This window comes from Rhinatrema bivittatum, chromosome 4 (assembly GCF_901001135.1).
Source record: "Rhinatrema bivittatum chromosome 4, aRhiBiv1.1, whole genome shotgun sequence".
Classification (NCBI taxonomy): Eukaryota; Metazoa; Chordata; class Amphibia; order Gymnophiona; family Rhinatrematidae; genus Rhinatrema; species Rhinatrema bivittatum.
Genome location: NC_042618.1, coordinates 104,622,613 through 104,766,791, shown reverse-complemented (window position 1 = coordinate 104,766,791; position 144,179 = coordinate 104,622,613). Strand labels below are relative to the sequence as shown.

At 43.5% G+C, this 144,179-nt stretch overlaps 1 protein-coding gene across 2 annotated transcripts; it reads right to left on the bottom strand.

The window, feature by feature from the left end:
- Positions 1-96,438: 96,438 nt before the first annotated feature.
- On the bottom strand, positions 96,439-124,082 carry DLL4 (delta like canonical Notch ligand 4). Of its 2 annotated transcripts, XM_029598591.1 has the most exons (11): positions 123,556-124,082; positions 123,138-123,398; positions 122,437-122,494; positions 121,329-121,598; positions 117,830-117,890; positions 117,563-117,693; positions 101,251-101,420; positions 99,794-100,013; positions 98,718-99,450; positions 97,832-97,940; positions 96,439-96,793 (listed from the first exon to the last, which is right to left on the bottom strand). In XM_029598591.1, exons 1-11 carry the CDS (start codon positions 123,607-123,609, stop codon positions 96,788-96,790), a joined length of 2,073 nt encoding a protein of 690 aa, XP_029454451.1. In that variant the 5' UTR covers positions 123,610-124,082; the 3' UTR covers positions 96,439-96,787. The 2 variants fall into 2 exon arrangements, with proteins under 2 accessions (XP_029454451.1, XP_029454452.1); XM_029598592.1 differs by lacking the exons at positions 122,437-122,494; positions 123,138-123,398; positions 123,556-124,082 and adding an exon at positions 121,890-122,022.
- Positions 124,083-144,179: the final 20,097 nt, after the last annotated feature.

Genomic DNA, 144,179 nt, shown 5'->3' with positions numbered 1-144,179 from the left:
AAGAGTCCGATGCAATAAGGTATGCCCAGCCTAGTGCACAAGATAACTTGCGGTTGGACATGCGTTTTGGATGCACTAGACTAGCACCCGATGCAACAAGGGGATTAGCGCATCCAAAATGCATGCCCAAACTACTGTGTAATCAATAGCGCTCATCACATATAAATTCTATGTAGAAGAGGTATTAGCTATTATTCCCGATGCAGTAAATTGCTGGGCATCAAATGCACACTTTTTAATGCATAAATTTAACTCCAGCCCCAGAGCTGGTGTTAAGTCAGCCATGTAAAGAAATTCAAGGAGAAATGCACAATTGGATAGTCCTGTTTCAATAGTTCTGCCATTAGCACATGGTAAGGAGAAACTGTTTAAAAAAGAGCCCATTGTTCATAACATCGCCTGCAGACTAAAACTTGTCAGAGTGACCGTTCTGCCGAGTAAGCGTTGGAGCGTCCCTCATTCACATCCTGGGCTTGGTGGCAGCCGTGGGCTCCTGGGAGGATTGAGGGTCGCATCTTCCGTAGGTGGGTTTGAAGTGTGAATTTCTCCATGTCATTGCAATTGTGTGCTAGAGACGCCCAACTTTTCCCCAGCATGTCCTTTTTAACATGGCAACCCATTTACATGTTGCATGGGGCGCCCAGGAGACACGGCTGTGCACGCATTCCAAAAAAATGAGCGCCCATTTTGGATGCAAGTTTTTACACGGGCAACACGCCACCCAGAGAGATTAGGACCCCTCTCCTCTGGGGAAAGCATGCGGCTATGCAGCCAGAAAGAGTTGTGTAAGGAAAAATACATTTCCTTGCCTTTTTATCAAGATCTGAAGAAGGAAAAGGGCCTGGTATGAATCTGAGGGGAAGAATCTTTAATTTGGATTGTACTCAAGTAACATGAGAAGAGAGGAGTAACAGCTGTACTATAGGACTTGTGAGTTTCATGAACTGATCATTGCATTTTTCCTGGTGTTTGCTTAATACTTATTTTTGAACTTCAAGTAAACTATTTCTGAGTTGGAGAAAACCGGGTGTGGAGTTGTTTTATTTTTACTGGTGATCCCCTGGGCCTTACAGGTGACCCCTGTCCCCCAAGCACAAATCTATGCTGGTTCCAGATGCTGTACAGAGTGGGTTAGTACGCCACAGCCTCTGAAGGTGACCCCCTTTGAAGGGGGAGGATACACATATTATTTTTTGAAAGGAAGTTTTCTGTCCACCTATCTTGCCCCTGAGAGGAATTAATTTGGGAAGTTTCAGTCTGAAGAATCCCCACGAGGAAGATGGGAGAGTGAAAGAATACCATCTGGTGGAGAGAGGAGAAACCTGGGGCTATGTATCAATTTGCCAGCACATGATGGGAAGAGTGCAAGATGTGATCAAGGCGAGTAGCAGAGGGTGGTTTAAAAGAGGTTTAGGAACATGAAGTTCCTGGAGGAAAAGTTCATAAATCATTATTAGCGAAGTAGACTAAATAAAGCCCTTACTATCCTTGGGAGTGAGTAACAGCAAATACTTTATGGGTTCCTCTACGTACCTGCAACCCAGACCGGCCACTGTTGGAAATAGGATGCTGGATTTCATGGACCTTGGTCTAATCCAGCATAGCATTTTTTATGTTCTTTTGAAGGAGGCACTGGAATTTCCAAATCAAGAGAAAAAAAACTCTTTAAAGAATCTGACCAGCAGACAAGGAAAATCAGTTGGCAAAAATATAAATATAGTGGGTAAAGGTGAGCTTAGAGCTGAAGATGAGAGAATGATAACTGGCAGCACAGGATGGTGGATTACAGGCAAGATGGTTCACAGCCGGCATAGAAAAAAATGGTAAAAAGAAAAATACAGATTCTGTAAAACAGAACTAGAAGCTGTTTAACATCTCGTTGCGGGATGCCAAGTGTTGATTTCAGAATGCCTGTATACAGAGAGGCATGATAAGAGCACGGCTCATCCCCTGGAAACTGTGTAAACACTATACCAGTACTGGAGCAGAAAAGCACTGGGATCACGACTTGAGAGAACTGTGCAGAGTGAAGAAGTTGTGATCACCCTAGGACATTTCTATTCCAATGGATAAAAAACTCAATTCAAGAAAATAAGATATTGTGGTAAAAGAGAAAAGCACAAGAATGGCATTGCTGATAGACATGGCAGTACCAAAGGACTATTCTGTGGACTGTATGGAGAGAGAGAAGATCTTTAAGTATCAAATGATGCAGTCAGAGAGCAAGAAAATATGGCAGAAAGATAAATAATTCCATTTGTATCATGTGCCATTGGTTTGATTAAAAAGAACTTCCGAGTGCATCTTAATATATTGCCTGTACATATTACACCTCATGATCTCCAGAAGGAAGCTCTTTTGCACAATGTAAGTATTAAAAAATTCAGTAGCAGTGAATTTGAGAGACTGAGGTCATACTCAGCATACCCTAGCTTTCGAGTGAGATTTGTTCTTATCAAGCTATGCACAAAATAAAACCCATTTGGAGATATAATCCTGAGTTTCTGTAAAGGAGAAACAGGAAAGGAGAGGTCTGGAGATTTCAGAGTCAGGCAGTGGACCCATAGGCATTTTGAAGAGGAGATGGGTGAGGGATAGGATACCTATTCGATTTCACCCTAGGCAAAGTTATATTCTACTCACAGGAAGAAAAGGGACCCTTAGGAGGAGACTAAGGAACCATAACACAGATCAATTTGGATTTAGTTATTGAAGTCATTATGGATGTAACAAGAAGAAAATATTTGGTGCCAATTAATTACCACTGAACAAGGTCGAACAGTAAACTTAGCATTTTGGAACACTCCAGTCAAATGTCCAGCCTGGTTCTAGGCCATCTTCAGGACAGAAACGATGCTAGTTTGAGCTTGAATCCATATAAAGAGACATTTACGCTCTGCCTTGGGTTCTGGAATCTATCTTCTCTCCCCAAACCCCACCCAATCAGATTGGAGGAATCCATGCTAGGGTTTGATTATTGTTATTTGATTTATATTTTGATTTTTGGCACTTCAAAGCAGATTACATTTAGGTACTGTAGGTATTTGAGAATTTGTATGGACTAAGCTCTGGTAATGAGTTTGACCTCTGCCATTATAGCTACCATGCACCAGTCTCATCACTTAACTCACTTTATCTAAGACAGTAACTGAAACACTTTTTTTCCAGTAACTTTTCTAATTTCCACCTGAAAAGCATTTCAGGGAAGGAACTGTACGAACATCAGTTCCTAGCAGTGCCTTTCAGAGGCAAAATTCCTTCCCCTCTTAACTGTTTTGTCTAACAGGTAGCCTATTGCTGTTTTAATTCAGATAAATTCTAGGATTTTGTGTAACAATGTATGTACTTACTACATACTCCTTCATAGGTAAATGTATCAGAAATGGCAGTTTAAAGAGTTACATTTATGCACTATTGGAAGAGGTTAATTTTGATTGGAATTCATGAACTGTGCTTTAGAGAGCTCACATGGCACAACAAAAGCCCTGGTGCTCATCCTGTGTCTGAAGAGCAGGTTTTACTTTGTTTTTTAATTTTGTGATATCTTTTTTTCATTTTGGTTTTAGTGCATGCTGTTTTATACAAGTTTGTACTGAAACATTTCATTGCATCCTATTAATGCATAGCACACACTAAAACCGAAATCTGCACTGCCTGATTAAAAAAAAAAAAAAAAAAGTCCCATGGGTTTTCTTCGCGACCTCCAAATTCCCACAAGTTACTTGCAATGTCCATGATATAGGGAGAGCAGGAGCGATCCCCTGACTCCTGGCTGGAGCCATTTTGAAGTACGACATATCTGAAAATGGTGCCAGCCTCAGTTCAACTGGTGCCATTTTGAAATATCATACTGACATGGCAGGAGTGACTGCCCCTACTCTTCTCTGGATCCCAAATATCGTCAGTAAGCTGGGGGAGGGCTTTGGTTTAGTTCAGGGGGAGGAGTGGAAAAAAGCTCAGGGTGGACTTTTTAAAATTAGGTGGTGCGAGATTTTTTTTAAATGACACAAAACCAAACGAAATGAAAACCAAAACACATTGATGTTTCCTACTCGTGTCAAGCAAAAATATTCGGTGTGATGAGACTCCCTGAAGAGCTGGGCCCCTTGAGTCATGACAAAGTTTAATATTCGTATCTAATAAAATGAATACGAAACTCAACTGTCCCCATTTGATTACAACAGTTCTTTTGAAAAAGAGTACCTGTCACGCTCTTAGCCTGCTTAGGGTGTGTGCAGTACCTTTACTGTGTGCCAATACACTGAACAGAAAAATGAAAAGCGCACCTTCCGACTAGGATTACAGCTGGTTTCTCTATTACAGCTCCGCTAACAAGTATCACTAAAGCTTCCTGCTGCTGCTATTAGGACACCAAATTCCAACAGAAGGCAGTAATTATAATAACGAACCTCACAGACACTTTCCTCTGCCTTGTAAGGGCATTCTCTAGGAAATATCTCCTGTCAGACTCTCCCAGAGCCCTAGAGCCTTCTTCCCTGCTGAGAACGATTTACACAGGTAAAAGGGCATTTGGGAAACTGCTCCTCCTTTATGCGGGTAACACTGAGCAACAGTGCTATGTTATTCCGCAACATGCTTACCCGCAATCTCGTGGAGACCTTTCCTAGGGTGGGGTTAGGCCAGGGCAGGCAACAACGTGTACAGTTACGAATTTTCAAAACTATGCACCTTGTTTCTGCCAGAAAAAAAAAAATATCCGCCAACAAAGCAAATATATATCCCCCGACAAAGCTAAAATATCACCCCCCCCCCTCCAGACCCCGCAGAAAATCTCTGCTGGTATTTTTTTCTTGAGCAATTTTCAAAGGGAAAGTATTGCATGCACTTTCCCTTTAAAATCCACAAGGGATTAAGTACCCACAGGCTTTGCATCTGCCCTCATAGTTTTGAAAATCCACTCCCTTTGTCACTGAGATCTGGGCTAATCTTTAAGGAGCAGTTCACAAGATTTCTGGAACACCGTCTTTTTATCTCTTTTACAGCAATGTAATTCTTGTCACCTACAGAGCAACAGCTGCCTGCATATCTCAGAACAGTAACCGCCCTTTCATGAACTGCACACTCACAGCCTCTAAACTTATTTTTAGTTCTCTCATTGGAAAACAGATATTCTATACATATGTGGAGACCTTTTGTATTCTTCATGAGATGGCCCCCATTCAAAGCCCTGGGTTAGCAGAGAGGATGCTGGGACGGAGAGCTCCTATTTACATGATGGCAGGAGGGGCCTAAAGCAGGGCTTCCCAAACCTGTCCTGGGGACCCCCACAGCCAGTCAGGTTTTCAGAGATATCCACAATGATTATGCATGAGATATGCAAACCCCAGAATATGCAGATTGACTTCATGCATATTCATTTTGGAATTCCTGAAAACCCGACTGGCTGTGGGGTGCTCAGGTCAGGTTTGGGAAGCCCTGAGGAAAGGGATGTACTTTTCAGGAAATTAATTGTTGGATTTATGTAATTTGTAAATCTCTGGTCCTGGTTCAGGGAGGTAAGGGCCTTGTTTTGGGAAGGACAGAGGTAGAGAAGACCTGCTGTGCCCATCCCCCAACCCATGGAGGGCCGGGGTGACTTGCTGCAAGAGAGCCCTGATTTCATGTTTTTGAGAAGAGTTTTGCCTTTTGAGTGTAGAGCCTTACTGGGTCTCCACTAATATCTGTGTAAGGGGAACAGAAGTAGGTTTGTTGGGATTCCCCATGAGGGATGCTTCGGTGGTAGAGTCCTGGTTCTATAAAAACTAGTGATACCATTTTGAAGTGTGGATTTCTGGTTAGCCCTACAGGAAGCAGGATGTACCTATTCCTGCTCCTGATTTTAAAGGTGACCCTTGTACTCCCTCAGCCCAGGAATTACATGAGTTTGGAAGGTGGTTTTGCTGCCAATCTTCCTGTTCCATAGCTGGGGAAAGGAGAAGAACTGACCTTTCCCTTACTGCAGGATCTTTCAGTCTGAGAGATCCAATCTTGCAATTTTGAAAGAAGAACAGGATTAAGAAATTTTGAGACATCTGGAGAACCCCACTGGAGTCTTCACCCTGGCAGAAAGGATGAGGACTGGTTTTTGGAGATCTGGAATTACACCTGTAACTCAGGTAATATTGGGGAAGGGATCCCACCACCTCTAGGTCCCCCCATCTGGGACACTTCACATTCCAAACCCTGGAGGGTAAGATTATCTCAGGATCCAGTGCTGAGGGACAAATTCACAGACAGATGAGCAGTTTGAGAAAAATCTGCTTTGGACGTGGATGTAACCAGAGACAAGTATGTTTAATTCACTTGATTATTCTGGAAGGCCTACAGTACAGTTTTAGTTTGGAGCATTCAGCTAGAACGTACAGCTCGTTTATTCTGCACCTACACACACTCATAGCAAGAGAAGAAGTCCCTCACTCTTCCTCGTTCCTTGGGTCCTGAGGTCTATCCTCCACCTTTCAGAGATTCCAGGGCTGTTTTGGGATTGTGACTGTGTGCAGGGACTTAGCCTCGGGACTGAGTGTGACTCCTATCTTCTCAGATAACAAATATAATCTACATTTTGGTTGGTAAATTCTTCAGAACACATTCCAAGAGATTTTTTTTCTCTAAATCCGACATCATCTGACTGACAATGACCAATCAGAGTTATCCTGTTTCTTACTTCTGAAATGTGCAAATCTGCCTGAACTCAACAGCCTATGGAAGACCGAGCTAAATCCTGCTGGAGGGGGTGGAGTAGGGTACGGGAGACAGGGCTGTCTCCAAGCATGGGCCGCTGAGGCCTGGCGTCCATAGGGACATTACCAGATTACTCTTCCTTCTCCTCACCTTTCCACTGCTGAGACCACATCCACTACTACTTATTGTGTTTCCCAGCTCTGTGAGGCTCCCAGAGTGTGAGCTGTACGGTAACCAAACTCACAGCAGTAGGGAGTGGAAGCAATCACTCAGGTATAAAAAAAAAGAAAGAAAACAAACAAATGGACATAAGAACTAATGCCCATGCACAGCCCCATTTAAAATCTTTTCCTGGTCAAGGAGGAAACCACATATTTTCTCGATCCTAAGGACAGGTTTTTTTTGTCATGGATATGATAAAAATCAAACTTTAAGATGGCAATAATATTTTTGTTGTGTTTATTTTTCAGACTTCATCCGTGTTATAAGTGGAATATTGTACACCAGGAGCTGTGATTTATGCTGTACTGGTGAATGACCGGGTGGACAACCGCATATTTCATGCCTCACACCCTTCCCAGATTACCACAGCATTAGCCATTCCCTGTGGGACGCCATTACATGAATGCATTGATGACACAACAGTCCCTGTTGTCTGACCCTGTATGGGTCACTTCTCAGCCAAAAGGGTAAGACCCAGGCAGGACGAGAGAGAGGGAGAGACTGGCCATAATGTCCTCTCCCTAGATAGGTATTTGTATCCCTATGGGAGGCCCACCTAGTAACTTGAGGTGAGGGTTAGGTATCAGTATAGGGGGTTAGGGGCCACTTTGACATTCAACGTGAGACGTACAAACAGAACAGTGCTCTCTTGTGAACATTTGATGACCCTTGGAGTGAGGAAATGGGCAATGTTCTCTCCACCGAGCGAGCGAGCGCGAGAGCGAGAGAGAGAGACCATGTGCACACCCCTCTATCATTGCCTGGTCATCCCCTCTATTGTCTGGGATCTCCGTATCCACGTGTCTGAATACCCTTGTTAGTAAGGGTGAAATCTGATTGCTTCCTGGGACTGTTTTCCAGTATATTTCTCTCATAAATCCCTTTTCCAGTCATGGTTCTGTAATTTAAGAGTTTGAATCCTCTTATTTTTTAGTGATATTTCCTACAATTTTTCCAGCAGAAGTCCAGGGGGCTGTGATATGCAAATCCGTTACCTGAATCTGTGACTCATCTATTCAATGGTCAGTAAAGTACCTTCACACTAAGGGGTCTGATGACTTTTTCAATTTCAGCCTATGTTTCCTGGGCTGGTGGCTCATGTTACACAGCTGCATTGTCCTCCCCGTTTTGTTTTCTCTACAGTTCACTTAATTGATAGCATGCTCAAACCTTCCTCTCTTGTGTGTGTGTGTGTTTCATATATGAAACTCATTTAATGGAATTTTGCTTTAATGGAAATTCTGTTTTGGGATCTGAATTCAGTATATGTTGGGACTTGCTATAACAAAATGTATCCCTTGCATTTCTGATACTGGCAATCTTCCTTCGGGTCACTTCCTGTTTACCTCAGAGAAGTAAGAAGCCTTCTGCCATTCAGAGCCATTCTAGACCGTGCCCTAAGTCACAGTTTGCTGCAGAACAGTTCAAGAAGTGGAAAGCCTAGGGCAGTGAGCCTGCCCCAGTCCACGTCTTCCCTCCACATTCTGCTTCATCCTGTGGGAAACAAGCAAAGCAAAAGTAAGTGTTCTGGAGAAGGAGCCATCTATTGTCCTGTTTTCCTTAGCAAAAAATGCATCCAAATACAGCTACACCACTTTGAATGCTTCTTCTCCATGTACAGCTCCCAATAGCCATTGAACTTATTTACTGCTCTGGAAATTTTAAGGCTATGCCCACGATTTGGATCATTATCCATAAGCAATGGTAACAATGGTTACATGGAATAGACTTAGTTTTTGGGTACTTGCCAGGTTCTTATGGCCTGGATTGGCCACTGTTGGAAACAGGATGCTGGGCTTGATGGACCCTTGGTCTGACCCAGCATGGCAATTTCTTATGTTCTTATGTTCTTAAGAGGCCAGATCAGATACAGACACAGCCACAGCCTGTGAACCAGGGACTCAGGATTCAACTGAGGGCAGAGTGGAGGAGGAGGAGGAGGAGGAGATGGGAGGCATCCTAGAGCACAATCAGGAAGCTGTAATAAGTGATTGATAGGAAGGGAAAGGAAGTAGATGCCGAAAGGGGGTGAGGTGAATATCGGTGCTGTGAGATGGGGTTGTGGAAGAGGATAAATGTTGGGGGGGATGAGAAGGGGGTTGAATTCAGGGGTCAGCACAAGAGAAGGGGAGGTGGATGCAGTATTCTTTCCCATCTCCCTAGCTGGTGGAAGCACTAGGCGAGCTAGGCCTAGGCCTAGGGCGCCGTCTATTAGGGGGCGCAAGCCATGTGGGGCCACGAGCGGCAGTGGCAAAGAGGAGTGGGGATTCAAATCTCCACTCCTCTTTGCTGCTATTGCTCACGAGAGGTAGGAGTCTGGGCTGTGACCAGGGATGTTGGCGTGACTCTGAGAGGGGGGGGGGGGTGCAGAAGGTGCCTAGGGCGCCTAATCCCCTTGCACCAGCCCTGCTGAAATCAGCCTCGCAAGCTAAGCCTGTCTGAAGTGATGAAAGAGAATCAGAGAATGGGGTGCATGAGAATGATGTGAGAGGAGAGAATTTATTTATTTTTATTTATTTTACAAAATGTACAGCCCGCATTATCATAATACATTAAACTGACATAATATGGCACATAAAACCCTAACATAATAAAATAACAAAACATAAAACACATACATATGGCACTCGTATAACCATCTTGACGATAATCATATTGCCAAAAAATTCATTGTTTAAAAACAGCCATCTATATCAACCCAGCAAAAGCTTGAGAAGAAAAATGTTTTTAAGTTCTTGTGAAAAGCAGCCCATGAGGATTCAACTTTAATTGCATCAGAGGCGACTGGAGAAGAGACGGCTGAGGGGGGATATGATAGAGGTCTTTAAGATCATGAGAGGTCTTGAACGAGTAGATGTGAATCAGTTATTTATACTTTCGAATAATAGAAGGACTAGGGGGCATTCCATGAAGTTAGCAAGTATCACATTTAAGACTAATTGGAGAAAATTATTTTTCACTCAACGCACAATAAAGCTCTGGAATTTGTTGCCAGAGGATGTGGTTAGTGCAGTTAGTGTAGCTGGGTTCAAAAAAGGTTTGGATAAGTTCTTGGAGGAGAAGTCCATTAACGGCTATTAATCAAGTTTACTTAGGGAATAGCCACTGCTATTAATTGCATCAGTAGCATGGGATCTTCTTAGTGTTTGGGTAATTGCCAGGTTCTTGTGGCCTGGTTTGGCCTCTGTTGGAAACAGGATGCTGGGCTTGATGGACCCTTGGTCTGACCCAGCATGGCAAGCTCTTATGTACTTATGTTCTTATGTAGACAATGAATTTCAGATGGCAGGGCCTGCAATGCAAAAAGGAACATTCTGGGATTCTACCAACTTCACCAGTTTATTTGAAAGAACATCTAAGTTAGCAAAAGGAGGACCTAAGCACCTAGGTAGTTGATAAATCTTTAAAATTGTATTAAAACCCTTTGGAGCAAGACTATTTAACACTTTGAATACCAGCAGAATTACTTTAAACTTTATCCTCCAGATCACAGGAAGCCAATGGAGCCTAAAAAGAAGAGGGATGATATGATCACAAGCATGAGAACCAGACAGTACTCTCACAGCCGGGGAGTGCAGGAGCATAATACACGGGGAGAGAGTGCAAAAGAGCTGTGGTAATGGAGTGTGCTAGAGGTGGAGGATCTATGTGAAAGAAAGTCAGTGGTGGTGAAGAGAGTCAGAGATGGAGTAGGAGTGGGGCAGAGGTAGTGATGGTATATATATATATGTGTGTGAGATAGAGCAATAGGTGATAGGTGATAGGGGAAGGAGAGCCAGAGGTGTGATGAGGGATTGGAGAGGTGAGAGTCAGCCAGAGGTATGAGGTGGTTTGGGAAATTGAGAGAGAGCCAGAGATGTTATGGAAGTGGAGGGGATTAGAGAAAACCAGACATTGGGAGGAGGAAGGGTTTAAGATAGAGAAAGAGGATGATGGGAGGCAGTGGGTTGGTGTGTGACAGCCATAAGAGATGATGGGGGGAGCATGTATGATAGACAGTCAGAGAGGTGAGAGTGAATCAGAGAGAGGGTGATGAGGAGAAATATGAGAAGGAATATTTGGAGGTAAGGGAGTTAGAACAGGTTTGTTGCGGTGAGGGAGACAAATTGAAGGGGATGGGAGAATTTGAGATGAGGTGAGTAAAATGAAATGGTTGAGAGAGGGTGAGAGGTCAATGTGGGGAAGATGGGGAATGGTGAAGAGATGTGGTTTTTGGGGGAGAAGGGAGCAGGAGATTGCTGAAGGCAGCAACCCAGTGAGGGGAAGCTGGTGGGTGAGAGGAACAATGGAGGAGAAAGTTGGGGAAGTGAAGTATTGGGACAGGGGGGACTGAAGGAGGGGAGATGAAGGACAGGCAAGAGGAAGAGATCCAGGTGTGAGAGAATAGAGAGAATGGATAGATTTAGAGAAGAGAGAAATGAAGGGACGATAGAAATTGGGGAGGGAATGAAGAGCACAGTTGAGAGAGAGAGAGAAAGTAAAATGGAAAGGAAAGCCTGGAAAAGGAGTTAGAAGACAGATGAAGATATCAGGAAAGAGAAAAGAGAAACCAATGCAAAAGAAACATATGGAGCTCAACTCTCAAATTGTTCTGCTGCAATAGGTCAGGGAGTTAATGTTTCATCTGTTACACAGAACATACAGATATCCCCTGTTCTTTTCTAAATTTAGCATCTCTAGTCCCCTATGCTGGTAGAGGTGTGGTGAATCCGTTTCTCACTTTCAAATGTGGTAGGACTGTCTTCTTGATAATTTTTGGCAGCAAGTTGAAACTTTGATTGGAGAAATATTGGATCAACATCTTCAACTTAATTTCTCTCTGTTATTATTAGGTAGATTAGATGATTTTGATTTGATGAAATCTGCCAAAATTCTTACTGTTTATCTATTACTTGCTGCCTTCATCACTAACGCTTACTATTGGAAGTTAACTCCTTTGATTACTCATTGGAATTTGGTAATGGCCGACATTCCAATAATGGAAAAGATGCCCTTCTCTCTTCTTAACAACAGGAGGCCTACGATACCATATGGAAGGCATACTGGCAATTGAGATGATGTACTTAGTGACATGTCTACACGTTATTCTCGTTTGACATAAGATTTTATTACATTCTTGTTATATTGCTCACAATATGGAATCCTACTATGTAATATGTTTAACTCCTTGTGGGTGTTACAGTTAGGGGCGGATTTTAAGAGCCCTGCTCGCGTAAATCCGCCCAAAACCGGGCGGATTTACGCGAGCAGGGCCCTGCGCGCCGGGAAGCCTATTTTACATAGGCCTCCCGGCGCGCGCAGAGCCCCGGGACTCGCGTAAGTCCCGGGGTTCTCCGAGGGGGGCGTGTCGGGGGCGGGCCCGGTCGTCGCGGCGTTTTGGGGGCATGTCGGCAGCATTTTGGGGGTGGGTATGGGGGCGTGGCTACGGCCTGGGGCGGTCCGGGGGCGTGGCCTCGCCCTCCGTACCCGCCCCCAGGTCGCGGCCCGGCGCGCAGGAGGCCCGCTGGCGCGCGGGGATTTACGCCTCCCAGAGGGAGGCGTAAATCCCCCGACAAAGGTAAGGGGGGGGTTTAGACAGGGCCGGGTGGGTGGGTTAGGTAGGGGAAGGGAGGGGAAGGTGAGGGGAGGGCAAAGGAAAGTTCCCTCCGAGGCCGCTCCGATTTCGGAGCGGCCTTGGAGGGAACGGGGGTAGGCTGCGCGGCTCGGCGCGCGCCGGCTATACAAAATCCATAGCCTTGCGCGCGCCGATCCAGGTTTTTAGCAGATACGCGCGGCTCCGCGCGTATCTACTAAAATCCAGCGTACTTTTGTTTGCGCCTGGAGCGCAAACAAAAGTAGGCTATTCGCGCGCCTTTTAAAATCCGCCCCTTATTGTATTACTCTCTCTGATGTTGTGTATTGTTGTACCTCTAAATAAATAAATACATATATAAAAAAAGAAACACCACCCAGATAAAGGCAGAAAAAAAGCATTTTATTTTTAGTTTAGTGACTGGTACATATAATGCAGTGATCTAGTAATTTATGGCTCCTGGCGCAAACTGGATTCTTTGCAGACTTTGATGGCTTTTATTCATGAATGTAAGTATTATCCAAAAATGTTAAACATGAGCTGTCATGACCACATAGGTCCTGTCTTCAGATGTGAATAGTATCTCTGATGTTATATCTGAAGAAGGGATGTCTGTGGTTTCAGAAGCTCATGTACAATATTTTCAGATAATTCACATGTTAATCCAGTATAAGGTTTCAGCATCTGCCTAGAATCCCATGATTGGAATATGATTTTCAGTGTTAAGTTATTGAATATTCTGCATAAACTTTATTTTTTTGTTATAGGGAGGCAGGTGCTGGAGGGTTAGATAATTTTGTGAATACAAGGAGTGCCTCATGAAGTGGAACAGAACTTCTGAAATCCCCTTGATAAGTAAGTGGCAGCACATCACTGATTGTGGGAAAATCAGCCACTTGGCTCTTCCAGTGTAGTTGGTGCCAATTTCTTAAATTGTCCTCTTAAGGCCAGCAGGATCTCAGTAATACTAGTGTTCTGTGTTTTTATAGGATTGTTCTTAGAGTGGGGTATTGTGATTGTTAAATCTAATTATCAGAATCTCATGGGAGACTGTATGGGCCCAAGTCCCATGCACCTATGCCTTGCATCTTTTAAGTATCTACCAACACTTCTGATTTCCATAGCAGTAAACGATATGATCAGCTGTTATTGGGACTTATACAAGGAGAGAAAAAAGCAGTCAAAGTAGATGTGTTTGGATGTATCTTTTGCTAAGGAAAACAGGATAACAAATGTTTCTGGTCCACAACAAGAAGAAAATGAGAATGATCAAGAGGATGAGGCGGATGATCCATAGGAAAATGACTATGATCCACAAAGAGAAGTAGATGTTCCAGAGGACAAGACACAAGAAAGCAGATGATATAACAGAAGAGACAGATGATCCAGAGAATGAGAAAAAAGAAGACAGGGCAACCACAGATGTAGAAGTGATCCCACTTTGAAGATATACTAGGGCAAATTGACAAACTCAAGAGTAGAAAATCACCTGGACCAGATGGTATACATCCCAGAATGCTCAAAGAACTGAGAAATGAAATTGTGGACCTGCTATTGGAAATTTATAAACTATCATTAACATCTTCTATGGAACCTGAAGACTGAAAGGTTGCCAATGTAATGCCAGTTTTTAAAAAGGGATCAAGGAGTGATCCAAGAAACTACAGACCAGTGAGTCTGAAGTTCGTGCCAGGCAAAATGATAGAAACTATCATAAAGAACAAAATTGCTGAACATATAAATAGGCATAATTTAATAGGACAAACCCAACACAGATTTAGCCAAGGGAAGTCTTGCCTCACCAATTTGTTACATTTTTTGAGGGCGTAAACAAATACGTGGATAAAGGTGAGCCATTTGATATAGTGTATGTGGATTGCCAGACAGCATTTGATAAAGTCCCTCATGAGAGACTTCTTAGGAAATGAAAATGTCATGGGATAGAGGGCAGTGTCCTATTGTGGATTGCCAACCAGTTAAAAGATAGAAAATAAAGAAATGGCCTAAATTGTAAATTTTCCCAATGGAGAAAAGTGAATAGTGGATTGTCCCAAGGATCTGTTCTGAGGCCACTGTTTTCTAATATATTTATAAATGACCTGGAAATGGGAACAACAAATGAGGTGATCAAATTTGCCATTGACACAAAATTATTCAAAGTTGTTAAGTCATAAGAGGATTGTGAGAAATTGCAAGAGGACCTTGCAAAACTGGGAGACTGTGCATGCAAATGGCAAATGAAATTTAATGTGGACAAGTGCAAAGTGATGCACTTAGGGAAGAGTCACCCAAATTATAACTACGCAATGCAAGGTTCCACATTAGGAGTCACCATTCAGGAAAAGGATCTAGGTATCATTTTTGAAAATATGTTGAAATCTTCTGCTCAGCCTGCAGCAGCAGTCAAGAAAGCAAATAGAATGCCAGGGATTATTAGGAAAGGAATGGAGAATAAAACAGAAAATATCATAATGTCTCTGTATCGCTCCATGGTGCGACCTCATCTTGAGTATTGTTTGCATTTCTGGTCACCACAGCTCAAAAAAGATATAGCAGAATTAGAAAAGATACAGAGAAGGCCCACCAAGATGATAAAGTGGATGGAACGATTCCCCTATGAAGAAAGGCTAAAGAGGTTAGGACTCTTCAGCTTGGAGAAGAGATGGCTGAGGGGAGATATGATAGAGATCTATAAAATAATGAATGGAATGAGTAAATGTTAATCAGTTGTTTGCTCTTTTAAAAAGAACAAAGACTAGGAGACACACAGTGAAGTTACTAGGTAATACATTTAAAACTAATAAGAGAAAATATTTTTTTATTCAACGCATAATTAAGCTCTGGAATACATTGCCAGAGGATGTGGTGAAAGCTGTTAGTAACTTCTTATTCTTGGGATAAGTAGCTTAGAATCTTATCTACCCCTTAGGATCCTGCCAGGTACTTGTGACCTGGATTGGCTACTGTTCGAAACAGGATATTGGGCTTGATCGACCCTTGGTCTGACCCAGTATGGTAAGAGTTATGCTCTTGCCATACTGGGTGAACCTCCATTTCTAAAAGAAAAATTCAGCATTTCTTGTTTTTGCTTATTGCTTGTGTTTTTTTTGTTTGTTCTCCCTTATGAATGCATCTCCAGGTTTATAATGGGAGTTAATGGGAAAATAGATTTAGATACATGGTATTTTGATATAGGAACATAAAAACACGATGGCAGAAAAAGACCATATGTCCCATCCAGTCTGCTCATCTGTCCAACCAATCCACCACTATAAATCCCATTATTTCCTTACAGATCCCCTTTGTTTATCCCATGATTTCTTGAATTCAGATACTATTTTTGTCTCCAACACCTCCACTGAGAGGAAAAAAAATGATGGAAATCTCTCTTCCATATATATTAAGGAATTCCTGTTCTGTGTATTAAAGCAAAAAAAAACAAAACAAAAAAACAAAAACCCCACCCTGATGTTTTCTTTTGGGGGTGGGTGGGGGGGTTAATCCACCTCCCCACTTAAAATCTCCCTCTTTTGTACATAGTGAAGGCAGAATCTCAGGCGACTGCCGCCACTTTATGTAATTTTAAACTTCCACCTGCAACATTTCATCAATTGCAGAAAACCAGCCTAACTTAGGTCACACAAAAACTGAAACAGAAGTTGGTTTCAGCCTTTTCCGAGTTTTACAGACCTTTACTTTGTACCTATTGAGAGCTCCTCAGGGCATTTGTAACATACGAGTATTACTGGAAGGCGTCACATCTCTTGCTCGCTAAAAGCAACAATACATAACTTGAAAATGCATCGGTAAGCCTTAAAAACCAAAACTTACAGAATGAAAACTGGGAATTTTTGAGGACCTTCTTCAGTGTTGCACTAAGGCGAAAATTTCCCCTTTCAAGTTGTCATTGTTTACAGTCTGTGGCACTGGGGGCTTTGATGGTTCCCCTAATATCTCCCTCACGCTCTCAGAATGATTCATCAACGTGACTGGCCCTGGATGCAGAATTAACTTGAGTCAATTTGCACTGTTTCGTAATCCGTGATAAAATGTGGAGGAGCAAACTCCCAACACCCATTATAAGGTGAATTTTAAAAGCCTGGCGGGCACCAAAATCAGGAGATATGCACACAAGTGGGGCTCGCTTGCACCGAGTGGACTTTGAAAGCTGGCCAGACACGCATATACTCCTCGCTGAGTGCATAAATGAAAAGTTCAAAAAAGGGGTGGGGTGTGGGCATTCCTGGATTCAAACTGGAAATTTGCGCTTAAATACTCATGTGCACTGGCGTGCGTTGGGGGGTCTTGTCACGTAACTTTACTTCTGCTATGGATGACATGTAAGTTGTAAAACAAAAGGATCTAGGCAGATCAGCAGGGTTTTAAAGGTCAGGGCTAACAGGGGAGAAGGGAGGCTATTAAACTAGGGTGGTTTGGAAGTCCTATCCCTTACCTGGGTGAACTGGGAACGAACTGGGAAAACTGGTAAGGGCATTGGCGCGCATCTTTTAAAATTCCCCATCTCACGTGGTTGAGATGGCATTTGCGAGCATCAACGTGCATGCAGTCAGGTGATTTTATAACATGTGCTCATATACATGTGTATGTTATAAAATGGCCGTGTTCCTGGACGTGGGCCGACAAACGTGTGCACATGTGCACCCATGCGTCGGTTTAAAAGTTACCACCCTCCTCCCATTCTTCTGCTGAAAAATTCCATTATTTAAACATAGTTTGGTGGAAAATTTACAGGCTCGCTTTTTCCTCTTCCCAAAGCTCCATTTTAAACTTCTGAATGTTAGGGGGCGCGTAGAGTAAGTATGTGAGTTTCTAGTCCTATAGCTTCTATGTGTCTGCTTAGAGGGAGATGTTGTGGCTTGTATACATAATACGGTATCACAGTGACACAACCCATTCATGTTATGTCAACAGCACTTGATCAAGGTAGTCAAGTGATTTGCTTTTGAAAGGGCATACAGATCTTGGATTAAAAAAAAACCAAAAACAAAACACAATGTTTTCAGGCTGTCCTGCAAAGAAAAGTACAACAAACCAAAGGTATGTGTGAATAGGCCTTTAAGAACCGTCTCGCTTTCTAATCAAAGATACACACCAGGCCGGCCTGTGCACAACACAGCCTAATGTTATCAAATAAACAAAGCTACACCATATTTTGCCTCTTCTCCTTTTTCTGAAGACAAGTCCCGAAACAGCATGTGAAAGTCGGTTAAGCTGCCTTGTGCTTCCAGCAGACCCAGATTTAGGCACAGGCCACATAGGTAACTGCTTAGGGCACCAGATTTTGAAAGAACCAAATCTCCGGGCAGCGTGCCACTGTGGCACTCTGCCCAAAGGTGCCAAAATCTTAAATCTGGCCCTACCTCCTAGAGGTAACCATTCTTTTTTGGCAGCGTGTAGCAGTGATGACTGTTAGGCCATAGAATTAAGTGCCACAACCCTCCACTCCTTCCTGTCCTCTTCTATTGCCTTCAGTCATATCCCTCTCCTCTTTATTTTCTATCTTCTCCCCACCCTTATCTCTCTTGAAGTGGCACCTCTCACCTAATTAGACCTTTCTGGTTCATTGGCCGTAGAGGCTCAGTCCTGTCTCCTCTTTTCTGGACCCCAGGATAGCAGCAGCACAGGTTCAGTCTTTCCTCCTAGGTGAGAAAAGTCTCTGGCAACTCTTCTCCTCCTCCACTAGCTGCCAGACTCAGGGCTGGTGCCACAGTATGACGTACCTTAAGTGATCCTTCAGTCTTGTGGCTCCATCCCTCCATTAACTTTCAGACCCTTATGCCACCTCCCCCCTCCTCTGAGATTTTAATAAATTCAACAATCATAATGCTCCTACCAACAACCGTCCCAGAAGAATCCTGTGAAAACACGTAACCGGACATAGGGAAGAAAAGTTTCAAAAGCCATTTACATGCGTGCAAGTTATATACGATAAAATAAATAAATTTAAATAAATAAACACCGATTTACAAGGGGAAAAGGGCTTTTTGAAAATTGCCACACTAAAAATACCTAAAAAGGATTCACAGTTCAAAGGGAAAGTAAGGTTATATTTTTCCTTTGAAAACTGGTGCAAAGCCCCTGGGTAAAAAGTACTCACAAACTTTGCACCAAAATTTATCATTTTGAAAATTGAAAATTAAGCTTTGTTTTGTATGTGTGTGTGTGTGTGTATGTGTATATGCATAAATTATAACAGGAGGTTTCCATACATACATACAGATTCAAAATAAATAATATGTATGGTACAAAATTCAAGACATATTAGAAAAAAAATGTTTTTTAATTACTTACTAAACCAACTTGACTACTATTTTCATTGAAGATTTACAAAGTTCAAATACACCTTATATCATAAATTTTTCAGTTCCCTTTAATACAGTGGTTCTCAACAGGTGTGTCGGGTCACACTGGTGTGTTGTGAGGTCCTGGAAGGTGTGTCGGGTCACACTGGTGTGCTGTGAGGTCCTGGAAGGTGTGTCGGGTCACACTGGTTTGTCGCAGGGCCAGCAGATGGCTGCCTCCTTATCAGCCCGGGTGGGAGTTGGTTGACTTCTCTTACATTGGGCCTGATGGGAGGCTACTCTCACTTCCTTCTCTTCTTTCTGGCCCAGTGGGAGGCTGTTTCCTCCTTCACCCAGATCAGAGTGAGACCGTGCCAGCTCCTGCTGTTCTGGGCCTGATGGGACGCAAACTTTATCTTCCCCTGCTGAGTCTGGGAGTGAAGCTGCTGCTGATCTCTTCACCCTGTGGAGGGTGGGGAAAGGAGGTTGGGGATCCAGGGAAGATGAAGGTGGAATGGAGAGAGAGTGTGGGGGCTGCTGAGCAGGAAGGGGTGGGAAACAGGGGGTGGGGTAGCTGGGAGATAGGGTGAAGGGATAGGGAGAGTCAAGTAGAGGAGAGAAGGAGCACAGGGAAGAACATGTGGGGGGTCAGGAATGCGGGGCAGAGATATGAATGTGAGCGGTTGATTGAAAGGGAGTAATTGGGAAAAGTGAAGGCATGGAAGGGGAGTGACAGGGTGCAAGAGCCATAATATGTCAGTTTTGGGAATGTGCATGTCTTCTCTCTTTGTACTTTGCTTAGTGTAGGAGGATATGTATTTCTGTTTCTAGCTCTCAGTTTTGCACTGCATGCAGAGTTGGTTTTTGAGGTTTCCATTCCAGTTTTTGTCTCCATTTGTAATTTGTGGTCTCTTATTCTGTATTTGGTGAAGATCGGATCTGTATGTGTGACTGAGGTGAGGTATTTTACTAGTACGTAGGGATTTGTATCAATCTTCTTTGTTGCGTTTTCTCATTCTCAGTAGGACATGCATTGGTGCTGCACTGCTGCCTTTTCATAGGAAGGGCTATTGCTGTTTCAGTTCTTGGAATTAGTGTTGCAATGGTATGGAAAATTTGCTTCACATGTGCTGAGTGTTTTTTTTCCCCAGGTTTTGTATTTTACAATGCACCTTGTAGTAAGGGAGTTTGTGTTTCTGTTACTGAGATAGCACCAGGATCAGAATATCTTTTTTATATAGCGAGTTGTATTTGAAATATCCTAGTTCTGCTCTGCATCCATTGTTTTGGGGGGGGGGGGGGGATGTGCAGGTTCCTGTGGATGCAGAGTATATGTTTACATTTAGCCCCGTGATGGTCAAGTGTTCAGTGAGCCACGACTGTAAGCATTATCTGCCAGGTGTGTCCCAATAGAAAAAAGTTTGAAAACCACCACTTTAATATATACCAGCAATATCTATTTCATAGTACATCTTTACAAAAAAAAAACACTGCAAAGGATCCATTATTTCATCATACATACATTCATATCAAACATACACACACACATCAATTTACCAACACACCTGATCAATATACCCAACAGTGCTTTGCTTTAATAACACAATGGACTATAAACAATTGATACTCTCAAAAAATCAATCCTTTTCCAATCAACTTTTCAATTTTAACTGCATTTCTAATATCAATTAAATACAAATCCCACTTAATATTCCAAGATCTTAAAGAGTTCACTCTATTCAATTAAAAAATGTCCTTCATCAAAGGTCTTTGCTGTAAGTGTTCTAGAGTTTCAAAGAGACTTTTCTATTTAGCTGAAGTCTTCTTTCTGAAGCAATAACTTTTTCTTTATAATAGAGGACTTCTTACCAGGACAACAGTTGAGAAAATAAGATGTCTGTCATGTAGGAAAATCTCAATCTATTACTACTTCCCCATCATTCTTAGTATAAAGATTTCTCATCAAAGTTGTGGAGGCTCTTGAAAACGTTCAACAATCAGGGGCAACTCCTCTCATGGACAATACATTGTACAAACGCCACTAGCCCAACATGTTTAGCTGACTGAGCTTCTTCAGGGGCTCAATAATTTAACCTAAGTCCCCTGTAGTATTATCACTAAAAATATTAAAACATTTAAAACATATTAAATATCCTATTAGAAAAGATTTTATAACGTTAACAAATTTCCCATGTTCCTGATCAAACAGCATGAATAACTTACTGCTTTGAAGGGAGTCAAGTAGCCTACTCACAGACAGAAAGCTCATCTGCCATTTTGTGAAACTCAATCTCTCCCCTTATTTTTATTCTTATGTAGGTCAAGGGAATATTTAAACTGACCTATCATAACAAGGCATCTCAAATCTAGAGGATGCAATTGGCTAAATAACAAAACCGATTACAAAAATACCCCCCCCCCATTCAATTTTACTGTTTAATCCCTCCAGAAATAAAAAAACTAAAAAATCCATCTGTGTTCTTGTTGTAATAAAAAATGATTTACATTCACCCCAAATTTAAATACAGCCTGCTGTATAACCAAAAATCTCAAATCCTTTATTTTATTATTATATTCTACCCAATGAGAAGTCAGGTGAGCTTCAACTTGATTACAACGAATAGAACTGTGTTCAGTGATTCTTGTTTTGACAGATTGCATACTTTTACCCACATAAATACAATTGCAGGGACAAATAATCACATATGTAATCTGCTGTGATTCGCAAGTTGTATGCGCCTGCAAAGAACATGTGTTATAGGTTCTCGGGTGGACAGAAGCATTCACATCCAGTATAAGAATGCACACATTTCAGTGGCCACAGCTTTGATGGCTCCCTAATACCTGTGAGGAGCTACGTTCTGAAAAGCGTGATGAAACCAATAAATCTCTAAAATTCTGGACTCTCTTGAAAGCAAATAAAGGAGTTGTATTGGGAATAAGTTAGAACATAAGAACATAAGACTTGACATACTGGATCAGACCAAGGGTCCATCAAGCCCAGTATCCTGTTTCCAACAGTGGCCAATCCAAGTCACATGTACCTGGAAAGTACCCAAACATTAGATCACAAGCTACTATTGCTTATTAATTACTGTAATAGCAGTTTATGGATTTTACCTCTAGGAACGTATCCAAACATTTTTTAAACCCAGTAACACTAACTGCTGAAACCACATCCCCTGGCAATGAATTCTAAAGTTTAATTATGCACTGAGTGAAAAAGAATTTTTTTGATTTGTTTTAAATGAGCTACTTGCTAACTTCATGGAGTGCCCCCTGGTCCTTCTATCATCTGAGAGAGTAAATAACCGATTTATATTAACTTGTTCAAGTCCTTTCATGATTTTGTAGATTTCAAGGTTTGAATCAAATATCAATGCTTGCGAATGATTTGAGATACATACGTAACCCCCACTTTCATGGGAGCCACCTTCCTAGTCTCCGGATGCTTGGTATTCACAACCCTGAGGTGGGGAAACAGTTCTCTAGGGCTGAGAGCTGGGGGCAGGTTTTCCTGCAGGGCCAGTGCTTGGCCGAGAACACTCCATCCAAATGAAACACTCTCCAGTCTCTGTGCTCCAAAGAAAAGATAGTTTAATTCAGAGTCTTCAGGGTTAAACATAGTAACAGTCAAGTAGATGCAGGTAGAAGTACAACTTAAATGAAATCACAGTTCAAAGAAAGCTTTAGTCCTCTCTTTGACTAACTTCCCTTATGAAGATGGTTTCTTGGTGTAGCAACACAAGGTCTCCAGTAATTTTGTTACTTCTCCCTCCTTTGTCCCTGTCACAAAACCAGGCTAGATTTTCCTTCCACTCCCCACCAGATAGAAAGTTACTCACTGGAACTTCTATTCAGTTACAGGAAAAACCCATCAGAAGTGTCTTCAAGATTCCCCAAGCCCAAGGCAGGTACTCTCTGGCTCAGTGTGGCGTCCTAATCCAGCAGAGTCCTTACCCTAGTAAGACCAGGTGTAATCTGCAGCTTCTGAGCAGTCTCTCACCCTTTTTCTTAGGCATCTAGGGATTTTAGTGAAAAATCCGTAGCCTTTGCTCCTGGCTGCTCCTTTCTGGGATCCCTCGAGAGGATCTCAACTCCAACCAATTTCTTCTAGTGGAATCAAATATCCCCTGATTTAAGTAATGCCTTTGGGAAATTCTTTGAATGACAAATCAATAAAATTGTATCGACCTTTCCCAATACTCTTCCAACTTTAACATCCACTCCAGCATCCCAAGTATGGAATACCTTTGAAACAGTCGCAAGTACTGAAATTTCGCAAATCATCTCCAAAATGAAAACAACATTCCATTCCAGCTCCCCTTGTTCCTCCAGTCTCTTTAAAATAAAGAAAATATTGCATTTCCCATCGCCAACTTACTACAGAAACTCTACCAGACTGTTTAAAAAATGCCGCAGTCACTCCTATTCCTAAAAAAATAACTAATAACCCTACTTTCTTTGATTTCCGTCCTATTTCATCACTGCCTTTTCTTGCAAAAATCATTGAATTTGTCATATTAAAACAGCTCACATCTTTTCTTGACAAACATTCCCTTCTAGACCAGTATCAATTCGGCTTCCGGCCTGACTACAGCACAGAAATGCTTTTAATCTCGAGTACCGATATCATTCACTGTGGCTTCGACTCAGGAACTTCCTACATCTCTGTATTTCTCGATCTTTCAGATGCCTTTGAAACCATCAAACCCTCCTTTCCCATCTCACCTATCTAGGAATTTCTGGTACAGTATTGAATTGGTTCCAATCCTACTTAAACAACAGATTTCAACAAATCTTTGTTAACCAAGTCTCTTCAACTCCTTTTCCTCTGAACACAGGTGTTCCTCAAGAATCCGCATTATCGGCTGCCTTATTCAACATCTATCTTACTCCAATCTGCCAGCTGCTCTCCACCCTAGGTGTAACCTACAGAATATACACAGATGGAACTGTGTGGTAATTGCTCACTGTGGGGTAGATTTTAAAAGCCCTGTGCGCTGGTGCACCTATTTTGCATAGGCCACCGACGCGCGCAAAGCCCCGGGACGCGCGTAAGTCCCGGGGCTTTGCTTGGGGGGCATGTCGGGGGCTGCGCAGTGTTCGGGGCGTGTCTGGGGCATGTCCAGAGGCGTGACGGTGGTCTGGGGGCGGGGCCAAGTGCTCCAGCACAGCGGCCTGTATTTTTTAAAATCTGTATTTTTAAAAATCTGGCGTACTTTTGTTTGCGCCAGTTGTGCGAACAAAAATACACGTGTGCGCGTACTTTTTAAAAATCTGCCCCTGTGTGTTTTTACAACTTCGCTATTATCATGGCAAGGTCCCTCCTCTGGCCATATTTTTCGAATGAAGGGACAGACTAATTGCACTTCCAAAAATGTAGTCTATTCGTTGTCCTTGCAATCTTTTATATATTGGACGTACTAAATGTATGGTTAAATTGCATCTTTTAGAACATAAAAGTTGTTTGTCTACAAGGAAACTTTAAGCCCCATTAGTTGCTCACTGCATTGAAAAGTTACACGTTTTCTCGGATCTACAATGGCGGATTATAAAACAAGTAAGGCTTCTGACTGTGATTTAATTCTGGAAGCCAAGCTTAATTTTAGGAAACAAATTTGGATTTTTCATATAAATCCAGTTGCTCCTTGTTGTCTAAATGCCGAGATCGATTGGTATTCTTTGATCTGAGCATTTTCAATCTGGACTGCTATTTTGTTTTTTGGCAACCAGTGATGTCATGTATCTTTTTTTGACTGAGCCAATCAGAAGCTTAATTTAAATAATTGACAACCCATGGAAAAGCTAGAGCTTTAAATGAATGGCGTGTATGCTGCTTTACCTGTTGTGCTATGAACTAGTATTCAGTTCTAATGCTCTCTTTCATTTCAGTATTGGTGTGACTTAAGACAATCCCCTGATGCAGAGGCTTCACCTTGAAACATGGTGCGTGTCGGAACTGTTGGGATTTTCATACCAAACAAAAGGACTAAGGTAAGTGTTTGTTCCCCTAATTTTATTTGCAAAAAAATAACAAAATAGATAAAAAAATCTTTGAACTTTGGACCAATGATTAAATAAAAAACAATGAAGGTTTCAAGACCGGGAGTGCTTAGTTTGATGGTCTTTATATATTCTTTTTAAATATTTATTCTATTTTTCTATGCCTGTTAGCAACAATTTTGGGTGACTCATTTGGTAACCATGCTTGTTAAACTATGGCTATTAAAGATTCTGATACTGCCTGTCAGACAGCGCTTGACTCCTAAAAGATTCAAACACAGGGCTTTACCAGCCTTATCTCTTAGAATAACAAATGTAGAAGGAACAGCCTATCCTGGTTTAATTTTTTAACTCATTAGTACCATGCAGCCTAGTAAGAAAACCAAATGACAGCATGCTATAGTTTCAGGCCTTCCTTATGCTAAGCTATGTGCAATGTGTGTGTGTGTATATATATACACACACATGTATGTATGTATATATATATATATATAGATCCGCATTTATCAATTATTGGGGCCTGTTTTGATCCATAGTTAATCACATCTTTCGTGTACAATGTCGTCTGGAAATCTAGCTAACTACCTAAAAGAATCTTCTCACTCAGTCAGGTCGATGCAATATTGGCACATGTTAAACTGGCGCTGCCTCTCCTAACATAGGGAAATAAGACGTGCAGCTCGCTACCGATCTCCCCACCCCCTTGTACAAACATCACCGTACACATAAATGGCTTTAAAACAAGGCCGCAGTTTATTACATAACATAACCCGAGCCCTCAACTTCTTAACAAACAATGTAAACTCCCGCCCCCTTCCCCCCCTCCTCCTTGCTCCTCTTCGCTTACCACCGCTTCCCAATGGTAAGACTCAGCCGAAACTCCCGTCACACCTACCCCCCCGCAGCCCCAGCGAAGGTAAGCTCGCGGCCTGAGCATCGCCCCCCCCCCCCTTGCTCATAGGCCATCTCGTGTAGCAGCCCCAAACTACACGAGATTCTACCCCCCCCCCCCTCCAATGTCCTTTACAATCCAATACAAACATTTATCACTTAGGGCTCAGGTTTCCGCCACAAACAAAGACAACACTGGTTATCTTTGTTCCCCCACTGTGGCCCTTGACCCCTTAAACATTCCTGCAGAGCATTGTTGAATAGATCAATGCCTATATCCGATAAATGGACCCCGTTGCAATGGAAGAATCCTTCCAAAACCTCCCTCGACCACTTGTGACGCACCAAAAACTGCCGTGTCTTTGCAACCATTTACTAATTTGACGGTTCAATTTTTTAAACCCGCTTTTCCAAACCGGTTCCGTATGATGCCAGATCCTGATTATTATGCCCGACCAACCCACTATAGTATTTGGCATTGCGTTCATAATGCACACCAAATCCTTCCGCATGTGCTCCACCAATTCTCTGCAAGAAAATTCCCCGATATCATTACCACCCAAATGTATAATGAGCACCCGCGGCACCCCCCAACTCCTAACTAGCCTTTGAATGAACAGTATCAACTCCCCCCAAATCATGCCCCCTTTACTGAACCAACGGATTTTCCATTTCATGCTGTCCAAGGTCAGATTTGCTCCATACGGACGCTTCACTGCCCGATGCTGAGCCCATTTCATGAAGGAATGGCCCACGACACAAGCACATTCCTGCTCCCCTGACACCCTGTTTGAGTCTGCAAAAGAAAAGACGTACATTATTCTCCAGACTTCCCCCCGCCAGCTCCCCTTCATGCCTCATTTCCTTAAGTACGACTTATATGCATCCGATCGCCATCTCCCAATGGACTGTATCATCTGAACCGGTAGTCCTAACTCCGCAGCAGTGGTTGCCGCCCCTATGCAGAAAGAATGGGACGTGAAATATCCAGAGTCCCATCCCAGTCCTTCAACCACCAACTTCAAAACCTTGGAAAATTGAAAAATGGTCAAGGGCGCACCATCTGCTTGCACTAAAAACAAACCCTGCACTTCCGGTCGCACCCGTACAAATGCCTGCGTGGTCTGCACTGGACATGCCAACTCATCCCTTCCTAACACTAAATAAATCCACTGACCTTTACCCCTTTGATCCATCTTTGATTTGTGAATACACAAAGAGATTGCCTCCTTGTAAATCCACACGTGGTGTGCCAATAACCCGTCCCTTGCTTGCACCTTGGATCGTGCAACTAATTCACTCACCCGCATTGCACCGAAACATGCAAGTGCAAATGCTGCTCGGAAGAGTAGAATCTCGTAAGGAGACCAACAAACTTTGTCTAAGTGTCTCGCAATCAACAACAATTCGGCATATCGAATTGGTCGCCTTCTATCACAGACAACATTCACTGCTCTCCCCCACCCACCCAGCATCCGCTGGGTGGGTGGGGGAGAGCAGTGAATGCTCTCCCCCATCCGCTTCACCAGGAAACCACTGATAGGATTTCCCCAACCACCCAATTTCTGAAAAAAGGAAAATCCCATTAACTGAGAACGCACTGACGCTCCACCAAGCCCACATTATGAACTGGACGATATCGTGCGCAGTGGCCAGTGCACAGTATTTCATCAGCCTGAGTGTCTGATGAATATGTCATCTGTGACTTTTGGGGTAGACTGTAAAAACAAAAATCAAGAAACAACATACAAATTATAAATTAAAAGAAATTCATACCACATTGGTAGAAGGTAATTTCTGAAATAATTGATTAGCATTTCTGGCTGGGCTGAACTAAGATGTTTCTTCTTATTACTCACCATACAAAAAAAAAATCCATTATTTTCTTACCTCTGTAACAGTGACACAAACTTCTTCCTTAATCATAGGATGCTCAAACCAATCACCCTCCCAGCCATTTGGGTTTTCAGGATATCCCTAATTAATATGCATAGAAATATTTGCATACATAGGAGGTACTGCATGCAAATAAATCTCATGCATATTCATTAGAGATATCATGAAAATCTGACTGGTTGGGAGAGGGGGGCAAGGACTGGTTTGAGCAACCTTGCTTTATCAGATAGGAGCATTAATACAAAACTCTGCAAAAATGTCCCTCAAAATCTCTACAGCAAACCTCCCATACTGAAACAGCATCAACTCCCAGAACACAAACTGCAACAACCCTACCTATGAAAAGGCAGCAGTGCAAATATTATACCAGAACAGGTCCTGGAACATCATTACTGTTCTTCCCTGCACAAAAAAAGAGAGGCCTAGTGATTAGACAGAGTATTGGGTTGAAAACCAGGGAAACTAATGGCTCCACTGACACTCCTTGTGACCTTCAGCAAGTTACTTTATCTCCTGTTGACTCAGGTATCTACTTAGATTGTAAGTTGTTTTGGATAGGGATGTATTGTAGCTGAATTCTAAAAATGCTGTAAGCCAACTTGAGCATTATTTGGAAAGGGGAACTAAAAATTGAGTTTTATTGTTAACAATACATCTCCTGTTGGGAAAACAGAACAAGCTGGAGTACACAGAAACTACACATTAGCAGAATACCTCATGTTGGCCACTCACAGAGAACACAAAAAATCCCCTCACCAGATACAGAGTACATGGCTACAGATTATAAATAGACATATGCAGACAAAAACTGCTCTCCTGACCATTCCACCCTCACCCCCTCTCCTCTTGTTCCCTGCAGGACAGGAAGAGGAAAACAATATGAAGGGAGGTGTTTGAGGTAGGGAGCAGAGTGGATCTTTTTTGCTTTGCTCTGTCCACTCTAGCCTTCCACTTGTTCTCTGCATGACAGGAAGGGAGGAGAGAAACAATAGGAGGAGATGGGCTGGATTAGGGAGCAGAATGACTCTTCCTTGATCTGCTCAGTACTCTTTCTGCACCAGGATCTCTTCTCTTTCCCTCCTGTTACCTGCGGCTGCTGAGATTGCCAACAGAGTTATCCAGCAGATAGTCTTGTGTGCTCATACTGCCCTCAAAACTTCTGCACTCTAGGCCATTGCCTAGTATGCCTAATGGAAGCCTAGCTCCGTTCTCTTCCCTCTCACCCCTCTGCCAGCTGTACACAGAATAACTGAGCTGGTTGCACTTGAGAGTCTGATGACAGTGTGGCTGCTATTGGTCAAAGGACTTCTGTCCTCCATCATGAGGTCCTCTCCGTCCCCTTATCAGGTATCAGTATCATTCCAGCAACGAGTGAGACAGAGGAACCATGGGCTGCTCTGAAAAACAGCTGGTCCTGCCTTCAAGAAAAGATTTGGGTGGTATGATTGCACTCTTGCACCTTAGCAAATAGCTGCTACAAGTATGTAGTGATAAGAATTCATTAAAAAGGAGGTGTTTGGGTTCTAGAATTCAGCAGTAGAGATGTGAATCGTTTTCCATATCGTCTTAACGATAGAAATCGTGTGGCAGGGCAAGAAAATCGTGTTAGGCACGATTTTTTAGTTAAAAAATCGTTAAAAATCGTTTTTTCCGATTAGTGCGCACTAACTCGAGTTAGTGCGCACTAACGGGAGTTAGTGCGCACTAACTGGGAGTTAGTGCGCACTAACTGAAAATGATACAATTTGACACTTTTCAGGTCAGTTAAGGTCAGTTTAGGAATGAATATGTATTCCTATTGGCTGCCCTCTTATTTATTCATGTTACCAAGCTTCCCACTGACAGTATATGGGGGATGGGAAATGGAAACAGTTGGTAGCTTGACAAAACAAGTAATGTGATCAGTCAATATGACTAGAACTTGTGCCTTAACCCTGATACCAGGGGTATTGTGATCTTCCTGCACACAGTGCCCTATCCCTATTAATGCCAGGAGTGTTGTGATCTTCCTGCACACAGTGCCCTAACCCTGGCACCAGGGGTGTTGTGATCTTCTTGCACACAGTGCCCTATCCCTATTAATACCAGGAGTGTTGTGATCTTCCTGCACACAGTGCCCTATCCCTATTAATACCAGGAGTGTTGTGATCTTCCTGCACACAGTGCCCTAACCCTGGCACCAGGGGTGTTGTGATCTTCCTGCACACAGTGCCCTATCCCTATTAATACCAGGAGTGTTGTGATCTTCCTGCACACAGTGCCCTAACCCTGGCACCAGGGGTGTTGTGTTTTCCTGCACACAGTGCCCTATCCCTATTAATACCAGGAGTGTTGTGATCTTCCTGCACACAGTGCCCTAACCCTGGCACCAGGGGTGTTGTGATCTTCCTGCACATAGTGCCCTATCCCTATTAATACCAAGAGTGTTGTGATCTTCCTGCACACAGTGCCCTAACCCTGACACCAGGGGTGTTGTGATCTTCCTGCACACAGTGCCCTATCCCTGGCACCAGGGGTGTTGTGATCTTCATGTACACAGTGCCCTATCCCTACTAATACCAGGAGTGTTGTGATCTTCCTGCACACAGTGCCCTATCCCTAATACCAGGGGTGTTGTGATCTTCCTGCACACAGTGCCCTATTCCTGATACCGGGGGTGTTGGGATCTTCTTGCACACATCCCGGTATCAGGGATAGGGCACTGCATGCAGGAAGATCACAACACTCCTGGTATCAGGAATAGGGCACTGTGTGCAGGAAGATCACAACACCCCTGGTATTAGGGATAGGGCACTGCGTGCAGGAAGATCACAACACTCCTGGTATTAATAGGGATAGGGCACTGCATGCAGGAAGATCACAACACCCCTGGTATCAGGGATAGGGCACTGTGTGCAGGAAGATCACAATACCCCGGAGGAATGAGGGTCAGGCAGCTCCCCCTTTGTCCGTGAAGCCAGCCTCTCACTAGTAATGCAGGGAGGGAGCTGTCTCAGACTTCACCATCCTCCCCCCCCTCACCCACACACCATTCACTAGCTGGGACATGGGGGAAGTCAGGAGTGAGGGTCAGGCAGCTCCCCCCTGTCTGTGAAGCCAGCCTCTCACTAGTAATGCAGGGAGGGAGCTGTCTCAGACTTCACCATCCTCCCCCCCCCCCCCCACCCACACACCATTCACTAGCTGGGACATGGGGGAAGTCAGGAGTGAGGGTCAGGCAGCTCCCCCCTGTCTGTGAAGCCAGCCTCTCACTAGTAATGCAGGGAGGGAGCTGTCTCAGACTTCACCATCCTCCCCCCCCCCCCTCAGCCACACACCATTCACTAGCTGGGACATGGGGGAAGTCAGGAGTGAGGGTCAGGCAGCTCCCCCCTGTCTGTGAAGCCAGCCTCTCACTAGTAATGCAGGGAGGGAGCTGTCTCAGACTTCACCATCCTCCCCCCCCCCCCACCCCCACACCATTCACTAGCTGGGACATGGGGGAAGTCAGGAGTGAGGGTCAGGCAGCTCCCCCCTGTCTGTGAAGCCAGCCTCTCACTAGTAATGCAGGGAGGGAGCTGTCTCAGATTTCACCATCCTCCCCCCCCCCCCTCACCCACACACCATTCACTAGCTGGGACATGGGGGAAGTCAGGAGTGAGGGTCAGGCAGCTCCCCCCTGTCTGTGAAGCCAGCCTCTCACTAGTAATGCAGGGAGGGAGCTGTCTCAGACTTCACCATCCTCCCCCCCCCCCTCACCCACACACCATTCACTAGCTGGGACATGGGGGAAGTCAGGAGTGAGGGTCAGGCAGCTCCCCCCTGTCTGTGAAGCCAGCCTCTCACTAGTAATGCAGGGAGGGAGCTGTCTCAGACTTCACCATCCTCCCCCCCCCCCCACCCACACACCATTCACTAGCTGGGACATGGGGGAAGTCAGGAGTGAGGGTCAGGCAGCTCCCCCCTGTCTGTGAAGCCAGCCTCTCACTAGTAATGCAGGGAGGGAGCTGTCTCAGACTTCACCATCCTCCCCCTCCCCCTCACCCACACACTATTCACTAGCTGGGACATGGGGGAAGTCAGGAGTGAGGGTCAGGCAGCTCCCCCCTGTCTGTGAAGCCAGCCTCTCACTAGTAATGCAGGAAGGGAGCTGTCTCAGACTCCACCATCCTCCCCCCCCCCCCCTCACCCACACACTATTCACTAGCTGGGACATGGGGGAAGTCAGGAGTGAGGGTCAGGCAGCTCCCCCCTGTCTGTGAAGCCAGCCTCTCACTAGTAATGCAGGGAGGGAGCTGTCTCAGACTTCACCATCCTCCCCCCCCTCACCCACACACCATTCACTAGCTGGGACATGGGGGAAGTCAGGAGTGAGGGTCAGGCAGCTCCCCCCTGTCTGTGAAGCCAGCCTCTCACTAGTAATGCAGGGAGGGAGCTGTCTCAGACTTCACCATCCTCCCCCCCCCTCACCCACACACCATTCACTAGCTGGGACATGGGGGAAGTCAGGAGTGAGGGTCAGGCAGCTCCCCCCTGTCTGTGAAGCCAGCCTCTCACTAGTAATGCAGGGAGGGTGCTGTCTCAGACTTCACCATCCTCCCCCCCCCCCTCACCCACACACTATTCACTAGCTGGGACATGGGGGAAGTCAGGAGTGAGGGTCAGGCAGCTCCCCCCTGTCTGTGAAGCCAGCCTCTCACTAGTAATGCAGGGAGGGAGCTGTCTCAGACTTCACCATCCTCCCCCTCCCTCACCCACACACCATTCACTAGCTGGGACATGGGGGAAGTCGGGAGTGAGGGTCAGGCAGCTCCCCCCTGTCTGTGAAGCCAGCCTCTCACTAGTAATGCAGGGAGGGAGCTGTCTCAGACTTCACCATCCTCCCCCCCCCCCCTCACCCACACACCATTCACTAGCTGGGACATGGGGGAAGTCAGGAGTGAGGGTCAGGCAGCTCCCCCCCTGTCTGTGAAGCCAGCCTCTCACTAGTAATGCAGGGAGGGTGCTGTCTCAGACTTCACCATCCTCCCCCCCCCCTCACCCACACACCATTCACTAGCTGGGACATGGGGGAAGTCAGGAGTGAGGGTCAGGCAGCTCCCCCCTGTCTGTGAAGCCAGCCTCTCACTAGTAATGCAGGGAGGGAGCTGTCTCAGACTTCACCATCCTCCCCCCCCCTCACCCACACACCATTCACTAGCTGGGACATGGGGGAAGTCAGGAGTGAGGGTCAGGCAGCTCCCCCCTGTCTGTGAAGCCAGCCTCTCACTAGTAATGCAGGGAGGGAGCTGTCTCAGACTTCACCATCCTCCCCCCCCCCCCCACCCACACACCATTCACTAGCTGGGACATGGGGGAAGTCAGGAGTGAGGGTCAGGCAGCTCCCCCCTGTCTGTGAAGCCAGCCTCTCACTAGTAATGCAGGGAGGGAGCTGTCTCAGACTTCACCATCCTCCCCCCCCCTCACCCACTCACCATTCACTAGCTGGGACATGGGGGAAGTTAGGAGTGAGGGTCAGGCAGCTCCCCCCTGTCTGTGAAGCCAGCCTCTCACTAGTAATGCAGGGAGGGAGCTGTCTCAGACTTCACCATCCTCCCCCCCCCCCTTCACCCACACACTATTCACTAGCTGGGACATGGGGGAAGTCTGGAGTGAGGGTCAGGCAGCTCCCCCCTGTCTGTGAAGCCAGCCTCTCACTAGTAATGCAGGGAGGGAGCTGTCTCAGACTTCACCATCCTCCCCCCCCCCCCTCACCCACACACCATTCACTAGCTGGGACATGGGGGAAGTCAGGAGTGAGGGTCAGGCAGCTCCCCCCTGTCTGTGAAGCCAGCCTCTCACTAGTAATGCAGGGAGGGAGCTGTCTCAGACTTCACCATCCTCCCCCCCCCCTCACCCACACACCATTCACTAGCTGGGACATGGGGGAAGTCAGGAGTGAGGGTCAGGCAGCTCCCCCCTGTCTGTGAAGCCAGCCTCTCACTAGTAATGCAGGGAGGGAGCTGTTTCAGACTTCACCATCCTCCCCCCCCCTCACCCACACACCATTCACTAGCTGGGACATGGGGGAAGTCAGGAGTGAGGGTCAGGCAGCTCCCCCCTGTCTGTGAAGCCAGCCTCTCACTAGTAATGCAGGGAGGGAGCTGTCTCAGACTTCACCATCCTCCCCCCCCCCCCTCACCCACACACCATTCACTAGCTGGGACATGGGGGAAGTCAGGAGTGAGGGTCAGGCAGCTCCCCCCTGTCTGTGAAGCCAGCCTCTCACTAGTAATGCAGGGAGGGAGCTGTCTCAGACTTCACCATCCTCCCCCCCCCTCACCCACACACCATTCACTAGCTGGGACATGGGGGAAGTCAGGAGTGAGGGTCAGGCAGCTCCCCCCTGTTTGTGAAGCCAGCCTCGCACTAGTAATGCAGGGAGGGAGCTGTCTCAGACTTCACCATCCTCCCCCTCCTCACCCACTCACCATTCACTAGCTGGGACATGGGGGAAGTCAGGAGTGAGGGTCAGGCAGCTCCCCCCTGTCTGTGAAGCCAGCCTCTCACTAGTAATGCAGGGAGGGAGCTGTCTCAGACTTCACCATCCTCCCCCCCCCCTCACCCATACACTATTCACTAGCTGGGACATGGGGGAAGTCTGGAGTGAGGGTCAGGCAGCTCCCCCCTGTCTGTAAAGCCAGCCTGTCACTAGTAATGCAGGGAGGGAGCTGTCTCAGACTTCACCATCCTCCCCCCCCCTCACCCACACACCATTCACTAGCTGGGACATGGGGGAAGTCAGGAGTGAGGGTCAGGCAGCTCCCCCCTGTCTGTGAAGCCAGCCTCTCACTAGTAATGCAGGGAGGGAGCTGTCTCAGACTTCACCATCCTCCCCCCACCTCACCCACACACCATTCACTAGCTGGGACATGGGGGAAGTCAGGAGTGAGGGTCAGGCAGCTCCCCCCTGTCTGTGAAGCCAGCCTCTCACTAGTAATGCAGGGAGGGAGCTGTCTCAGACTTCACCATCCTCCCCCCCCCTCACCCACACACTATTCACTAGCTGGGACATGGGGGAAGTCAGGAGTGAGGGTCAGGCAGCTCCCCCCTGTCTGTGAAGCCAGCCTCTCACTAGTAATGCAGGGAGGGAGCTGTCTCAGACTTCACCATCCTCCCCCCCCCTCACCCACTCACCATTCACTAGCTGGGACATGGGGGAAGTCAGGAGTGAGGGTCAGGCAGCTCCCCCCTCTCTGTGAAGCCAGCCTCTCACTAGTAATGCAGGGAGGGAGCTGTCTCAGACTTCACCATCCTCCCCCCCCCTCACCCACACACTATTCACTAGCTGGGACATGGGGGAAGTCTGGAGTGAGGGTCAGGCAGCTCCCCCCTGTCTGTGAAGCCAGCCTCTCACTAGTAATGCAGGGAGGGAGCTGTCTCAGACTTCACCATCCTCCCCCCCCCCCTCACCCACACACCATTCACTAGCTGGGACATGGGGGAAGTCAGGAGTGAGGGTCAGGCAGCTCCCCCCTCTCTGTGAAGCCAGCCTCTCACTAGTAATGCAGGGAGGGAGCTGTCTCAGACTTCACCATCCTCCCCCCCCCCCCCTCACCCACACACTATTCACTAGCTGGGACATGGGGGAAGTCAGGAGTGAGGGTCAGGCAGCTCCCCCCTGTCTGTGAAGCCAGCCTCTCACTAGTAATGCAGGGAGGGAGCTGTCTCAGACTGGTATCAGGGATAGGGCACTGAGTGCAGGAAGATCACAACACCCCTGGTATCAGGAATAGGGCACAGGTTCTAGTCATATTGACTGATCACATTACTTTTTTTGTCAACTACCAACAGTTTTCATTTCCCATCCCCCCAACCATCACCTCAGTTGTAACCTTGGTAACATCAATAGATAAGAGGGCAGCCAGCCAATAGGAATACATATTCATTCCTAACTGACCTTTACTGACCTGGATAGTGTCAATAATTTGTATCATTTTCTGTTAGTGTTCCTGAGTTTCCATTTCCATTTCCCATCCCCCCAACCATCACCTCAGTGGGAACCTGGTTAACATCAATAGATAAGAGGGCAGCCAGCCAATAGGAACACATATTCATTCCTAACTGACCTTTACTGACCTGGAAAGTGTCAATTTGTATCATTTTCAGTTAGTGCGCACTAACTCGAGTTAGTGCGCACTAACACGATTTAACGATTTTTAACGATAAATCGTTAGAATTTCTATTGTATCGTGTTCTATAACGATTTAAGACGATATTAAAATTATCGGACGATAATTTTAATCGTTAAAAAACGATTCACATCCCTATTCAGCAGGGCTGAAGATGGTAGCCTATGTGAAAAGTTAGTGTTGAGATAGAGATATATGAGCTTTTATCTTAGCTGGGGTTTAATGTGCCTGGTGCAACTGTATAGGGAAAGGGGACAAAGTGAATATAAGCAGGAAGGAAGGCAGAGGAAAGGCAAAGTTTGTTATGAAAATATTTAATGGGTTTGCATCCTTAGGATAGCTTTGTTTAAGGTTTTCATGATTTTATTTTTCAGGCATTGAGTGATGCTAAGATAATAATTTGTTTTGTAGAATTTAATAAAATATAATTAAATTAAAAGGAGATGTTTGCTGTCTTATTCCTCTGTATTTGTTAAAGTGAGACTTGTTTAGTAAGAGCAAACGTCTATTGCATCTGCAGCCTCCTTCCAGAATTCATGAGGAGATTTGCTCATTTTGGAACTGAACAGTAGTAGTACAGTAGTACAGCTCAGTACATATTGGGGCCAGTATGTCAGTGTTTTACGTTGGTGCAAACGTGTGCCAGCTCAGGTTATTCTAGCATGAAACCTCAGAGGGATATGCTCTCACAGACTGTACTGCTGCTGGTCCTGTTCACAAAAGACCATGGCAACCCATAGGAATATGCACCTGGGCACCTACGTTTAAATGTAGTTACTGCCAATGTGGGCAAGGTGCCAAGGTTGCAGTGTATCATAAGTGTGTAATAATGGGTAAAGGCTGAGCCTTCACTTTAATGACAACAATTGCAGGCTCTGACCGTAAAAAGGCTATACCCAGACCCTGGTTACAAGGATATTCTGCCAGTCCCCTCCTAAAGAACAGGTTGATGGCTGTAATGCTGTGGTCCACCATGTCCCTGTTCTTTTTTTAAAATGAAAGAATCCTAGGCATTTTGGGAGGTGCTGCTTCCAGTTTGAGAGCGGCAGTTTGCTAATGTGACTCACACTATGCCACAAAATCATCTGACCTTAAGAGGTCTCGATCTCCATGGTTCTCAAGTAAAGGAAAAAGAGGTTCTCAGCTGCAGCATGAATGTGATTCCACTACTTTATCCTGTGCCATAATGACACAGCCCAATATCAGGGCCCATTACAAACTCAGTACACAGTTTTTACCCTGAATGCTATACTAGGCAGATTTACCTTCCACTAGCTTTGCAAAGCCTTGCCTATGGTTTGGATTACAATGAGTAACAAAGCTTGGATGGGAATACATTGATCTCTTAAGCAGTGGTATTTGCTTTCAGTTCTCGAGGGCCACGTTTTCAGGATGTCCCTAATGAATATGCATGAGACTGATTTGCATATAGTTGAGGACATGTGCATGCAAATCGATCTCATGCATATGTAACCCCCTTTTGGTTTGAGGTCCCTAATACAGGGGGGGTCAGAAAGTTCCAGGACCACATTCACTGTCCTGGGCCTTTCACTTTTCTCCCAACTTCTCTGCAGTAGTTAGCACCAGGGAAACTGAGATAGAAGTGGCAAGAAAGAGGCCTAAGCCTCCGAGGTCCTGGGATCTTGAGGGTGGGAATCCAGCACAGCCTCTCCAGACTCCCAATCGCTCCTTTAGCAGTACTCACTCTTGTAGGTCTCTTCACCAGTTCTCAAGCAGAAGGTAACAAAACCGGCAGTAGACTGGCAGGGGTGTTCAAAAGAAAAATTATTTACTGCAACTTAAAAAATTCAGTGTCGAAATCCCTTCCCAGTGATAGGAAAGGCAAAACTCTCTTCTCCAAAAAATAGGCAGGAAGATGGAAGTGGAAAACTATCTCTCTCCATTTCAAAGTGAAACAAATCTTCTCAAAATAGTTCTTACTCCTGGGACAACCTCCCCACACACACTTTTACTGGGTAGAGGGTGATGACCCTGACCTTGATGACTCTGCTTTTGCTGGGTGCAGAGCACAGGATCCAAAATTCAGTCCCTTCACAAAGGGGGGTTGCCCTTCTGAGCTAGAAGCTGGTCCGAAAATAGCCAACTCTCTCTTAAAGTAAAGAAATAATAAATCCTCTCTGTTCTTCTGTCCGTCCACAAGACAGACCCTCTAGGTCTGTGAAGACTCTAGCAGGCTTTCTGAACTTGAATAATAGACCCTACTGGTTTAGGATGCGGGGTCTATAGGGATCCTCCAGAAAAAAACTCCACTTTTCTCTAAAACAGAGTCTAACTCCAACCAAAGAAAACCTCCAACCACATTTTGCGCATGCTCACCCCATGCTCACCCCAATTCATAAAGGGGAGCACCGACCAGTCCCAAAAACAGGGGGAATGGCCAACACCTGGGGAGGATCCAAAAATGCAAAAATCTCCCAGCAGATGAAAAATGTTTGGTAAGGGTGCAAAACCACCATTATACATATATATAATGGATATTGTGGCCTTTGAGGACTGGAAGTGAATACTATTACCTTAGAACCTCATTCATCGTTTTTCCCCATAGACACAGAGCGGCTCTTGCAATAAGACGTGTGCTGAAAATGGTCGCTCGTATTGAGCACCCATTTTCCCAACACGCACATAGCCACATACCCTGGGGGCCTGATGCAATATGTAAATGAGGGGTTGCGTAGAAAAAGGATGCACTAGAGGAGAACTGTGCGTCCCTAGCGCTCAAATGCATCAGGCGCCCACAATTGCAACGGGTGCTCAATATGAGCGTTCATTTTTATCCCACTTCTTCTGGCCGATTTTGCTGAGCTTGCTGAACACACCCATAGATAAGCGACCCTTGCTAAGGGTGTCTCAACTGAGTGTCCAGAAGGAAAATTTTTTTTTTTTTTAAATCAAGCCAATATACACTTAGGGGTAGATTTTCAAACCGCGCGATTTGGCGTACTTTTGCTGGCGCATCAGGCGCCAGCAAAAGTACGCGGGATTTTAGTAGATATGCGCGTAGCCGCGCAAATCCTGGATTGGCGCGCGCAAGGCTATCAATTCCGTATAGCCGGCGTGCGCCGAGCCGCGCAGCCTACCCCCGTTCCCTCCAAGGCCGCTCCGAAATCGGAGCGGCCTCGGAGGGAACTTTATTTTGCCCTCCCCTCACCTTCCCCTCCCTTCCCCTACCTAACCCACCCGCCCGGCCCTGTCTAAACCCCCCCCTTACCTTTGTCGGGGGATTTACGCCTCCCGGAGGGAGACGTAAATCCCCGCGCGCCAGCGGGCCGCTAGCGCGCCGGGATGCGACCTGGGGCGGGTCCGGAGGGCGCGGCCACGCCCACGGGCCCGCCCCCGGAACGCTCCCGACACGCCCCGAAAACGCCGCGCGGTTCGGGCCCGCCCCCGACACGCCCCGACACGCCCCCCTCAGAAAACCCTGGGACTTACGCGAGTCCTGGGGCTCTGCGCGCGCCGGTAGGCCTATGTAAAATAGGCCTACCGGCGCGCAGGGCCCTGCTCGCCTACATCCGCCCGGATTTGGGCGGATGTAGGCGAGCAGGGCTCTTAAAATCCGCCCCTTTTTTTCAATACCGCAAGCAGTAAATTTAAATGTCACAATGATACTAAGTAGGAGGAACCACAGAAGACCTTACTTTTTAATTTCTCTTGAGCCCTTGACTTGCGGATCGACTTTAAGCCACCTGTGGGGCTGGAGTTAAATTTTTTTGCCATAAAAAGTGTGCGTTGGGCAATTTGGGGGTAATTTTCAAAGGAGTTACGCATGTAAATGTGACATACTTTCGTAGCAATTTTCAAAAGCTATTTACTCGAGTAAAGTGCACTTACTTGAGTAAATCCTATGGACAATTCAATGGCATATATTGTAGCAATTTTGAAAAGCCCACTTACTTGAGTAAAGTGTATTTACTCGAGTAAAAACCAGTTTTGCTCGAGTAAATGCTTTTTAAAATCAGACCCTTTATATGTGATGAGCGCTATCATCTATGCATTTGTTTGGGTGCACGTTTTGGATGCGAGTGTTTTGGATGTGCTAAACTCTTTATTGCTAGCCTAGCTCGTCCAAAATGCTTGTCCAATTGCGTGTAAACCTGTGCCCTAGACTGTGCACACTTTATTGCATCAGCGGTAGAATGGGGAGAAAAGCTTTACTTTGGGGCTTCCTAAATTTGTCCTGGTATTTCCTGCGTTTGGATTTTCAGGAGATCCGCAATTAATATGCATGAGATAAATCTGCATATATTGGAGATTCAGTATATGCAGATTTTTACCATGCATATTTATTGTGGATCTCCTGAAAACCCGCTTGGATGTAGGATCACCAGGACAGGTTTGGGAAGCCCTGCCATAGTGATGGCATAAATCAGTAGTTCCCAAACCTGTACTGGGAGACCCCCAGCCAGTCAGGCTTTCAGAATATCTGCAATGAATATGCACGAGATAGATTTACATAGACTGCCTTTATTGCACGTAAATTTATCTCGTGCAAATTCACTGCAGACATCCTGAAAACCTGATTGGCTGGATGTCTCCCAGGACAGGTTAATTCTCAATTTGTTTATGAAAAGTAACTTTCTCTCCTTGGAGAGGGTACAAGCCTCCTCTTCAAGCGAGAATCAGTTGGTTCTCCTCTGCCATGGAGGGTGGGAGTAGGTTGGTGTGCTCAGGCTGCTGTCCTCAGTCTCCTTGGAAACGGATGTGCAGCCTGTAATTCACAAATGTACATAAGAACATAAGAAAATGCCATACTGGGTCAGACCAAGGGTCCATCAAGCCCAGTATCCTGTTTCCAACAGTGGCCAATCCAGGCCTTAAGAGCCTGGCAAGTACCCAAAAACTAAGTCTTTCCTGAGGTGGAAGGAAGGAAGCAATGCCATGTGCTCTCCTCACTTACTTTCTTCTATTTCCTTCCCCCACCACAATCTTCTATCCCATCGCCTCCCCTCATTCACTCTTTATCCATCCCTCTGATTATTTCACTTATAAACTGGTCCTGACTCTGATTTTCTCACTCATATATCATAGTCCCTCTGATCTCCTCACTCATACCTCACAGCACTTTTGATGCCCTGATTTACTCTATCCCCCTTTTCCCCATCACTCACAGTTTTGTCCTCCCACATCTCATCACTCACTTGCCCTCCCTTCCTCTGATTCCCTCACTCACCATTTTGCCCCACTACATCGCATCACTCACTCTGATTCCCCCCCCCCCCCCCCGCATATCCCTCTCATTCACTGTCTTCATCCGTTCACCCTCACCAGTATGATCACCAGCAGCAGAGGTGGTAGGACCTGGGATAACAGCATGATAAGCAGGAAGCCAGAATTCCCAATTGAGGCAGAGATGAGCTGATAGGCATTCACCCCATGAATATTTTACCTTGGCTGTTCTCCCTCACTGCCTCCTCAGTAGTGCTAGGAATGCACAAAAATCAAAGCCATGTGGCTATGTAAACACCCTTGGGCACCAAACTATTTTGGGCACTGTCACATGGGGAGCCAGACGGTAAGGCTATTGGGGTTTCTGCTTTAAAAGATGATATGGAAATAGATTTAACACCCAGGGTATCTTCCCCAGAAAATAACTCAAAATAGAAAAATGATCTCAGAGGCAATTATATAATCAAATTAAAGAGTTTTATTTGGCTGGCAAATGGATACATTTTCAGATTCTTCACTTCTAGAAACCAGTGTAATTACTGAACAAAACAAACCTTTCTAATAATGTCAATATTTTCAATGAGAATATTTTGCTTCTGATGCACAAAACAGTTCTGTATATGTGACTCTCACTCTAACACAGTGTTTTGAATAGAAACCAGTACCTGTTCAAGGATTACTTGTAACCTAGTTTAATTTAAGCATTAAATATGACCTCTTATCTGTCCATGTGTGTTTTTTCACTAGTGCAAGATACTAAAATTATGTCACAGTTATTTGGTATGTATTTATCTTTGATTGATTTCTGGGTAATAAATTTTGAGAGCACTGCTTGTGAGCGCTGGATAGTGAGCGCTGATCCAGGAACGATGTGAAACTTTGGTGGTTTGATGGCGCAGACTGGACCTGGACTACCACCTTGACCATGAAGTCTCCGGATACAGTGATTTACCTACTACACTTTCTCAAACTAAATCAATAATAAAGACTGACTTCCTTTCACCAATAATCTTCTGCAGTCTATTATGTTGCTAGTAGGGATGTGAATCATTTTTGAACGATTAAAATTATCGTCAGATAATTTTAAAATCGTCCAAAATCGTTAGAGTGCACGATACAATACAAATGCCCCTGATTTATCGTCAGGGGCATTTGTATTGTATCGTTAAATAGGGCGCGGGAAAACCGGCACACCAAAAAAACCCTAAAACCCACCCCGACCGTCGCCCGTATGACATAGTGAGGGCAAAGGTAGCGCCGGTGCCATTTTGAAGATTGGCAATACGGCCCGCGTGCAGGAGGTCGCTCCCGGACCCCCGCTGGACTTTTGGCAAGTCTTGTGGGGGTCAGGAGGCTCCCCCCCAAGCTGGCCAAAAGTCCCTGGGGGTCCAGCGGGGGTCCGGGGGCGATCTCCTGCACGCGTGACGTCGGGAGCCAGGAACCAAAATGGCGCCGGCGCTACCTTTGCCCTGTCACATGATAAGGGCAAAGGGCCACCGGCGCCATTTCTCAACGCAGCCGTGGCCCGAGAGCTGGAGATCGCGTCGGGACCCCCCCACTGGACCCCAGGTAATTTAATACATTTTGGGGGGGTTTGGGAGGGTGGGGGATTTGTTTTAAAGGTTCGGGGTGGGTTTTAGGGTTTTTTTTGGTGTGCCGGTTTTCCTGCCCTCCCCCGATTTACGATTTTTAATGATTTAAAAAAAAACAGCAAAAAAAACACGACGATAAGATTTCCCTCCCCCCCCAGCCAAAATCGATCGTTAAGGCGATCGATCACACGATTCACATCTCTAGTTGCTAGTATGTATCAACTAATTGAAACTGGAGTTCTTGCTAATAGAAATCAAAAGATAATTATTTCAACCCTGTCTAAGGTTGCTGGCTTTGAAAGAATTCACAAAGTAGGAAAGATATTTAATCACTCTCTTTCTCTGTTAGGATTCATAGGTTAGTGGGCCCTTGGCCTGAGGTGAGAGGTGGTACCGCCCACGGGGAGGAGCCCCACTGAGCCTCACCGTCGGGAGGCGAGGTCTGAGCAATAGGTGACAGCCCAGCCAGTACAGGAAGAGCAGGAGACTGGGATGTGGATATGGTTTGCCAGAATAGGTCCCCCTAGTGGTGGAGTGCTGAACAGGCCCCAAGGAGTGGGGAATGTAGGCAGGGTATAGAGGAGTGCTTGCGAGGGTGACCCCAAGGGGGTGGAGCTACAGAGAGAGTCAGCACAGAAAGTATGACATAGGTTTACCCGGAACACGGGGAAGCCTAGGGGTCTCTGGCAGTGCAAGAGAACACTATCCCGAGGAGCGTGGGAGTGCGGTACAGTCTCGGAGATAGGCAGGACGCTTCCCCGAGGAGCGGGGAGCAGAATGTAGTAAACGGAAGTAGCAAGGCGCTGTCCCAAGGCGCAGGGGAGCGCAGCACAGTCTCAAGTTCACAAGCGCTGCCCCGAGAAGCAGGGGTCGTGGCTTAGTCACAAGCGATGGCAATGGCCGCAGAGCGGGGTACACCAGTGCTAGGTCTCCACAAAGCAGAGCGGTGAGGCAGTGGCCCACGGAGCGGGGTACACCTACGTTGGTCTCCGCAAGGCAGAGTAGCACGGCAATGGTCCGCAGAGCGGGGTACACCGAAGTAGCGTCTCACGGTAGAGTAGAACGGCAATGGTCCGCAGAACGGGGTACACTGAAGTAGAATCTCATGGGTAGAGTAGTTCCTGGAGTAGCCCCAAGGAGCGAGGGAGATGGCAGACAGTGTCTGAGGCACAGGGCCCTCCAAGGAGCAGATAGCCAGAGACATGAGCAGGGCCCCCGAGGAGTGGGTACCCGAGAGTGTCTCATGCCAGGAGAAACAGGAACCAGGAACCAGCGTCTGTAGCGAGAACAGCAAGGAGGGGACTCGTTGCCAAGTCGATTAGAGCCAGGCCCCGATGGTGCTTAAGAGTCCAGGGCTAGTGATGTCATCAAGGGGAGACGCCCCTGAGGTTCCCGCCTGGCTTCCTTAAAGGAGGGCCATGGAGCATGAGCACGTGCCTAGGAAGGCCCGGGAGAGACATGGCGGTCGGCGGTGTCCTCCCCGCCCTGGGGTGTCCTGGAATGGAGCCATGAGGATCGGAGGTGGCTAGCCACAGCCGCAAGTCTTCCCAGAGGAGAGAGGGCAGTGGCACACGAAGTAATAGCGGTCACAGCCGTCTGTGACCGACAGTCATAACACTCTCTCACATTCTCACTTATTTGTTTGCCAATAAAGATAGGAACAATTTATGGAATTTCTATATTCCAAATTATTTCAAAGATTTTTTTTTAAGGAAACAACACAGATACCTTTATTTACAGGTTTTGTGATCATCACTGCCTCACCTTTATATATAGGTGGAGTGTACACAATTTAAAGTCTATGAGACTCTATGGAATATTTTTCTCCTGAGATAGTATGAATCAGAATCAAACCATCAGTCATCTTCTTTCCTCACATCCACTTATCTATCAAAGGGGGTCATTTTCTATAGCTTTCGCACGCGATAGCTAGATAGGGGCGGAGTCGGGGTGGAGTCGGCACCGGAAGGGGAGGAGTTGGGGCGGCACCGGGGCGGACACGGTGAAGACATCGCTGACGGCGAAAAGGTAAGGCCCCTTATCGCTGCCAGTAACGCGCCCAATAGCACCACCTTTCACCGTGGTGCTATTGTTTGAGAAAGCCAGCAGCGATTGCACGCGGTGGTGCGATCGCTGCCAGCTTTTGCAGACCCGCCCCCTCGTTTTGACCCCCTGCCCCCCAGTACTGCGCGATTCACTAAGGCCTGTGATTTTAGAAAATCCAGGCCAAAGCTGGCAAAATATTGTGGACCAGTTATAGAAAGTTAACCCTAATTTTAACTAATTCCTTACCTCAGATAGGATTAGAATTACAATAAACACTGCTTTCACACACAACACTAGATTTCCTAGGGTGCTTTTCCACTCATTGTATGCCTTTGTGACAAGAACCTGCAACCTGGTCTCTCCCTTCCAGTCTCCAACACAGCTACTCTCTGCAGTCTCCAGCTCAGCTCTGCTGCTCAGTTTCTCAATTTGCTTTCTGAAAATCCTCAGCATATATCCTTACTCCTCTGAGATCTTTTCAGGAAATAGTACTTAACTATTTCAGTAACATTCTCATCCTCCTAGAAACCACTTAAAAACTACTTGGCTAAGGAAACCAGCTTGCTAAAGAACTTTTAGTCAGTTAAAAATATTCTTTTAAAGTAAATTACTTCTCAAATCTTTCTGCACTTTGGTGTTTTTACACAGACCTAATCACTCAACTGCTTTGCATAGACATTGAGATGATCTAGCATTACTATGGCATTGCCACAACATTGTTTATCAGATGGCAAAGAGTTTTCTTTTTTTCCTCTCTGAGACCTGAATGGAATTTGTTTTTGACCAAGTTTAACATTGCCTATTAAAATGAATGGGAAAATGAAACCGATAATTTGTACAGTTTTAAATCATACCAAACCTTCAAGTTAGCTTCTAAATAAATTACGTGTCCTGTGTCCTTTCATAACCAGATTAGCTATTTTTACACTTTTACAGCTAATTATATTTTTAACTTGTATATTAAATATTTCTTCCGCAAAGCAAGGGTTAAATCCATGTTTATATGATCTCACCTGCGACCACCACCACCATATCCCAGTTTCTGACATGTTTTACTTGCTTTTCAATCACAGGGACCCTCTGGAGAAATGGGTGGGATAACTATTAAAATCCACTTCTGACTTCAAACACTACATGTGGTCAAGTCACAAGCACCCCTAAATCATACCAACATTGTCAAAATATTCATTTCTATTAATATGAAAAGGTTTATTACATTCATTGGCGCCGGGTTCACCAGGGTGCTTCCCGGAGACTGACACTAAGGTGGGAGCCTCTTCCTATGCTCCCCTACAAAATCACCATCTTTTTAAACCTTTAAACTAGAAATTACTGCAACCCTGGTTGGGCGATGGAATGGGATGGGTGGGACGGTGGTGACGGCGGCTGACCTTCGCAGTTGCTTCCGCCATATCTCTAGTGTCTCCTCCAATACTTATTATCGGGAGATGCAATTCAAATTTTTATGGAGAGCCTACATTCCCCCTGCTAGGGCGGTGCATTATATCCCAGGGGCCTCCAAACAATGTGGGAAGTGTAACATGACGGAAGGTTCCTTACAACACATGTTTTGGGATTGCCGGAAGGTGAGGCACTTCTGGGCACGGATAACTCGTTATTTGGGAGGGTTACTAGATGAGGTGATACCTGTCACTATTAAATTGATATTGTTTGGACAGTTTTCGCCCGGCCGGCTCAAAGGTCGGGGACCGAGACTGCTCATCCGGAAGGCCTGCGCAGTGGGAAAGAAGATGATCTTAGTGAACTGGCGGTCTCCAGACCCACCCTCCTATTGGCAATGGCGCAATCACTTGCATCGATTGTTATTGATGGACAGACAATGGGCAGCTACATCTTTTCAGAGGGAACGTCGCTTTCTCAGTATTTGGGACTTTTATCTTCAGTCTCTTACTCCACAAGTTCGTAGTCATGTATTGAATGGTATGGCCACGCAAGGACTACACTCTTTGTGATCCAATTGGACCTGGAAGACCGATGACCAACTGGGGCGCTGGGGGCGGGGGGGGATGGTTGCTCTGTAGGGGGGGGGGGGGGGGGGGGGGGTGGGTGTAGCTATTCCTGAGTTGGATGGTTGATTATTTCATACGCCCCACTACTGGTGGTCACGTTGTTTTTGTATATATACTGCATTATTGGGCTTTGTTGTACGACCTTTACTGTTATCTAACTTGGCCTTTTGGTAAATCAATAAAAACCGTTTGACATAAACCTTTAAACTAGTTGATTTAGTTTTTATATATTTTTAAAACTTTAATTTTGCCTCGGGCACTGTTTGGGACAACCTCTTGCTGACACCATCTCCAACATCAGCAAGGATACCTTGGCCTTCACTCACTACATGCCAGGGTTTAAATTAGAGTCCCTTTGCTGACTGCTCCCTAAATTACACAGTGACAGCATTCCCAGTGCTGTCGCTGTACTCTTGCCTCAGCCGCACTGTCATGAAATTTATTTATTTATTTATTTATACTATTTTACCCTCTATGTACAGCTGCCCTCATCTCAGGATAAGCAGCTCTGTTTTGCTGTGCTTTCTCTAAGGGCTGGACGGAGGACCATAAATTATCCATTCAACTACTGGCTCTGTTCTGTTTCAGCAGGGGGAACCAGAATTGATTTACACTACTGTCTATGCTTCAGTTTCTCGGGAACCAGGAAAAAAGTGGTAGAATGCACGTTCTAAGTTGTTCTACCAGAAATTAAGCCCTCTGTAACGGGGTTGAATTAGCACAAGTCTGAAAGTTGTGAGCAGTAGTGCCATTCATCAAGAACAGGTTGAAGCGTTGCACTACTACTCACAAATTTCAAACCCTTTGTGTTTCTGTTCTTTGCACTGCAGTATGTGCTTCAATCTCACCACTTCCCCTTTTGTTCCCTGCAATACGGGACAGGAAAGAGGTAGGGACTAGAGATGTGAATCGTGTGATCGATCGTCTTAACGATCGATTTCGGCTGGGGGGGGGGAGGGAATCGGATCATCGCGGTTTTGTTTTTTTAAATATCGTGTAAATCGTAAATCGGGGGAGGGCGGGAAAACCGGCACACTAAAACATCCCTAAAACCCACCCCGACCCTTTAAAATAAATCCCCCACTCTCCCGAACCCCCCCAAAATGCCTTAAATTACCTGGGGTCCAGAGGGGGGGGTCCCGGTGTGATCTTTTACTCTCGGGCCTCCGGTGCGTTGTAGAAATGGCGCCGGCGCTACCTTTGCCCTGTCATATGACAGGGCAAAGGTAGCGCCGGCGCCATTTTGTTTTTTGTCCCCCGACGTCAGGAGCGTAGGAGATCGCTCCCAGACCCCCGCTGGACCCCCAGGGACTTTTGGCCAGCTTGGGGGGGCCTCCTGACCCCCACAAGACTTGCCAAAAGTCCAGCGGGGGTCCGAGAGCGACCTCCTGCGCTCGAATCATTTTGCCGTACAAAATGGCACCGGCCATACGGTGTATGGCCGGCGCCATTTTGTACGGCAAAAACGACGTCAGGAGCGTAGGAGATCGCTCCCGGATCCCCGCTGGACCCCCAGGGACTTTTGGCCAGCTTGGGGGGGCCTCCGGACCCCCACAAGACTTGCCAAAAGTCCAGCGGGGGTCCGGGAGCGACCTCCTGCGTTCAAATCGTTTTGCCGTACAAAATGGCGCCGGCCATACGGTGTATGGCCTTCACCATTTTGTACGGCAAAACGACGTCAGGAGCGTAGGAGATCGCTCCCGGACCCCCACTGGACCCCCAGGGACTTTTGGCCAGCTGGCCAAAAGTCCCTGGGGGTCCAGCGGGGGTCCGGGAGCGATCTCCTACGCTCCTGACGTCGGGGGACAAAAAACAAAATGGCGCCGGCGCTACCTTTGCCCTGTCATATGACAGGATACAATACTTCTGGCAATTAATCTAATATATCACATTACAGTAATATTCAACAACATATAGTGACATATAAATATATTTCTCAATCTTTATTGATAACAATAGATATTAAAAACCTCCAAACAATTTTGTTCTAAATATACCCCGGATCACCACATTTAAAAATACCCCAATACCATATTCTTTCACATACCATCCATTCAACGCATTCACACAACAATCTACACAAAAAGTTTTTTTACAAACAATTCCTCAAATTCACATTAGATACACACAGCTGGTTCATATATCTTTTATAAGCAGAAAGAGTCCAATTTCACCAAATTTTCTTCTTCGTTCCCAAAAAACGTCAAACACTTCAATATATCTTTATCCTCTCTCTTTATCCTCTCGACATGTTTCGCCTCTTGTCAGGCTTCTTCAGGAGAGCTTATATAAAGTCTCCTGCTGCTTATATTCTGATCTTCAATCGATATCCAAAGGAATTATTTTTCTACAAACATTTCACAAATTTAATTAGAAAATAAAGGAGACTAAACTAACCAAATTCCAAAGAGATGAAAAAGATTACACTCAGGGTTATGTATACCCATGGTGTAATAAGAATCGGACTAGATATAAGAGATCCTCTAATTTTGAGAACTCATCTTCATCGAGTGAGTCCTCGGGAGAAGAAGGTAAACGTGTGACTTTTTTAGATCAAAATTCAAAGCTAAAACAGGGGACGGATCGGCGGGGGGGACGAGGGGGTCGCCCTCCGCGGAATCGCAGTCCTGTACGTCTACGGGAACGCAATCAACAGAGTTGAATAACTTAGTTATTAATTTATCTTCTAGAGTACTTACTACATTGGAACTAAAAGTTTTGAATCGAGGGTTGTCTTTCTCACCCACTCCGAGGTATGATTTTTTTGAGACCCGATTGGCTTTACAGAAATTTTTTAGATTGATGAAATTGAAGATATTTTTTCAGGGACAAGAGAATTTAAATGTTGATAGCTCAATTGTTAAGAATCCATCTGTTTGGATACCTCCAGGTCCAGTTCACCCATTGATGGTAGCGTTTGAGGAGGTAGTAGAACGAGATTTGAAACAAAAAGAGGCGGAACAACGATTTCCTTTTTGGAATTTGCAGAAAAAGGAGTATGAGGCATTGGTTAAGTTGAGTCAAGACTCAAATTTGGTGTTTAAGCCTGCTGACAAAGGGGGCTCTTTGGTAATTTTAGATAGACAACAGTATATCCAGGAGGTACATCGACAATTGGGGGATAAAAAATTTTATAGACGATTGGAAATTGATCCGACTGAAACATTGGCTTCTCAGATCGCTGAGGTGATTACAGAAGCACTTAGTGTGGGATGGGTAACAATAAAAGAAGCAGCGTTTCTGGTGAATCGGAACCCCCAAATTCCTGTCTTTTATATATTGCCAAAGATGCATAAATCTTTACAGTCCCCTCCAGGAAGACCTATAGTGGCCGGAATCGGCTCTGTGTTGGAACCTTTATCGATCTATGTAGATCATTTTTTAAGACCTTTTGTTTCTATGGCTAGATCCTATATAAGAGACTCATCTCACTTGAGAACTGTATTGAAAAGTCTTTCTGACATATCAGAGTCCACTTTGTTAATATCGATGGATGTTGAATCATTGTATTCAAATATCCCCCAGAGGGCGACTATTCAGTTGATAGAGAGGGTTTTGGACACAAGGATTGATAAGCGGGTTCCGACACATTTTTTGGTTGAGTTAGCAACCATTGCACTTACCCAGAACTATTTTTTGTTTCAGGATGATTTTTATCAGCAGGTTCATGGAACCGCTATGGGTGCTACAATGGCACCGGACCTTGCTTGTTTGTACGTGACATCTTTTGAGGAACAGTTTGTTTACTCTTCACAATGGTACAAGCAAGTAAAGTTATGGTGTCGATACATTGATGATATCTTTATTGTTTGGTCTGGAACTGAGAGTGAATTCAAAAATTTTTTTCAATATTTGAATACTCAAGATATCAATCTTAAATTTACCTGTGATATCCAGACACGATGGGTCCCTTTTTTAGACATGAAAGTGGGTAAAAGGATGGGGTATTAGTGACTGAGTTGTATCGGAAGGAAATAGACAGAAATGGGTTACTACATTTTAGTAGTTTTCATCCGAGGCATATTAGGGAAAATATCCCAGTTGGGCAATTCTTTAGGATTAGGAGGATTTGTTCCGATATAACCACATTCAAGATTCATGCGAAAGACTTACAGGAAAGGTTTGATAAAAGGGGTATCCTAAACGCATAATTCGTCGGGCATATAAAAGAGCCCGATATATGAATAGGGATTTGTTACTGAACCCTAAAAGAGATCAGAAGACACCTTCGTTAGTTTGTGTGTTACCCTATTCAAATAGAGTAGGGGATTTGATACAGGTGATTAAAGATCATTGGCATCTTGTAAGTGGGTTTAAAGGAATGATGGATCCTCCACTTTTTTCGTTTAGAAGATCGAGGAATCTTAGAGATATATTGGTACACTCGGATATTGGAGTTGAAATGAAAGAAGATAGGAGTAAAGGTGGTCACTTCCCTTGTTCAAGATGTAGTGTATGTAAATTATCTTTATCGCTTCAATCCTTCATTCACCCGGTTTCGGGAAAAACGTATTTGTTAAGAAATTTTACAACATGTCAGACGCGGTCAATGGTTTATATAATACAGTGCCCCTGTGGGCTTTTCTATGTCGGAAAGACATCAAGAGTAATTAGACTTCGCATACTCGAACACTGTAGTAGGATTAGAAATGGAGTGGAGACAGCACCTTTGGTAAAACATTGGCGGGAACAACAACATTTGGTAGAAGAACTTCGTTTCTTTGTTTTGCAAGAGATTTGTAGTAGACGTGGAGGTAATTTGAATAAGAAATTATTGCAAACGGAGCAGCGATGGATTTTCTCTTTGGGAACTATGTGGCCAAAGGGATTAAACGATAAAATTGATTGGGTGGCATGTCTTTGAGTTTTGAGAACTGTTGTGTGGAAATGAACCATTGTGCTGATAGGTTTGAATTTCGCGGGTGATTGAGGGGTGGAGTGTAGAGATATCCTCTGTTGTGAATGGTTCTATGGACTTTAAAAGTTTGGAGGATATGGTAAGTCATACTTCCGCTGACTCACTCGGTTTGGACGTTTTCTGAAGGTTTGGTCATGGCGTTTCTTGCTGAAATGAAGAAAAGGTAGGATTCTCTTATATAGTCTAAGTATGTGTGAAAATTTTTCTCTCTTTGGAGTTTGGAAAAGTTAAAGTCTCTTAAATTACTTGTCTCTAGGTGAAGTAAGATACATTTAAATGGTGAAAAAAGAGTCGGGGATATCTGCTGCACGTCCAGGAGAGATTAGCTAGGACGTTCAGGTAAAATAGCTAATGATGAAATGTTTTAGAACAATTTTGGAAAATGTTAGAATTAAAAACTTTTTTTGGAAAATATTAATTAAATTTGTGAAATGTTTGTAGAAAAATAATTCCTTTGGATATCGATTGAAGATCAGAATATAAGCAGCAGGAGACTTTATATAAGCTCTCCTGAAGAAGCCTGACAAGAGGCGAAACATGTCGAGAGGATAAAGAGAGAGGATAAAGATATATTGAAGTGTTTGACGTTTTTGGGAACGAAGAAGAAAATTTGGTGAAATTGGACTCTTTCTGCTTATAAAAGATATATGAACCAGCTGTTGTGTATCTAATGTGAATTTTGAGGAATTGTTTGTAAAAAAACTTTTTGTGTAGATTGTTGTGTGAATGCGTTGAATGGATGGTATGTGAAAGAATATGGTATTGGGGTATTTTTAAATGTGGTGATCCGGGGTATATTTAGAACAAAATTGTTTGGAGGTTTTTAATATATTTTGTTATCAATAAAGATTGAGAAATATATTTATATGTCACTATATGTTGTTGAATATTACTGTCATATGACAGGGCAAAGGTAGCGCCAGCGCCATTTCTACAACGCATCGGAGGCCCGAGAGTAAAAGATCACACCGGGACCCCCCCTCTGGACCCCAGGTAATTTAAGGCATTTTGGGGGGGTTCGGGAGGGTGGGGGATTTATTTTAAAGGGTCGGGGTGGGTTTTAGGGATGTTTTAGTGTGCCGGTTTTCCCGCCCTCCCCCTTCCCCCGATTTACGATTTTTGACGATAAATCAGGGGAATTCCTATTAAATATCGCCTCTAACGATTTTTGACAATTTAAAATATATCGGACGATATTTTAAATCGTCAAAAAACGATTCACATCCCTAGTAGGGACGGCATGGAAGGGGAAGGAATAGGGGATCAGAGTGACTGTTCTTAACAGGTTAGTCCCTTGTCTTAACCGAAGGCTAGGGGGTAACCTGCATGGAGTGGCAGTCACTATCACCTTTAACAGAAGGCATAGGCCTAACTACCACAGAATGGCAGTTACTACCTTTAATAGGCATGGGGGTAAGCTGCACGGAGCGGCAGTTAACTATCCTCAACAGTAGGCATGAGGGTAAGCTGTATGGGGCGGCAGTTACTACCCTTAACAGTTAGGCATGGGGGGTTAGCTGCACCGAGTGGTAGCTACTACGAAAAGCAACTTACTGGGGAGACTGGATGGACCTTTTTGGTCTTTATATGTCATCATTTACTGTGTTACACTATGTTTTTCTGCTCTGTCTGCTCCAGGCTTGCCTCTCCTCTTCTTTTCCCTGCAGGCTGCCTGGAGGAGAGTGGCTGGAAAAGAACACGCCTGCTGCTCCAGCTCTTAAACCTGAAAAGAAGTGCCAGAACTGCGTCTGGGCTGCTCCCCCACGAATTAAGCTCTGTCCAATTCTTGAGAGCCACAAACAGGCCTGGTTTTCAGGATATCCGCCATGAATGTGCATGGAGTGCATTTAAATCTACGTCATGCATATTCAGTGTGGATTTCCTGAAAACTGACCTGTTTGTGGCTCATGAGGACTGGAGTTAGCCACCCCTGAAATAGATATTTAATCCTGAACATCTCAGCACACAAGTGTGAAAAAAAGTGAGCCTGAGCCAGTAGTAGTTCTTTTTACTGCCGTTTGAAACACAGGATCTGATTTATGGTCCTGCCTCCTACACCTTAGATTGGCAGGGTCTTATGAAACAATGGAGTTAACATTCACAGCTCCCAGGAGGGAAGGCATCCCAAGCACTGGATTTTACATTTTATTATTCACCTTTCCAAAACCAATCTCAAAGTGAATTACAATCAGGTGCAGTGGATAGTTACCTGCCCCAGAGAGCTTACAATCTAAGGGGTGTATTTACTAAAGGTTTTCTCTGTTTTTATGTCTATGGGGAAAATAGTAAACAGGGCCCTGTTTGTACTTGAGACTGAAGTGACTTACCCAAGGACCATCTGTGGGATGTGAATATTAGCTTCTCTGACTCTTAGTCTGCTGCTCTAACTGCTAGGCCACTTTTCTACTTTGGTAGTAATTACCTGCTCTAGGGGTGGCCAACTATGAGCCTCAAGAGCTACAAACAGGCAAGGTATTCAGGATATTCACAAAGAATATGCATTAAACAGATTTGCATTCAGTGGAGACAATGCATGCAAATCATCTCATGAATATTCATTGTGGCTGTCCTGAAAACCTGGCTTGTTTGTGTCTCTTGCGGACCAGAGTTGGCCACCCCATACCTACTATCTGAGTAAAGAGAAATCATGTGTCAGGTCCCTCTCAGAAAAATGCCACTGCCAGTGACTGGGCTAGAGGTGAGGGAAGAGAGAATAAAAATGGAGGAAAACTTTGGGTTGCTCTGTGGGAGCTGGCTCTGATTGAATTGGAAGCCCAAAGAAGCAGGAGGAAGCTACTGGGAAAATTAATAAATGGGGCAGAAAGATTAAAGAATGCTTAACCCTAAAGAAAAAACTCCCTTCTGATGATGGATCTGTTAGTTTTGGGACACTCTACCCTACAGAACTGAAAAACGCAATAGTATGTACACAGTTTGAAAAACTATGCAGGATACAGTATGGCAGTGTTTCTCAACCCAGTCTTCGGGGCACACCTAGCCAGTCGGATTTTCAGGATATCTACAATGAATATCCATGAGATAGATTTTCATGCACTACTTGCATTATATGTAAATCTATCTCATGCATATTCATTGTGAATATCCTGAAAACCTGACTGGCTAGGTGTGCTCCGAGGACTAGGCTGAGAAGCATTTCTGTATGGCAACTATCATTAACAAAATTGTGAGATACTAATAGCCATATACCCTGCAAGTTGATAGTTTTGATCTGGAGGAGCAACCTGTTTTGGCAGTAAAGGGTTAACTGGCAGAGAGCCCTATAGTGTGACACTAGAAAGGTTAATTGCAAGGGAGTCATGCAGTTTAGCAATGCAAGAGTTACTTATAGAGAGATGTGTCCTGGCAATGCAGAGGCTAATTGCAAGGAAGCCCTCCATTTTGGCAGTGGAAAGATTCATTGTGAGATAGCCTTTCTTTCTGGCAATGGAAAAGTTAATTGTGAGAACTCTGTCACTGCCACTGGTTACAGAGATATTTATTACAGTATTTTTGTTAAAAAGCAGCGGGGGAAGGGGAGGTAAAGAATGTATGAGAAAAACAGTTGACTAGCCTTGGTTAGGTCTTAATCGAACAGGAAACAGGAAATGATGTCATAGGTAACAAACAGGAAGCAATGATTATAACACAATGAAAACTCCTTGCTTTGTGCTGAAAATTCATTTAAGAAAACCTCTCCACTGCCTCTTTATCAAAGAACAAATTTTTCAAGGGGTCAGTTTCAATTGCAATGTTTTCTTCTAAAGGGGAATATTTATATTGCAGAACATTTCTGCATTTCAGTGATACAAGAGTTTAAAGACTGAGATTTTACAGTAGACTAGAAGTTTATATACAAAAAAATATTGCAATACACTAACAGGAATAAGAACACAGCACAAGGGAGAGGGTATATAGTAGAATATTTTTAAAGATAAATGGAAATTTAAAGATATGAAAATCTAATATTAAAAACTATGACCAAAGACATGAGGAAATTAGATGTCTTCATCAGCTAGTATAGAAGACTCTCTTTCAATAAGAGGGTTATACACATTGTTTAATAATGTCTATATCAAAAGTCAACATTAACAGGTAAAACATTCGAGGCTAAGCCAAAATTAATTAGCTGATATTTGTCTGTGCAGCTTGGCTTTATTTGCTGGTAAGGACTGCACTGGCCAAGCTGATTTAACATTATTCGAGCTTCAGCCAGGTATTTTGTCTTGTGTGAGGAGAGGCACAGTTTTATTTATGACCTAGGGCCTGCACATGTTCCTTGCACAGATAGAGATTGCTGCGGGAGCAGATAGCAGATAGATGGAGATGTAAACAGAAAAATGTACCCTTTGTTACAAAACACGGTTGCTACCTAGACACTAGAGCTAGTTCAGGACTTCTCAAACTTGTCCTGGTTTTCAGGATATCCACAATGAGTATGCAGGAGATAAATATATTGAAGGCATGCAAATATATCTTCTGCATATTTATTAGGGATATCCTACAAACACAGCTAACTAACGGGCTGATTCAGTAAAGTCCACGGGAGAGCGGACGAACACCCGCTCTCCCGGCGTGCGCACAGGCCACTCGCCTGTGCACGGGATTCTGTATTTAAATTAGGTGGTACAGTAGAAACGGGCAAAAGAAGGCGCTAGGGACACTAGCGCATCCCTAGCGCCTCCCTTTGACCCAGAGCGGCGGCTGTCAGCGGGTTTGCAGTCGACGCTCAATTTTGCCGGCGTCGGTTCTCGAGCCCGCTGACATCCACGGGTTCGGAAACCGGACGCCAGCAAAATTGAGCGTCCGGTTTTCGGCCCGACAGCCGCCAGCCCATTTAAAAATTTTTTTTTCTTTTTTTTTTACTTTTTTTACTCTTTGGGACCTCCGACTTAATATCGCCATAATATCGGGCATACCTAATAGGGCCATCAACATGCATTTGCATGTTGAGGGCGGTATTAGGTGCCGCGGGTTGGACGCGCGTTTTCCGCCCCTTACTGAATAAGGGGTAAGGGAAAACGCGCATCGAAGGGCAGGCTAACAGTGCGCTCCCTCGGAGAAATCTGGGTTAGGGAAGAGGTGGGGCCTCTGGGACTGACTCTCTCCTTCTTTTGTAGGCCCAGGCTAAAGGTCCATTTTTAGCCCTATATGATGCAGCAACAGTCAGTCCCCTCAAGATGTGGGTGGTTTGATGTGGTCATACCTTTTGCACCTGCCCGAAAAAGGCACTGAATTTGGATGGTAATTGTGAAGGGGTAGTGGATGGATGTTAAGCAAGGGTATGGCTGCCATCAATTACTGTATTTCTGTACACAAGCTTTCAGAAACTGTTCCAACATGTTTCCTGTCATTTAGCAATATTGAAACCTGCTTTATTTTTTGTCCAAATTTCAATTAGTGCTGTGCTCTTATGTGCTTAAAAGTCTTCAAACAAGTAAATATTTTTATTTTCAACACACTTTGGAAATTATTGCATTCACACCTAAGCATGTTTATAATCGTACATAAACTAGATATACATTTGCCAAATCTAGATCATCGTCAACCTCCAAATCTTCTCACTGTGTTAGGGAAAGAAAAAAACCTCTCTACAACAACATCTCTGGTTCATGTGAAGTACGAGCTGTGGGTTTGTGTAGGGTGCAGGCCTTATTGTTTCCATGGTTACCACTACTGTCTGATGGGTGCAGTGGGGATTGCTGAAGATCCTAGTGTTCAGCATCCTCCTTTCCTTCCATGTGTAAAAGCCCCCCTTTTCTTCCATAAACAATCGTATTAGTTAGTGCAGGGTACTAGTACTTCCACCTTCATCCCTAGAAGAAAGGAAAGTCTTTGCAGGTTGTGATACACATTGTTTGAGCAATAAGAAGATCATATATTATCTATACATGATGTGGGCAATTTTCCCCAAGCCACCTGGTGACAAAGTGTACAAGTACTCTTATTACCCATGTGACAGTGAATTTTCACAGAGAAGCTACCCAGGCACTTTCTCTTGGAACATTTGCTGACACCTCCTCATTTGCAAAAGTACCCATGTACTCTGCCCATGCTGGATCTGCTGATGGGGCGTTAGACAGGGGGGAACTACGCACCTGTATTTGAAAATTATATTTATTTGTGTGACATCCCCAATGTTATTTAGTTGACTGTATTTAATGTTGGTAACACAATAAAATTTAAATTAGAAAAAAAAAAAATAATCCCCACTTTCCGGGTGGCTGAAATACAGCTAAACTGGGCAACTGTGTTTAGGCATTGTGCAAGGGGGAATTTTCAAGCCCTTTGATCTAGCCAGCCTAGGTGGTTGGATCCCTTTGAAAATTCATAATTTACAAATGTCTGTCCGCCATACTTTTTTTTGGGACCTTCTAGATGAAACTACAGGCTGATTTTCAGCACACGTATAAAAGACCATTAGTTATGGCCTGGAAAAATAGAAAATCTTGGGGTTTGGGGCGATTTTCCTATCCCTCCCACCTCCCCACAGTGCTTGCTCTTCATCAGCAACAAATAAGAATGTGAAAATGCCACGAGTCTGACCAATGAATAGGAGAGCTCTGAGCCCAATTACAGCTTCCAGGAAAACGAAAACAAGCCAAAATATTGAAAGGAAGAACAAAATAGAAGCATAGGCAGATGAAGAGCGAAGAACAGAAAAACAAGAAGGAAATAAGGACGCATCTACAGTTAGTAGATGAAGAATGAAGAACACAGGAGTGGAAGAACAGAGAAACATAGCAGCCTATCATATGGTTAGGGGAAAAAAAAAAGGGCAACGCTATTGTGGTCCACAGTACATAGATCCTCTTACAAGCTGTTCCGAAACCCAGGTGCCTAACGCACAGCCCTGGATTTAGGCATAAGCAAAGGAGGCAACTACCTCTGGCGCCAGATTCTGAAATGCACTTTTCATTCCTGGCCAGTCTGCACTGCAGCGAGAACTGCGTGGGGGCTCTTGTGTGCATGCCTGCCCCCGGCACGGGCTTCCCTGGTAATAGGGAGCACGTGCTGTAGCAGGAGACGGAGGGCAGCGGGGACCTGTGAGCACGTTCACGCCGGCGCAATTGCCCCACGCTCAGTTTACTTGAAGTTCTCGCTGCAGTGCAGACTGTAACAGGGAAGGAGATGAAAGGCTTCGCAGGCCTGAATGGGGAGGGTAGATGCGCCACAGGAAACCAAGGGGTGAAGAGAAGGTCTGGGCAGGGGTCCCCCACCTTCTGATTTCTGGGAGAGGAGGGGAAGAGGGTTCTCCCTCTTTCCCCCCAATCCTGCTCCCTATGATGATTTCAGGAAGGAGGGGGGGGTAGTCCCTCTCCCCTCCCCACAGCCACCATGATTTCTGGAGGCGGGGAAGAGTCCCTGCCCCTCCCCCCCTACTGCCAATGGGCACCTAAACTGTAGGCCCTACCTACACTTTATGTCGGACCCTTTACATTTATCTGTGAACATTGCCTTGAAAATCAGTGCACACATGGGATGATCGTAAATTACCTTTGCTTGGTATGACATTGCAAGACTGGATTTGATGACGTTAAGTCAATTACTAGAATTAAAATTGTGGTTGATTAGCACAACTTGTGTAGGTAGACTAGTTTCTGTTTAATCTTCATGTTGATCCAACAACAATTCATGCAAAGAATCCAGTAAACTATACTCTGTAAAACTTGATGTGTGGGCTTTTTTTGTTTTATTTTCAGATTGTATTACATGCCTGTAGGGCAGTGTTTCCCAACCTTTTCAAATCCAAGGAACACCTACATTAACAAAACTTGTGTGTGGCACACCACCGTCCACGGAGCAGGCATTCCAGAAATAGAGATGACTCAGATGATCAAAAGAAGAGCTAGAGAAGCACTGAAAGCTCCTCTAGTCTCTGTTCCAGATTTTAAAACAAATGGAGACAGGCGGCAGAGACAAATACGAGCCCATCATGATGGGCCAGCTCTCTTCATATACAAAGTGCAGGATAAGGAAGAAGTTGATGTAATGCAAACAGCTGGCTAACCCCTAGATTCATCAAAATGCTATAATTTTACAGGGAATTTTAGAATTATCATACCATCTTACTGCTTTGCATAGATAGTTTACTACAACATGTAGTAAATGTTTGGTAGCTGGTGATACTTACATACTGCTACTTACAAGGTGCCTAGGAGGGAATCTACACTGGGGGAAGAGAGAGAGTGAGCCTCTCTACAAGAGTACCATAGTAGTGAACTATTTATATCACTATAGGAGGGCCAGCTAGTAACTCAAGGTGAGTTTTTGGTGGTAGTGTAGGGTTTTGGGGCCAGTTTTACATGCAGTTTTACATGCATCGAATACAGGATAAAATACAAAGCCTTATGCACCATACACAAACTAATATATGATAAAGAAGCAGACTGGCTAAACACAGCCTTACGAGTACACGTTCCACAAAGAAACCTCCGCTCAGCAAACAAAGCACTACTAACAATCCCTTCAGTAAAGTCAGCAAAATTAACCCAAGTGAGAGAAAGGGCTTTATCATTGGCTGGGCCCATACTATGGAACACGATGCCCCCCGAACTCAGATTACAGAATAATCTCAAAATTTTTAAGAAAAATCTAAAAACATGGCTCTTTAAAAAAGCCTTCACTAAAGAGTGTGGAGGGTAGAGAATGAAAGTACAGGGTAATGCAGATGAGAAAGAATTTACTCAATCCTACATTTAAGAAGTAATATTTCAAAGCGATAGTAACTCAATAATATACCTGGACTTGACCAACATTACTCAAATAATGATTTTATTTATGAAATTGTAATCAAACTTTATTGGCACCTGTTAGAATGTACGATATCCTACATTTACTTACTTTAGTCTATGTGCCTATTTGTAAACCGTTGCGATGGTATATAACTTAGCGACGGTATAGAAAAGTTTTTAAATAAATAAATAAATAAATGTATGAACAGTACAGTAGACCTCAGTGAAGATTTGACATTGGAATGAGGAAAGTCACACAAAGATGAGATTTCTTCAATGTTCTTTCACCCTAGCTTGATAGAACCCTAGTAGAGAGTCCATCAAGCTAGGGTGAGACCTTAAGAAGCTGGGAAGGGTGCACTGCACCCAGAATAAGGAGGTAGAAAAGGGGCAAGTTCGGGGTGTTCTGGGGTGGTGCATATGTTGCCTGCATAACTTTGCTACTGACTATATATATATATATATGTACCTCTGTAGAGGTGCACTTTGAAATGGGGTGGGTTTTCAGGAGGTGGGTTGGGGTTAGGGAGGTTGTTGTTACAGACACAATCAGAAGTATTCATAGTAAAATTGACACCAGTAAAAAATTATAGTCCTTATGAGTGATGAAAGGTCTAACAAGAGGAGTTGATTTTTACACTGCAGTGATAGCTGCATTGTACAAATCTACTCCTTTTCATCACTTATAAGCTATCTCTGAAACTCCCAAGATGGCTGCTGCAACCAGTGCCAGTCCCTGCTCCTAATCACTTGAACCTTCTCCGGACTGGCTTTTAAACATCAGCGGGGATATGAGGTCTAAAAGCCAATCTAGGAATGCAGTCCCACCACCACAAGAATGTTTGTGCTCTTCTGCCATCTGGTGCTCCTTCCAGCCCCCCCCTCCCCCCTCAGCAGAAAAGTCAGCCATTTTTGCAAAAATAGAAAAATCTGAAAAAGATACATTTCAGCTGTTTCTTTACCAAAAGCAATACGATTTTGCCAAAATTGGTAAAAATCGGTGGAGCACATGTAACCTCTCCCAGCCACGGTCCCAGTTCAGGTGCCATTTTTGTAATCCCCCCCCCCCCCCCATACCCTTCTCAGGGGGCCACCTTCCCAACCTTGGACTGCTCAACCAGGATGGAGCAAAAGAGTTTCTAGGTTCCATGGAATGGGGGCAGGACCTACCCTGCAAGGCCACTTCTAAAACAAAGCACAGTCCAGACCAAGGTTGTTCTCCAAATAGAAGAAAGTTTACTTAGAGAAAATAAACCAAGTTTCAGTCAGTACAAAAAAACAAAATCCACAGCAGAAATAGTAGAAAAATTCAGAAACAAGAACGCAAAGTTCAGTATTCCTCCAAAAATGCTTTTCAAAATAATCATCTCTTATTTTCTATAAGCCTCTTCAAGCATTAGCATTGTGCACCTTCTCCCCCACAGGTTCCCCAGAACTTATAAAGTCTTTCTTGATCTTTCTCAGAGTACTCACAATACAGCAGATGACCCATGACAATCCTCCCACTTGCTTCTAGTGGACAGATGCTTCAGGTCTAACTTCTGGACTTCCCAACAATGGGTTTCCTTCCTCCCAAAGACAATTAGAGAGAGACAGGTCAGGACAACTTCTCCTCATTGTTCCTCCTTTTCTCCCAGATCCTTACTCTTCAAACTACTTTTTTTCTCTCAGCCACAGCATTCGCCAGACTTTCAATTATCTGAAGCTCCCAACCAACTCCTTCAAGTTCCACTCTGTGCCACGTGGTTGGCATTTTTATATTCCCTCTTTTGTCCTATCCCCTTTTGAGGGAAGGAATCTACCATCACTCCCCCAAACACACATCCACTCCTAGAATGCTTTTGATATTAACCGGTTTATCCATATTAACCCTTCATAGCTGCCCTACAGGAAGAAAATAGGGCCTCAAAATTCAAGCATTCACTGTGTAGTTGTTCAGGCTTTGCTGCTGTCAGAGGTGGGGTAAATGCCCACGTCACTTGCTTAGAAAGCAAACAGAAGTAAATGCAAGAAACTAGAAAAGCACTTCTGACAACTTTATACCTTGTAAGCTTCCTTGTTTGTTGGGGTCTGACAGTTCATAGTCATGTTGAAGAAGGGTCAAACCTTAGACAGCTTTTGCTGCTTCGTGCTGATGATTGTGTCCCTGCTGAGATTGTGATTGAATCATAGAGATTACAAATGGATTTCACCTTCTGTTTCGAACAAGATGCTTAAAATCATGCTTGCAATATTCTATGTACATTAGTGAGAATGCCTGAAGAAGCTGTTTTTTTTACACTATAATTGTGGATTAGATAACAGATATTACCACAGAAGAGCAGGTTTCATTTTGCTTTTGTTGCCTCAGAGAATATGTCTGTGGAGGGATTTTTTATTTATTTTTTTGAGCTTTTATGAAACAATGCTGTAAAATCTAAAACTCTTTGGCATATTCTATTGCTTTCATCATCCTCTTGATAGGTGCAGTAAACAAAACTATGATGGAGCTACGGGTGTTGCTGAACATGTTAGAGGACTACAGGCAATTGTGAAGCAAGAGGAGCTGAGAGCACTGTGCGGGTGCCATGTATCCCATGCTGTAGTGGTATGTAGACCTTTTTTGGGTCTAACAGCTGGCTTTATCATCTTTTTCAGAAGTCCACCCAAGCATCTTGCCTGGTTTAAATATTTTCAAGGGGGAGAGAAGACATATAGTATATCTGAAACAATTTTCCCCCACAAGATGGTCTGTTAGAGGAGCTTCCTTACAATAAACTGCTCTTAACTAAAGAGATCTGATTGAGTTCTTCATAGAATAAAGACCTTTCTGCAGTCAAGCATGGTGCAAACCAGGCTCAATCACATAGCTGTTCTACATGGACAAAAAAGAGAGAGTTTGGGAGATGTATCTTAACATTACAGATAATGAGTTCATCCAGGCAACACAAATCAGAAAAAATACATTCAGCTTCAGCGTGGAAGAATTCAAACAATGCATAGACTGAATGGATTTCTTTTCATTGATGCTCTCTGTAGTTAGCCTCTGTTTAGCTATAATAAATTTGATTTAATTCATGTAACAGAGTTTCTTGATTTTTATTCTGGATCTTGGGCTTCAATTTACAGAGTGAAAAATTTTTTTTTTAAAACCATGTGATCAATTGCTGATGAAAGGTGATTTATTTATTTATTTAAACAGTTTTATATACCGACAACCGTTTGCACATCGTGTCGGTTTACAGGTAACTTAAAAACCAAGGTATATATAGGCATTGCCTTTATTTCTAGAAATATAAATAAATGCCCATGAATTAGCCTGAGCTTTTCTCAGGTTTAACCCTGTGTCCTCTCCTCTCACCCTCCCCAGAAAATTGACCAGTCTGCAGAAAGGAGGAGGAATGGGGAAAGGTGAGTAGGCAGGAAGAGGAGACAGAGGAAGGAAAAAAAGAGAGAAGCAGGAAAAGAGAGCCAAAATCCCTGCTGATGGAAAGAGACAAAGGAAAAATAATTAAAGCAGAAAAAAAAAAAAAAAGAACACCAGAGAGAGAGAAACCAAAAAAGGAACAAAGATCAGAGAATAAGAAAAAATGAGACACACAGAGCCAAAAAAATCAAGCCAGAGATATGAAAGGTTGCAAACTATTTTAATATCCGATAGATAATATTCATAACTTATCAGTGTAAAATATCCTGGGATCCAGTTCCAAGTTTCTGATCTGGATGTGTCTTCCACACATAATTTAGAAGTTTTTAATAGCTGGATTTGTGTTACAATCACCGACCGCAGGAGCCCGCGGTCGGTCGTCCTCACCTCCTGACGCCGGTCTGGCCTAGCGGCCCCGGGCTCCCTGGTCACGGCGCTCGGCCGTCTCTGTCCTCACATCCCTCAGCCATCTTCCAGCTCCCCTGCTGCTGCGTCAGGCTGGCGGGGCAGAGTAGCCTCCTTCGCTCTGACATTCCACATGCGGCTCCCCCTGGTACGCTGCTGCCTTCTCTTCGGGTTGAGCGTCCTCCAAGGCGCTCGCGGGTGGCATCTCTTCAAATTTAAAGGGCCGTGGCGGGAAAACATCCCGCGGTCCCTTCTGATGACGTTTCCAGCTCCTCCTATATAAAGCAAGCTCTGACACTCGGAGCTTGCCTTGGCAACAAGTCCCTTCACATTTCTCGAGTTGCGTTCCTGTTTCCATGTTCCTGTTTCCAGCGTTCCTGTCTCCAGCATCCCGAAGCCTTTTCCTGCCCTACTCTTTTTCTCCTGCTCACCTCCCTTGGACAGACTTCCTGGCTCCTGACCTCTGGCTAGTATCTTGACTATGAGTATCGCCGCCTGCCCTGACCTCTGGCGTGAACCTTGACTATGAGTATCACCACCCATCCCGACCGCTTGCTTGGACCCAACCTGAGTTATTGCTGTGCCATCTTCCATGGGATCATCCACACAAAGGCCCACCTAAGACCAGCCGACCCTGGTACCCAAGGGCTCAACCTGCGGGGAACGTGGGCTGGTATTGGCGAAGCTCCAGCTGGAGTCTGCTCCCCGTCTGGCCTCGCCCACCGATGGGAGGGGTCTGAGGGGTCTCCCTTCAGGCTGCGTGAACTTCTCCCTTGGTCGTAGGGTCCACTCCTCCAACAATTTGTTGGCTGATCTGAAATGTTCTGGTGCATAATTAATTCTCTTGTATGCAGGACATATCTGCCGGTCCTGACACTTTTGTATTGGGTTCGAAATATTCTGTGATAAGAAAAATTAAAGAATGTGATATTAGGTATATTTTGAAAGTAGTTTACTACAATTTTCTATAGGGAAAATCCACTGGATGGCAATCCTCTCACCTCCACAGTAAATGAACAGTTGCTCACTACTGACACTATGAGGAATGAACATCCTAGATTCACCCACCAGAAATCTGGCAGCTGTTCATTAATTCCACCACACCTATGAGCAGTGTTCAGACACTCATAAAGTTATTATTGGGGAAAAAAGAAAAGCCCATGAAGGGCTCGATTAGAATCCGAGCGGGGGAGGGTGGTCAAAAAAAGATAGCACTGGCCCTGTTTAAGGGTAATCCTCAAGCTTCGTGGAACTCAGTCATTGTGTTGAGAAGAAGATAGCAAAAATAACAGGACAGGAGAAACTGCCCGGGGGTGCGTGACTGTCTCATGAGATTTCCAGTAACCATCAGCTGTCAGCACGTCAGAAGAAGCCAGCAGTGTTTCCATGAGAGGTAGATGTCATATGGAAACCCCTGAACATCTGTTCAAACAACGGTGTCCTCGCGCTCTCTCTCCCTGGTGGTGCCTCACAGTGGGTACGCTGTATCCACCCCACCAGACACCCAAAATTAATCTTCATTTTTTATTGCATGCTACAATTTCATTCCTTGAAGTTTGTTCTTCTAGCAGGATTAGTTTCATCTACCAGTTATTGCTTTCACAGTATTTCTTTGTATTTTTTTTTAAAGTCTTTTAATTTTTCAATAGACTAAGATGAGCTGTTTTATAGGTCTTCTGGACAAGGACTTGACAGGGTACAAGGAGCCACGCGTCAGATTCCAGCGAATGAAGAAATGGTATCAGACAGGCTGATCTAATAAAGCCGCAGAGAAAACGGGGGCTCAGTGTTCTCCTGGGCGCACGATAGAATATAAAATGTGCGCTCCTAGTGCCTCCTTGGCAGCGGGCACCCAGGAGAGGTGGCTGTCAGGTGACTGTCAGCACGTTAGGAAAACGGACGCTCAATTTTACAAGCGTCCGTTTTCCTAACCTGTGCACAGCCCTGGGTTAAGAAAATGAACGCTCTTTAACTGAGCATCCCTTTTCCTAACCTGACCGCAGGCACACTTTTTCAATTTTATTTTTATTTTTTTTTAAACCTTTTTGTTCCTGCGACTTAATATCGCCATGAATGTAAAAATGTGCGAGTCGGGCACAGATTCGTTTTTGGATCTGGGGAGAAAGCTAATAGCCTCATCAACATGATTTGCATATGATGAGCGCTATTAGTTTGTTTTTTTTTGGGGGGGGGGGGTTGGACGTGCATTTTGGATGCCCTAATCCCCTTATGGAATAAGGGGTTGTGGACGTGTTTCCAAAACCCGCGTCCAACCATGGGTTAAACAGTGCGCTTGGTTGAGCGCACTGTATTGGATTTGGCCTGATTGTGAATAAGAAGGTTTGTTAAACATAATTCCTAAAGTGTGAATAGCTCACATGGGTACTCTCTTCCTCACTGTAGACAAAAAGACATAAAATCCCTCTGTAGGAATACATTCAGGAATCAAGCAAACCACATGCAACAAGAAAAATAGATGAGGTTATTAGCAGATGCTTTCTCTGGCTTTTGGTTTGGCGCAGAACTGAGCTCTCCTTTCCGCAGGTTCTCTCTAGCAGCCCATATCTTGTTAATCTCTTCCTCTATTGTGCCTTGTAGAGTAGTAACCTTAGAGCAGTATTGACAAGATGGATTAGATGCTAAAACTTTTCTTTGCAGCAGTATTTGGCCTTTGGAAGTAACCGCACAAATAATCCTCTGTTTTTGAAGCCGGGCTATATTTTTGGTTACTTACTACACCTTTTCTGCTGTTCACGGACCTGCCTTTCTTTTGTACTTTGATGTGTACAATCACAGAGCTGCAGATGTGCTGGATGGAAAATAAACAGTGCTCCCTTTGGAACCGATAATGTGGAAAGAGAGAGAGAGTAAGTGTGTGTGCATTGCTGGCAGTTATAGGTAGGGAAAGGGGCATCGTGTCTCGCCCAGTTTCCAATTCTCTGTGTTCAAATCTGGAAGCACTGGCAGTATGAGAAGTAAAAAAAAACATGGGTTCAGCGTTATACAGAGGAACCATTACTCTCACCCAGTCTTTTTATTTTTGGCTCAATATTTCCTCCTTCCTCCCTTCTCTTCCAGCTCAGCCAGCACAAGGGCTGAGATCCTGATTCCATGAATTTTCAGTCGCAACCACCTGGGGATTATTTTCCCCATTTTAAGACCCTCCCCACCATTGGTCTTTGCAGCATTGCCCTAGGGTCGGAAGCCATGCGCTGGGGTGCTCCTTCTGTGGCCACGTGTCATGGGCTCTGGATCTGGCCACCAGGCGGTGTCTTTACTGATGACCATGACTCCTCCACACCTCTGGGGGAGGAGGGCAGTGAACGATGCCTCCGCTGCATCCCTAGCACTGGCCCACCGGGTTGCATGTGGAAGACCAGGTCTGGAAATCAAACCAAGGACTTTCCACATGGCTGCACATGGCCCTCACCTGGAGTTAGCGGCAGTACTGTCAACTAACTCCAGGTCATGAGGGACACATGAAACCAGCCCTGGTTTTTCAAATCACTCTTCTTTGGAATTTCTGCTGCTCTAGTCTACACAGATCTTTGTCCCTGTGACCCGGAATTAATTGGCTACACAATTTCTGAGATTTTGTTTTTTTTTTTACCTGGTTTAATGACTGGAAAATCACACAGCCACATCCTAACATTTTAGTGTTTGACGCAGATGCAAAAAAAAAAATGGAATTTGAAGCTGATGCAACCCTGCCATGGAGATTCAGGCTGGCAGCAGACCAGAGCCGTTTACATCTGCCCTGAGCTGCCCCTGTGCTCGCAGCTGGGAAGCAGAGCAGGTGTAGGAGCTGTCACATCTTCTGAATTTGCCCAGATAAAGCTATCCAGGTTCCTCTGTGAGCCTGATGATATGGTCTTAAGGATAGGTCCTGCCACACTAGAATACCATCCTTTGCCTTTCACCTTTTGTCCCATAAATATTGTTGCCATCTACAGATAAGACCGAGTATGGGGCTTTACACATGTTAGCTAAGGAACACCATGTTTTTATTCTTCCCTGCAGAAGCTCAAGAAAAAGAAAGCCAAGTACAGGCCGAGGGTGAGCTGGACAGAGACGCAAGGAGATGGGGCTTCTCTCCAGAGCAGCTCTGGCTGTCAATCATATCTGGTCGATTTTTTATTTCCTCAAAGCAGTTAAAGTTGAGTGTCAGACTACTCAAAATACTGGCTTGCTTGTTTGGATTTATTGAGGCCAATATTCAAAACAGACTTAGCCGGATAAGTGGGAGTTATGCGGCTAAGTGGTGCTGCTGAATATCTAGCTACAGTCAGTGGTCTCCACTTAAGTCACTTATCCGGCTAACGGGCGATTCAGTATGCTGCGCTTGGCCGAGTGCACCTTTAGCCCGCGTTTGACTGCGCGTTTTCCACACATTATTTTTACCCCTTATATAGTAAGGGGTAATAGCGCGTGGAAAACGTGTGGCCAAACCCCCCCCCCCCCCCCCCCGAAACTAATAGTGCCCGCAAGATGCAAATGCATGTGGATGGGCCTATTAGTCATTCCCGCGCGATACAGAAAGTAAAATGTGCAGCCAAGCCGCACATTTTACTCTCAGAAATTTACGCTTGCCCAAAGGCAGAAGTTAATTTCAGCCGACACAGGGAAAGTGTACAGAAAAGCAGAAAAAACTGCTTTTCTGTACACCCTCCGACTTAATATCATAGCGATATTAAGTCGGAGGCCCCAAAGATAAAAAAAAAAAAAATATCAGCCCACGGCCCGTGGGTTGGAAAACAGACGCTCAATTTTGCCGGCATCTGTTTTCCGAACCCGTGGCTATCAGCAGGTTTGACAACCGACGCCGGTAAAATTGAGCGTCGGCTGTCAGACCCACTGATAGCCGCCGCTTCTGTCAAAAAGGAGGCACTAGGGATGCACTAGCGTCCCTAGCACCTCCTTTTTACCGCGGGCCCTAATTTACATACCTTGACTTCCTGAATTGCGTGCCCAGGAGAGTGGCCTGGGCGCGCGTCGGGAGAGCGGGCGCTCGCCGGCTCTCCTGCAAGGTTTTCTGTATCGGCCAGTAAGTATTTACCCAGGTAACTCAGGAGAGGGGAATGGACAGATAAGGGAGGAGCCGAGTTATGCCAAATAACTCATCTGGCTAACTCTGATGGATAAACTTATCTGGCTAACTTTAGGACATTCAGGTATATTTGGCTGTGTGGCTGCGCCGATGAATATACAACACTAGTTAGCCGGATAAGTTTATCCATCTAACTAGCAGAGCTGCACAGCGGCTGAATATGGACCCCTCTGTATTCTCTTTTGGCTTCTTTTATTTTAATTCTTATATTAACTGAAACACACACAAAAAATGTTTATGGGCAAATTTGTACTCTATTGCAGCATCATTGTTAAGAGTCATGGTCATCCATGGAGGTGACTCTGGGGTCTGGATTTGGGGAACATGGAGCAGGATTCTGGGGGGGAGGGGGGGGGAGCCCTGGAATATATGTCTAGGCCTCATCCCCTCTCCATCCTCTATCATCCCCCAACTCCCTGCCCCCATCCCCATCTTCATCCCACTCATCCTTTGACTCTTGTTCCCCCTTACCTTTCTCACCACGCTACCTAATCTACTCTTTCCCTCTCACCCCTCACCCCTCTCATTTCTCTTCCCCCATTCTCCATTTCGTTCTTCTCCTCTCTCTCTCTCTCCTACATCCAACCTACTTCCTCCCCAAGCACACTCTCCCAGCTCCGGTGCATTTGTCTGCGCGAGAAACATTGGGTATTATGATATAGGATGTTTATACTTTTTTTTTAGGTGGGGTGGGGATGGGGGTGGGGGAGAAGGAGACATACACAAATATGTGTGGGTGTTTGTTTGTTTTTTTACCAAGCCTCCCGGTTTTTTAATTCTTCTTCCCTGGTTTCACTCTTAAGCAGTCGGTGCTCTAGACCTGCAGTGCATGTACAATTAGGCTGCCCCTAAAGAGGCTCTGATTAGGATCAGCACAGCAGTGTCCTGAGTTTGCTTAGCTTGATAACAGCTTTCAAGCGCTTTAAAAACGAATTTCTTCTCAGAAATCAAATAGAAATCTGAGGGGGGAGGAGAACGTCATCATTTTCCTTGTTGTTAAGGCAGCAGCATTACTAGCAAATGTTTGGATATTTCAAGTGGCTTTACAACAATCGGAGCCCCCTTTTCATACTTCTTTAAATGAGGCCTTCCCTCCCGCGTCGTCACTGGGAAAGAGTGCATGCTAGAGAGCTGCTGGGCCCCGACAGGGGAGGAGCAAAGCTTCAGGAGCTCTGGGATGTGACATATCCATCCACTCCTCGGAAGATTCGCCCTCCACACAGTGACTGTTGTTTCAAAGCAAAGTGAAATTTACGACTGCAAAATATTGTGAACTGTGACAATTTGGCAGAGTACACGCTTTCTTTTAGTAGCATCTGTCAAAGCAACTGAATAGTCTTCTACACAAAGACTTAAAGATCTTTGAGAGATGAATCCTAAGCACCAGAAGTCCTTAGGATTGGGGGTTCCTATCCTCTTAGGTATCCCCTTGTACCTTAACTCCTTGATCCTCCACCGGTTCTTGTCTCCTGGCTCTCTATTGGGACCGCAGCTGGAATAGAGGACCAAGCTCATCTTCTTCTCCAGATGGAATGAAAAAAGAAAAACCCCAATCTGCAGACTTCTGCTTGAGGTCTCCGTTCTGACTGGAGCTCTTACCAAGGGTTCTCTCTCAGGGGTGTGGAGATTTACTCCCTTTGACCAATGTTTCCCAACCAGCGTGCCATCAGACCTCATCAGGAGTGCTACAGAAAAGCTACCAGTCTGATGCTCAGATCCAGACCAGCAACTGGACTTTGCTCTCAGCACCTCCCATCAACAAAAGTCACCGGCAGTGACTCTTAAATATATGGAAGTTCCTTTCTGAGAATATATAGAATCATGCACGCCTCTTCTTCTCAGTTATAGCAGGAACCTTAGAGTGGGGTAATCAATGGGCAGCAGACAGGGCACGGATCGCCGGGTCTCATTTTGTGAAGCACAAATAGTGCACATGGCACTGCCCCATCTTTTCCATCCAGCACCTCCTCCCTTGGAATCCTTCCAGCTTCCGTCTTATTCCCACTTATCTAAGTGAGACGGAGAGAGCTTGCACTGAGCACTGGATATAACTCATTCTGAGCATTGGGAGCAGTAACTAACTGAGCTGGCTGCCCGCTCCACCCTGACTTCTCCCTTCTCCTGCACTTGCATATAGAAGGAGATGATCCATTATGATAGTTTCATGGCTGTCTCTGTTCCCCCTCTCCCTTTGTTTTGAAATTTGGAAGAGAGACTGCTGGGGCTTTCAGTGTTTCCCCTAGCTCGTTCGACCATATGAATCCTCTCCGTGTCTGCACTGCCTGACCTGTGGCGGACGGTGCACCAAACACTATTTTTCTTAACATGGCTTTGGCTTGAAGAGGTTGGGAAGCTGCGTTAGTAACAGAGAAACTCTTTACTCCAGTTATTCCAACAGGAGCAAACAGTTACAACAGACTGCCTGGTGTACCACCACTGTGGCAACTTGCGTGGCATTGGCTGCAAACCATTGCAGGCGGAGAGTCAAGAGGAGGATGCTCTTTTTCTCCAACTTCTTTTCTGTAATCCTCTCCAATCTGTGAGAACTTTATTTGGGGCCACTACATAAAACCCACAGTTGAACCACTGAGGACACTTGTATGGGGGAGTGTCCTGGGCAAAATGGTTCAGTCCATTCACTCTACTCTGCACTCTCCAATATGTCCTCCACAGGGAGGGACATAATACCTTGTCAGGCTCCAGCGGTTTCTTACACATATTTCATCTCTAAGACTACATTATTCATGTGTGAAGTTTTGTTCTTACTCAGCAACTCTCATGATGATGAATCTTAATGCATCAAGGGTCCACTCTGCAAACTGGAAATAGTGTGCAGGCCTGAATTTAGGGTCTAACTTTTAGGTACCCAAATTTATGTGCATTTTCAGTTGAAAATGTAGGAATCTAAGTTTGGCTGAAAATAGGTTCCTAACTTAAGCACCTCATTCAGAGGCCTAAATTTATGAGCTTAGCTTTTTCTGAATATCTGCCCCATGATTATCAGATGAGAAAACACTGCAGTCAAAGGGACTTCAGTTCCTTGTAAAAAAAACCCCAACAACCCCCTTCCCATTAACCTGCACGACATAGGGAGTATATATGCTCAACAGCTATTTATTAATTAAACACCCATGTCCCACTTGTTCCCATCCATGTAAACATTCATGCAAATAAAATAGCACAGGTGAACTTTTGTTCCGCATAGCAGTAACTTCAAGTAATTAGAGGCATTGAGATTTGAACTTCCTTCCAATTCACAAAGACATCATTGCCTCACTATTTAAGTCTCAGCTTACACCTCCAGCTTTCTTGTAATCTTTCTTAAGTTCCCTTCGGGGAAGTGACTCCAGCAGACCTCTGTCAGGCAGAATCAAGCTTCCTGAAATCAAAGGATTTACGCCTTGCATGGACAGCTCTGAATTGGGACCATCAGCATCAGGTAGCTGGACTCCTGGTTTTGAACTTTCCGGCCAAACACCCTCAGCTGTCGCAGCCTGGTCAAGAGTGGCCACTTCTCTGCTACTCTCTTTGCATCACCCCTTGCTCTCACTGTGGCCATTTTGAAGTTCTTTCTCCTTCTGATTTCATATAAGGGTGGGCAGCCCTCTCATCCCCCAAGAACATGCAAAACGAGGGGGGGGGGGGGTCAGAGCACAACTCAGGGGTGACTCAAGGCAAGCTACTGCCTGAGGCGAGGAACGAGATGGTGCTCCCCCTCCCCCGACACTCAAAAGGCATACACTCACAAAAAGTCACATGGGGGGAAGGGTAATGGGGGGGGGGAGGAAAGAAGGGCAAACACCCTCCTTCCTCAGATTGACATGGATTAGCACTGTGGGCACACTTCTCCCCCCCCCCCTACCCCCACCTGACCTCTGCACTCTCCCCATTCCCTTCCACCCACCACCACCCCAGCACTAGCCTTAGAAATATAGATATACAGATTCTCTAGATATAGAAATGCTGTTTCTCAGAATAAAAGACATTTTTTTATTTCTATCAAATAATGTATCCCTGGATCACACATCATCATCAGAATTGATCCACAAAATTTCCAACTGAAATTTAAAATTTGTATCTAAATAACCAAGACATAGAGCACAACCCTTGGCCGGCCATTAACTATGTCTGGCAACCTGGCTTTAAGACATTACAAATAACCCCCTCCCCAAGGGCCCTCTATGCAATAAAGAAAGCCCTAGCCAGTTCTAGCCACCCAGCAAAACTATTTGCAAAATTGTTTGATGACATTGTATCAACAATTTTAGAAAACGGATACAAGATCCTATTCGGATGATATTTAACACCTCATAAGTTACACAAAATAAATCCATAGGTATCAGTTGGAGATGAATATAGACTAAAGACCATAAGGCATAAAATGTATAGACAAAAACTAAACAGGAAACCACACCACAGATGATATATGCATTGCAACATTACCATTCTTCATAAAAATCAATAAAATCAATAAATATAAATCATGAATAATACTAGTAAAATCATACTAACAAAATAAAAACATATTTCAAAACATCAGATGACTAGAACATCCGATAATTTAAAAATGTTATACATTTCTCAAAACACCAATAAAATATTTCAAAACAGCAGAAACGTCAAATCACACCCAATTTGTTTTAATAAGGATTAAAAAAATGTCTCCATACTTTGGATCTTTTGCTTTACAGTCACCCTGAAATTGTCATGGACTGGGGGAGAGGGGATGCCCAAACATTATCCTTTCTCAGACATACTTACACATGTTAATTTTCTTACACACTCCCTTCCCATATACACACATATACTCTCACTCGCACCCCTCTCCCTCATTATGTGTGTGTGTGCGCATGTTTGATACACATAGGTGCTTATACACACATATGCAGGCTCACACATACACATGTTCATTCTCTCTCACATGCACACACACACACAGGCTCTTTCTTTCTCACATGCACATAGGCTCTTGCTCTCTGGCACATGCAGACACACACATACACAGAGGCTCTCACTCTCAGGCCTCACCATTTCTTTGGGCCACATGGGGATTGGATCTGTCTCAGCCTCACTGGACCTCTCTTCATGCTGCAGCAGGATAGGTGATGCTGGTGGTGTCCAGGGTGACTGCCCAGTGTGTCCAATCCAAAGGCCGACACTGCTCATTCACCAATCACTGTTGTCCCACTGCCAAACCAGTCTCTCTCTTGTCACTGTCACCTCCTCCACCCTGACCAGTCTCTCTCATGAGTCACTGTCACCCCTTCCCCCAGACCAGTCTCTCTTTCACCAGTCATTGTCACCTCTTCCCCCTAAAGCAGTCTCTCTCTCTCACCAGTCACTATGAACTTCCACCCCCAGACCAGTTTCTTTCAGTCACTGTCTTCCCCCACCTCTACCCCAAGACTAGTATCTCTCTCCAGAAGCCACTGCATGGTCAATATTTTCCAGGCAAGGCTGTAATGAAGAGGAGGGCCTGCAGTCTGCACATTCAAAGCCTTTAAGGTCTGCTGCTTTTATCTCTGCCCTGTCCTGTCCCAGACTCCATAGTTTGTGTGTGTGGTTATGTGTGTGTGTGTGTATGTGAACTGCAAGCCTACCAGTGCCTTGAAATCGGGTCACCTGCAGGCCTGCCGCTGCCTTGAAATTGGCTCTCCTGCAGACCCCGTTGGCAGATTCATCTGTCCCCCCCCACCCCACAGCGTGAGACCCCCCCTGCCAGGCCAGCCTGGCTGCCTCCCCTCTAGCAAGCTGTTGAGACAAGTGGCCAAGCAGGCAGCAGCATAGGGGACACAGGAACAGCGGGAATCGAGGTTCACTCAGTTTTGCTTGCCGTCGTTGCAGCTTTTTTTTTTTAACATATTTGCTTGATGATCAGCGATCCACGAGGGCAGGCTTCGCGGCTGCCGCATAGATAGATAATCAAATGTCGCTTGCAAAACAGGCAGCTCTGCACAAGCACCACCGAACTACATCTAGCACACAGGCACCTTGCTATAGCCAGGTGTCAAAGCATGAGGAAGGCGGCAAAAGGGTGAGCCTGTCCGGCGTCTACGCCGCAGTGAGGTTTCATGCCGCACTTTTTTTATTTGGTAGATGCGTGCAACTGGTTTGGAACACCAAGGATAGTGTGAGTACAAGGTTTTCGGCAGCTGCGGTAGGGCAGGGTGAGGCAGACACCAAAGGGGCACTTTGAGAGGGGCTTTTTTTTGCCACCTCAAAATGTTGCCACCTGAGGCAACCACCTCACCTTGCCTCATTATAGAACTGCCCCTGACAGAACTGCTGTGACTTGATTCAGCCCCAGGGAAGTTCCTGTGGGATTTGCTATGTCCTGACAAACTCAGTTCACCTGCTGCTGTAAAACCTGCCTGTTCCAAATAAGGTTGAAGCTGGATTTCAGGGCCCATAGGCTTAACCTAAGTTGCTCTGGACTCAGAGAATAGCGCTCCAAGAAAAATAAAAGTTTACTGAATCAAATGTCTTCAGTTTCGGTAAGGTGACAGTGGATATACATTACTCAGGAGCTGAATCCATAAGGTTACATTTCAATCCACAAAACACAATTCCAGGGTCCTCTTTAGTTGGTATTAATAGGTTCTCTTAGTGGATAACTTTAAGATTTCTCTGCTCTCTGGGACAATTCTTTGCAAATGAAATCCACTGCTCTGATGCCGTTCTGCACTCTCTTGTCTCCTGGTTGGGTTTGAGTGGCACTCTTCTCCTTGTAACTCCATGAACTCTACTGGACTCTCCTGCAAGGTACTGGATGGGCACTCTCTCCTCCTCTCTAGTGTTATTACCGGAAGGGCACTCTCTCCTCCACTCTGATGTTATTACCAGATGGGCACTCTCTTCTCCTCTCTGATGTTATTACCAGATGGGCACTCTTTCCTCCTCCTCTCTGATGTTATTACTGGATGGGAACGCTCTTCTCGTCTCTGGAGTTATTACTGGATGGGCACTCTCACCTCCTCTCTAGTGTTATTACTGGATGGGAACGCTCTCCTCCTCTCTGATGTTATCACTGGATGGGCACTCTCTCCTCCTTTCTGGTGTTATTACCAGAAGTGCACTCTCTCCTCCACTCTGATGTTATTACCAGATGGGCACTCTCTCCTCCTCTCTAGTGTTATTACCGGAAGGGCACTCTCTCCTCCACTCTGATGTTATTACCAGATGGGCACTCTCTCCTCCTCTCTGGTGTTATTACCGGAAGTGCACTCTCTCCTCCTCCTCTCTGATCTTATTACTGGATGGGAACGCTCTTCTCTTCTCTGGTGTTATTACCAGATGGGCACTCTCTCCTCTCTGGTGTTATTACTGGATGGGCACTCCCTCCTCTCTAGTGTTATTACTGGATGGGCGCTCTCTCCTCCTCTCTGATGTTATTACCAGATGGGCACTTTCTCCTCCTCTCTGGTGTTATTAACTAATGGGCACTCTCTTTTCCTCGCTGATGTTATTTCTGGATGGGCACTCTCTCCTCCTCTCTAGTGTTATTACCGGAAGTGCACTCTCTCCTCCTCCTCTCTGATGTTATTACTGGATGGGAATGCTCTCCTCCTCTCTATTGTTATTACTGGATGGGCACTCCCTCCTCCTCCCTAGTGTTATTACTGGATGGGCATTCTCTCCTCCTCTCTGGTGTTACTACCGGAAGTGCACTCTCTCCTCCTCCTCTCTGATGTTATTACTGGATGGGAATGCTCTCCTCCTCTCTATTGTTATTACTGGATGGGCACTCCCTCCTCCTCCCTAGTGTTATTACTGGATGGGCATTCTCTCCTCCTCTCTGGTGTTATTACCGGAAGTGCACTCTCTCCTCCTCCTCTCTGATGTTATTACCAGATGGGCACTCTCTCCTCCTCTCTGATGTTATTACCAGATGGGCATTCTCTCCTCCTCTCTGGTGTTATTACCGGAAGTGCACTCTCTTCTCCTCCTCTCTGATGTTATTACAAGATGGGCACTCTCTCCTCCTCTCTAGTGTTATTACCGGAAGGGCAGTCTCTCCTCCTCTCTGATGTTATTACCAGATGGGCACTCTCTTTTCCTCTCTGGTGTTATTACCAGATAGGCACGCTCTCCTCCTCTCTAGTGTTATTACCGGAAGGGCACTCTCTCCTCCTCTCTGATATTATTACCAGATCGGCACTCTCTCCTCCTCTCTGATGTTATTACCAGATGGGCACTCTCTCCTCCTCTCTGGTATTATTACCAGATGGGTACTCTCTCCTCCTCTCTGATGTTATTACCAGATGGGCACTCTCTCCTCCTCTCTGGTGTTATTACTGGATGGGCACTCCCTCCTCCTCTCTAGTGTTATTACCAGATGGGCACTCTCTCCTCCTCTCTAGTGTTATTACTGGAAGGGCATTCTCTCCTCCTCTCTGATATTACCAGATGGGCACTCTCTTCTCCTCTCTGGTGTAATTACCAGATGGGCACTCTCTCCTCCTCTCTGGTGTTATTACCGGATGGGCACCTCTCCTCCTCTCTGATGTTGTTACTGGATGGGTACTCTCTATTTCTATCTGATGCTATTACTGAATGAATACCCTGGCCTTCTTTCTGGTGTTTGTACTTGATGGGCACTCTCTCCTCCTTTCTGATGTTAGCACTGGATGGGCACTCTTCACTCTCGTCTGTTCTTTTCATAATGATTGGCAGCAAATACACTAATTGAACTGATTAGCAAAAAGCTACTTCTTCCTTGAAAAATCACACTGCTAGGCCACTGTGAGGTTAATTAATTAATTTCTTCTATTTATATACCGCTCGATTCATGTCAGACTCCAGGCAAGTTTACAGAAACATGAAACAAAATACATAATAAAATTTCAGTACAACATACATAACACATGCACTAACAGAAAGTACAAAAGTAACAGAATTGCATTACATTAAAACTCAAATTCATCTTAATGTTAAAAATAACTGAAAGCAGTCAACAGATTGAAAGCTCATTACAATTTTTAATCCCTGTTATTCCAAAGCTAAAATACAATACCATGCTATACTACATTTGCAAAAGCTCATTTAATCTGTTATTGCTCAGAACTCACTGGATTTTGAGTTCCATAAGACTTGACCCCTATATGCGAAGGTTTTTTCCAATGTCTCTTCAGCTTTATCTCTTTAAGGTAACACATTTTCTTGCAAAGACTGTATATTCCATGTTGGAACATTCGCTGAATGCTGTTCTGCTAAATACTTTGGGGCCAATCCAAGTAAGGATTTATAAACTAAGCTAAGAATCTTAAAATCTTTCCTAAAAGAAACAGGCAAGCAATGAAACAACCTTACTACAGGGGAAATATGATCTCTGGACTTCAACCCCTGGAGGATGTGAGCAACTGTGTTTTGAATATGTTTCAATCTATGTATTTGTATTTTAATTATAGCCGCATTCCAGATTGACAGCTAATCCCAATGAATTCAAGAAAAAACTGAAAACTTACCTGTTTAATAAAGCTTTCAATAATCAGTAATCTAATTTTGTTTAAATATATACCAGACCTGATGTACTTTATGTATTTAATTTATTGTTTGTCCTAAATTTTATGAGCGTAATGTTGTAAACCGCCTAGACAGGCAGATACCTACCTAATCGTGTGGTATATAAGAATTTTAAATAAATAAATAAATAAATAAATACAATAATCTAATTGACTAGTAATGGTAGCATGCATAAGAGTAGCCAAATTTTCTTGAGATAGATATTATCTCAAACAGTAGATCTCGGTAAGCTGTAAAAAGTGGGCTTGTACAATTTTTTAAAATTCTGGATTGGCAGTTTAACCCTGAATCCAATATTACACCCAAAATCCACGCAGGTCCTTTTCTGGCAAATCACCACTGGCCAAACATCAGAGAAAAAGGAGAGACAATAGGAATGGAAAGCTTCAGACTCACTGTCCTTTCCTCCTTCAGAGATAGGGATAAGGATCACAAGTCTTCCCCTTTCGGACCTTGCATTGTCTCACCTGGCAGTTCTCAGCCCATTCCTCGAGACACATCTTGCCAGTTAGGTTTAAGGATATCTATAATGGAATATGCAGGAGATGGATTTGCATGCATAAGAACATAAGAAAATTCCATACTGGGTCAGACCAAGGGTCCATCAAGCCCAGCATCCTGTCTCCAACAGTGGCCAATCCAGGCCATAAGAACCTGGCAAGTACCCAAAAACTAAGTCTATTCCATGTTACCATTGCTAATGGCAGTAGCTGTTCTCTAAGGGAACTTAATAGCAGGTAATGGACTTCTCCTCATTGCATGAAAATCTAACTCAATGACTTACTTACCTCATGCATATTTATTTATTATGGATACCCTGAAAATCTGACTAGTGAGGTGTGTCCTGAGGACTGGATTGAGAGCCATTGCTGTAACCCAAGGCACATCGGCTACCTTGCTGTCTGTGTGTCCTTCTCCTCTCTGACTCAGACTCTTCAGAACACTCATCCCTAAAATAACACACAGGAATGAACCACTGTGGCATCTCCCTATAGGAAATTGCTTGGTACATGGTTCACTCCCGCTACCTACTCTCTCCAGCTGCTTCAATACATCCTCTCTATGACAGACACAATTACCTGATAGGGATCGAATGGGTCTTTATACATATTTGCTGGGCAGGTTTTGAGATAGCGAATTTCCTGCCATGATATTGTCTTATTTATGTTACCAAGAAATTCCTGTGCCTCTGCTGCATTATTTAAGAATTTCTGCTTGCCATTCAGCATAAGTGTAAGTTTTGCAGGGTGCAATAGGTTAGATTTCATACATCTTAAATTTGATTCTTTTTTTGAATTTCAGAAATTATTAGCTCTCTTCTTCACTGTTTTGGATCTCATATCCAGTACAATAAGGATTTTCTGATTTTTGTAAGCAAAAAGCCTTCTGATCCTGAACTATTATTCGGTCTCGATCAGGAAACCAAAGCAATTTGAAAAGAATTGCCCCGTGGTTTAGCCTCATCAGGAGACTTCGGTGTGGTCTACCCATGGGCTTTTTCAGTTTCATACTTATTGGGATATGAAAGTCCGCCCTCTGTGGAAATCCAAATAGCATTAGGTTAGAATGTCCTTCTCTGTTCTTGATCTTCTAATTTCTCTTTCAGTGAATTTAGCTATCTCATTTTTGGAGAGCATTAGAAGTATCTTTCAATATCGTGCTACCTCTCCTGCTGACCAAGTACAGAGCTCAGTCACTTCCCCCTCAGTTTTGTTCTTCTTAATCTTTATTTCAGAGATAAAGCTTCTAATTTTTGCAAGCAACATCTTGAGATTGGTTTGCGTGCATACCTCAGGTGTTTCACGTGCATGTTTTGCAAAAAGAAAACAGGACAATGATTGCTCCTTCTCGTACCAAAGAAGAAGAAGACGCTGCAGATGATTCAGTGGAGAAGAAAAAAGAAGGCAGAGGATCCGCAGACAAGCGCTGAACCTACATTTTAAAGAAAAGTCTTGATGTTCTTGTTATTTCTTGCCTCTGTTATGCCCACAGGAATGCATCTCCAGGTTTTTTAAATGGAAGTCAAAGGGAAAATAGGGTTGTGATATGGAATTGAAGAAATGCAGGAAAAAAAGGAAGCATATCTCTTCTGTATATGGAAGGATTTCTATATGTATATATTTGTAATAGATATGTCCTAAACAGATGAGCCATATCATTCATATGTATGTAATATCTGTCTCCTATTTAGGTTCATCCTATACTTTAACAGCATTTTTCTTTACCTCCTTCCGAATTTTTCCTAGAGTTAACTATAAACCAATCTGATGGAAGTTGGGCTGATTGGGCCTCAGGTCTTTTTTCAATGTAACCAATTATGGCGTAGCTCTGAACTGTGTCTTTCTGCCCTGTGTACTGTGCATGTTTGTCATACCTGTGCTATGTGTATCACTGGCAACATCTAGCATGTGCTTCAGTAACTGAAATACCTTTCTTTAGGCTCTGGAAATGGCTTCCTGTTTTATTTTCTGCAGGAAACCCTGGGCCAGCTTTCTGTGTGCATTGTTGCTTTTCTGGGCTGTGGGAACAGTGCTCAAACCTTTCCCCTGTTTGACATTTTTTTTTTTTTTTTTAGCTGGACAGAGAATGCGTGTTTGTGTAATCCGTGTGTTCAATTAAGAGAGACGCATCTGTTGGGTTTATTTAAGATTGCAAGGAAGGGCTGCAAGCCAGGAGCATCTGCTCAGCTTTTTGTCAGTGGTTTGTTTTCTATAATTTGCACTACAGGGTGAAGATTTAGGGGGGCTTTTTATTTCAGGATTCCATCTTGAGTGTTTTTGTTTTTTTGTTTTTTTTTTTTAAATCAACGGTAGCCAAGGAAATGGATTAGGATTTGAAGCTAATTTTGCTTAGAGTATAATAAAGATGAGAGCACAGCATAGACTCACAAACAACACATGTAGGTAGAGGGAAGGAGAAGCAGGAACAGGCAGCACAATACATTTTATATCCAGGCAGGACAGAGATAAAAGGGAGAGTTCTTGCTGGTATTAGCAATATATTGCTCTGATTTATCATAACTGCCAGGCTCTCAGCAAAAAAGCAAATTTCTTTTCAATGGCGTTTTTATCCTGAAAGTTAGCGAGTGTTCCTGTGTTCACACACTAATGCAACAAAAGCATGAGAAGGAAATGAGAAAGGGGACACCTAATATAAAGGGATGGAATGGGTAAGAGGAGATAAGGGAGTGGAAAGGAGCGGAATACAGGACTAATGTTGCTTCAGCTTTTTCAGAACTGAAATACATTTCAACTTATAGGAAGATAGAAACATAGAAATGATGGCAGAAAAGGACCAAATGGTCCATCTAGTCTGCCCGGCAAGCTTATGGTAGTATCTGCTGTGCCGTGTAGGTTAACCCCATGCTTACAGATTTCCAAGATGGTAAAAGTCAGGGTCCTTGTTGGTTGCTGTCTGATTCCAGTTCCCCTTCTCACCCTGCCATTGAAGCAGAGAGCCATGATGAAGCTGCATCAAGAGCATGAAGGCTTATTGGTAGTAACCGCTGCATCAGCAAATTACCCCCATAATTATTTGTTTTCCCAGATCGTAAAAGTCGGGGCCCTCATCGGTTGCTGTCTGAATCCAATTCCCCTTTTTACCCTGCCATTGAAGCAGAGAGTAAGGATGGAGGTGCATCAACGATATCCAGGCTTATTGGTTAAGGGTTGTAACCGCCGCACTAGCAAGTTACCCCCCTGGCATTCCTTTCTTCATTTCCATCCTGTAGCCTTTAGGGATCCACAGGGTTTATCCCATGCCCCTTTGAATTCCTTCACTGTTTTCGTCTTCACCGACTCCTCCAGAAGGGGCGTTCCAGGCAAACACCACCCTTTCCATGAAGAAATATTTCCCGACATTGGCTCTGAGTCGTCCTCCCTGGAGTTACATTTCGTGACCCCTAGTTCTATTGATTTCTTTATGTATTTATCTCAAGTGCAGAATTAACATAAGAGCAGTGAGAAGAGAAACCATTTTGTCAGAGATGGGTAGGGACCTTAATTTTCTTTTTTATTGTTCTTTATTTGTCCTGGGAATTTATCAAGGTTTATTATGTCACGAACAAAAAACAGGAGAAAAACCAGTTGAAAAAAAATTATTTTGGTAGACAGAAGTCAGAACTATAAAACAATATGAAGCAGATTCTCCCATCCACCCCCTTAACAGCATCCTCATTTCTACCCCCCCCCCCCATCCCTTGCCTAGCATGTCCCTCTCACCTCCTACCCCATCCTCCCAAGAATCTGCCTTCCCATCTACTCCCCTACACTCCAGCAGCATTCATCCTTACTGGTGGCAGCTCCAGCTTCTCCTCTGACCCTCAGCAGCAGTTTACTGAGGCTCCTGCACTCTGCAGCACTACATTTCTGCTTTTGTGTAGAACCAGAGAACTTGCCAGGAAGTGCTTCTGGAGGACAGGGCCTGCTTCAAATGCATTTGCAGCACCAGACAGCAGGCATTGTGATTGCTTCAGGAGCTGAGGAGGCGGGACTTGAAACACAGCATGGGCAGCACTGGAGGGTGAGCACTTTCACTGCTGGGGAATGGGACTTGAAACTCAGCATGCGCTTTGGCCCTTGCTGGCTTCCATTAGTGGCTGGAGGCCTTGAAATGCTGCATCCGCAGCTCTGGAACAGCGTAAAATTAGGGTGAATATTGGTTTAAACTGATTGTCATCTTTGGAAAAATCTGGGAATTATGGGTAAGCATTGGTTTAAATTGAAAACGAAGGCCCCCGAGAGATGGGTTGTTAACCCTTACTTTTCAAGAAGGCCTTGAGTTGTTAGTTGTTTTTATAGATTAGAACATTTCATTCCAAAATATAGAAATGTTTTTTTGGCGTGGCAGTTTCCTATTCCTTTGGTCTTCCACTTCTGTAGGATGCCATGCTTGTTAATTTACAGTTACCTGGGGGTTGGGTTCCCATATTGTTATGTATCCCTCCCAACTTAGCTCAGTTCTGGCCACAAACCATGGCTCCCTCCGAGCTCAGCTGCCCTACACTTTAAGTCTGACCTCTAAGTATCAACATTGAGTGATGGCTGAGACTCTCCCCAGGAGCTGTGAGCACCACTTCCATAGCTTCCTCAACCCTGGTTGACCCTCGAAGCAGAAGCCAAGCCTGGGAATGTAAACGAGGTCTTCTGCATGGAAGTGCACAGCACGTGCCACTTGAGCAGCCCAAAAAATTATAAATATTGCAAAATGTGTGAAAAATCAGAATAAAAAGTCTACATATATCCATATGCATATTGTATATGATATGCACTGTAATGGGAAATAAATCCCTTTTTAGTAAAGAAATATCAAAAGAAATATGCTAGCCTTCCAAAAAAATGTCAGCTAATCTAATTATACAATTTTAGTCATCATTTAACTGTGATAATGATTTCTGTAGCAAATATGTGGTTGTGCTTGGTATGACTGGTATAGTAAATGATGGTGGAGAAGGACCAAAATGGCCCATGATTTCTGCCCAGATGAGATTCATTCGTTTTAAGTAGATGTGCATATAAATTCCCATGTGCACCCCAACACTATCTCCTCTTCCCCCAGGCCTCTTTACCTGAGCTCACAATCCTTTTCTTACCACTTTCCTCCAGATGTGTCCTCGTCATGCTCAAAATGTGGTACAGTGATGGCCTCCATCACCACCACTAGCAATCCATTTCAGACCATGCCATCTTCATTTTTGTTTTTTACAAGCCCTATATTTAATCCAGCATCCAGGTCCCCTTCTGTCTACTAGTTAATTTTGTGATAATCTCCACAGCCTCCAAAGTTAGTAAGACCATTGTAAAAGAATATATCCAGGCTCCTTATGTTCATTGACATTTGTGTTTTAGCCAAGGGCCCCTTCGTGCACAGTATCCAAGTGCACAGTATCCAAGTCTTCTTGGATGAGGAGTGTAGCATTATTACTGCTGTTACCACTGCTCCTTGCAAGTTGCGCCGGAACTTCATTACCATCCTTATGCCTCTAGGGATCCTGACTGTTTATACCATATTATTCTGTTACTGTTTTTGTCTCCACCATCTCCTCCTGGAGTCCATTGCATGCATCCATCACTCTTTACATGAAAAAATAGTTTTTTATGTTGTATCTGAGGCTACCTCCTCAGAGCTTCTTATCATGACCCCTAGTTCTACAACTTACTTTCCTATGAAAAAGGTTTGCTTCTTTTGCATTATTACCTTCCAGGTATTTAAAAGACTCTATCATATCCCCTGTCTCTCCTCTCCTGAAGGGTAGACATACTTAGGTCCTTCAGTCTCATCTCATGGCTTTTGATGCAGACAGCACACCATTTTGGTCACCTCTAGCCTCTCTGTATTCTTTCTGGGATATGGCCTCCAGAACTGAACACAGTATTCTAGATAAGGCCTCTCCAATGACCTATGTAGGGGCATTATCAGCTCCTTTTTTTCTGATGGTAATGTTGCTCCCAATGCACCCCAGCAACCATCTGGCTCTGGCCACTGCCTTATCGTACTGCCTCACCTCCTTGAGATTGTTAAACACTATCACCCCAAGGTCTCTCATCTGGTCAGTGCACATTAGGAAGAGGAAAGTAATGTTACCTCTGTACTGGTATCTGGTGAGATCCCACCCCGAGTACTGTGTCTATTTCTGGAAACTGTATCTATGAAAAGACATTGATAATGTGTAAACAATTCAAGGGTGGGTCACCAAAATGATGCATGACCTGCTCCTTAAGCCTTATATGAAGAGAATGAAGAAAATAAAGATGGACTCTTAAAGAAAATAGAGAAATATGAGATATGATGTAAACATTCCAATATCTTTTAGATTTCAATAAGGTACATAAGGCAGAATATTTCATAGAATTACAAGCCCCTGATGAGGTACATAAAATGAGGGGGCGATGGGGAATTCCCTATTGTGTAAGGGACAACTCTTCTATTTTTTGTGAGGGTACTTCCAAATTGGTCATGTTGATGGTGACGTCGACCTGATGGGGACAGCCTGGTTTTAACACCACTTTCCCTTACTCGTTACTATATGGACAGGGAGGACATCCTCTCACTCCACTCAATGATCTCTGACTACATCCACAAATCCAGGCTGGCTCAATGATGAACATTGACACACTGTATTAAATTCCAAACCAAACTTTCAACTTTATTTTCAGGTACAACCAGCCAGCCAAGAGCTGAGCTATTTACATGGATGAGAAGGAGTTTCACAATATACAGAACAAATCAGAAAATCATGGGCCTCCATACAGTGAATAAGTACAATCACTGATTACCTCAGGGAATCACCATGTTATTTCTTCACTACCCTCTCTCTTCCTCAACCCTGAGGGAGGGCTGGCTGGTTTTTCCTTCAGGCATACCCATTTCAAAACTCTCATCCAATGGGCACACCAAGACATTAGCACAGGGGTGGCTTGGAGTTGGCCACCCCTGCAATAGCACAAATTTCCATGACAGTTACAATACACTATCACTTTTACTAGGGCACTGATCTCACCCCACAATGGTCTTAGACCAGGGCTTCCCAAACCTGTCCTGGGGACCCCACAGCCTGATGAGTTTTCAGGTTATCCACAATGCATATGCATGAGATAAATTTGCATATACAGAGTCCCCATGCTATGCAAATTTATCTGCTTCTCCACCAGCTACTTCTGCTTCCTCCCTTAGACTTGAGTGATTCGCTTCTCTTTCCTCTCATGAGGCCACGAGGGTTACTTCTCCTTCCTCCACTGAATATAAATTTAGGAGGAGGGGGAAGAGGTGATTGAGATGCCCTATGCAACTCCCATAATTTCTCCTTGCTTTTATTTATCTATGTATACACACTGAGTTTGGGGATATTCTTGGCCAATAAGAAAGGTGCCTCAGCCCTATTTTATTAGTTTTCAACCTTTTTTATGCCATATAAATCAAGTCTCAAAACGTACACTACATCTGTTTTATACAGTGGAGAAAGGTAACCTCTTACCCTGTACTTGCCTTTGACATTTTAAGCAAAAAAATCAAACTGTTCAGCAAAAGCTTAATTTAATTGTAAAATCACATGTTTTTATTATAATCTGCTTAGCATAGTTTGTCCATCCAGTCTACTACCAAGGACGGTGCAAGAGCATTAGGTACCTTAGGCAAATCTTTAACTTTGCACCCTCCACTGACTTGCCTACTGGCAGTTGCTCCAGCACAGCATTCCCTCCTGCAGCTCTGGTATAACGCCCACTCCTGTGGTAGCGGTGGCTCCTACACAGCATCCTTCCTCTTTCTCCCCCAGCTCTCTTCCCAGCATCTGCCTACCCTTTTCCAGCAGTCGTACTTTTTCCTCCTCCCACTTCCTCAGTATCCATCCTCCTTGCTGCTCCCTCCTCCTCAGCAGGTGTCCCCCTGAAGCATCTGCTGCCAGGGCCTATCCTCCCCCTTCCTTTCTCTCTCAGGTTTGCTTAGCAGTGGGAGCCTTTACTGATGCTCCCTGACACCATGAGAATATTCAGTCTTGGGTCGGCACTTCCTGCTGCTGATCTCGGTATGCACGAGATGAGCAGCGGGAAGCATCAGCCTTTGAATTTTGAACATTCTTGTGGTGCCGGTACAGAGTGGTGGTTCCCGCTTCTCAGTCTAGTGGCTCTTCCATCTCTTCAGCTGGTGGACCCTGGGGATCCACGCCAGCTATCCGGCTTGTGCCAGCGGCTGCTTCATCTTTTCAGCTGGCAGGGCCTGGTGATCCTAGCCAGCTATAATAATGCTCAGCCTGGTGGCTGCTCCATTTCTTCAGCTGGTGGGGCCTGGTGGTCCCCACAGGCTCTGCTGCTTGGTCTGGCTGATGTTCCTGTGACTGCTCTGCAGGCAGTTGACAAGTAGCAATTTTACCATCCCCCCCCCCCCCCCCTCAAATTTTGATTTTCTAAGTGACACCTAATTTGTATGATAGCTGGCCCTGCCATCTACTCAGATTGAGATTCTTTCTTTCTGGTTTTCTATCACTTTGGATGGATCAACATATAAATTCCCATTGCATAAACAAATACCAGCTCCCCCTCTAAACCAGTCATTTCTCCCCCTTTTCCACCCTCCACATTGCCCAAAGTATGTCCTTCTATTTCATTTGCTCCACCATTTACCCCCATTAATACTTTATCACCATCCTCTTGTGTCTGTCCCAAGCATTTTTTCATTCTGTCAGTTTTGGTTGCCATGACCTCTGCCAGAAGGCTATTCTAGGCATCAACCATCCTCTCAGTTAAGAAATATTTTCTAATGCTTCCTCTACGTCTTCCTCCCAGCAGCTTCATATCATAAGCCCTTGTCCTTGAATTTCCTCTTGTATGGAAGTTTTCAATTTCCTATACTTTGAAGTCTGTCAAATGTTTCCATCATGTCCCGCCCCCCCCCACCCTCCCCCATCACCATTGCTTCTGTCCTCCAGCAAGTATATTTTGAGTATTTTTTTCTATGTAGTGCAGGCTTTATATAATTCTAGCCCTTTTCTGAGCCACTTCAATAGAACAGAACACAGTATTCAAGGTGGGGGTCTTACAAGTGACCTATAGAGAGCCAATATTACTTCTTTTTTCTTGCTAATAATCGGGCCAATACAGTAAAGTTCGCGGGAGAACGGGCGAACGCCCGCTCTCCAGTGCGCGCGATTCTCTATCCAAATGAGGCCCGGCGATAAAAACAGGCAAAAGGAGGCGCTAGGGACACTAGCGCGTCCCTAGCGCCTCCTTTTGGACCGGGGCGGTGGCTGTCAGCGGGTTTGACAGCCGACGCTCAATTTTGCCAGCGTCAGTTCTTGAGCCCGCTCACAGCCACGGGCTCGGAAACCGGACGCCATCAAAATTGAGCGTCCGGCATTCCTGTATCAGCCCGAATATCTTTACTTATGCAACCAAGCATGTTAAGCTTTCTCAGTTGCTTTATTATATTGACAGAGTGTCTACTTTGAGGTCATCTGAGTTGACCACTCCTAGCTCTGGAATTTGTTGCCAGAGAATGTGGTTAGAGCAGTTAGTGTAGCTGGGTTTAAAAAAGGTTTGGATAAGTTCTTGGAAGAAAAGTCCATTAACTGCTATTAATCAAGTTGATTTAATGAATAGCCACTTATTACTGGCATCAGTAGCATGGGATCTACTTAATCTTTTGGGTACTTGCCAAGTTCTTGTGGCCTGGTTTGGCCTTTGTTGGAAACAGGATCCTGGGCTTGATGGACCCTTGGTCTGACCCAGTATGGCAATTTCTTCAGTTAGATTTCTTTCTTGACAGCTTCCATTCTTTGCCTTCTAAATAATGTTTGGCTAATGGATTTTTGCATCCCAAATGCATAATTTGACACATTTACAAATCTCTGATCATTCTTCCACTTTTTTGTCAACTTCCCTTTCATCTCTTCCACCCCCTTCTGGCTGGACTATCCTGTTGTAGATTTTAGTATCATCTGCACACAAGCATATTTTCCCTAAGGAATGCCGCTATTAATAAAGAGATTGAAAAGAAGTAGTCCCAGTACCAATCCTTGGGAAATCCCAATGATCACTTTATCTTCGGAAGCATGGATGACATGAACCATCACTTTCTGTGTCCTGCTGCTCAACTAGTCCCTCACCCAATTTACAACCTTTTGGCCTACTCCCTTACTGACCAGCTTTCCAGTCTTTTAATGTGGAACAGCGTCAAAAGCCTTAATGAAGTCCAGCAGATACACATCATAATTACTAACTTTCTGCAGAGAAAAATAGCTAAATTAAATACAAGTGAGAGATTTCTGAGCCCCAGCACTGCTGTGGTAATGCTTCAGCATTGCTGTTGTCTACTATTTATTCACACTATAGGTTCAGCCACCCTGCTGCCCCAACAGTGTAACATTGTCATCTCTTTTCTCTCTGCCTTGTGAACTGGCTGTGTAGATTAATTGCTGGCGAGAGGTGAATAGATGGATAATATAGAAACTGAAGTCACAAGATGGCATTACATCCTCAAACTTTTGAGCCTTGTGCCACTGTGGGAACCATCTATACTACTTTTGCAACAGCCTTGGGTATACATTTTGACAATATTAGGTGGCAGTGTACAAACTGCTCAGTTTGATTGACTATTTTTTTAATTTTTTTTGCAAATATCATTATGATAAGCAGCCAATATGGGCTGCTTAAACATGTATTTTTGTGTATTAAGTGTTCTAGTTAGTACCTAGGATTACTATTACATAATTTATGGCTCCCTAGTTAGGGCCCAGTTCAACCTTTCAGATATGGTTCATGATGGAACTTCATATGCTGAAGAACTCTGAAACTGATTGGCCAATTTGTTTTCTTTCCCCCAAGAAATGACTCCTTCCCCCTCCACAGGCCCTTAAGTGTGTTTGACAAATAGCTATGAGATGACCCATCCCACATTTAGGGGCCTACATATGAAAGGTATATTTAGATTAACATGCACACTAACAGGGGCGGATTGACCTATCGGGGGAATCGGGCTTCCCCCGGTGGGCCGGTCACTCCTGTCACGTGATTTTTTTTTTTGTATTATAAAGTTTCCAAAGTATTAGGGGGCGCCGCGAGCAGTGGTATCCCGAGGGGAGCCAATGCCCCGGGGCGCAAGGAGGCTCATGCGGCCGCTGAGCAGCGACACGTATATAGCAAGCAGATCGGCAGGGCCGTGGTGGAGCTCACGTCACCACGGCCCGAAGAAAAAGATCGTGTTTAAACGCGCTGATGCTCCTCCTCCTTCCTGCCTGTGCAGCCCCGGAAGTAAACGTTGCCGGAGCCGCGTGGGCAGGAGGAGCATCAGCGCGTGCAGAAGAGGAGCAGCGCTTATGGGCCGCCGCGAATCATTGCAGCGGCCCGAGAAGAGGAAGAGGCCCGGTAGCAGGGCCGCCGTGGCCCGAGAAGAGGAAGAGGCCCGGTAGCAGGGCCGCCGCGGCCCGAGAAGATCAGGGCCACTGCAGAGCCCATCCTGCGGCGACCCGTGAAGAGGAGGCACAGAGGTGAGAGAGAAGCTGAGGGTCTGTAGAGGGTGTGTGTGTGATTGCGTGTATGAGATGAGTTGAGAGATTGTGTGTGAGAGTGAGGACCTGAATGTTTGCAGAGACAGCATGTGAGAGCCTCTGTGTGTGTGAGAGACAGCATGTGAGAGTGAGAGCCTGTGTATGAATGATTGTATGAGAGACAGCATGTGAGAGTGAGAGCCTTTGTGTATGAATGATTGTATGAGACACAGCATGTGACAGTGAGAGCCTGTGTATGAATGATTGTATGAGAGACAGCATGTGAGAGTGAGAGCCTGTGTGTATGAATGATTGTATGAGACACAGCATGTGACAGTGAGAGGCTGTGTGGTGTGTGTGTGTATGTGTGTGAGAGAGAAAGCATGTGAGAATGAGAACCTGAGTGTGTGTTTGAGGGAAGAAGATGGAGAGAAAAAGAAAAAAAGACAATATAAAAGGAATTGGCAAAAAAATAAGAAAGGGGAGGTGGAAAAAAAAAAGCCTGTGACCAACAGATTAGAAAACTAAGATCAGCCAGCAAAGGTAAAAAAAAATAAAAAAAATTACTTTTTAGTGATTGGCACATGTAATCTTTGGGAATGTGCAAGAATAGCACTTTCTCTATGCGGATCTCACAATGTACAAGATTAGCATGGAGAAAGTGGAAGCCCACGGGGCCTGCATAGAGGAGGCAGCAGAATGGGCTTCAGTGTCAGTAGCAGCAATCGGCACCTCCCCAATAGCCATGTGGCAGTAGTGACAGTGGCAGCAGAGGAATGAGAGAGGTTCCGAGGTTGTTGGCAAAAGAAAGAGAGGGGGGTCTGCCTTTAGTGTGTGCATGTGTATGAATGGGACTCTGCCTGGGGGTGTATGTGTGTGAATGCATAGGTGCCTGCCTGGGGGTCTGTGTGTGTGAGAATGAATGTGTGCATGCCTGAGGGATGGGGAGAGAGTGGTGTGAAAATGAATGGGAGCCTGCCTGGGGGTCTGTGTGTGTGTGAGAGCATGAGTGTGTATGAGAAAATCCAAGGGAGTAAGAGTTTGTGTGTGGGTGTGTGGAGGGGGAATGTCTTAGAGCCTGAGAGTGTATCAGTGAGAGCGAGACGTTATGGTGGGTATAAGAGCATGAATGTGTATGTATGTGACAGTGTATGTGAGAGAGAGAATGGACATGTGAGTATTTGTGAGAGAGAGAGGATAACCTCCTAATCCTCGACAGGGTGACTGGAAATAAAGAGCTCCCACAGAAGGGGACAGCAGGGGCTTTTTAAAATCCTTATTAGTTTTAATTATTGAATGTTATTTGATATATGTGCTGTTTTGAAATATTTTATTAGTGTTTGGGACATTGTAAAAAATGTATATGATTTTAATTAATAGAAATTCTATTTATCAGTAGTTTTAAAATATTCTTTTATTATGGTTTTACTATTATAACTGATGCTTTATGTTTCTTGATTTTATTTGTATTATGAGGAATGGTGGTTCTATTTTTCTATTGTTAATACATGGAGGCTGGCTTCTTGGAGTTTCCATTTCAGTTTTTGTCATTTGTGCTCCTTCATTTTGTATTCTGTATTTGGTGAGAGTTTGTGTTCTGCATGCAAAGACTGAGATGAAGCATTTTTTTTAGCATGTGGTTTTCTCTGTAGGGATCTGTAGTAGCTTGGCCTGTTTTGTTTTCCTGATAGGAGGTGTACTGATATTTTAGATTCTGGTGTAATATTTGTGGTATTCTTTTTCATTGGTGGGGTTGTTATTCTTTGAGTGTTGGCAAATAGTACTGTGTTGATATGGGAGGACCATACCGAAATATAGGGGTGTGTACATATATATGTAAATTATATGTAAATTATATTGTATATGTAATTGGGTACCCATGGGCCAGTATGGAGAAAAATCCTCCGGGCCACTATTTTCCCACAATCCGCCCCTGCACACTAATGCATGCATTAAATAGTGCTGGAAATACAAAGCCCCTGACACAGGGCAAAACTTGTGGTTTTTTTTTTAACACACTTGTGAAGCACATTAAAAATGAACATCCCTGGATACAAAAAACATTAAAATCACATGGTTTGACCTAATTAATAACTAATATGCTATGCACAAAATCTTCACTAACAAGACTTATATAACATCATTTTCAGCATGTTTACGTCCTACTCTGGGGGCTGTAATTAAGTTCTAGCAGTAATTTAAGGAGGCAGAGTGGGTAGGGGACACTGAAGAGGTCTTCCCTCAGGCTATCCAGCCTCTTCATTTTGGGTTACTTACCACAGAACATTTTATAACATTTAGATTCAAAGCACGCTCGCTGTAGTATAGTCTTTTCAGTGTACATATACTCTGCATATAATTAACTTAGTACATTAGGCACTAAAATCTAGTGTACCATGCATACCCCAAAAGTGTGATAAAATCAATTTTAATGCTCTTTTTTAGTACAATGGTCCCCTAGGACCTTAGGGGTCAATTTTAAAAGGGGCGTGCAGTTCCCGACGTGCGCATATGGACACGATTATTTTATAACATGTACATATCAGCGTACGCATGTTATAAAATACGATATCTGCACGCACATGCATGCCGGGTTTTAACATCCGCACGTGCATGCGTGAGCGGCCTGCGACTTGCGCGTGTAAGGGGAGGGAATTTTCTCTAGTACGCATGGCAACGCGATCGAGCCTTTGCTCAGTTCCCTCCCAGTCCACTCCAATTAAGGAATGGACTGGGAGGGAACTTTTCTTTACCTCTACCTACCCTTCCCTCCCTTTTCCCCTCTCCAACCCCTAAACTAATCCTAACTTCTTTTTTTTTTTTTAATTTCAATACTTACTGCTCCTCTGGAGCAGAAGTATCTTCTGCGTGCCAGCTGGCTGCCAGCACGTGCTTCCCCGGGACAGTGTCTAATGGCGTTGTCTTGGCCTGGCCACCTCTTTCAAACAGGTCAGCACTTCGACGCGTTATCGGGGAATATGTGCATGGCCCCCGACATTTACGCGTGCGACCCTTTTAAGATTTGGGCGATAATCAATAAGGTGTTTTTTCCCTTCACATAAAATTGGAAAATTACCTTTTTTTAAATTTTAATAAGGCCATTAATATTTCTTCTTCTATGCCAAAGCAACAGGGTTTCTTTGTGGTACAACTCTGCACACATGGCTTATGAGTGTATATATGGTACACTGGAATGGTAATTTTGAAACAGCCATGCAGGCACACATGTATGCACGTTTGCCGGCTCGCATCCAGAGACACGTCCATTTTATAACATATGCGCTTATATGCACACCCGTTATAAAATAGGCTGGTCACATGTATATGTGTGCACAATTTTAAACGGACATGCAATGTGCAAGCAAATGGCACATGTATTGCACAAGTAAAGGAATTTTATAAGGGATGCATTCTGATGCCATAGCTAGTTTTCCTAGTTCAGGGATAGTTTTCCAAACCCCCCTAAATTTATTATACTCCCTTTCCTTCTGTTAACCCAAACCCTTAAAACCTCACTAACTAGCCTAGATTTTTTTTTTTTTTAAACTTACTCACCATCCATAGCAGTAGTAAAGTTATGCGGCTGGAAACTCCAGGGGCCCCTGTATGCATAAGATTTGTGTGCATACCTATTGGTTTTCCACCAACATGCCCACACCCTGCCTTTGTCCCACCCCTTTTTTGGACTTTTCATTTATGCGTTTACCAAGAGATACGCGCATACTCTGTCAGCTTTTAAAATCCACTCAGGCTGTGGCGGTCCGACATATTCATGTACCTCCTGGATTTGGTGCGCAGTGGATTTTTAGAATTAACCTATAAGATTTCTTTGATTGACAGCTTGGTATATGTGGTGGTATCAAATCAATAGTCCATTCTACAAACAGGAAACTGACAACAAACTTCAATTGCAGGAAGATATTTTCATTGTTTGAAAAAAATAAAATTCAAACTTTGTTGCCATCACATTAAAAACATGACATAAGAAGAAATAAAACATTTACACTTCTGTCTTGATTATAAATATACATTATATACAAAATAATGCTATAAAATGTAGAAAGTTCAGTGCTTTTGATTTTTAAATTATTGAAATACTAAGACTTCAAAATAACAAGCAACAGCAAAACCCCCAACCCCCACCCCTCCAACATATTATTGATTTCCAAAAGTCAACATTAAAGTCTTGTAAAAAGCTCCTGTGTGGTCAGTGGAAGGTCAGTAGTGGATATAGGCACCAGCTCATCTCCACCCAAGTCAAGGCTACACATGGACCAATTATCACAAGGACTTGGAGAGACTATCAAGTGTCCTGCAGTAATACAAATCTTGGCTTTCCTTATTAGAAATATCATTATTTCACAGTTCCGTGCAGTGAATCACTGGCTCTTAGCATTTTCTCAGCAGATTCTCATTTTCACTTTAATTATTACTGCTGTGTGCATATAGACATCTATCCTGAAATGGGTCAGTTGATATCAGCATTGTGTCATCGGAGTCCATTATAATTTTGGTCTGAGATGGACAGTTTAACCAGTCGTGTGGCTTGAAGGCCAGTTCCTTAAGCAATTTACTATAGGGTTAGAAACATCTGGCCTAGTTTTACAGACAGCTTCATTATAGACCTCACATATACATTCAATGTGTGCCAACATGGATTTGGCACAGCCCATAAGCGATCTAAGTAAGAGGGTGCCCTTTTTCATCAATAGTCCTGAATAGGTTTTAATGACATATTTGCACCAAGTTCTAAACTGCACCTCTTGATTAAAGGAGCAAGGTCCTGTCAATTTCTTTCAGGCATGGATGGTGTTAGAAACCATTAAAAGGGACAGACAGCCCTACTATCCTGTTCTGAGATTGTCCCAAGCAGTCAGTCAAAGCAAAAATGAAGATGCTTCTAGGCCAGGTAATTTAAACAGCTCTAACTAGATGGGAGCTGAAGGACCACCAAAAAAAAAAAAAAAAGAACACACACAATGGAAGCCAGAAAAGAAAAACAAAAAAAACTGGAGCAAAAGCATGGATACCCAGCAACATTAAAGCAATAACTGGGTTGGATAAATTATTTCCAGTTTACAGTGGCCTCCAGTCTAGAAAACTAGTCTACAAAATACAAGTCCTAAAAAAAAAAAAAAAGATGATTTAAAAAAACAAAACAAAAAAACTGTATACAATCTTCAGTAGTGCAAAAGGCATGAAAATAGCAGAGATGGTCCAGCATGTGCAGGGTCCAACCCCTGATTGATGTGAAACGCATTATAAGGCTTTCAATGAAGGTTTGCATGACAGTTGCATTAATTACAAGCATGGGTGAGGAAGGAAAGGGTACAGTAAAGAGATGCATCAACATCCCCATTCCCTCCCTTTATAGAATGATTTCTCCCTTGGCTTCCAGTGACTTCCTGCAATGAGTCCTAGTGCAAGTGGTGACAGCTCAGGAGAAGAGCTTGTTTAGGTTTCAGAAAACAGAAGTGTAAGTGTCGGATAGTTCACCTTCCCTGGTGACGGTACACATTAGATGTCTGTTTCATTCAGTACGGTCCAGGTATTGCAAAACAAGGCATAGAATCTGTGGCTGGACTCTCTAGATCCTGACACACTTTAGGCACTTTTTAGACCAGGAGAAAAAAAAAATGAAGACCTAAATTATTCTTAATCCATTATCTGCATAGCAAACATTCAAGTTGCTGCCTTCTTGCCAGCTTTCTGCGGCGTTGTTTCCACGCATCCATGGCTCTCAGAGTATTCAGCTCTTCCAACTTTCCACAAGGCCTCACTGTTAGATCTCAAAGGGCACTTGAGAAACTAGTCTGTTTTATTGTCTCTCCTTCCATCTCTTGTTTTTCTTCTTAATTACCAATTACATTCAATTTCTTTCACTTCACCCCCTCGAAAAATAAATGAAAAAACAGGGCATAAAATTAAGCCTATTGCATCTCTCCTTAAATTCACAGTCTGTCCCATTCTTCTGAGAGCAGCAAGTTGCATATAGTTAAAAACAACAACACCCCCACCCAAAAAAAAACAAAACACCCCAGTCTAAAAGTCCAGAATTGTAAACAACACGACAGGAGCTTGTCTGTCTGTCTCCTCCTCTTCTGAAGTTAGCAGACTGCAGGTGCACATGGACTATTTCATTCAAGTCTTACACCTGTAAGGAAAAAGGCAAAGTAATGAGATTTCAGTGAGAAGTCAGCTAAGTATGCACTAATTCATGTCAAGGCCGTGCAGCTGGAGAAAGAGAGCCACTGACCTTTCCTGTTCTTTTGTCTGAGGTCAAGCTAGCCCAGCACATTGTACTAATTTCCTAATGTGAGTGCCTCAACAATGCAGACTAACTGGCACCAAGCACTGTGCCATCTGGATGGACCAGTCTACTGGCATTGACAGAGGTTTTATTGTGATTATTTTTAATCGCCTGTTTTTATCTGGGTGACTTGTATCTACATAATCCCTGGAATCCACTCCCCACTGTGCTCTTACTGGAACACTTACAGGGGAGGGTACAATCTAATAATCCTGCAACTTTTTCAACATAGAATGACCGCTTCATAATAGGATCAAGTGATACATATTTATTATATGTGCTCAGTAAAGTAGGATGAAACTTTGTCTATTGCTTCTTTTGCTAGACACTTCAAAATCAGAAAGAATTTCACAAAATTCTTCCCAGCACAATTATTTCTAAGTGTCAGAGTTAAACAAAGTTTTTAAAATCAGCAGTGAGTTGAGAGGAAATGTATAAAATATCAGTTATATCACAGCATTATATATACTAGAGTAATGTATGTGGGCAAATAGATTTTTAAAAACAAAATACTTTTACTCTTGCCTATTTCTCTGCCTGCAGAAACAATACAAGGTGAGATTACAGAATGAATTGAGCAGAGGGTCAAGAGACTATTACAGAGCAAATCATTGGCAACAAGGAAGGTAATAGAAATAAAATAAATGCCAATTAATAAGACAGGAGCTTATTTAAATATTATACAAAGAATCTATACTAGAATAAAGTGGAGGCCAACATTAAATAAAACAGGGTTTGTGGATTGGCCTCTTCAACCGGCAAAGTGCTAAGTAGGAAGGGATCTACTGTCTCCCAGGTGACACCCAGAGATTTTAAAGTCACAATGACCCATTTAATACCAGACTTGTCCTACATGATCAAGTTCAGTGGCTGTACCCTTACCTCTGTGGCTATAATGCACTCATTCCGTTCCTCTGCTATCACAAAGATAGACTGGTACATAGAGTCCCGCGGAGAACATATCGTTGATATTCTGCACTCTGGCTTTTCACTGAGAGAAGCAAAAAAGTGAACAAAGATTGTGAGAATCATACCAGAAAAATGAGTAGAGAGCATAAAAACACAGTTTTTGAACAAAATCCTGAAAGGCACATGATGTCAAACTAGCCAGTCAGGAGAAATGAAATTATTAAGACAACTAGAAAGAGGACAGATGTTATCAGGCAGTTTAATCTCCATTTATTTGATTTGTGAGAAGGGGAATGTTCGCACATCGAGTAACTTAAATATCTGTAGTACTCCAAACTTTAATAACTTGCTGTAGTCATGTCTATCTTAAACAGCTCCATCTGTCTCACAATGCGGTCTATTTTCCATTGCGGCAGTGTCATTATTATTATTTTGTGGGTATGTGAACTAACTACAGTTTCTGGCAATATTTACATCATTCAATCAAAAGCGTACAGGGCACCTATATAAACCAAGAAATGTATATCTGACAAATATCTGAAAGGGTTGGGAAAGGTTTAATGGAAGACCTTGCCTTCTTTTTCCTGTGCCAGTCTGTCTTTTAGGGTCACTGATCACACATTTCTTTGAATGAATAACTTAGGAATGAGATGAAACTAGAATTCCCTGTTTCTGTTCTGTGTGCAACAGTGATGGTAAACTAGGTGCCATTCAGACTCAATTCACCTGTTCACCAAGTTCACTGCCCTTTGCTGACATTATGTAGCAATCTTTCTCCGCTACACAGTTCCTCTTATATCATGCGTCAAAAGACCCATCTACACAGAGACATGGGTACACTAGAAAACTATTTACCCACCTGTGTAAATGTAAAGGGGATTTTTCTTCTTCTAAACACTTTTCACCTTTATGGAATTTTTCCTCTTTTCCTGTCCCACCAATGATGCCACCTGTCAGATCCTTCATCAGGTTAAAGTCCACAGCATGATTTTTTCGTTTGTAGTTTGATTTCTCCAGCCCACAGTTCACCTCCAGATCCTTTTTTTTGTTAGTGTTTTTAAGCTGCGAGGCAGGAATTAGATTGTCTTTCTGGAAGTCTGACAGGTTGTTCATGGTCTCTGTATCTTGCTGTGGATGCTTACGAATGTGCCTGACAACCATCACGATCATGCAGAATAAGAGGAGCAGAGCCACGAGCCCTGCACCCATGAAGATGGCCACCCATGGAAAGCTGTTATCCTCATCAGGTGTCTGCGTCACGGTGACTGGGTAAACTGTGAACTCACATCGGCTGCCCATGAAGCCATAAGGGCAAGCGCAAGCAAAGTTGTTGTCATAACGCCCACCATGACATGTGCCACCATTCTGGCAGGGTCTGAAGGCACACTCATCTCCAATTCTGACATCACAGTTCTTGCCACTGTAACCCGCCATGCAAGTGCAGTCATAGTCATTGATCAGGTCACGGCAGGAGCCACCATTGGAGCATGGGTTCCTGTAACAGTCATTGATGTTTACCTCACATTTAGGACCTGTAAACCCAGAACGACAGCGACACACTCGGGTGTGACCCAGGTCAAAGCACTGGCCGCCTGGAAAAAAATAAATTAAGAACTCAATTTACTTACAGTGCCTGAGCTCAACTATGATTTAATTCTACATGAAGGTCAATGTGTTTTCACAGCATCAAAAAAATCTTGATGCTAATTATCTAGAGGTGACCAAGTTGCAACCACTACCTGATCCAATAACCAATGTTGTCTATAAGTACATCTCTTTAAAGAGATGGCTGACCTAGAAGTGGAGTGGAACTGATGGCAGGCTAATGGATTAAAGGACAAGGGCATTAAGTAATGGAGAAAGATTTAATAAGCCTCGAGAACACTTTGTAGTGAAAGCATATTGAACCTAATCATTAACAGTGAAAAGACATACCGTTCAGGCAGGGATTGCTGGTGCATCTGTCCACTTTCTTCTCACAGTTGGATCCCGTGAAACCCAGCGGGCAGACGCAGGTGTAGCTAGCTCCTAGTTCCCTTTCCCGGCATGTACCACCATTGAAGCATGGCGAGTCTGCACAATTCAAGGCACTGTTCTCACAGTGAACTCCATAATACCCCTGGGGGCACTCACAAATGTAACTGTTCTCCATGTCCTGCAAGAGAAAATTCCAGTTCAGACCTTATAGTACAAACATGCTTCAGACCAGTTGTCTTGAAAAATCCGTTAGGGAGAAGTAAACTTTCGCTGCCTACTGTCGTGTGAGAAATGTATTGTTCTGAAAAGCAGGTGTTTAAACAGGACATACGTAAAACTAAAATAAGAACATGTTCTTACTAATTTCATCCTGTCTGGTTAAAAGGAAGCTTATAATCTACTACAATTAACATTTTTTAAGAAGGCCTGGAGATTTAATGGAGAAAGAGCACATTCACTTCAAGCTTGGCTTGAAGTCCCCAGTGAAAATCAGTTTGTATCTTATGCTGCTCTCTTCCATCTTATTTGTTATGAAAAATAAACATTTATATAAGAATACTCTAAAGCAAGAGATCAAAGCATGAATGTGCATGGATTTGGAATGGTTTTCAACATGACCCTCTTGAAAATCTTTGTATATTTGTTGTCTTCTGTGACTTTTATTTCTATTTTGTTTCTATTTTATATTGTGACTAGTTGTACCAGTTTTGATTGTCCATTGCCTGGAACTTGAAGTAAGGTGGTTAATTAAATTATAAATAAAATGACTGTAGCCTCATTAGGGTTACTCATTTCAATAGGGTTACTTGCTGAATCAAGGGTGACCTTTTCTCCATTTGAAGCAGATCTGAAGTGTTTATGGATAGTTTTCTTGCCTCTGGACAGACTGAATTCTCTACCCTCCCCCCCCCCCCAAAGTTGAAAAGCATTAAACAAATAAAATAAAATCCAAGCAAGTTCTTTGTACAATTACCAACAATCCAGAAAAACACATGACATACTGTGAATGGGATAATGCAGCCCAATTACTAGTCTAGCCTAGAGAAGCTATAATATGAAGAAGAGAGACAACTACCTAATGACCCCATACGGAAGGGAGTCTTCACTTATCAGAGTCAAAAATCACTGTCCAAAACAAGGGAGCTTGCCATGGGAGTTTTCAGTCTGACTGTGTCAATCCATGGCATTAGCTAGTCATGTTTTGTATCATTCCCACAGTCAGCTTTCCTTGCCCCATTCTGTTCCTCATCACACCACTCCAAAATTATGATTAAAATCCTTCCATCTTATATGCTTGTTGAAAGTTATTTAGAGGGCAGTACCACACAGTCAAGCTCCTGCTTTTGTTGCTGCAAAGCAGCTTGAACTTTAATCCCTGTAAATTGTCATGATCAGATTTATTCTTGTGTTCTTACCGTGCAGCTGCCTCCATTCCTGCAAGGATTGCTGTCACATTCACTGATTTTGTGCTCACAGTCAACGCCACTGAAACCAGGCTTGCATGAGCATGTGTAACTGCCTTGCCCTGTATTTGTGCACGTAGCTCCATTTTTGCATGGCTTGTGGTGAGTACAGTAGTTGAGATCTGCAATTATACCCAAAGATTAGTATAATAGGCATAAGAGAACAATTAATTTAAAGTAAATGTAGTTATATAGCATATTTGTAAAAGATAAGAATAAGACATGCCATGCTGGGTCAGACCAAGGTTCATCAAGCCCAACATCCTATCTCGGACAGTGGCCAGTCCAGGTTGCAAGTACCCAGCAGAAATGGAGATGTGTTATCCAGTTCATTTTTAATACAATGCTTAGGACAAATCTTTAGTTTCATAATCTGTATTAAACGTTATTAACAAGCATGTTTTCTACAAACTACTATTGTTGATGCAGATTATAATAGGAAAAGTGATTTTCAAAGTCATTTCTGTGGGTAAAATAGTGCTTTACCCACAGAAATGGGCTTTAAAAATATTCTCTGATCTAAATACAGGCAAGAGTGCGCATGTAGGACCTCTATGTGTATACTTTTACCCCTATGAGAGGTAGCGGCCCTGAGGTGGGCGTCTGCACTTATATGAATACTTTTGAGTTTTCAAAATCATGTGTGGAATTTTTTCCTGAAAAAAACTACCCACACAAATTAACCAGGGGAAAATGTGTGCAAATAGTTTTCTGAGATAATTTTCAAAAGGAAAGTAGATATGTATGTTTCCTTTGAAAATTACTGCAAAGCCTGTAGCTAAAGCATGCCAGCAGACTGCAATTTTTAAAATTAATTATCACTGCCGCATGCAGTTTTTCAACATGCTCATGGTTTACAGGGCACCCTCTAAGTACCCATGATATTGTATCTTTTGGATACAGTAGCTCTAATGATCGGAAAGCTAATAAAAGAGCAGAGAGCAGCAAACAAGAAATGACAATTCTAATCTTTCAGCTAGTTCCTTTTTGTTCACACCAATCAAATTGAATTCATTATTCATGACATCAAAACCATTCCACATAAACGGCTTATATCGCAATCATAAGGTTCAATACTTAAAGTTTCACTGTTTTGCATACTACCAAAAAGATGTTTTTACAAAGTTTATGGCCTCATTTCTAAGCATTTTCCCATAGACACAGGACAGGAGAAAAGCATTAGTAATCAGACCGTTAGTTTGCTGTTAAAATTACAGAGTAATGCAGATGAGAATGAATTTACTCAATCCTACATTTAAGAAGTAATATCTCAAAGAGATAGTAACTCAATAATATACCTGGACTTGACCAACATTACTCAAATAATGATTTTATTTATGAAATTGTAACCTAGATTTACTAACCTTAGTCTATGTGCCTATTTGTAAACCGTTGCGATGGTATATAACTTAGCGACGGTATAGAAAAGTTTTTAAATAAATAAATACACTGCTTCCTCTCTTTCTGGTTTTTTACTTTATTCTCCAGATGATAGTAATGGTTAATGTTTCTGATAGCGCATACTATTTAGCCATTTTTTTATATAAACAATTTTATTGGAGTCAAACTTAAACATACAAACATAATAAAGATAAGAAAAACTGTGTACACTCCTTATTGTTTTGTTTGAGTAAATACCCATATTATCTCACCCCACCCTACCCTCCCACCCCTACACACATTATAAAGCGAATATAAATCGGATGATGTTGAAAGAAATGCATCTTAGATCTCAAGCTGTGTTATGTCCTCTGCGTCTAATGTAGTGCGTCATTGTAGGAATGGATCCCAGGTGAGATGATAGCGTTTCATTGTATTATGTTTGATTGCTGTCATCATATTCATGGTGCAGACATGGTCTATTCTCAAAAGTACTGCTTTTAGAGCAGGGCGTGTCGATTTCCAGGCTTTAGCTATCTCCATTCTGGCAGCTAAGCATAGTTGTGTCATAAAGGGATGTTGTTTAGAGTTCAAATGTCCGTGCTCGCTGTGAAGTAATGCAAAATGCATAGTCAACGTAATTGGGGACTGCAGGATCTGAGAGCACAGGCGTTCCATCTCTTGCCATAAAGGTGCAATACAACTCCCTGACCACCACATATGATCATAGGACCCAGCGTTTGACACCCCCTCCAACACATCCTATCACGACCTGGTGACATTTTTGCAAGTCTCTCTGGGGTTAGATGCCATCTGTATAATTGCTTGTATTCGTTCTCAATTAGCGTAGCAGAGATTGATAATCTGCTTATATTCGTAAATATAGTAAGCCAATCATCATTTAAATGCGCATCAGGTAAGACTTTGTTCCATGCCTTGATATGTGCCGGAGAGGATATAAGTTTTGTTTTTAACAATTTATACACCTTGGATATAAGACCTTTAAGAGGGTATAATGAAGAACAATACCCTTCAAACAATGTTTTCCCTTTACAGAGATTGTCTTTCATTAATTTGTCTGTACAATAATGGCGTATCCATTGGAACACCAAAAATTCAGAGGCAGGAAGATCATACATTTGACATACAGAAGTAAATGATCGAAAACCCTCTCCCTCCCAAATGTTTTCCAGTCGAGTAATTCCCCGACATTTCCATTCTAGGAAAGAATGCAGTGAGCGTGAGGGTGTAAAGTTTGTATTATGAAATAACTGGGTTAAAAAGTAGTATGTTCTCTTGCCCACTACTTTTGTCTTCCATCTATCCCATTTTGTCAGCGTTTGTCTGGTAGTGGGTAACATAAGAGGACATGGTCGTCAGGTTTTTTTTGGGTTGCTATGGCATGGCTGACAGTGGCATCCTTCCAATCTGGGACTGCTCAATAATTGCCCAGTGTTTGGGATCTTCAGCTGAGTGCCATACTATCATGGGTCTTAATTGTGCGGATACATTTATTTATTTAGCATTTTTTATATACCGAGGTATAGCAGAGTTGCCTTCACTCTGGTTTACATTTATAACAACCTATTACATTTAAAGTAATTTAACAGCAAAAAAACTGCAGAAACTGGTATATAACAATAGCGTAAACTGATCAAGATATACAATAAAATAGGAATACGAAAATATCTGAGTTCAAATCATGTAGGGGACATCTGTAGTAGAACAAAATGGGAAGGATTCTGGAAGTCAGAAAGAAAATTAGTCATTGGAGGGAGATTGAATGTCAGAAGGAGGGTAATGTAGAGGGAGAGGTCTGTGGATTTATCTTTTAAGATCTTTGAGCGTGCTGTCTTTAAGAGTTTGGCCGAGTAGCCAGGCTTTTAGGTCTTTTTTAAAAGATTTTATGTTTTCTTGAGCAGTTAGGTGATGAGGTAATGAATTCCATAACTTCGGGCCAATGATGGAAATGGCTCTGTTTCTAGTGGAGGACAGTTTGGCATGTGGAAGAGATGGAATCACTAGTTGGAGTTTACTTGTGTTCTTGTCGTGCGAAGTGATCTATGAATATGTATGATGTCATCAAGGGCAGTGTAATCTGCTTTATAAATTGCTTTGTGGAGAATTGTGAGAACTTTGAATTCTATTCATTTTTCTATCGGTAGCCATTGTAAATAGTTGAGGACGGGGGTTATGTGGTCCGATTTTCTTTTACCCGTTAGGACTCTGGCAGCAGCATTCTGAAGTAGCTGCAAAGGTTTTAAGGACGTTTTAGGTAAGCCAATCAGGAGAGAGTTGCAATAGTCCAAACTGGTAAAGATGAGGGCTTGTAGGATGGTTTTGAAATCATGGGGGTGAAGCAGCGGTTTTAGGTGTTTGATTACTTGTAGTTTATGAAAGCCCTCTTTTGTTCTTCTAGTGATGTGTTTTTTGTAGTTTAGATCATTGTCTAACCACATGCCCAGGTCTTTTACATTGTCTTTAAGTTGAATGTGGAAGTTGTCAAATTGGAAGGGTGGTGTGGTTTTTGGTCCAGAGTTTTTCCTTACGATTAGAATACATTCAGTTTTGCTCATATTTAAGCATAATTTTAGATTGATTAGCATGTTTCGGATTGCATCAAGATGTGAGGCTGCTCTTGACATTGCATCTTCAATGGAGGAAATTATTGGAATGAGGATTTGTATATCATCAGCGTACATGTAGTACGTGATGTCTAGACTTGATAGGAGATGGCATAAAGGTACAAGGTAGATATTGAATAGAATGGGTGATAGTGCCGATCCTTGTGGCACTCCTGTTTCGAGGGGGATAGCGTTAGAAGATTTGTTGTTGTAGGAGACTTTGAAATATCTATTTTTAAGGAAAGATGTAAACCAACTTAGAGTTTTTCCCGCGAGCCCAATGGATTCAAGGCTAGACATAAGCTTTTTGTGGTCCACTGTGTCAAAGGCTGCGGAGAGGACCAGGAGAATCAGTAAGTACCCTTTTTTGTTGTCGAATCCTCTTAGGATGGTGTTAGAAAGGTTAAGTAAGAGGGTTTCGGTACTATGGTTTTTCCTAAATCCAAATTGGGTGGGGTATTTTGTTGTCGTCTAGATGTTCGTTAAGGGGTAGATTTTTAAAAAAAGCGCGTTCACGTACTTTTGTTTGCGCAGCAGGCGCAAACAAAAGTACGTAGCCGCGCGTATCTTCTAAAATCCTGGATCGGAGCGCGCAAGGCTGCCGATTTTGGGCAGCCGGCGCGCACCGAGCCGTGCAGCCTGTCTCCGAGGCCGCTCCAATTTCGGAGCGGCCTCGGAGGGAACTTTCTTTTGCCCTCCCCTCACCTTCCCCTCCCTTCCCCTACCTAACCCACCCCCCAGCCCTATCTAAACCCCCACCTTACCTTTATCCACGGATTTACGCCTCCCGGAGGGAGACGTAAATCCACGTGCGCCGAGACCCGACCCGGGGGCGGTTCCGGAGGGCGCGGCCATGCCCCCGGAACGCCCCGGGCCGACGCCACGCCCCCGGTCCCGCCGCCGAAATGCCATGCCCGCCCCCAAGACGCCGCATCATTCGGCCCCGCCCCCGACACCCCCCGACACGCCCCCTTCCAAAAACCCCGGAACCTACGCGCGTCCCGGGGTTCTGCGCGCGCCGGCGGCCTATGGAAAATAGGCGCGCAAGGCCCTGCTCGCGTAAATCCGGGCAGATTTACGCGAGCAGGGCTTTTAAAATCCGCCCATAAGTTGTTTCAGGACCACCTTCTCTGTCAATTTGGCAACAAGGGGTAGGTTAGAGATTGGGTGGTAATTGTTTAGGTCTTCTGGGTTGAGGTTTTTTTTCTTTAGTAAAGGTGTGATTGTAGCGAGGAAGCTCGTCTTCCTCGAGAGATTTGTTAATGATTGCTGCGACTGTTGGGGCTATTGGATGAGCAATTTCCTTTAGTGCATGGGTGGGTATGGTGTCCAAGTCATGACGCGCTGGGTTGATTTTTCTCATCATTTTTTCTGTTTCCGTATTGGAAATAGGTCTGAAATCAAGCCATGGAGAAATGCTGTTTGTTGATATTTGAATTTGGATGCTTGATGTGGTGTTGAGGGCATCAGTTATTTTGGAGATTTTGTCCTTAAAGAAGATAGCTAAATCTTGGCTTAAATTTTTGGTTACAGTTGCGTTGGAGTTGCAGTTATCGGTAATGAGGTTGTTTACTATGTTGAACAAGGATTTGGATTTGTTAGTGGAGTTTATTATTTTTTTTACCGTAGTAGTCACGTTTTGTGTTTTGGATTGATTTTTTGTAGGCAGCTAGTTGTGTGCGGTATCTCTGTTGTGATACGGGTAGTTTACTTTTTAGCCATTCTTTTTCAATTTTCCTGAGGGCTGTTTTCATGTTTTTTAGAGTGGTATTGAACCAAGGATTTTATTTATTTATTTTTATTTATTTATTTACTTTTATATACCGGTGTTCGATTTTACATATCACATCGGTTTACATTTAAACAAAATTTGCAGGAACTTATGCGTTACCTTTGTCAAATACATTAAACATGGGGATTGTTAACAAGGGATATAAAAGAACATGGGGAATGGCTAACACTACGGGATGCACGAAGGGAAGCACAAAGGGGAGTGCCCCTTCAGCACGTGACGCCTGGTGTTATGGCGCCGTTTAACGTCCGTCACAGTTTTGATTTTCTCTTTTGTTCTTTAGTCGTTTGACTTTCTCTGGGTTGATGTTGTTAGCGGTTTTTTCAGTGATTAGGGACCAGGATTGGATAGCGTTGTTTATGTTTGATAAATCTAGATTCACTAGTTGATGTCCCAGCTCTTGAAGGAGAAGATCAGTTTGAAATGGAGGACGGTATTTGAAGAATTTCTGTGTGTCATTATTTTTTTTTGGGTTGTTGTGATTCATTTGAGTCTTGCAAAGTAGAAGATGGTGATCAGACCAGGGGACTGGGATGTATGAGATGGAAGTATCTGTGAAGAAACTATTGGTGAAAATCAGGTCCAGTGTGTGACCTGCTTTGTGTGAGGAGTTGTTCACTTGTAACATGAAATCTAAACTTGATAGCATGTCTAGTAGGGTTTCGCAGCTTGGTGAACAGGGGTTGGCATCTGTATGGAGGTTGAAGTCCCAAGGATGATAGTTGGTTTTTTCATGTTGATGTTTGTAATAAGAAATTCTAGAAGTGGAGAAATGTTGCTATCTAGAAGTTTGGGTGGGCAAATTTGCAGATATTGAGAGTCGAAAAGAGCTAATTCATATTGTTTTGGGAGGTTATGAGGGATCATTTTCATTGAAAAATGTTTTTTTTTATAAGAAGTAGTAGACCACCTCCTCTTTTGTAATTGCGGGGAATTGAAAAAGTATCGTAGTCATTGTTATCGAGTTGGTTCGGAAGTACTTGATCGGTATTTTTAAGCCAGGATTCAGTTATGGCAATGAAATCAGGGTTCTTTTCTTGTAATAAGTCAGAGATTAACATGTGTTTTTTGGATAACGATTGAGCATTGATGAGGAGGAAGGTGAGACAAAGTAAGTTTTTGTTATTTTTCATTAGAGGGATGTTTATTAGGTGTCTGTGTCTGTTTTGGAGATGAGGGTTAGTAGAAGTCACCATCTTTGTAGCGGAAGAGCAAAGGGTTGAGTGAAATCCGGGAGAAGAGTACTAGAAGTTGAATGAGACTGAATGGGGTCCAAGGAAGGAATGCTGGAAGTTGAATGAGGTCCGAGTGAGGAATGCTGGAGGCTGAATGAGGCTGAATAAGGTCCAAGTGAGGAATGCTGGAAGACGGCTGAGGGGGGATATCATAGAGGTCTTTAAGATCATGAGAGGTCTTGAACGAGTAGATGTGACTCGGTTATTTACACTTTCGAATAATAGAAGGACTAGGGGGCATTCCATGAAGTTAGCAAGTAGCACATTTAAGACTAATCGGAGAAAATTCGTTTTCACTCAACGCACAATAAATCTCTGGAATTTGTTGCCAGAGGATGTGGTTAGTGCAGTTAGTGTAGCTGGGTTCAAAAAAGGTTTGGATAAGTTCTTGGAAGAGAAGTCCATTAACTGCTATTAATCAAGTTTACTTAGGGAATAGTCACTGCTATTAATTGCATCAGTAGCATGGGAACTTCTAGGTGTTTGGGTAATTGCCAGGTTCTTGTGGCCTGGTTTGGCCTCTGTTGGAAACAGGATGCTGGGCTTGATGGACCCTTGGTCTGACCCAGCATGGCAATTTCTTATGTTCTTATGTTCTTATGAATGAGGCTGAATGAGGTCCGAATGAATGAGGTCCGAGTGAGGAATGCTGGAGGTTGAATGAGGCTGAATAAGGTCCAAGTGAGGAATGCTGGAATTTGAATGAGGCTGAATGAAGTCCGAGTGAAGAATGCTGGAAGATGATTGAGGACCAAGTGAGGAATGCTGGAATTTGAATGAGGCTGAATAAGGTCCGAGTGAAGAATGCTGGAAGATGATTGAGGACCAAGTGAGGAATGCTGGAAGTTGAATGAGACTAAATGAGGTCCGAATGAATGAGGTCCGAGTGAGGAATGCTGGAAGTTGAATGTGGACCAAGTGAGGAATGCTGGAAGTTGAGAGGGGTCCGAGTGAGGAATGCTGGAAGTTGAGAGGGGTCCGAGTGAGGAATGCTGGAAGTTGAATGAGGCTGAATGAGGTCCAAGTAAGGAGTGATGAGGGTTGATTGAAGAGATCTGTATAAGAAGGTTGTATGGGTCCAGAATCTTATCCTGGGCCTCACAAAGGGGCGCACTAAGGGGCAGGCCCCTTAGGTCGCGCCCCTTTGGGCGCGCGACGCCTGGTGTGCGACGCCGTGGGATATCGCTTAGATTTAAAGTTCTTCCCGCTGTCCTCAGATTGGCTGTGGCCTTTAGGGGGGCGTGTTCTCACTCACCGCGATGATTTTCAGTTCTCTCCCTTCTTGATTTAATTTCTTTAGATGTCCGAATTAAAATTTGTTATTGTGGGTATACATAGTACAATTGTAAATTCGGAATTCCAAGACCACCATCTATTTTAGTTTGAAAGAGTGTGAATCTGCTAACCCTGGGGGGCCGTCTCTTCCATATAAAGCTAAATACCTTTTTCTGCCACAATTTCAAAATATTATTTGAAATAGGTATAGGCAAGGATTGAAACAGATATAACAGACGGGGTAACAAGTTAATCTTTATCTTCGTTATCCTGCCTACTAGCCATGAAATAGGTAGATTGCTCCAGTAGTCTAAATCTGTAAAGGCCCGTTCAATAAGAGGGATATAGTTTATCTGGAAAATATCTTTCGGATGCGATGCCAACTGTATACCCAAATATTTCAGTTTACTGGAAGCCCAACGGAATGAATGGAGTTGTTTCAAGTTCTGAACTGTCAGTGAATTACAGGTAAGATTAAGCAATTCAGATTTTTCCCAATTTACCTTAAACCCAGAGGCTGCACTAAAATTTTGAATATCTTGCTCTGTGGCTGTGAGGGATGTGTGCAGTTGGGTTATAGATAACATGATGTCATCTGCAAATGAAGTTAGTTTAAATTCCTGATCTAAGAACTTAAAGCCAGACACATTTTTGTTATTCGTGATAGTAGTGGCCAGAGGTTCTACAAAGATAGCAAACAATAAGGGGAACAAGGGGCACCCCTGCCTGGTCCCCCTGCCCACTACAAAATAGTCAGAGTACCCTTCATTTATTTTAAGGCGAGCCTTCGGATCTTTATATAATCCTGCTAACCAAGTGCAAAAGAAAGGCCCAAAGCCCATTTTCTTTAATACTCTAAAAAGGAAAGGCTAGTGGACCATATCAAAGGCCTTTTCTGCATCTATGGATAGCAGAATAGCCTCAGTATGGGTCATATGTGCCCACCACATAATATCTATTAATTTACATATATTATCACCAGCTAATCTACCAGGCATAAAACCTGCTTGATCTTGATGGATAAGGGATGTGATAAATTTATTTATGCGGTGTGCTAAAATTTTGGCAAGAATTTTAATATCTAGATTTAAGAGAGAGATTGGTCTATATGACCCACACACCGAGGGGTCTCTGCCTGGCTTTAATAATACTGTAATCCCTGCTAAATTAGAATTTACGGCTAATTCTCCCCCTCCCTCAAATGGTTATATAGCGTTTGAAGTGGTACCACTATATAGGGGGAAAACAGTTTATAGAATCTGGCTGTTAGTCCATCAAGTCCAGGGGGCTTTCCCAGCTTTAAATCTTTTATAGCGTAAAGGATTTCTGGAGAAGTGATTTCTGCCTCTAATGTTTCCTGAGTCTCTACCGAAAGGGAGGGTAAGGTAATTGTTTCTAGAAACTCGTCCACCTGACCTTAAGTAATGTGATGTTCCGAGGCACAGAGATCAGAATAAAATGTTAAAAATCTCTGGCTGATATCAGTATTATTAGTTAGCAGGTTCCCGTTTTTATCTTTAATTTTGGATATTAAGTGTTGGTACGTAATTTTATTTAATTTCCTAGCTAGATTCCTACCTGCCTTATTTCCCCCTTCGAAGTATTCTTGTTTAGCTAGATTCAGAGAGTGTATCATCTGAGCGGATTCTAGGCGTATAAGATCCTCCCTTGATTTTTATAATTGTAGTAAGATGTGTGAGGCGCCAGTATTCTGGCATTCATGAGAGAGTGTCTCTATCCTTTTCCTCAAATCTTGGGCTTCCTTATCTTGCTGTTTCTTTAAAAAGGATGCTCTTGAGATAAATATGCCCCTCATGTATGCCTTATAAGCTTCCCAAACTGTCGATGGTGCTACCTTCTCTGTAACATTAAATTGGAAGAACTCTTGAATACTATTATTAACAGTCTTAACATAGGAGTCATCATCTAAAAGAGAATCGTTAAGTCTCCAGCACCGCATGCCTTTATCATAATTAACAAACTTGAGTTCTAGTGAGATGGCCCCATGATCTGACCATGCTACCGGTATAATATCCGGGTTAGTGATGGCATGGGATAGTAATTTAACCAAAAAATAGTCAATTCTTGAATGGGATTCATGAGGCGTTGAATAGAACGTGTAAGATCTAGATTTTGGGAAATGTACACTCCAGATGTCTAGAAGTCTATTGGTCTATTAACTCCTGCAGTTTTTTCCTGTGTATGGGAGCAGCCAACACACTGCCCTTTGAGGTGTCTAGTTCTGGATGTCTTACTAAATTAAGTCCCCTCCTGTAATTATATTTCCCTTCCTATGGAGTGTTAAAACCTGGGCCAACCCTTCAAAAAATTTCCCTTGTTCCTGATTTGGTGCATAAATATTCACCAATGTATAGATTGTTCCATCCACGGATATTAGTAAAACTATATATCGACCTTGCGGATCATGGATGCATGATTGGCAGGCAAATACCAGGCGTTGTGAAATCAAAATACCAACTCCTGTATATTTAGCCATCTTTGCACGTGGTGTCATATATTGGTAGGATACTGACTAGATTTTAAAAGTGCCTCATGTCTTCCCCTCAAGTGGGATTCCTGGATAAAAATTATATCCGCTTGTAATGTCTTTACCTCCTTAAAAAAAATATGTTGTTTGTAGGGAGAGTTAAGTCCCTTAACATTAAGGGATATCAATTTAAAGGAGGCCATACAGGAATGTGTAAAAGTAACACTCGCAGTTCCTATTGATATGCGAGAGGAAGCATCCGCTCAATAAGCGGGGGGAGACTCGCCAAATACCAACAATGTTCAGGAATCCCTCAAAAAGAAGTTCCCATGCCATCGCTGTATATCTTATAAAAGAAATCATGAAATCCTGTTGCCCCGATATCACTTTTTGCATGTCAAGGGCTATCCAAATCAACTTTGTGTGTAACATAACTCTAAATTTCCCATTAACAAGTGTGTGTTCCCCTTAATCCCCTGATTCACCCTCCCACACCCCCCTCGAAATATCAATGACCTGCTCAAACCTCCTTGCAGGTCTATTCTCCATGAGGAAGTTAAGGTCACCATCATTCAGAGTCCCCTAGCCTTGTCTTTATCATTTGGGATAGTCTTGGTATCTGAAAATCAGGAAACTAGTTTGCATAGATCCACAGTCAAGTATCCTCTCGAGATGGCTTCTGAAGGTCAGAATTATGCTTCAGCCTATTTCGTGTGCTTGCTCTTTGCCACTGAGGCTGTTGATCCTTGGGTGTAAGCTGTCGTGCGCTGTGGGTATTCGTCGGTGTAAATCATCTTTCTTTTAACAGAGGGATGGCATCTGATACGTTGTGAATACTGGAAGATACCCCATCCCAAGTATAAATCAGGCTGAAGGGATGCATCCACCGATATTTAATGTTTTCCTTTCGGAGAAATGCTATGATCTCCTTGAGATCCTGCCAGTTCTGGAGTGTAGCCTGTGAGAGATCAGCATAAACAGATATTTCTTGGTCCTCCCAATTCCATCTCATTTGCTTCCTGGCATATCTTGCTATTTTTTCCTTGAGGGAAAAATAATGGAAGCAGACAAGAATGTCTCAAGGCAGATTGGAGCCAGGTGCCCTCAGAGTCCTGTGGGCTCTATCAAATTTGATGTCTGGAGGGGGATTTATCGCACTGTCATTGCTCGTGCCTAGTAGAAATAAACAGAAGCGTTTAATGATCTGCGCAGTCTGAATTGTCAGCAGTTTCTTTGAATCCCCAGAAGCACAGGTTCCCTCTACGTGCTTGGTTCTCCAAATCTGCTAATTTAGTTTTTATAGTGTGATTTTCTTCCTGTAATTGCTTAGAGGTCTCAGATTGAGCATCTGCCCTGTGTTGCACTGCGATGGAAGCGAGCGTTAGGGGGTGCTCCCCAATGCGGGACGAGAGGTGTGTGCCCTTGTGGTGAGACGAGTCCATGTCTGGGAGCGGAGCGAAGACCAGGCCCCTGCCAACCTGTGCAGCTTCAGTGACACCAACCATGCAAGGCTGACCTCTGAGTAGTCTTCCGACCACTCCAAGCCCTTTCAGACCTGCTGCTGGGTAACGGCAAAGGCGGCAGGCCAGACAGGAGGCAAGAGTGGACTGGAACCAAAGTTGAAGACTGATGCTGATGAAGACAGGATAAAGACGAAGATCAGACTGGACTCAGACGAAGTGAGGATAAGACAAGTTAAAATCAGGATAAAACTGAGGATGGAGAAGACTCTGGATAAGGATCTAACACCCACAGCTGGGGAGGAGGCTGCAGTGGCCAGACCGGCCCTCAGGCTATCCACCGGAGCACTGCCCGCCAAAGGCTAGGCATGGCCGGAGTCCAGAACATCAGAGGAATGATTAGAGATGAGCCTCCAAGGCGAGGATCCAGGACATCCGGGATGGACTCTCTGGACACTCAGTGAAGGGCAGCTGGGACGGACGAAGCGGACGTCCAGAAGACCCCAGACCCAGGAGGTGACGGGAAGGAAAAAGGAGATCCTCGGCTCCGAAGATGGAGAAGACCCATCAGTGCCCTACACACCCCAGCAGGGGAGGTCGCAGACCACTGGGCTGCAGAGCACCCTACCAATCCAGCCGGGCTGGTCGCGGACCATGCTAGGATGGATCAAGCGAAGCCTTGGACATCTGGACAGGACAGACATCAGGACATCAATACTGGACCAAGGAACATCAGGACTGGGACAATGGAGACATCAGGACAGACGACGACGAGGAATCCCACGAAGATACATGAAGAACAAGGAAGCCTGGCAGCAGCAGGAGTCCAAGAGAAGACCAGCTCCTTGAGAAGGCAAGAACTGAATGAGCACAGAACCCTTTTATAGGGCAGAACAGGAAACACCCAGGTGATGTCATCAGTGGGCCACTCCTACACTGGCCCTTTAAATCTAGGAGAGAGGTGCAGCCCCACCCCTAAGGAAGAGGAAGAAGAATACAGGACTACGGACAGCGGCCATGCTGCCCATGCGAACAGGAAGAGAGCTGAAGCAGGGCCTGAAGGAAGTACCGAAGTTGGAGGCGGCTCCTGCCGCTGAAGGAGGACCGGGGACGGCTCCTGCCACCAGAAAACACCGGTGGTGCCCTCCGGGCCGTGAAGAGGAGCTCCGGAGCGGCCTCTCGGCCGCAGAAGAGTACAATGATGTCAGCAGCTCCCTGCCGCGAAGGAGAACCCTGTCACGGCTCCATGCTGCGAGAAAGGCTGGAGTCCTGCGTCTCATGCGGCCATGCACTCTTGTGACGCCACTTCCTCCAGCCATCATTTTATTTTTAAATAAACTGGGTGATCTTTTCATCAGAACTTAATGCAGACGGAGAAAATTCTTTTTCACTCAACGCACAATAAAGCTCTGGAATTTGTTGCCAGAGGATGTGGTTTGTGCAGTTAGTGTAGCTGGGTTCAAAAAAGGTTTGGATAAGTTCTTGGAGGAGAAGTCCATTAACGGCTATTAATCAAGTTTACTTAGGGAATAGCCACTGCTATTAATTGCATCAGTAGCATGGGATCTTCTTAGTGTTTGTATAATTGCCAGGTTCTTGTGGGCTGGTTTTGCCTCTGTTGGAAACAGGATGCTGGACTTGATGGACCCTTGGTGTGACCCAGCATGGCAATTTCTTATGTTCTTATGACACATCATAGTCATGTTGAATATAGTATGAATAACTTTTTGTAAAGAATCAAGTAGACATAAAAGGTCCATATATTTAATTACAAAAAGAGTGTAAAAGTATAAGAAATAAGGTATTGCAAAAAAGACAGATCTAGTAAGAAAAAGAAAAGGAGGAAGTAATAGAGCCAATCTGGCAAGTTGATATTTTGAAGACTTCAACTATGAATGCTGTATTAAACTCTAGTAGGAGGCCCGGTCTTATCTGAGAACAAAGTTGGAAGAGAGTATCTCTTTTTCTTATTTTTCAAAAAGCAACCTCTCATTATGGGCATAGGTCAAGGAGTAAACAATTTTCTTCCCCCAATTTCTTGAACTTACATATTTATAAAGAAAAATACATGTGGTGCACATGGTAACAAACACAGGGGTTAATAGTACACATTCGAAACTTGTGAGTGGTAGCACCAATCATCCAGGCTTCAACTTAAAAAGTACGAAAAAGAAATAGGGGATCATTTATAGCAGCTTAAGACAATGAATGCAAACTGGAGCTACACAAAAAATAAAAGCTCCTCCAGAAGAGGTTGCAAATTGTGACCTAATAGCACTCCTTGCAGGTGTGCCTTGATCTAAATAGTCTACCCAATGTAAAGAAGCTGGCTAAATATATGGTAATATAGTTGTGATGCAAGCAGGCGGTGATATTTAGAGAACATTTAGCACTAGAAAAAAAAAAAAAGGGTGGTTAGAGGTCCTAAATTACTCCCCCCCAAAAAAAAAAACCAGAGGCAAACTTGGGCACTCAGCAGCTGACCAACAGAAAACAGATGGAGAAACAAATCAAACTCCAGCAATGGCAGCATTGTTTCTGTTATTTTCTATGAGATTATTACAGCTCCAGATAGATATAGAGGGATAGAAAGGCTAGAGGAATATTTTAAGAGTTACAGTTTTACATTTTGGCTGCTACAGAGGAAATGAGAGAAAGGTTGTGGTGGTGTTCTACTTTGGAATTCTGAGATGATATGTGATATCACTCAGGTCCACTGTAACCTCCTGAATCTGTCCATTAGCCATGCTATGGTTACAGAAGGCCTACATGAAGACCATGCAGATTAATTCTTGCCTGGCAGTTCACCGCCCCCCCCCCCTCTCCCATTTTAGAAAGAATGAAGCATTACCCTCATGCCTGCTTGGTAACTTGCTAATGAGCTTGCAAGGGCTTACTGCAAAGCCTGCAAGGATATATTGATTTCATTCTGGACACTTGCCATGGCTGAGGATAAATGATGACTTCAGTTGTAAGTCCATCTTTATGGTATCATCTAGGCATGTTACTTTCTGTTCAGAGTTCCCCAGCTGACCATCTATACCTTTGATGGCATCCTAGTAGAGCCTAACAAGTTCCAGCAAAACACTCTTATGTTTTGTTTTTAGAATCTTCTACTCAAAATGCTGAGTAGGTTGTGGTGCCTTCAAATGTTTTGCAAGGCTATGTTTCCTGAGTCACGGGACACTTTATACTAATTTCCTTGACATTGCCAGTCTAGTCGATGTCTACATGTGCTGGGGCTTCCATTGTACTATGGCCCTGTAGTCCGTTGGTAAGTTCTGCTGCTAGTATGGCCAGCACTAGCATTGCTCCATTTGTTACAGATGCGACTCTCCAGTTATGAGCCAGCTTCTAGTTTCTGTGCCATCTGATGGAGGGTCCATCTTTTCCAGTCATCATGTACTGTTCTACATTGCACAACTGCTTTAATCCTGGCCATGATGATTTCTTGCCAGATTCTGGCTTTTAGATGCTCTGTAAACAGGCTAATATTTAGATAACAGTTCAGCCTCACTAAAAGTTCTTCTCCTAGTTTTTCTCTATATCAGCACGGTTCTTCTCCAGATATGTTTCTGTCCTTCAGAAATGTTAACTTCTCCTCTTCACAACAAGATCATCAACTTCTTGTACAAGCTGTGTTTGTTGACCACAATACACTATTTTGGCCAATCTTGCACCACTCCAAAACGTAGCACTGTTGCACGCGCTACTTTTGTACAAGCGCTTAGATAATAGCGTATATTATTTTGCATCTAGTTTCTAAATAGCCTGGATGCAAATCTTTGCCTTGATACACACTATGACTAGTTAACATTGTGCCTCAACCAAACTGAGCCCAACTGTATGATGTAAATGAGTCTATGCTCTCTTCTAATTCAGTGTTCTCAGATAAGACTACTTAAACCCTCTCTAAGTCCTTTAACATAATCTAAATGTTACCCACAGGCATAGTATGTAACTCTTAAAGTAAGAACTTTTGGTTCCAGGAGTAACTGGGAGGGACTAACCTTGGTCACAGAAAAGGCCACCCCAGCCTTCGTCGCAGATGCACTGCCATGGTATTTTACACGAGCCATGGCGGCAGCCCATGTGTGGAATACACTCATCACAGAAACGACCTTGCCAGCCAGGCAAACAACTAAAAAAAAAAAAAAGACAAAAAAAAACCCAGCATTAAAAAAGCCGGTTGTAAATCCACATTATAGAAGATATAATAAAAGATAACCACCACACCACAAGTAAGAACTGTATGGGTCAAAATATCCTTAACTCACATGCACTCTCCTGGCTTCTTGCACTTTCCATTGATTTCGCTGCACCCCGTCAAGCAGATTGCTGCAAAAATAAATAAATGAGTTTTGCAAGGCTATTCAAATATGCAGGAGGTTAAAAGTGCCAGAACTTGCTGAGCTTACAAAAGCAATACAATACGGTAGTGTTTTCAGTTAGGCGAGTGCGGGATCATCCAAGGAGTGCATGGCGGCCATAAAGAGCGAGTCCACCTGTCCTTTCGGTTTTGTTTTAACCACAAACGCTAGGTCAGAGTTCTATTTACTTTATAGAGGTTCAAGTTTGCTTTGTGGGCCGGGATTCAGAAGAAATACAAGCTTTTTTGTTTTCCTTAACATGTGTTCAACTTTTTACATCTGGGAGGTCTTGTAACACCCTCCTCCCCGCCCCCTCGTCACCAACAATATACAGGACTGGCGAGGACTGTCGTTCCTTCAGCCCCGATAAGCTGTTAAGTTTAAGCAAGCAGCCGGTTAATTTACTACTGTTTGCCTTGCGCTGTGTGTGACATTGATTTTGCACGCTTACAAGCGCCGTGTTTAATGCCTGGTTGGCTCTGAACAGATGCCTTCCTCCCCTCAATAGCTGGCAGCTGCTTCATTGTTGCTCTCTGGTAGCTTAAGCCAGGGCCCCCGGCTGCAGCTGCAGCTCCTGGGCTAACAATAACCGCAACAGGGCGGCGCGTGGCGGATAAGAACGCGGCGATTATAAAGCCCTCGCAGCGCGTGCAGCCATCCAACTGAACAGCCCCCCTCCCCTCCCCCCCGCGCGCCTTTTGTACAGGGAGAGGCGGATTAGAGGCTCACCGGAGTCAACGGGCAGGGAAACTGGACGGCGTTAACCCTCTAGATTCCGGCACGTGCTCCATTTGATTTGAATCTCTGCGGCTGCTCCCACTTTTGGCGCACTTTCCCCACTCCCTTAGGTGGGTTGGCGCGAGGCTGCCGCGCGTGCCAGTTCCCTGCAGGGAGTCGGCGGAACGGGCAGGCGGGTATTTTTGTAGCTCGGGAAGGGGGGGGAAGGGAAATACAAGAGGACTCTTCTCCACTCGCTCCCCAATACGTCTGAGGCAGAAAGCGGAGACAAGGCAGGAGGAGAGTGGGAATCGGAAAACTAGTCACTCAGAGTGCCTTTGAAAGAAAGCTGATAGTGCCGGCCAATAAACACGCACCAGTAACCAATAAGGAGGCTTGTGGCGACATGTGCTTCCTTTGCAGGAGAGGGTAAAAGCCCTGGGCCACACTACCATTTTTAAAAGGCCTTTTCTCTACTTCCCCTCCTCTCTGATAATCAGATCCATAGGCAGTGGAGTGGGGTGGGCCACTAGGGCCATGGCCAACCAACGTTTTGCCTCAAATAGCATCAGCACTTAGGAAGCTTGGGGAGGCAGGGGCAGACGTTAATTTGTTTGCACCTCCCTTTCCCCCAATTAAAGATGTTCTGTTGCCCCTGGTCAGGCTGGCAGTGTGGGGAAGCATCAATCAGTCTGCACCCTGCTAGCCTGCCACTACTCTGCCATAGATTCAAAAGTGGAGAGGAACCTGAATGAGAGAAGAGGAGATGAAGAAGAACCTAGGTGAAAGAAAATGAGACATGGAGATGAATCCTAGGGCAGGAGGATCTGCAGAAGACCCTGATGGGGAGGAGAAGATGGAGGAATCTGTAGGTGCCTGAGGGGGAGATAGTGAGGAACCTTGGAGGAGAAGCTAAAAGGAATTTTAAGAGGATGGGACATGAAGAGGTATCAGAGGGAGAAAAGGAGTAGACCTTGGGGGGGGGGGGAGAAGATAAAAAGAAATGGGAGGAGCCAGGTGGAGAGGAACCTGGAAGGAGCAGCAGGGAAGATGAATGTGAGAGGGAGGATAGGAGTAGGAACATAGAAACAGGGAATATGATGGCAGGTAAGGACCATTAGGTCTATTTAGTCTTCCCTGCTTTCAGAATGATGCACAGAGCATCTGCACCTCTAAAATCCTAGATCATGAAATTCACTTTGATTTTTTTTTCCATGAATGGCCAGATTGAAAAGCCACATAATTGTGCATCCTGTTCTTGAAAAGCAGGATACCTGATCACCCTAGGACTTACTGTTTGGTTACTCTCATAAGGACGTACCATATAAAATATATCCATGTTACTTTTCCAAATGTCAGTTTTTAAATTTGATGACATTACATTTTAATTAGCTTTATTAAAGGTTGTTTGAACTGAGGAAGAACTTCATTTTCCTTTTTACAAAGTAGCTGAACTGGAAAACATCAATCAATAACCAACCTAAAGTATGAACTGCACAAGGACACATTATTCACTTGTTGAACATATTGTGTTGCTCCCCTTATGCACTAAAATGTTATAACTGAGTGGATAGAAACACACCAATATTGAAAATTAGCTTATTTAGGAATCTAGCCTGCTGCCATCCACCCATCTATACAAATTTGCTAAGCATATTTTTTTTCTGTACCATTTAAAATGGCATCTAGGAGACATTCCTGCAGGTAAAAGAAAGCTGATAAGGCAGAGAAATACTGGCTGCTTTGCACAGGGCAAAGCTCCATATCAGTCTCCTTGCACTGTGAAAGTTGCTGATTGTCTAGCAGGAACTGTGCTTGGTATCCCCAAGTGGTGCTGATTTCGAGCAACTATATTGGTCTGGGAAGAAACTGGATTTTTTTGTGTGTTATTGAATTAAGATAAGAATTATCCAGAAATGTTCCAGATGAAATGGGCCCATCTAAAGAGGGGAACAACCTGATTTCAAAAACTCATGTAATCACATCTTGCTTATATTAGCCCAATAAAAGGTATTAGAATCTATAACGATTTCGGCATTTGTATGTGATTATTTACAAAATTTCTATACTGTAATCTTACCACTCTTTACTTTCAAAAAAATAAAATAAAATTGCACACAACTTGCGTGCCAGCTAGGTGACTTATATTATTTCATATTTTTCATTCTAAAAAGGTTTAATCTATTTAATATGGATATGAAATACCCCCAGTTTGGGCCTGTGTCCACCATAGCTGTATGGAATGGAAACACTTGGCAGCTGAATAGATGCAACTAACATGGTAACATAGTAAATGTCAGCAGAAAAAGACCAAATAGTTCATCCAGTTTGCCCAGCAAGTTGCTTGTGGTAGTAACTGCCACTTTTTACAGATTACCCCCAAAGCCTTTTGTTAAGGGTAGGTACTGCTGCTCTGTGCAGGTTATCCCAAACCTTCTGTTAAGGATAGCAATTGCTACACCCTACATGTTACCCCCTAGGAAAAATGTTGCACCTAAAGTTAATATGTTACCCCATTTCTTCATTTCCATCCTCTAGGGATCTGCAGTTGTTATCCCATACCTTTTAAATTCCCTTCGTTACTTTCCCGTGTAGGAGTGTAGGTTTGGGGGGGTCAGTAGCCGTGCCTGAGGAAGTCTGCTGTTTGGAGTAGGTACAGTGTGCAATGTTTCATTTCAAAGAGACTTACGATCACTGCAGTATTCGCCCGTCCATCCTGGCAGGCAGGTCAGGGTGCCATCCGGCTCACAAACATAGTGTCCGAAGGTGTCATCCCGGGCCTTGCAGAGCCTGGTGCAGCTCTCCCCGTAATAATGCTCGCTGCAGATCACCCGGTAGGAATATCTCAGCTGAGTTTGTGGTCCCTGTTGTACATCTGGCAACCAAGCCTCCCCCACAGCCAGAGGTCTCTGGATGGCAAACTGACTGATGGACAAAGCCCGGTCAATGGAGCCAGCAGCTAAGCAAAAACAAGAAGGAATACTGTACATTACAGCAGGAACCACTACCAGTCTTTAGCATTTGAAGATTTTCCTAGATCTTAAGTTTACAAGCTCGGAAAGGCAGAATTTTATAAATAAGCTAGAGGAATGCATTCAATTCCCCTATTTCTTACATTCAATCAGAAAGATCAGTGATCTTTTTTTAAATACCAAAGTATCATATTTTTACACATTGAGGCAAAATATATGCAATAAGCCAAAAAGTCAACATGCTATTCCACAGTAGATTAAAACATGCAAAATATTACAGTATCTCCCGTTCAAATAAAGTAGACTAGATCCATTATTTTTTAAGGACATTAAAGTCTTCAGAAAACTTTCAAAGCGCGAACTGTGCGGTTGAACTATCCTCTTCCTTTATGTCAGCAAAACATCCAAAAGCCATTATCCCTTTTCCAAAGGGTGGAATTTCAAAAAGGTGTAAAATACAGGAAAAGGCAGTCAGGACTTTTTGGCAGCCTTCTGCTTTTCTCACCGCAGAGCGGCTTTCTTTCCCACGCCAAAATAAACGAGAGGAAACGCAATTGTGTTGGAGATTAGGTAGGGGAAAAGAATCAAAGCAAAGCTGATTTCTATCATTAAGAAAGTAACTTTTGATTGTGCGGTAAAGCTAACACTGAAATCATACTATAAACATTTGAATTAAATAAGGTCAGTCTAGTTTGCGTAATAACTTTTATAGTGAAGCTGACATTTAACTGCTTCGGGCCGGTTGCTTTCCAGTGAGTGCATTCAATCTTGGCAGACTGTCGCCCTCTTGTGTCTGTAAAAATGGCAGAAGACAATAATAATCACCTGCTGGAAGATAGTCCGAAGGGGCATGGAAGGCTTCAATAATCAGTGAAAAAGTTCCCTAAAATAGAAAACAAAAAGAGAGACAGATGCTAAACAGGTTAATGTTAGCTGTGAAAAAAGGGGATAAAGTGTGTGTGTGTGGGGGAGGGAATGAACAGCGAAACCTTCCCGAGTTGGCAAGGCTTGCCAGGTCAATATGTGCACTTTAATTACTCTAATTGCAGATAGCATTACGTTGTCTCTAGATCGCAATTAAATCGAGCTTCTTTTAAAGGTTGTTTTCCAATGGGGTGGGGGATGGGACTGCCTGGAACCTGCTTTTTTTTTTCGCCGACGTTCATTGTTCAGTACGGTGCATACAAGACAGCACGTTTTCATTTCCTAGCATCTCACCCTTCAAGTTTTGTTTTAAATTTCACTTACAACTTTTATCTATTGCTCAGGTAAATGTTTAGGTTTTTTTCCATCACGTTCAACTTCATCAGACAAAAAAAAAAAAAAAGCTTGAACCAATGTGAACACCTCCGCCTCCCCCTCCCCGCAGTATGCACCTTCCGATCATTTTGATATGTATAATTAGAAACTATCTACGGATCATTTTTTAATTTGTAAATGTATTAATAGAGGTCTCTGATCTAGTTATTCTCATTCTGAATTGTTTACATCCTTCTCTCTCGGTGTATATTAATTAGATCTCTCACCGGCCACGTGAAGTTGAAGGGTAACTTCAGGGGACTGCTGAATCCCTCCAGGGCTTTAACGCTGAAAGAGTTCGTCCCCAGAACCGGGGTGACGACGGAGCCAAAAGTGCAGGGCCCCGGGGAGACCACCATCTGAAAATGCTTGAGACAAATCCAAAAGAAGGTCCTGCAGTCCGGCAGGCAGGACTTGCCGTTGGCCAGCAAACCGTCGCTGTTCTCAAACTCCTGCAGCTCCAGCTGGAAGACTCCGGAGCAGGACACCTTGACATAAGAACAAGAAAGACATCAGATTTAACCGCATTCATTTTTTTCTAGGGAACCTGGGGAGAGAGAGGTGGCTTTCCTTCCTCAATTAAAAAATTAGGATCAACGACTCTACGATGTTCGTACGTATGATCGTATCGCTATGCGTGATTACCTGCTGAAAAATCATGAACAGAAACGTCGAGCCAAAGATGCGCAAAGCAGCCATCCCGTCCTTTTATTCGGTGCTTCAATGAGATCGTTTGGTTTTCCTCGTGAGCGGAGGGTTTTTTTTTGCTTGTTTCTTTTATTTTCCACTTCTGTGCCTTGTTTCGCAAACTTCACCCAAGTAACCCCCTTCCTCCAACGTGCCGAGAAAAAAAAAAGGCGTCACAGCGGGGCCACCGCTCCCCGCGTCCCTCCAGATATTCCCAGCCAGGATCCGAAACAGAACTCGGAAGGTATAATCCAGGTGATCCAACGTGCCCTGCTGGGAATTAATCCTGCCAGCTGAGAGGCAAACGCAGATAACTTTACGGCGCTTTTTTTTTTTTTTTTTCTTCCTCAACGCACAAGAAAACTGCAAAGCAGAACGGGGGAGGAGGGTTTGGCGAGGCAAGCAAATGGGAGTGTTTTAAGTTTTTCTTTTTTTTTGTGGCTATTCCTTATCCAGTAGTGGCACACGCTCACTAAAGTGGAGAGCTCGCTTGTCTGGGAGCTCCTTATATACAGTGCGGGCTCGCGGCTCATTATGTAACCTGTCACTCAAGACGGAGGGACATGTAGCCCCGCCCCTTTTCATCTTTCCGGAGCCAAATCTGCCGGAGAGAGCCCCTAGCCGGCATTAATAACTCTGCTTCTTCAGTGACCATCAAGCACCCCCCCCCCCCCGCTCCCCACATCTCTGATTATTAACATGCCAAGCATCTGTTGATATATTTTCAGCGAGCAGGCTGGGATTGGTCCTAAAACAAAACAAAATCAGGCTGCTTCCTTAAAACAAGGCTGCTTTCCGTGAGGCTAGGCTTTATTTCCAAGTTGGCAAAACAAAAACAAAACAAAAAAACCCCCCAAAACATTTTTCAGAGAAACATTTAATTGTTTAGTCAGCTTCAGGACCGGAAGCAATGCAAAAAAAAAAAAAAAAAAAAGCACACTGCCTGTCAGACCTAGGACATGTTCGACTTCGTATTCACCCAATAAGTTAGTGTGCTTTTTTTTTGTGAAATCGTTAACATGTTACAAGACAAATACAGCACACATTTCTCTCAGTGCGATGGGAACTTGGGGTTGGATCCTGTTCTAGTTCTAATCGCCCTAAAACAAAAGTACAAGCCTTAACTGAGCTGATGTTATGTAAATTTAATCCGCTTTAAATCCACTAAACCGTGAAATCGAAGTTAAACGTAACAAACAGTAGGCTTTGCTAGAAAAGTAGAGGACCACATGTTTTGTAGTGACGCTTTATCTTCCTCAGACAATTCAATGAAAGTAAAATAATAATAAAAAATAAAGTTCGATCCATATAAATGGATTTAGAGGTAAGATATTCACTGATTTCTACAATGTAGGGAGTGTGTGGAGTGCGCCTTGGAAATCGGTTTTGCTGTCCAAGGAGATGTTCCACTTTTTTTTTAGTGTGTTGATAGTGGGCTTGTTTAGAGGAGGCCCCTGGGTGCAGGTTGGCGTGTGCCAGTAAAGCCCTTTTGCCTGATTGCAGTGTGTGCTTATTGTTGGGTCGCGTGTCTCTCATTAAAGCCAGGAACAGAAAGAGCCTTTCATGTGGGTTTTTTTTTCTTCTGTATTTCAGCTTGTTAAAGAGTGGGGGAGTTGGGGAGATAAACCTTCAGCTGTATGATAATGAGGGTTTACCACCTTTGCACTGCTGATAATGCTGTAAACCTTCAGGTTCTTACCTGTGCAAGTTTATATATTGTGCAAAATCTTCAACCCTACACTATACTGATTACCTGTATGAGAATGTGCTCTTTGAACAAAACAAAATATATACACTTCCTCTTTTGTTCGGGGATTTTCTCCTGTACTTTCCTTTTGGAGGATGTAGTGTGCTTCGTGATTCCCTTTGTATGTTTACATTATGATCAGCACCTTGGATGCTTATTATATTAGTCACCTGTTTTCTGACGAGAGAAAATAGTTTTTTGGCTGCTTTCTGTGAAAGAGCTTTTTTGTCTTTCCTCTAAAAAAAATGTTTCTCTTGATGATGCACATCAGGTATGACCAGGAAAGGTATTCTGTAAATAAAAAAAGAACACCCCCCCCCCCAAAATGTCATCAAGACATACTATTGAAAGAGTATATGAGAGAGAAATATGATATCTTGTCCAATTGATATGGATTCATGCTGTATTTATTTAGGTGGATATATATATATATATTTTTTTTTTTCATTATTAGATATATTGGAACTATCAATAATTTCATTATTAGATATATTTGAACTATCACTTTTTTGTGAAGGTAGAGGCATTATGTATTTTTTCTTCTCTAATTTTGTTGTACCTCTGAAGCAATACTAAATGTAAGTAAGAGTAACTGTAAAAGTTGTAACATTTCTGTATTTCCTTTTTCTGTCTTGTGATCATTTAGATCATATTGTCCTGTTCTAAGGTTTCCTATCTTTTTCAAAAGAATTTATGACTATAAAGTTTTCATTTCTGGAATGTAAACGTGGGTTACCGTTACTCTATTTTACTAGTATCTCAAACAGAAATAGAAAAACAGTCCAGAAAAGTAATGGAGTAGAACTTAGTTAAGTTAGATCTTGCAGATTTGTCTTCTGTGTAGCTCAGTGTCAAATCTTGGATGGTCCATATACTTAACTTGTTCTTAACCAGATATTATACTGTATATTCCCCTATAAGAAAGTGTCAGTAGTTATTCAAGAAGGGCTTGAAAAAAAAATCTGCGTAGAAGGTCAGCTCAAAATGCCAAATTGAAGGAACCAACTATAACAAGATTTTTCATGCCAAACTACTTCAGGAGAAACTTTTTTTTTTTTAATTTTACCAAATGCTAAATATAGTTTACTGCAAAGAGGAATGTGAACTCTGTGGCGAGGGTTCCAAATCTCTTATTTCCAGAAATCGGACATTCAAGCTTTCTTTCGCCTACCCAGCATCAACAGCAGCAGCAGCAGCAGCTTCAATTGTCAAAATCAAATCTCATGCTAATAGCTTGAGTATTAAATAAAATGGGAGGCCAGATAACATCAGTGCTTGATAAATGGTAATCAGTGCTTACCCTAGGGGAACAGAAGGGCTGTTCAGCTCTTTAATTCAGTATTGAAAGCCTAGCTGGGTACTGCAGGCTTTAGCAGATGTTAGTATGTGTGCGTTTTGATTTTTGACTTGTATCGGAGGTTTATTAGGCTAACCAGAGCCACTCCACGCATGGCCACTTGGTAGAAACGCCATCTGGCACAGTCAAGGAGAGGGCATCACATTGGTATTGGAGACCAGCAGCATCTAGCATATGGACCTGGCTATTAATGAAATGTTCTTAACGCAAACTATATGACAATTTTCTGTTTCCTTGTTTTCTCTTTCATCTTCCGCTTCCAAGCACTGAGATTACGATAGTTTTCTATATATTTTGTTTCATGCGCATTTTAGCATCAATCAATTTACCCAGCTACGTATTCTGCTGACTTTGAAATCCACTGTCAGCTCAGTCGTAATCTTAGTCCATATCGTATACCATGCTGCTGAAACACTGGACATTCATCATTCTCTTTTTACATTTTACTTAAACTTTCCAAAATAAAAACATATTTCCTTTTCACTATAAAAAGAAATAGCTTCAGAAACTCTGGTTATTTCGAAAGTAGGTATAGAATGATATCTAGTATTATAAATTTGGCAATAAAGACGAAAGGCTGTAAAACAATAAATATGAGGTATTTTAGAGCACCTGTAGCAAGCGGTCAATAAAAAGATTTCGATAAAAACGTAGCTTTATCCTAGCGAGGAACATCTGGGGCTTGGGAGTTAACAGAACAGTTCAACACAATCGGATCAACGTTTTCTATAAAAAGTAAGTGAGTGATTAAGTGATTTGTAAAACTTAGTGATAAGTATTCTTTTATGTGAAATACATAGAATTATACATAGGATTATATATTAGAAGCAGATCAAAAGAGAGATGGAAATTAATCTTACTTTTGTTTCCATTTTTTATAATACAAACGTGCATTTTGCTTCTGTTTTGCGTATAGATTTTTCGATGTTTGCTGGAGAATTGTGACGCTAATTTTCCAAAACGAGCAATTCAATTGCATTTTTATCGAATCTTAAAATATTTGGACTAAGATGTAGATTCAAACCATTGTGGCTATATAGAACCTCACCGCTGTGCTGGAAAACACATCACTTTATCCACAATTCTACTTTGTTCTCTTACCTCTAAGCCCACAGTCGTGATATGTTCTTTCTGTAATATCTGAATACATGTAACCCTATGTTGACAGGGTCAAACTCAGATCTGCCTAATGCTGCTTTCAATTTTACTAAGCACGCCACAAAATGTTTTCACATTGTTTATGTACTGGCATAGTACGTAAAAACTGATTCATGTGTGAACATTCTAGGTACCTGTATGATGAAAAGTGAAAAATGACATAGTACCAACACGCCATGGAACTATCAAAACTAAGAAAAACGGCGTTCTGATGAGCAGCAGAGACTATTCCATGGGGAGAAGCGCGCAGAGGGGTGTTAATATGGTCGATTTGGGGTACAAATGTTTGGAAATGTTTCCCGATTGCACAGAAGGAGGGGGATTTGCAAACTGTTGCTGCCACATGGCTCCTCTATTCTCTCCATTCACATGGTAATGAGGCTGGCGCGTGCCTCATCTGCCGCTGGAGAAGTGCCCGCGCATGCGTCAAACTGGGTGCCACGTGCCAGCTGGGACAGAGTCAGCGATTGCGGTAGCAGCGGCGGCGGCAGCAGCAGCAGCCGCCTGGCAGGCTTTCAGCATGGAGCAGGGACACAGCTACCCACTAAAGGCACACTTCCAAATTTACAGCCAGCACATTTTGATTTTGATTACACAAAACCTTCCTCCTCTCCGCCCCGGTAGACCTTGTGGTTTGCTTACAATTTTTACAAGCAATATACTGTTCATTACTCTATGTAGTCATAGCACAGTGTATATGTTGCAGTTTACAAATTCACACACCCCTACTTTTACGTAGCCTCCATTCCCTGAACAGCGGCTTTCTTTATGGTTGGTATAACCTAGACTTTTACACTAATGCTAAAAATATGCATTTGTTTTACAGATAAATGAAAGTTAAGACCAGGACAGGTAATCTCTCATTAAGGCAGTTGGATGAATAGCCTTCAATTACAGCAGAAATGATTGCAAATTCACCCATTGTTATTACTCAGGATTTAGCTCATAAAAATAACAGTCCCACCAAATAGCATAACGATTGCTATTGAATCTTTGGCTAAAATCGATATTTTTTTCACATACAAATGACCACTTATGCCTTTATATCCTCCATCTGTTTGCAGCTAACACCTGTCCTTCAGGACATCGATTTTACAATTTAATGTAACAGCTTCCCTGGACATTTTTTGCACCAGATGCCGCAGCAGCGCTGCAAACATTAACTACCCCAGTTCCTCTTAACCAGAAGCCTGATTTCCTTTTGATTATTTTATCTTCATACAATCAGCATTCATTGGGAAAGTGATGAAAATCCTTGGCCAAACATACTTGACCTATTACATGCTATAAAAAAGTATTTACAGAGGATTGTCTCGTGCCTTATTCTTCAGTCATAAGAGATTTAATTAGATTTATCACGCACCTTTGTTGCTGAAAGTTGTACACCTGTGATATGAGGTTATGTTCCACACAGAAATATATAGTCTTTTCCACTCAAATGATTACAAGAAATCCACTAATATATGTGATGATGTGCATACAGCTTTATCTGAGTAACCACTAACTCACCCGAGTCTGATTAGCATGAGCATTGTTCATAGTCTTTGATTGGACAAGTATTTTTTGACCTTGTTATTAATAAACAAAATATAACTTAATATAAAAAAGCTTGCTGATCATATAATTTGAGATTCTTTATTTAGTTATTTCAGCATTTATTTAATACCCTAAAGCAGAAGAGCAACATTTTGTATTCTAAAAGATATTTTAATATTGTTATGCCATAAAGTAGACTTCAGAAATTTAGTAAAGTTAGTAACATTTTATTGGCAGCTTTCACTTACATCAGTTTAGCAATGAAAAGAAAGTTTTTGTTGTATCTGCTTCCTCCTACTCAGTCAGAACCAACCCCTATAAGGACTGCAACTTCATTATTCACAGCTGCCTAGAGTATTTCCCTCCCTTCCTCAGACTTGCCCACTCCTCTATCCATCCCCCTGTATCCCAGTTATTGCAACAATAGTCTTGCTGAAATGTATGGATCATGGTTCCCTCTAGAACTAGATGTAAGGTGCTCTTGAGTTAGCCAGTAGATGTCACCTGAAAAAATGACTAAGAATACAACCCCAGATTACTCCATCAACCAAAGAATACAGACTTTGTAGCATCTTCAGTCTTCTCTGGGGATACATAATTTTAATTTCAATATGATTCTGTTTTGTTGCAGTGAAAATATAGAAAGCAGATGATATATAGAAAGCAGAATCCAGATGATATATAACAAATTAAGACATACATAAGAACATAAGAATTGCCATACTGGGTCAGATCGAAAATCCATCAAGCCCAATTCTGCTTCCAACAATGGCCAATAGCAAGTACCTCCCAAGATCCCAAAGAGTAGATAGATCTCAATGCGATGAATGTCCCAAATCTACCTGGTTAATAATAGTTTATGAATTTCTCCTCCAGGACCTTGACCAAACCTTTTTTAAACCCAGCTATGTTAACTGCCTTTATCATATTCTCTGGAAATAAATTCTAGAGCTTGATTGTGCATTGAGTGAAAAATTCTTTGATTTGTCTTAAATGTGCTACTTACAACTTCATGGAGTGTCCCCTGGTGTTTGTATTTTGTGAAAGAGTAAATAACAAATTCACATTTAACAATGCTATTCCACTTATGATTTTATAGACCTGTATTGTATACTCTGTCAGCCATCTCTTCTCCAAGTAGAACAGCCCTAACCTCTTTAGCCTTTCCTCATAGAGGAGCCAGTCTATCTTTTTATCATTTTGGTCACCCTTCTCTGTACTTCTTCTAATTCAGCTTTATCTTTTTTGAGATGCAGTGGCCAGACTTTTGTACACAGTCTCACCATGGAGCGATAGAGACACATTATGACATTCTCCGTTTTATTCTCCATTCTTTTCCTAATAATTTCTAACATTCTGTTTACTTTTTTGATTGCTGTCTCACACTGAACTAAGGATTTCAAAGTATTGTCCACAATGATGCCCAGATTATTTTTCTGGGTGGTAACTCCTAATATGGAACTTACTTTTCCCTATGTGCATCATTTTGCATTTGTCTACATTAAATTGCATTTGCCCAGTCTCCCAATTTCACAAGGTTTTCCTGCAATTTCTCACAATCTGCATGTGATTTTACAACTTGGAATAATTTTATGTTGTCTGAAAATGTGATTACTTCACTCATCATTCACTTTTCCAAATCATTTATAAACATATTAAAAAGCAACAGTCCTAGTACAGATCCTTGAGGCACCCCACTGTTTATCTTTTTTTTCACTGAGAAAACTAACCATTTAGTCCTACTCTCTGTTTCCTATCTTTTAACCAATTTGCAATACACAGCAGTTCATTACCTCCTATCTGGTGACTTTTTAATTTTCTTAAGAGTCTCTCATGGGGGACTTTGTCAAATGCTTTCACCATCGACTCACCATTATCCACATATTTATTAATCCATTCAAAAAATGTAGCAGATGGGTGAGGCAAGATTTCGCTTATGTAAATCCATAATGGCTGTGTTCCATTAAACCACTATATGTTCTAGGATTTTGTTCTTTACAATAATTTCTAGAATAGGTTTCCCAGCATTGAAGTCAGATTCTCTGGTTTATAGTTTCCTGGATCACTTCTAGAGTCCTTTTTAAAGATCAGCGGTTACATTGGCCTCCCTCCAGTCTTCAGATGCAATAGATGATTTTAATGATAGGTTACAAATTACTAGTAATAGTAATTTAATTTTTTAGTTCTTTCAGATCTTTGAGATGTAAACCATCTGGTCCAGGAGATTTGCTGCTCTTTAATTTATCAATCTTCACTATTATATCTTCCAGGTTCACCATGATTTTCTTCCAAATCATCACCATTAAATACTATTTCTGGCTTGGGTATCTTCCCAATATCCTCTTCAGTAAACGCTAAAGCAAAGAATACATTTACTTTCTGTTATGACTTTGTCTTCCCTAAGTGCCCCTTTAACCCCTCAAACATCTAACAGTTCAACTGATTCCTTCACAGACTTCCTGCTTCAGATATATTAAAAAAATCAGACAGCACAATATAAACAATTTGAGGTCCATATTAAAAAGCCATTTAGACGGATAACTCAAAAGATTCCCTGTGGCATTCTGCCTTAAGGAGGATTAGATTAGATGCCTGAACCATCTCCTTCATTCTCCTTAAGGTAGAATGAAGGAGATGTCAGTACACTCCGTCACATACCCTCCCCCTCAGCTTGGCCTCATCAGGTTGAGCTTCCAGACGTTCCTGGGGTTCACATCTGCTTGGATTCCAATGCATTCCTCCTCTGGTTGTACTGACCCTACTACCCACAAGGTATCTCCATATAGATGCAAAATGGGGATAAACTTGACCCAGGATTACTGGGAACAGGAATTTGGGGAGAACACCTCCTTCTAGGACAGTTTGTCCTGCGGCCTTCAACAAGAGGACATAGGAGATTGAACACTTCTGTTCGTCTCCATGTATACATGTTAATGTCTCGTTCCTCTTATAGTTGATGTGTCTTTGACACAGTAAATCCTGGCAAATGAGTGTTTTGCTACAACCAGAATTCACCAATGTCTGGGAAGAAGCTTCCTCCAGTTCTATCTGGATTATAAAGTCCTTAAGTCACATGTATGGGACAACGACAACATTGCAGCTTTGGAGTTTTGACAACTTGTGATCCCAAGTATGTTCCCATGTGACATTATCATTCTGGAGTCTGTCCCTGTTCTTTGCTTCTTCTCACGTTGCTCCACTAACTTGCATTCACACTCCAGATCATCAAGCCAAGGACATTCTTCCTTTGCATTACCTTCTGTTTTACAGAAAGCATGCTCCTGTAGGGCTGATCGGGTTTCTGCCCTACCAAGTTCATTTAAAGACTCTTCAGTTTCCAGCTGCCTATATAGACAGCAGTCTTCTTCATGCCTGTTCTCTGTTCAAAAGGGCACAAAAAGAGAGGTTCTGCAAAGCCCCATTTCTTGGTTGTTCCCGACTCTCCAGATTCCCCCTTTTCTTTCAGATTGCTGGTCATCGCTGCTTTAGAGCATTATTTTTAAGTATGTGTACTTCTTCCTTGGGCAATAGCTTGGTCACCAGACTAACATCCATAGGTTCATTTTGGCCATACCGACAGTCCCTTGCCAAGTGTCCTTTCTGTCCACAGTTAAAACGTGGATGAGATTGGCGTCAGGAACCTGGGTACAGAGGCTAAGCCCCCTATCTCAGAGGTTCATTGCTGAGATTCTCTCTTCTGTACCCTGTCAGGGCACTGTTATGGGTTGTCTCTCCAAGCTCCTTATGCCAGCAAGCATGGACTGTGCCTGCTGGAAGGCTTCTTCCACTTCCAGGGCTCTCTCTAGGGTGAGCCTGGTGTGTCAGCAGACCCATTTCCGCATGGGCTGGTCCAGACCATCTAGGAACTGCTCCAGGAGTATTTGATGAACCACTTCCAGTCCCTACCTAGCCTCTGGCTGCAGCCATTTCCACCTGGCATCTTTTAAATGATGAAAGAGGTTTCTGGGGCTCTCCCCGAGCTGTAGGGCCACCCATTGGAACTGCTGCCAATAGTATTCTGGGGAGTACCCTGCTCTCTGTAGTATAGTGGCCTTGGCGTCCTCAAAAGAAGCAGTCCCATCTGGATTTGTGGCTTGGAATGCAGCTTGACTTTTGCCTGTGAGAACATTAGCTAAGTAAGTTGTCTAGCTAGTCTCTAGCCAGGCCGACAGGTGGGCAGTCTGTTTAAAGTTATTTAGAAAGACCTATGGGTCTTCTCCTCCCTTCATCTTAAACAGGATATGCAAAGGTGAAGGTACCTGAGGTATTCTGGACATAGCCAATTGCAGGGCCTCAGCTAGCTGAGTTAAAATTGTACCTTGTTGGGTTAATTGGTCTTGTTGTCGCTCTGTTTATCTATTTGTGTTTGTACAGCGTTTTGCAGCTGTTGCTGTCCTGTGGCCAGGACCTGTATTTCCTGCTCCATTTTATCTCCCTGTGGGGCAAGCTCCCAAATGGATAATTCACACAAGGCAGAGAAAACAAAAAACACTTGCTGGCCTGTCTGACCCTAACTTACTACTTAACCTCTGACTGCTCAGGCGGGGATAGCTCCCTTGGCCTGCTGTAGTAGAAATATTATTTATTTTATTTATTTAACAGGTTTTTTAGACCATCATTTAGTAAAACCATCACAACGGTTTACATGATTAAGAAAATAAATACATCAATACAGTATAAAATATAAATACATAAGAATAAAGAAGTAAAACTAAATTTTTACAAACAAAATTACCTAAAAATAATTAGTTATCAGAGATAGAATAAATACTGTATAAATAAAAGTAATGGTAAAATAAGATAAAAGAATAAGATTAGAAACATGACTCAGCCAAATCCTCTATAAGCTCTGCTAAATAACCAGGTTTTCAGATTTCTTTTAAAAACCTTAAAATCGGATTGTATTCTTATTTCAGGGGGTAGCTCATTCCACAGTTTTGGGCCTGCTAATGAAATGGCTCTCTCACACACTTGGGTTAACCTCGCCGAGCTAATAGATGAAACATTCAGAAGGCCCTTATTTGCCGATCTGAGGTTTCTCTGTGGAGTATGTAATCTTATAGCAGCTTTCAGCCAATAATTCTGGTCTCCATATATTACTTTATGTAAAATACATAATTATTTAAAATGAATACGTGAATCAATCGGAAGCCAATGGAGGGCAATTAAGCTAGGTGTTATATGTTCACTTTTTCTTATCTTGAAGTCAGAAGGCCCCAAGAAAAAATTCTGCAAGCATTTTTTTTTCTTCTTCTCGGAGGCTGTGGATTTTTACTTGTGCAAAAAAAAGTCACCGAGTTGACATCACATGTAGCATATTTGGCCCAGCTGCAGCCACAGGAACATTTTTAGGAATACCACAGACTTGATTAACTTGGTTCAGGTGCAGTTATTTATTTACAGTGTGTCACAAGTGCATAAATCAAAGTACTAGCTCACCGTGCATCAGGCACACATATTAGGTAGACATACAGATATCCTGTGAGGTTCTACCAGTTCCCCTGAGGCCCCCCTCTATCTCTCTAGGCCTGAGTTCTGCCTTAAGGAGGACTGTGTTAGATTCCTGAACCAGGTTCTTAACGTAAAATATGGGAGTTGTCAGTATATCCCGTCACACATCCACCCTCCCCTAAGAATTATAGGGGCCTATGGCCTGATTTTTTGTCTCTTCCATCTATTATAAAAATTGCCCTATCGGGCCATGTATCTCCCTCCCCAAATCTCTAAATATAATGGAGCTGTCACACCCCCTGGACAAACCCCTTCTTCCCAGAGTAACCGGTAAGGCCAGGCCATTCCTGCCTCCTCCCTTAACAGTCTAACATAACACCCTGCCAGACCCCAGCCCTTACTCCCACTTGCTGGGGTAAAAAAATCCCTGCCGGGAGTGGGGTCAAAACTTAAGCTATCTGGGATAGGTACCCATTGTCCCTGGGCTCTCTTAGTACCTTGCTGGCTATCTTCTCATTTTCTTTCTTGCATTTGTCACTCACAGTACAGTCAGAACATAAGAACATAAGAAGTTGCCATACTGGGTCAGACCAAAGGTCCATCAAGCCTAGCATCCTGTTTCCAACAATGGCCAAGCCAGGTTACAAGTACCTGGCAAGTTTCCAAACATTAAATAGATCCCATGCTACTAATGCCAGCAACAGCAGTGGCTATTCCCTAAGTCACCTTGATTAATAGCAGTTAATGGCCTTCTCCAAGAACATATCCAAACCTTTTTTAAACCTAGTTACACTAACTACCCTAACCACATTCTCTGGCAACAAATTCCAAAGCTTAATTGTGCATTGAGGGAAAAAGATTTTTTTCTGACTTGATTTAAATGTGCTACTTGCTAACTTCATGGAGTGCCTACTAGTCCTTCTATTATTTGAAAGAGTAAATAACTGATTCACATTTACCCATTCTAGACCTCTCATGATTTTATAGACCTCTATCATATCCCGCCTCAGCCATCTCTTCTCCAAGCTCTTTAGCCTTTCCTCATAGGGGAGCCATTCCATCCCCTTTATTATTTTGGTCACCCTTCTCTGTACCTTCTCCAGTGCAACTATATCTTTTTTGAGATGCGGCGAGCAGAATTGTACACAGTATTCATGGTGTGGTCTCACCAGGAAGCGATACAAAGGCATTATGATATTTTCCGTTTTATTCACTATTTCCTTCCTAATAATTCCCAACATTCTGTTTGTTTTTTTGACTGACACAGCACACTGAACTGACGATTTCAATGTATTATCCACTATGATGCCTAGATCTTTTCCTGGGTGGTAGCTCCTAATATGGAACCTAACATTGTGTAACTACAGCATAGATTATTTTTCTCTATATGCATCACCTTGCACTTGTCCACATTAAATTTCATCTGCCATTTGGATGCCCAATCTTTTAGTCTGTCAAGGTCCTCCTGCAATTTATCAGAATCTACTTCCCTGTGATTTAACTATTTTGAATAATTTTGTATCATCCGCAAATTTGATAACCTCACTCGTTGTATTCCTTTCCAGATCATTTATAAATATATTGAAAAGCACCGGTCCAGGTACAGATCCCTGAAGCACTCTGCTGTTTACCCTTATCCACTGAAAAAATTGACCATTTAATCCTACTCTCTGTTTTATTTATTTATTTATTTGAAGCTTTTATATACCGAGGTTTAGCGCATGCCTTCACCCCGGTTTACATTGAAACGAAACAATGATACATAGAACAAGTAGTGAAACAAAAGTATATATAACAGGTCATGGAGCAGGTTGTAACAGGAAATAACTAAAATAGTTTAAGCCAAATAACTAAAATGAAAATAGAAACGAAAAACGAGGAAGGTATATACAATAGAGGGGGAGGCAGTGGGAGGAGGAAGGGGTAAATATCTGCGGAAAAGAGAAGAGGGGAGAAGTAGGTGGAGGCTTAAGGCATCATAATTGTAATTTGCTTAAGTCATCATTGAAAGTCTGGTTGAAGATCCAGGTTTTCAGTTCTGTTTCCTGTCTTTGAACCAGTTTGTAATCCACAAAAGGATATTTCCTCCTTCCCTTGACTTTTTAGTTTTCTTAGAAGCTTCTCCTGAGGATCTTTGTCAAACACCTTCTGAAAATCCAAATACATTACATCTATTGGTTCACCTTTATCCACATGTTTATTAACCCCTTCAAAAAATGAAGCAGATTTGTGAGGCAAGACTTCCTTGGGTAAATCCATGCTGACTGTGTTCCATTAAACCATGTCTTTCTATATGCTCTATGATTTTGATCTTTAGAATAGTTTCCACTATTTTTCCCGGCACTGAAGTCAGGCTCACTGGTCTATAGGTTCCTGGATCATCCCTGGAGCCCTTTTTAAATATTGGGGTTACATTGGCCACCCTCCAGTCTTCAGATACAATGGATGATTTTAATAATAGGTTACAAATTTTAACTAATAGATCTGAAATTTCAGTACCCTGGGGTGCATACCATCTGGTCCTGGTGATTTGCTACTCTTTAGTTTGTCAATCTGGCCTACTACATCTTCAGGGTTCACAGTGATTTGATTCAGTTCATCTGACTCATCACTCTTGAAAGCCACCTCTGGAACCGATATCTCCCCAACATCCTCATTAGTAAACACAGAAGCAAAGAATTCATTTAGTCTTTCTGCAGTGGCCTTATCTTTCCTACGAGCCCGTTTAACCCTTCAGTTATCTAACATTCCAACTGACTCCCTCACAGGTTTTCTGCTTCGGATATATTTTAAAAAGTTTTTATTATGGGGTTTTGCCTCTACGGCCAACTTCATTTCAAATTCTCTCTTAGCCTGTCTTTAAGCAGGCATTCCCAGCATAGGTCTTCCAGCTTCTCCCTTGATTACTCCTCATTATTTTAAACTAATTTATTTTTTGTTATCTTTATGTTAACTACCATGTTATTATTGTTATGCTAATTATTTTATGTTTCCTTTATGTTAATTACTTTTATGTAACTTTTATGTTTATTATTTTCTACTATACATTATATAATTTTATATCTCATGTGAGTTGCATCCATTGAACCTTCTATCTGTTTTGCCTTTTGCCCTGTTATTAGCCCCCCCCCCCCCGTTACTACTGCTCCCCTCCCGCCTTTGTTCGCTGTATTTCTTTTAGTTCCTTGTAAACCGATATGATGTACCCACGAATGTCGGTATAAAAAAGTTGTTAAAATAAAATAAATCAATGTTTTACACTAAACTTGACAAAGCTTATGCTTTTTCCTGTTTACTTCAGATGGATTCTTCTTCCAATTTTTGAAGGATGATTTTTTGGCTAAAACAGCTTCTTTCACCTCGCCTTTTAACCATGTCGGTAATCATTTTGCCTTCCTTCCACCTTTCTTAATGCATAGAATACATCTGGACTGTGTTGTGTCCCGCGGCCATGGCAGGCCACGACCGTGGTCCCCTACCTCGTCCGCAGCGGCGACCCACCACGGCAGCCTCGGGGGAAACTCCTGACCAGGTGCGCGTGGTCCCGGTGCGGGTCCCCGGCATGACCGCCGGGTGGAGAGCCGTCTCTGCTCTGTCCCCGCGCCTTTCCTGCAGCCTTTCCTCCGCAGAGGAAATTCAAGATGGCCGTAGCCATCCTTAGGCGCGAGGCCGCGCCCCCTTCAGAGATTTAAAGGGACCTGATCCCTTTAACAAGCCTCACCTGTCCTTAATCAGCCTGAGCAGGGGAAGTATAAAGGGAAGCTTCCTCTGCTCATTCCCTGACTTGGCAACGTCCTCCAGCGCTGTCTAGTCTGCTTGCCTCGGTGAGTTCTTGAGCTTCGGATCCCTGTTCCTGTTTCGTCTTGGTAATCTCGGTTCCTGACTTTGGATTGGCTTACGGTGATTCTCTGGTGTGCGACTCGGATTGGCAAGCGGTGATTCTCTGGTGTGACCTCGGACTGGCAAGTGGTAATCCCTCGGTGTGTGACCTTGGACTGGTAAGCGACGATTCTCTGGCACCTGATCTTGGACCCCTCCTGGACTCAGTCTCCAAGGGCCCGCCTAAGTCCCAGCGGTCCGGGTCCCTACGGGCTCCTCCTGGGGGGACTGCAGACTTCCAGGGCGAATCTCCAGTCAGCCCTTGCACCGATACCTCGACTCCTCGGGGTCCACCTAAGTCCCAGCGGTTTGGGTCCCTACGGGCTCCTCCTGGGGGGACCACAGACTTCCAGGGGTGAAGACACAGCTCCTCTTCTAGCCTCTTCATCTGTCTGCAGTCGTCTCCGCCTACAGAGCCGAGGGTCAACTGCGCTCCTCTTCTGTTCTGCCTCGCCACCCGACGAGAGAACCTACGGAACCTCCGCAAGGTATACCATCCTCTCATCGGCCCAAGGGTCCACAAGCCTGAGCACAACAGACTGCATTTCTAAGATGGCATTTTTAAACAATGTCCACACCTATTGTACACTTTTAACCTTTGCAGCTGCACTTTTCAGTTTTTTTAATTTTATCAGAGTTTCCCTTTTGAAAATTTAGTGTTAGAACTGTAGATTTATATATTGTTCCCCTTCCAGTCATTAGTTCAAATTTGATCATATTAAGAACATAAGAACATGCCTTGCTGGGTCAGACCAAGGGTCCATCAAGCCCAGCATCCTGTTTCCAACAGAGGCCAAAACCAGGCCACAAGAACCTGGCAATTACCCAAACACTAAGAAGATCCCATACTACTGATGCAATTAATAGCAGTGGCTATTCCCTAAGTAAAATTGATTAATAGCCATTAATGGACTTCTCCTCCAAGAACTTATCCAAACTTTTTTTGAACCCAGCTACACTAACTGCACTAACCACATCCTCTGGCAACAAATTCCAGAGCTTTATTATGCGTTGAGTGAAAAAGAATTTTCTCCGATTAGTCTTAAATGTGCTACTTGCTAACTTCATGGAATGCCCCCTAGTCCTTCTATTATTCGAAAGTGAAAATAACTGAGTCACATCTACTTGTTCAAGACCTCTCATGATCTTAAAGACCTCTATCATATCCCCCCTCAGCCATCTCTTCTCCAAGCTGAACAGCCCTAACCTCTTCAGCCTTTCCTCATAGGGAAGCTATTATGATCACTATTGCCAAGTGGCCCACCACCAATACTTCTCTCACCAAATCCTGTGTTCCACTAAGAATTAGATCTAAAATAGCTTCCTCTCTCATCAGTTCCTGAACCAATTGCTCCATGAAGCAGTCGTTTATTCCATCCAGGAACTTTATGTCTCTAGCATATCCTGATGTTACATTTACCCAGTCAATATTGAGGTAATTGAAATCTCCCATTATTACTGCATTGCCAAATTGGTTAGTTTCCCTGATTTCTCATAGGATTTCATTGTCCATCTCATCATTCTGGCTAGGTGGATGGTAGTATACGCCTATCACTATACTCTTACCCAACACACATGGGATTTCTACCCATATAGATTCTACTATGTCAGGTACTCCTTTTTATATAATTTATTTTTAATACATTTCACAAAACTTAGGTCAAGATAAACTTGACAAAGAAAAAGATTTGATATGAAATAGTATACAGGCAAAAAACAGACTTAATACAAATAATACAACCAGTCTGTAAGTAGCCCACTAAGTAAATGGGGATGCAACCAATACTCCTTTGAATCCTCCTCTGGCAGACAGGTTTGATCTCCCAAAAGTCAATCCTTTCACAAACTCTGGGCCTGATTTATTAAGGCTTTTCTCCCATTCTATGTCTATGGAAAAAATGCTTAGTAAATGAAATCCTGTTTCTGAGGCTATTCTTTCCTCCTAGGACCCTGAGGTTTGGAACTTTTAAAGTACTTTTCTTCAGCAAACTCTCTCAGGAGTTCTCTCTCTCTCAGCTCCGAGACTTCTCATCTCTTTTGCCTGGCACCTTCCCTGTGAAGGAATAAGGCCCACTGGTACCACTCCATGGGGAGATGGATACCCTGGTTAACTCCAACACCTGGAATCCTCTTTTCTACTCTTACTACTCCAGTAGTGCAGAAGTTTTTATTAACTCACATTACCCTTCCCATTGGGGTGTGTCACTGCACCCTAACAAACTGATACTGCACTGTCCTCACAGAAGGGCAGGGTTTGGTTGAGGCTCTAAACAAACACTGTGGGCACTCAGACCACCTGAGGCTACTGCTACCATGGAAATGAAGAGCAAAACTACATATAGGGGGTGGAATCTGACACCCTGTTACACCCAAAGGGAGGGCATTAAATGCTACTGCAGTGTTTTTCCTTAACTTCAGGTAGGGTTGCCAACTCAACCCAAGTAAACAAACAAGCTGATTCAGTCCTGGTTTTGCAGCATTGCATGCATGAATTTGTGGTTCCCATTTTCACAGGGAAATACGGTGGGATAATCAGAACTACATTTCCCTAAGAAAATCGGAACCAGAAATCCTTACAGTCAATGGGGCAAAGCCGGGTCTGGACTATCCTGTTGCTAGACCTGGGGATCAGTTGGCAACTCACACAATTTTATATACGAGGCCAAATTTCAAAAGATCATCATTCAGATCAGTGTAAATGGTGCCTGTTTTGATCACAATTTGGATAGCCCTAGAATTTGGTACTGTGCAAGCAAACATTTTATGCTTCTTAAAACATTACAAATATACGGTAAGTCATTACTGTAAAATTATTTCATTGTTTTACTACTTTTTATAGTGTGGTGTAGTAACTATTTTTGACTAAACTGAATGACTTGTATATTCTTTCTGACATATGAACACTAACATGACTTAGAAATTTAATAACAGTATATTTAGAAGACTTGTTTAACACACTGTCTCATTCCCATGCTCAAAACATCCTATGTGAACTGGGTCCAGTACACAGCTGCAGAATTGCTGCCAGCTAGGGCATCTGTTGCACACCCATCATCCAGATTAAGTATATTTGATCAGCCTCTCTTTCTATGAGCAAAGCAACATATCCTGCAGCAGTGTTTCACAGGCACTTCATCAAGCACGCACTGAAGCATCAGATGTGATGGCTTTTGCTAAATTGCTTGTTTAGACATGAGCTTATTAATACAAGGTCAAGACTGTCCTTAGGGGGTGAGAATCATGGTGATGGGCCCTGTGCTGCTATCGTAGTCTGGCTCCAGCTCCAGCTCCTGCTTCGCTCCCTCCCTCCATGCTCTCCTCCAGCTGCTGGTGCCACTCTTCTCCCTCCCCTGCCCCACCCCTCCTGGCCTCCCCTATCATTTCATAATCAGTTATTTGAACCATGTGAAGTTCTGTGTGTAAGATTCTGAGATTCTGCACAGTTCAAACATCTGATCATTAACCCATCCGGGAGGGGGAAGAGAGGCACCAACAACTGGAGGAGCTGCAGAATTAGATGGTTTGGGGGGGGGGGGAAGGGGGAGAGAAAGAGGTTGAGGTTAAGCTCCAGTGGGGAGTGAGAAGTGGGCACTCAAGGATTGTGGGCAGAGAGGACAGAAGTGGGGACTCAGGAATTTGGTGGAAATTGGGGGGTGAGAAAGTGGAGAGAAGAGTGAGGACTCTGGATGGGATTTAGGGGGTAGAAAGTAGATATTGGGAGGGAGAGTGGGGACACAGCATTTGTATAGGGGTGGGGCAGGAGCTACAGGAGCAGATGGTATGGACAGCTGTTCACTCTTCAATATTAAGGGAGATGGGGGTCCCACTCTGGTTGATTTGCCTTGGACTTACACCCTCTCTCCTCTTCCTAAGGGCTAGCTCTGTACAGCGCTGACCAAGTTAGAAAATCATCCTGAAAACTATAACATGTGGAGATCTACACTTAGGAGAATCATCATAAACCTAGCATCACTGCAAATAAGGAGCTTGACCTGTTCGCAAAATGATTGAGGAATGAATCCTCACAACATGTGAAGAGACTAGGTTGGGAGCAGAGGAGGTGAGAGAAAGCCAGCAATTAAGGTGCATGAGAACTGAGTGTAGATATGTACATGTTGGTGGGTGAGACAGTGTTTGTGTGAGTGTGGTGGGGGACATGCAGGGCACAAAAGTTGGGTGTTAACAACTTGAGTTAACCTCATTCACAAATTAGTAAATCAGTAATTGCACGAATAGTCACTTCTTTACAATTCCTCATTTACCCTCAGAAATCAGAAGTGCTGTGGATAGGTAAAAAAGGACTATAGCTATATCCTTATCTACTCCAGAGTGATCCTGGAGGGCACAATACTGCCCTTGAGTAACCAAGTCCATGGCTTCTGCGTCCTCCAAGACTCCATACTCTCTATGAAGGCATGAATGTGATCAGTAATAAAATCCATATTTTTCCATCTGTACCAACTATGCCACCTCCACCCTTTATTTGACAGCTCCATCTTTACAACTGTGGTCTAGGCCTGTGTAATCTATTGCAACTCCTTCTACATTGGGCTGCCTAAGAAGATCAACTATTCGTTGCAACTCATACAAAACCCAGCATCTTGAATAAGTTTGATTTGTATCACCCCACTCCTGAAAATGTTATACTGACTACCAGTGCCTGGCTTTCAAGATCCTCAAAGGCTTGGCACCACCCTATCTCAACAACCATCTCATCCTATGCACACACTCCTAGCCAGCCACTGCCCTCATTAACCCAAGCCTGGCTAGCGATACCAGCTCCTAAAGAAATCCAACACTGGAAAAAGAACTTTCTCAGGATCCATTCCCACCCTCTGGAACATTCTGCCACTTGACCTTAGACTTAACCCAGACCTACTCACATTTAGGAAATGATTGAAAACTTGACTACTTGTGATAGCCTTTGGCTCCAGCCAGGCCCGGAATTCCTAACTAGACCCCCGAACCTCGGTCTCCCTGGCTCCCAAACACTCTGAAGACTTACTGCCAATCAAATGTTTCATTGTAACTATACTAAACCTTTTACTTTGTTATCTAAAATGGTTTCTATTTGCAATACTTGCAGTAGCATGTCCATCCTTTTTATTTATAATACCTCACTATCGCCCACTGAACTGTAATGCCAATTTTGCTGTAACGCACATTCAACATCTTGGCTGGAAAAGTGTGATATAAGTACATAAATTGTGATGATGATAATGATGACTATTTAACAAGAGTTGGAATTTGGGAATGAGGTTTACCTGGATTATTCAACTACTTTGGTGAAAAGGAGTGCCTCACCAAGTAGAAAAGAGCAGTTGAGCTCTTTCCTAAGAAACTGGCAGCTCTTCACTGATTGTATAAGAATTGACCAGTAGAGTGTATCCCCTCAGTTCTTTCAGTGTGTTTGCCAATATTGTTGGTGCAGGATCGCAGTTATTTTAAGTCCTG

Excerpts from the sequence above, each read along its gene's own strand:
- DLL4 (XM_029598591.1), bottom strand. The coding sequence starts at position 123,609 with ATGGCTGCTTTGCGCATCTTTGGCTCGACGTTTCTGTTCATGATTTTT. Across the intron at positions 101,421-117,562 it reads TGGCCTTTTCTGTGACCAAG|ATCTCAACTACTGTACTCAC; the intron begins GTTAGTCCCTCC and ends GTATAATTGCAG. Across the intron at positions 100,014-101,250 it reads GGAATGGAGGCAGCTGCACG|GACATGGAGAACAGTTACAT; the intron begins GTAAGAACACAA and ends TTTCTCTTGCAG.